Source organism: Epinephelus moara, chromosome 10 (genome assembly GCF_006386435.1).
Source record: "Epinephelus moara isolate mb chromosome 10, YSFRI_EMoa_1.0, whole genome shotgun sequence".
Taxonomy (NCBI): Eukaryota; Metazoa; Chordata; class Actinopteri; order Perciformes; family Serranidae; genus Epinephelus; species Epinephelus moara.
In genome coordinates, this window is record NC_065515.1 from 11,809,155 (window position 1) to 11,953,333 (window position 144,179).

Sequence of the window (144,179 nt, forward strand, 5' to 3'; positions counted from 1 at the left end):
TATATATAAAAATATACTTTTTTTTCATTGCATTTGTTCTTGGTTGAGGAATTGTAACCTGAACTCTCCTAACCTGTCTCGTTTCATGGTTACATCTGTTCTGGTTAAAGGTTATTTTTGAGTACAAACAGTAACACATACGTTCCTGTATTAAATTAAAAGACAATGCAAAATTCAATTTAAATTATTACAGATCTGGGGGAAACTATTCACCATGGACATGGAACGATTTTCAGAAAGATCTAAAATTAGAAACACTTATATCCATTGGTGAATTTAAGGGCATCATGAAGAATGTGGTGACAGAGACATGTGCGTGTTTTTCTTTTGAAGCCACTTTGTTCAAATAGTTGTTGTTTTATTGTGGATTTTTGTGCTACATGTTGTATTTGTGGCGTGTTAAATGTGTTTTGACTTGGCTTCCTGCTTGAATAAAGGTTAAAAAAAATTTAAAAAATCAATAAATTAATAAGTAAAATCATGATTTACACAGAGAGTGTGTCTTTAGGATACAGTTTCCTGGTAATGAAACCTCTATATAGGGACTTGAGATGAATCTAAAGGTTGATGAGATTATTATCAGGGTAGGAAACAAGAAAAAGTTAGGTTCTGATGTACAAAATGACATTCAGTTTACCAGGGAAAATCACTCTGACATTCTCACTACTAATGCAACCTGTGAAAGAAGACATTACTTTGTATAAAGGGCTCACAAGCAAAAAAGGGTAGGAATCACGGCTTTGAGTGCACACTGTAAATACTTTGGGGCTTTTTCCTTTTGTCACCTAGGTTCAGTCACATACAGTAAGCGTGCTAGCCAGTAATCTTTCGTCCTGGGCTCATAATCTCTTTCTTCTATTAAAAACAAACACTAAATTAAACACTTTACAGTCTCATTTTAAACACCAGTCACTCGTCACCTCTGCTGCTTATTTTCCTCTTGACTTAGAGAAGGTTTTTGCATTACTCACAACATGAGGTAATAATAGCGAAGAAGAAGAAATTGTGTCATAAGAGTATTTTAGTTTCTTGGTTAGAGATTTCTTGGCTAAAGTGAGGAAAAAAATTGTGGTGCGGGTTAAAATGAAAAAAACTTCTGCCGAGGCAGACTTCTCCCATGTGCGCTTTAGGTGGTGGCCATAAAAATGAGTAATAGTTTAATCTTCGGTCATCACAGTTATCAGCCAGTTATATTCTATTTGCACGTTTTTATTCTGTCATGTAATGTCACTATAAACACCAGAGACAGTCAACCTTGTCTGGAGGCCATTTTTGCAAATGAAAGAAGGACAGGGGCCAGTTAGTAAACAGACATTAAAGGGGAAGTACATCCATTTTCAAAATTCATGGGTGTTACTCCTATGGTCTAAGATAGTCCAAAAATGTGAAGAACTCTCTCTGAAATCCAAAAACTAGAGTGCTGAAACTCAAATTTGTGATGTCATAGGGTATAAAGTCTGGAGCTACATTGATAATGAATTGATTCAGATGTTATAGATGACACTGAGAGCAAACAGGGGAACGTTCTGAGTATATGAGTACATTTTCAGAACTGAGCATATTACAATCGATAAAGCTCATCTAGGTATAAAAAAGAAAAGAAACACAAAATCAGCTTCCCATTCATTGTCTATGAAGCAGCTCCGGACTTCATACTTGATGACATCACAAGTTTGAGGCTTAATGTTCACAGGCCAGCCGTCAGAAAATACAGGCAGGAGGACAACATTTTCAAAAGTGGGCCTCTCAACCACACTCATGAGGGGAACCCTTTACATTTTTATAGGTCCTGCGATATATATATATAATCAAATTAATCATATTTCCACATGTATTTTGTACCTACTTGTACTTGTATCCACTGTGAAGACCTTGTTTTCACACCCAGCCACCCACCCACACCCACCCATGCATACACCCACAAACCCACCCACTCACCCACCCACATACACAGTCATGATGTAGACATAAAAACATGTGGCAGAGCGCAGAGCAACATGTGTGTTCTGGGCCAATGAATGACTAGAGAAAAGTAAAATCAAACACTGATTGAGGAAATTACTGCAAGGTATAAAATCATAAAATGAAATCAGGAGTGACCTTTTTTATTCTTCATTTAGGCCTATTCATTTAATCTTGAGGGCTACTTTAATTAAATATTAGTCAAATTGTGTGCAGACCTGAAACAGTGTAAAAAGCACATGGCTGTCAACACTCACTTTTCATACCCAGTTAGTATCAGATGGCACGGTGAAATGTGTTTTAACTATAAAATTACATTTATTTATCATGTAAATACATATAGACCCTTTTAGGGCCGACGTCACTGTAACATTGTTTTATTATCTGGAGGCAAAACATGACTCTCCACCACAGGGCTGTAGGCGACATGGGAGTCTTAAAATGTTGTCTTGTTGTGTTACTGGGAGCCAGAATAGAAGAAGTCATGGCTCAGAACAAGACAACTATGGTTAAATGTGATAAGACCAAAGGACTGGACGGAGATGATCATCAAAAATGCTCCCATGTGCAGCACACACTTCATATCAGGTTAGGGGAGAAAGTATTTCCTGTTGTAGGGATGAATAATGTTATGTGTATTAAGGGTTATCATGTCCACCTCATCAGAAACTGGGGAAGTATTAAGAGGAATGTTGGATTTCTCTGTAACGCTAACTTTTTAGCGCATTAGCTAACATTAGCTTCGATAGCAAAACAAACTGGAGGAAACCATTCAAGTGTCGTCCTCCTTTGTATGATTGGCATCGCGATCAACCACAAAGCTTCCTGTGACATCATCCATCCACTGAATGAGAGCCTCCGGGTCGGCCATTTTGGTCCCGTTGGTCAGTGTTTACAGTAACAAGTAGGCTGACACTCGTGGTCCCGGAGAGTGAATGACCAGACATGGTGCATTCGTAAATTCAGTCTGACGCACCACACTAAAATGAGAGCCCTGTTGGTCGAATAAAAACAGATTGTCTTTTTCGACATGAATTATTGAAGGGTTAAGTGAATCACACATTCACTCCGCTCTGTGCTCTGCTGCTCTGTCTCCACAGACAGAGTAGCTCTGACACTCTGAGAGTGTGGTGCTCTGAATAACGATACATTCAGACAGTGCTCTGAATTTATGAACACTCCAGACACTCAGAGTTAATATTTCTGAATGCACCCTATTCGGAGAGAAAGCAAGCCAACTGAACTCGCTAGCTCTTGCTAATGTCTGTGGAGAATTGTTTCACCTCCAGCTAAGCCCCGCCCACTAAAAAATCTCTGTTTACTAACAGTAAAAGGGTCAGTAGCTTGTATTGTCTGTGATTTAAGTCGGTAAGTAAATTGTTGAACTTGATCCCATGGATCTTTTCATGGGCCCCATCCTTAGCGTTATGTGGTGGTCATCTGTACCCTTTGACCCCTCCTGACATTGGGCTTGCATGGATATAACATAGTGAGATTCTTGATTATGATGATGTTTCCTTTTAATAATATTTATCAGGTAAAATGAATAGCAAGGCAAATCCAGTTGCAGCAGCCCCGCAGAGGTCAGGTGTACGCAGGGGCCTTTCTGTTCGGGGGTCCTGGGGATCTTGGCACTTTTTTTATTATAAACAAGCACTATTTTAATGCTTTTTATGGACTCTGACACATTATTTTCATTCAAGGTACATAAAAATTGCCAGTGTGAACCCTTTTATTTTAATTGTAGATTAAGCACACCACCAAGCATCTTATCAAGGGCCAGATTTGTCACCCATATACACTATATCACTGTAGTGTGATGGTTTAGATGATGTTTACAGACTGTTCCTCACATTTCTTTGAACAGGGGGCGCAAAAGACCTTTTTTTCCAGCAGAAAATAAAAAATATGCAAATCATTTTTTTTTTTTTTTTTACAAAACAGAACTTTCCACTGCCCACAGTCACCTCCCAGTCCCTGCTGTCATCAAACTATACACAAAATCAAAATTTAAAAAGGCTCCCTGGGACACAGTCTTACCATCCCGTTGGTGTCTTCTCTGTAATGCGGATCATTTTTAGCAGCCTCGCACATTAAAAACACACAGACTGCGTGTAGTGTAAGTTGTGAACCCGCTGACAGCTCTGAGTGACTGGTGCGTTTGAAGGCGGATGGGAGGCGGAGGAGTGTGTCCAATGGCGCGGCTGAGGAGGCGGTGTACGATGACAGAGAGAGGCGGGCTGCAGCAGCCAGCTGTTGGAAAGCAGCGCTCCTGAACCATCCGCTACTTGTGCACCAGGTGAATATCTCTGCATCAGCGCGACAACACAACACAAGACTTCATTAAGACATCTCTGTGTTGTTGTTTTTTATTCCTCTGTAGCTGCGACTTTTCCTGTTTGTTTGTTTGTCTGGTGTCGAGCCGGCGCGTGAAACTCAGACAGAAGGAGATCGAGAGCAGGTGAGGTGAGATGGTTTTTTTGTTTTTCTAAAGCTTGTGCGTTTAGTTTTTTATCACCTCTGTTATTAAACCTTCCTGTGTGAACATATTCATGCCACAGCTGTGCGTAAAGTACCTGTTGCTGTGTCATTGAACGCAGCCTATAGATGAGGCTATATTAGACAGGGATGCTTGGCAACTCGGGGACAGACAGGCTATTCTTAAACGGTCTATTTTGAATGACGTCAGCAATTTATTAGGCCTAATTATCTGCTTACATTTTTTTAAGCTATGTATTTTTACAGTTTTTATTTTTAGGGTTTGAACATCTCAGTGCAAAGTGAATATTTAGGATTTGTAGACACATCCCATGACTCTTCATCTGTCTCATCCCTTCAACCTGTTGCCTTTTAAACCCTGTGGCTGCTCAGCTCTAAATGTGCATTGATAAACTCACGTTTTGGGGACATATAAGACTCTTCTTTAATACAAATCTAATGTGCTATTGCTTCATTTAAAAGAGCAGAGTTGGCATTAAGGTGTGTCTCATCTTCACAGTTTGCAACAACTTTAAAAAAGTCCTGAGAAACTTTTTTTGTCTCTCTTTTTACATAAAGATCAAATGTTCCGCACATGCACACTGCATGTACTCTTGCTATTCTGGCTGTATCAAGGCAATTCAATTATCTCCTGTTAAAATTAGACAAACATTTCTCCTCCATGACTGTGCAAAGGCCCCAGTGAGCGCATGAACCGTCTGACCCCGAAGATGGCACACATGGGCAAACGTACATTTATTTTTACTGATATTAAAATGGCATTCTGCAGCTTTGAAGACAAAGAAAACGAGGCTTTGTCTGTTTAAATTATGTTTCAGTTTTGCTTTGTCACAATCTTCGGGAAGCACCCTTTTTTACCTTCAGTTTGGGAGGATTTATGTGTTAGTTTGTGCAAATTTTGGTTCCAGTTTTGGGCCCCGGTTTCACCTTTTACCAGCATAACACGGGGCTTTGATGTGATGAACACAGGTGTGACAAAAATGACTTAAAAAAAGCAAAACCAAAGCTGCGCACCAGCTTGGTTAGGTGTCATCCACATGACTGCAGTATATAGTGCAGCTTTTCTTTTGACATGTATAGAAAAATATATTCCACAGGAGCAGAGGCAAGACAGTGGTGCAGACACATGCTTAAAGGGTTAACAAAATTGGTTATTCGTGCGGTATTTTGCTTTTTTCCTCATGCGTAACTTAAACCATTGATTAATCTGGTAAATATTTTAATCATATTCAAACTCTGCAAATGCTCCTGCATGATTGGCTGTCACAGGAACGTGCTCTGCCACCTCGGAGTAAGTCATTAGCCTCTTTGGCCAATGTGCGTACACATGTTTAGCATGTTTTTGAAACATTATCAAGCCATCGTGCTCGAAATGACTCATGGAAAGAAACCCATCGAAGCAGAACCCCCAATACTCTACAAAATGCCCTACTTATTTCCCTTCTCATTCATGCGTACAGTTCACAGCAGCAAGAAAAACCACCAGTGCAATACACTCATTTGAACTGATTAAACTTATTAAAATGATGTTGTCAAGCTCTTAGTTCTCTTTGCATGTGCATTGTTTTCCCAAGCGAGGTCCCCAGTGATTAGTCAGATGCTCCTGGGGTATGTCAGAGAGCAGGGCCACGGTGTGCTGCTGCTGCTGCTGCTGCTGTGTGTGTGTGTGTGTCTTTGCTCAGTTTTTTCCACTGTGTCGCCTCTGGGAAGGCATCTGACAAAGGTGCTGTCTTTCCCCATAGAAGCGTGAGACCCAGGGGCAAGTGTGCATGTGTGCAATTATTGCACTATTACAGGACACACAGAGATTCTGCTTGACATTCATATGTTATCAAGGCACTTTTAAGACCAATTGAGAGGTAAAAACGAAAAAGGTTTATTTGATTTCCACCTGTTCTCAGTGGCATGTTCAGGAGTTGACTATACAGATAAACGTCACATGTAGGTGTGCTCTCAAATGGCAGTTGTTGTGCGGGAAAACATCCAGAATTAGCTGATGTGTGAGGCCTGGCGAGGCTTTTCCTGCCTGTCTTGGCCTTTAGGTCTTCAACAAACCTACTAAACCACATAGAGTTTTATAGCAAACTCCACACCGTTTGGCTGGAGGTGTAGCTATATTTACCAAGCTAGTCATGTGTTTTAACAGGGCGGTGATACTCGTCGTTTTGCTTATATCTGAAAGGGGAGAGGAACTTTCTGTAAAACCCCTGAGATAAAGATCTTTCTGCCTTGTTTAGAACACATGTCCCACTTCCCTCTCCTCTCACCATTAGCGCCATTAATCTTGATATGAGGATAAATGGTCTCACTTCTGAGAGACAGCTTGACCTGACGTGAGATCAATTCTTTGTGGCGTGGAGGTGTTAGTTAGACAAACCAACGCTGGCTTTTGTGGTCCTTTACTCGTAAGCGAGAGCTACTTGTCCGCAGTGTGCTCTGTTTTTACTGTTGAGACAGCAGCAGTGACGGGTTTATCTGCAGCTGTCAGTGTTGAGGTGTGTCTTGTCTCTGCAGCGTATTCGGCACAGTGGATATCACAGGACTTTATAAGGTAATAATGAGGGCAAAGAGGTGGATTCCTCCAGAAATGCCCCAGATGCCTGTGTGCCAAGCTTACGTTGAGGGACAGCGGGCACTTTAGGGGTCGTGGGAATGCAGGCGCCATATCCGCTCAGGCACCATCAGGAGGGACAGGGGACTAAATATAGAGAAGTCCAATACATGTCCAGTATTAAGGGGAAAAACCAGTGAAAACTGCTCTGGGCTTTGGAGAAGCGCTGTATGATCAGGTCAGAGGAGTCAAACCACCGCTTCATGTAGTCGTGTGACTCATAGTGGAGTGTAAGACTCAGACATAGAGCAAATCTATGAATGCATTTCATTTAGTTTTTTATGAGTTTGCATCAAACTCACTTCATGGCTTTCACCAATAATGCAAAGAACCTCAGTCGTCTGATTTCTCTATAGTGTCCAGCTGTATATGGTCAGGGGCAGGGACAGGAGCAGGGGTTTTCTAGACCAAGAAGAAAAAAAACCCCGAAGAAAAACAGCGGGTGTGAGTTTCAAAAATGGACATTCTCAAGCCAACCACAATCCATCCATGTCTTTTCTGACCTGGCTGTGCATGAGAGAGGAGTGGGTGGCTTTTAGCGTCAGCCGTCTTTCAAAAACACACCGTTTTCCCTTTGACTGTTGGGTTTTTAGCTATTGCCTGCTGAACCTTTAAAAGGAGCTATCAACTGTATTTTTAACCCTGTCTCTTGGGGCCGTGCGGCGCAGCCGAGCACTGAGCTGCTGGCCCGGGGGTAACCCATATTGTGGGGGTGTCAGACTGTGTGGACTGCTGGCCCGGCAAGGGCCGCTCTAACTTTAGACCGCATCGCCTCATGGTGGTAAAAATAAACACCCTGCCCTTACCAAGGGGAAAGGGACTTGAGTCACTTAAACCAAATGGATGACATTTTCCCACCAGAATTGAACAAGCGTGACGAGAGCATGATTGAATAATTGTACTATTATTGTAAAATGTAGATGCGTGTAAACAGGAATAAACCATTAGTTCAGTTGCAACTGCGCACAAATGTGACTGACCCTTGAGACATTTTTAGTTTTCCTAAAACTAGAGAAGGAAAATGTTTAATGTATTTATTTGTTGATGTTGTCACTGCTCCAATATGACTGCCTGGTTGTGTTCAGCTACTGTAACATTGTTATATTTTATTTTACAGGTGTCCAAGTGTCAGACAGCAGAAAAAATGGGACGGAAGAAAATACAAATTTCTCGTATTCTGGACCAGAGGAACAGACAGGTAGGAAATATTTTATATAGATATATACCATAACCTTTTTAATGCACATGAACAGTGGGTTTGCCTCAGTAATATTTGCACACGTTTTAAGGCCTGTTTGGAGTAGAAACGGTACATAGGCATGCACAGACAGTGCAGGAGATGCAACAAAACCTGGACTAAAATTGTCACATGCTGAATAGTCACACACATTGTTAAACTGATTTGCATAGAAAATAAGTTTTGTGCCCTTGTAAAGATGGCACATAGCATAAGGGGCTAATGTGTGTAGTGATTGTGATGTGTGATTTCTTAGTACTGCTAGACTGTGGAGGAAATGTTACATTAAGATATCTGGAACGATACGAGACACTTGTGTGATCATAGTTTCATTTTACAGTAATGGCACCATGCATGCTTCATGTTCAGACTTGCATATTGAAGTTGGAGCCAAATAGGTGTAAATGCACCATCAGTGAGACGTGAGAGTTAAGATCCGCTGCTGTACATGCAAGAAAATCTGAAAGATCTAACAGTGAAACTGAGATTTTCTTCAGGGCCAAAAGATCAGTAATGGCACTCTTGCTCTTTCACACTGCACAGAATGGACTGAGCACTCTTACAGAGCAACACTGGAAGGAGGAAATATGGTTAAAGCCTAAAAGGAAGATGTATTTGACAGTACAGTGCAGTACAGGAAGTTTTTTTTATCAGTTAAATACAAGATAAATCTGATAAACCAGATTATATATATATTTATATATATACAGTGTAATGTTGATGTCACCTTACAGCCAGAAGTTACATATTTTTTTTTGGGCATCACCACACACTGAGGTTATGTCAGTGCGATACTGCAACGTGACAGAAATGTTCACGTCGTGCTCATAACCTATTAATATGTTAAGCGGTATGTATGAAAAAACGCATCAAACGCACACATGGAATCAGTGCAGACGAGAAGAAAAACGCATTAAAGTGTGCTCAGAGTGCTGGCAATTTGTTTCTCTTATCTGATCTTCGGGACTGAATGTTTTTGGGCGATAAGGTTTGTTTTTTGGGGAGTTTTTCCTTATCTGAATCGAGGGTGTGAGGACAGACAGTGGTGTACGCCGTAAAGATTGTAAAGCCTTCTGGGACAAAGTTGTGATTCTAGGCCGTATAAATGTACTTGACTGTCAACACTGTTGGTACGATTTGCAAGCGTCGAGTTTGGATTGTGTGTTGTGCTTTTCCATTTAAAAAAGCAATATATTTTTACCCTCAGCAGCGGTATATTTAAACAGAAATAATCATTAAACCGATAACACAAAAGGTGTGTAAGGGCTGATTTTTTGGCAGCTAATCCAAGTTGGTAATTTGTTGCTGTTGTTGTCGTCACTCCTGCAGTAATGCTTACACAAAACATTTGTAAGATTTATTTAAATACTTGAGATGCATATGTTCCTCTAAATCATCAGCTACCGTCTGAAGTTAAATGTGACACAAACCTGCGTGTGTTTTTTTAGGTGACTTTCACCAAGCGTAAGTTTGGCCTGATGAAGAAGGCGTATGAGCTGAGCGTGCTGTGTGACTGCGAGATCGCCCTCATCATCTTCAACAGCACCAACCGTCTGTTCCAGTACGCCAGCACAGACATGGACAAAGTGCTGCTCAAGTACACCGAGTACAGCGAGCCACACGAGAGTCGCACCAACACCGACATACTGGAGGTAGCGTGCATGCTGCTATTAAAGGAAATGACAGTGAAGCATGATTTAGCATCAATTAAATAACATTAAAATGAAAATCAGGTTGCAGATTTTATTCTTTTGGGTGAAAACGCTCCATATGTTGCTTTCCTGCAGCTTGATGGTTTCATTGTGGGTGATTTTCCATGTGCACTTTCTGTTCTGTATCAGACCCTGCGTAGGAAAGGCCTCGGTCTCGACGGCTCAGAGCTCGACAGCGAGGAGAGCATGCAGGTGGCTGCAGACAAATATCCTCTGAGCGAGGGCATGGATCTTTCTGTGGCTCGCCAACGCTTCTATGTCAGTCCACACGCACTTCTGCTATTGCACAGTCACCACAAACACAAGCATGAGCACACACACACACACACTGAGCTGTCCTGACATGTTTTAATGTGGATTTTTCTAATTCTCCACATTTAATGACATAAAACAGCTCAAAATGACACATTATGATACTGACATTTTCTATACTCTTTTTTATTCTGGCTGTTATTATGGATTTTACTCTTCAGGGCCCGTCCCTCCTCTCACCTGAGGCCCAGTTCCTGGTGTCTGCAGGCTGTGAGAACGGTTTCCCCAACTCCTCTGGATCCAGCACGGCCTCCCACAGACCTCCGGGCTTCAAATCTCTGAGCTCCAGACCCGGCTCTGCCAGCCCTGCTGCGCCACATGCACACACTGCGTTCATGTCTCCACACTCAGGTGAGCACAACTGGCTGGTCCTACTGTATGAAACATTACTAGAGTCATTTTAATTTCAATGCATACTATTGAAAGTAACCTATACAAATCATTATAATGCATATTTGTGTATATACTTTATATCAGTGGTTCCTAAGTGGTCCGGATTTCTCCTTAGTCATCAGTTCAAGGTCCACACAGTTTAATACATTCGGCATCATACTTGCATTTGGGCAAGTCGTTAGTCACTCACTCTACAGCAGGGAACGATATTCCAAATAAAAGCTCTGTGCCGAAGAGTTACTATTTAAAAATAAAGTGTGTTTTTTACAAACTTAAAACGTTTGTGTGTCAACTGCGGTCCATTCAGAGTAGACCAGCAACCCACTTTTGGTCTGCGGTGCACCAGTTGGGACCGACTGCTTTATGTGATAAATTTTAGGTTTAAAGTGAACCATATCATCCAATTTCCTTGATGTGTTTAATGTACTTTACACTCATTTACAGTACCGTTATTTGACTTCTGCATGACTCTGTGCCAATAAAATAGTTTCATTACAAAATTAAATGTACATGATTTTAAAAAATGTGACTCCCTATGACACAGTGATTGCTACCATTACATTAAAACTCTCCACTGAATTGAAAATATATTTCTTAATACAAAGGCTTCAAACATTCGCAGCTCATTATTTGCACATTGGCATTCGTTACCATATTGAGCAGTGAGCCTTCTTCTCTGTAAAAAAAGATGCAAACCCTTCACCACAATGATCCATTTAATGCTTTTCTTGCTAAATATTTGCTGTAAAATTCACATGTGTGCTGTCGACCTTCTGTGCAACTGGCTGTGAACTCACAGGAAGTGTGTGTGTACGTGCATGTGTGTGCGCACTAATCCACACACGCAGTTGGTCTGTTTTGTGAAACTGGCCCTCCACCAGTGTAACAGCGGCTGTAACCAGTTCTGTGGTTTCTGTACAAAATGTATCACACCTGCCAGTCATGTCAGCCTCTCTTACAGCCTTTAACTATTTGAGCGCCCTATGATGTCATGAAAGACTGATCACTGGCAGTGTTTTTTAGATGTGTTATTAGTGTTTTTCTCATAATTGACGTTGATGTTTACAATCAGTTCATAATGGATTCTGACTGGTCATCGATACACTGATGATACATTACAAACATGAACATGAACGTGTCCTTTGTCCTTTAAACATCAGACACCGATTCAAATGTCAAACTAAAAAAGAAGAAGTTGATTTTTATCACACTTGTGTGCAGACAGCGCGAGGTGAAGAATGTATCACAGAGAATAAATTATTTCTCTGTAAGTGAAACAAGCTCACATCTCTTTTCACTTCCTGCTCCTTTCTTTCGCTGTGCAGGTATCGGCTACTCTATGTTCTCACATGGTAACCTGAATCGAGCTCTGGACATGAAAAGTCCACCTCCTCTGAACCTGGGCGGTGAGAACCTGCGGGGGGAGGCCGCTAATCAGGGCATGGGGGCCACACGTGCTAACCACAGCTCCGCTGTAAGTGGTTGTAACTATCCAGCGTTATCTGCACACAGTGGCACTTCTCTCACATATGATATGCACATTTCATGCATGCAATGATGTCACTCCATCACTACAAACTTGAGATTTTCACTTCAACTATTTCTCTTCCCTGTTTGTCAGAGGGGGGTTTTGTACCAGGGTCTGCACAGCAGCAGCTCCATGGTAGCCATGGGGAAGGCAGGGCTGCTGGGTCACAGTTTGGGCGGCTATGGCCTCCCCTCTCCTGGAGCCTCTGGTATGTCTGCAGTGTATCATCTATTCTGTGGTGTTGCTTTATTGCTGAAAGTCAGATGAAACGATTCATACTGCTGTCACGTCTTTTAATAATCAAGCTACAGCCAGCCAACAGTTAGCTTAGCTTAGCTTAGCTTAACATAAAGATGGTAAATAGGGAAACAGTTGGCCTCGCTGTGTCCAGAGGAAACAATATCTGTCTACTAGCACATGCACGAGAAGCGCTGCGACTATACACTGTAAAAATAATGGACTTAGCCACCGTGATGTCATCTATTGGTTTGGTGGAGCCAGCAGTGACCATTCCTTGGACGAGAGGCACTGTAAACCCAGTTCATCTATGACATGAAATTTTAATGTAAAGTCTACACAAATGTCCCGGATTGTCAAAATAACATAAAAAGTTTATGTTCACCTGACACAAAAACTTCCTTAACACTCTTAAGTCAACAATTTCTTAGTTTTGAGTTAACCTGACTGAAATTTATAAAGTCAGTTACACCAAAGTAGTTTAAGGCAAAGAAACAACACTATCATTGTGCACATATTGTGGGGTGTTGGGCTAAATGGGTGGAGTTTCCCAGCATGCTATGAGACAACCTGTTCAACCTGAAGAACACTGTGTTTAAATGTGTTTTAAATCACTCATGTTACCCGTGACACAGTGAACCATGTTTATGTATTTCACAGTGGTTCTAATGGGCTACAGTTAATGTTGTGGTAAAATACATTTTGCACCATGAGTTAAGTCATATACAAAGTTAGTGACATCATGCCTGTGTGGATATTAGGATGTGTAACCTAAAGATGGTCTGAGGTGAAATAAAACGCATAACTTAGATCAGAATCCATCTCTTGTCTGTATTTTAGTTATTGAGAAACCTAAGCTTGCCACCATTTTCACAGTTAAATAACATTTTTAAATAAATTGTTGTAAAATATGTACTCCATGGTTTTATATTCCTATGACAGAATTAAATGCTCAAACAACAACAACAAAAAGTTACGTTAAACTGACATAAAATTCCTGTCGGCAAGGGTCATGTGACACATTTATTTTGTGTCTGACGTAGTCAAAACATTTATGTTACTGTACTGTGTTAAACTTAAAGTTTAGAGTGCAAGCTGTTTCCAAAAAAAATTAAAGTTGAGTGAGCGAATTAGGGTTTACAGTGTGGTGCTGTGGAGGAGTGAGGGGTCGATCTCACTGAGAAGCTGAGGATACTATCGTCACACAGCCTGTCACTCAAAGTGGCCCGCCTTTAACTCTGTGTAACTTTAAGCCTTGGTAAAATGTAAATGAGTGCGTTAAAAATATATCCCTGTACAGATGGCATGAAGGGGGAAATGAGCTGTAGAGACCAAAACCGTTTTTTTTGTTCTGCTGTGAAGTTGGGGATTGACTCACTTCTGGAGCCAGCCTCAAGTGGCCATTCGAGGAACTGCAATTTTTGGCACTTCCATGTTGGATTCATTTTCCAGCCACGGCTGTTGCCACTTGGTGTAAACAGGAGGAAAAAGTTAGCTTTGCTGTGTTCAAAGGAAACACAATCTTCCTGTCGACATAAATACAAACATCCAGATGCAAAAGCAACAAGTTGGGGCTTTACCAGGGGTTTTGTGCCGCACTGTTTCTGGGCTGTGACCTCTTACAGTCTTTGCTGGTTGCTGACAAAGTCACTGTGGCCTCAAGATTCTAAAAAAGTCAGTACACCCGTCCAAGAAGTAGTCCTGCACATAATTCTTGATTGTATGGATTAAACAAACTATTCTTCCTGCAAAGCTAAGCTAAGCTAATCAGCTGCTGGCTGTAGCTTCATACAGTACACACATGAGAGTGATGTCAGTATTCTCATCTGCTCTCAGCAAGAAAGCAAACAATTGTATTTCCTAAAATGTCAAACTATGCTCTTCTAATGAAGATAATCTGTCCTATCATTCACAGATTCTGGTTTATTAAAGTCTACTCTGTTTATGTCATCTTTTAAATCATATCTTTCTTCGCAGAGTACAGCCAGCCTGGTTTTTATCACTCTGTTAGTCTACAGCGAGGAGCAGTGAACCCCTGGCAGCCAGCACAGCCGCCTCAGGAGCCCCATGGGCCTCATATAGGCCCAGGGTAAGGATATTAATGTGCAATATGGTACCCTCTGTGGGGATAAAATATGGAATCATGGCAGAAAGTTGAATCGACACACTGTTCTTTGCTCCAGCAATGTTTTTTTAATTCACTCTTGCTGTGCATCATTTCGATCGATCAGATCTTCATCAGGCGCAAAACAGCACTAACAAATATCATGTTATATCTCAATATGATGGCAATCATATATGTGGCTTCAGAAGACAATGAACGAATTACTGACATCTGCAACAGCAAGTCAGAAAGAACAACACTAAGAAAAAGAAAATTTATGAAAAAATAAATATAATTAAAGAAAATGGAGTGAAAAACAAACACATAAAAGAGCAGAAAAAATAAATAAAAAATAAAATTAATGAAAAAATAAAATAGGACAAAATCAAAAGAAAAAGAAGTTATTGGAAAACATTTGAAATAGAATAAAAGTTAAAAAAAAAAAGGAATGTAAAATAAAAAAATGAGAAAAAGAAAGTAAGTTAGTACATAATAAATTCATAATAAATAAATGTAATAAATGATAAATAGAAAATTCAAATATATGCATTGAATAGGAATCAATCAATCAATGAAAATTAAATAAAATAAGAAAAAATAAAAATAAAATATTGGAATGCAAGTTAAAAAGGAATGTTAAGTAAAAACAGAAAAATTAGAGAAAGATAATAACCATAAATGGAAAATGAATGTCAGTACATAATAATTCATAATTAATAAAAAATAGATAAATTATAATAAATAAAAATTATAAATTAAAAATAATAGACAATACATAATATATAATAAATGTAATAGATGATAGATAAAAATAAAATATATGCATAAAAAAGGAAAACAGAAAAAATATTCACAAAATACATTAAAATAAAATCAATTAAAAAATAAAATAAGAGAAAATCAAAAGAAAAGAAGTATAATAAAATACTGAAATGCATTTGACATTGAATAAAAGTTTTTTAAAAAAGGAATGTAAACTATAAACAGAAAAATGAGAGAAAGAAAACAACAATAAATGGAAATTAAATGTTAGTACATAATAATTCATAATAAATAAAAAATAAATAATACATATATTTTTTTAAATAAATAAGTAAAATATAATAAATGTAATAGATGATAAATAATTTTGCTTAATGTTGTTTATATGAAGCCAGTATATTTATCATTATCATGAAGCTGGATGAAAATTTCACATTTGTCTTTTTATTCATTTTAATGCATCAGATTTGGCTTTTAATTATCTATAACTGCAGAACTCATGTTTTAACCCAGACATTTCTTTTGTCTTGTTATTTCCAGGATGTCCAGCGGAGGGTGCTCCTTCCCCTCCCAGTCCTGCTCCTCAACCTCTCCACATCTGCCCTCCCTCAACCTAAGCATCAAATTGGAGCGGAGCTCTCCTGAGCACATGTCCTCACCCACCTCCCCTCCTCTACACCACCTCAGGCAGCACTCTCCAATGAGTAACCCCGACTCGGCTTGCCAAACCCCTCCAGAAGCCCGTCCGGCTAATGAGGCGAAGGAGTTTCCCAAAGCCGGCTACCCACAAGACGAAGAGGAAGGAGGGCAGCCGCTCAGGCAGTTAGAGATAAGTGATGGGTGGCAGAGATAGCTGGCTGCTGCAGTCTAACACCATCTCCCATTCAATCAGCTATCTTCCATCAAAACCAGTCCTCTCTTACACACACACACACACACACACACATATATAACACAGAAGATAGCGAGATGGGGTCGATTTGTCCCCGTCATCCCAGAGAGGAACGCCTCTCTTTGTCTCCTCACTCAGAGCTGGTCTCTCCTGGGCGATGGAGAATTTTCTCTGCATCACTTGATCGATCCCACGAGGAGACAGATGCATACAGACATTTGCTTTTTGTTTGGTTAGGTTTAGTTTTCTGTGTGGAGCAAATGTGAATCAAAAAATACAATTTGAAATGTGTTCGTTTTGTTCCGTGACTTCGCTGAAGTTTAGCTACAGCAGCACATTGGGACCAGCTGAATTTCTCCAAAGCTGCAGACCAGTCTGAGTACATATCCGGCTTCAGGGGTCGTCAGCGTTTGATCCAGGTTTGAAAAATACCTGTCAAACTACATTTCACCGTCTTCGTATAAATGTCACGGTGAAAAGCAGACGGCAGATGGAACATGACTCATCACAGCAGCCAGAAGGAACCACTTAGTCTCTGTGTACAGTAAACCTTCACACACCTTATGGCCCTCTCGCTTTATAAGCTTTAATGTTTTAGCCTTTAGCCCAAAATCACTGACATGATCTCCCCACATGAAACCAGTTAGATATCACCCGTCACTGGAGCCTTGGCCGTCTCTGAAACACACTAGGACATTTTAAAGGATGAATTCACTTTTTTCCCTCCAAGATTGTCTTTAAACAGTTCTCACATGCCCACATGTGCACTGAAATATGTTTTTGTTCACTGTAACTGCTGCTCCTGTCCATACTGAAAGTGAAAAGATATCTTCATCATGATATTCTAATATAAGAAACAGAGAATGAAATCCACAGGGCTCCCTAAAAACACGGTATTTCACCTTACATCCTGGGTCACACAGAGCGATGTGTCTGTGCCTGATGCGCGCTCTCGTCTCATGGGTTGTGTCCTCACTTTCTGGATAGGATAACACAACTGTAACATAAAAAAGTTGTTTATGAAATCAATCTTTGCCTTAACCCCAAGATTAAACCTACAGGAGGCCTTACACAAAACTGTAACTTCAAACAGAGATGATTTTTATGCCTCAGAGGTGTTATGTTTTTGGGTTGTTCGTCCATATGATGTATATACATCTGTCCATACATCTGTACATCCGAGTCGTGTAAACATGATATTTCTTTAAGAATGCCTTGAGGAAATTTCTTCATATTTGGCACAAACGTTCACTTGGACTAAACGAACTGATTAGATTTTGGTGGTCAAAGGTCAAGGTCACTGTGCCCTTGTGTACGTCCCAGTCTCGTGAACACGATATCTCAGAAACAACTTGAGCGATTTTCTTCGACTTTGGCACAATTTCACATGGACTCAGCAGTGAATTGATTAGAATTTGGTGGTTGAAGGTCAAAGGTCAAGGTCATTGTGACCTCACAAAACATTTTTGACCATAACTCAAGAATTTGTATGCTAATTATGACAAAATTTCACATGAATGACTAATAAGATAAAATAATGAAGTGATGACGTTTTACATCCAAAAGGTCAAAGGTCAGCTTCCCTGTGACATCATAGTGTTCTGCAAAAACACTTTTATTCTGGCCATTGCTCAACATCATATCTCAGGAACAGAAGGGGAGATGTTTAGTCAGATACTGAAGTGGTGACACTAATCTTTGGTGTCCACCTTAAAACTGTGCTGATTGTACAGACCTTCTGTCCTGCCAGGGGCAAGATGTTTATAAAGCATTCATGTTTTCACAGACATTGATATAAACTGCAAGTTCAACTTACAACCATTTTGTGATCATCATTTTACGAAGATTCGCTTAAAGTTTCTTGCTTCAACTACAGCTAACTTTAGACTTCCCTGCAGATAGGGGCGCCCGGTAGCTTATGGGTAGAGCAGGCACTCCATGTACAAAGGCAGTGTCTTTGCTGTAGCAGCCGTGGATTCAGCTCCAGCCTGCAGCCGTCTGCTCCATGTCATCCCCCTATCTCCACACCACCTACACCCAATGCTGTCCTATCAGTTAAAGACAAAAAGCCCAAATAAAACTGAAAAAAAAAGACTTACCTGCAAGTTTTTGAACGACTTTTACCTGACTGCTTATATATATTCTCAAATTGACCATCATAATGTAAAACAGCTAAATAATAGTAAAGTATGTTGACGTTTAGATGGACTAAATCATGCCCAACAGTAAAAATCTACTCAGATGGGGGCTCTGTGGGGACATCAGTGTAGTATCTTGCATCAACAGATGCCCACCCAAACAGGCTTACAAGGCAGACTATCAGTTTCCATGTGTACAGGTGTGAGGCCAAATATAGAAAAATATAAATTGTATATTCTGAATGCCTTTACAATTGTAGTGTGTATCATTCAGTCTAGCTTGCCTAATTTTCCACACTTTAGAAATATAACTATCCCACACTTTGCCACTCAGTCCACCTTCTTATTTCCATCAAACCAAAATAATTCAGGATTTTTGTTCTTCGTTCTTACAAAGGTCACACAAAGTATGAACATGCACTCAGAGCACAGGCTGAGACGGGCTTGCTAAAGCATGCACTGCTGCATCCTGCAAAACCACGCCCATCAAGGTAAATATCGTGTTTTTAAGGAGTCCCCAAAATCCACAGCAAATTCAAGGCCTCAGCAATGTTTGTAGTACGGAATTCCTTGATTATGTTTGCCCACTCTGTGTTTCAGTACATTAGTGGAGGGCTAGTCAGATGGTTAATGCTGAGCACAATCTCATGTGGACGCAAGTCAGAGTGTTTTAAAGAGTAACACAAAGAGAGAAAGCTGTATTAAAAACTGCCAAAGCTTCATATTACCTCCAGATTGATTTAATGTGCATTTTCACTGTGAATTTTGACCCCCATCTCTTACCGTACAGTAGAATCACATTAGGCTCAGTATGGCCAGTATGGACAGGAGGAAGAATTACAGCAAACCAAAAACTGTCTGCGTTGCATGGACATGTGGGAATTGTTTAAAGACAAAAAAATCCTAATCCTTTAAAATTCTGTGCGTCAGTGTCTCTCAGGAACTTGGATGATGTCGGGAGGATTTCAAAAACGGCTTCTCTCTATGTCTGTAAAACTGTAATTGTGGATAAGCTAAGCTTTCATCGTATTATTCCTCCAAATAATATTAGTTTCATCATTTTAATTCACCCCATCAATAAAGTTATGGCAGTCTATTTCAAGTAAAGACCAAAGTGTTTAAATATTATCTCTATGCATTGCAATCAAATACCGCAACAGCCAAAGACGACATGTGTTCATCAAATTTAATTTAAGTAATATTTAAAATAGCATAAATTATTATATCTGAATGGCTTCATTTAGTGACTGCATATTGTAGATATCATGGAGCTTTACTGCCATCGTTGTCTTATGATATTAAGAAATATATTAGACTGTGTAATAATGAGTCTATAGTCATAGGATATTAAATTTAAAAGACCCACTTTCTTTTTTAAATTGAGGAATGTTTGGTTTTCATTTTATCTGTAAATGTACTTTGCACTGTATTTTTGTGCACTGGATTTCTGTGTGTTTTAGTTGCATATTCAACTTGTTCTGCAAAAAGCAAAATATAGTCAGAATTTGGGTTTGGATGCACTTCCACTTATTGTCCACAAGGGGTCATGTTACCTCTTAAAATTTGGGATTTGGATTTGGATGGGAAAGTGCCCATCAAGGGAGGACCAGCCCTAAACTGCTGGTGATTAATTATCTAATGAATCTCTGTGACAAGACACAGGTTCAGTGGTTCACCCTGAGCACATGCGACAAATCCATCATGACAAACTCTGCAGAGATTCTTGTTGGAGGTCTTCAAGTTCAAGTGCTGCTGTGGAAATAGCTCCTTTTTTCCTCTTTTTTTTATGCAGTTATGTGGATTAATATCAGCATGAAGAACCAAATGATCAGTATTCTGATGTTTTGGGGTTGTGTTTTTATATGTTTGCTGAATGCTTCACTAACAGAACAAAGACAGATTTTTATTTGACATTTGTTGTGATTCCTTTTAAATAAAAACGGTTTGATTTGTACGTTGATTTGTGTCCTGCTTTTTTTCTCTACAAAGCAAATTTAGTTTATCATCTTCCTTTAAAAATGTAACTCTGTAGTGACTTTTTTTTTTCATGTACATTCAATTTGAAGATATAAAAAGCCGTCCGCTGTGTGGCTATCAAGCTTTCATGTGTCCATTTATTTAGTCTTATTCACCTCCGTTCCGTCTTTTGAACACACACACTCCCTCATTATCATGTCTGGCCCCTGTCAGGCAGCTCACCACGCAGCCACCAAACGAGAGGAACAAGAATGGACCACTTAAAAGCCTGGAGACCTTTATGTCTTCAAATAAAATACATTCGGCACAAAAAAGGCTCATTTCCACAGCTGCTTGTCTCTCAGTAACTATGCCTGGGTGTTTTCATATATGCTGCCACTATGGAGCATCTCAGCTAACAGCAGAGAGGAGCCCGGTCCTCCTCTGTCGTCTTTCCTCCCGAAATGAAAAGAGCCTCTCACTGGGGTCATGTCTGGTCTGCTCCCCTGAGACCAGGCCGGCCCAGTCTGTAGGGCATGTCTGGGTCCTCCTCACACACACACACACATATGTAGACACATCCTCGTTTCTATAGCAACCACATGCAGCCATGGCCGCCTGACTTGGCCCGCTGCAGTCCACAGATCAGACTGAGGGGGCCTGAGGCCTCTGGCACAGATGCACATAATTAATGTGATTATATAGATATGTCAACCCTGTCACCTCTCAGTTCATTAGGCCGGACGCTCCCACAGACCTGTGACAGGCTCAGAGAGGAGCACAGCACCACTGGGCATGCTGGGTGGGGATGCTGCTTACAAACATGCAGCCCAGACTGTAAACCTCAATCAGGATATTCAACATGACAGAAACATTTTCCTGGACATTGTCTTAAATCATCGCCAAGAAAAAAAATTAATACTGTTGATCAGTGGTGAAAGAAGTACTAACTTATCTAACAAAAAATAAAAAATCCTGCGTACAAATTTTTTTAAGTAAAGGTACGCAATTATAAGCATTAAAATATACTTTAAGTACTCATTATATTTCTGAATAATTTATATTTTAATACTGGATTTTAATTAGTGATGAATAAATGCATACATCACATTAATATTGCAACTGGTGGAGCTAATTTCAATTAATTTATATACTGCTGGGCAGTTTAAGATAAAATAATATGTCATAATTAATTAATTGATTTATATTTTTGTTAATATTCTTAATCTGCCTAAAAAAGAACTGTAGCAAAGTGAAAAATACATTTTTGCCTTTAAAGATGAAAATAAAAACATATACCTCAAAACTGTACTTATGTACAGTATACTATTAATACTTATATTAATAATAAAACAAATAAATAAAAATATAATAGTAGTAGTAGTAGTAGTAGTTGTATTAATGATTAATAAATGAATAAATAATAAAATAAATTAGTAAAAAATAAAATCAAAATCAAAATAGTTGTCTCACTACTACTACTAACAATAATGATAATTAACCAAATTAATAATAATAAACAAATTAATAAAATACAACAATAATAATAATAATAATAATAATAATGATAGCAATATTAAAGATTAATAAATGATTGAATAAAATAAGTAAATAAAATGATTAAGAAAATAGTAGTCATAATACTACTACTCCTAATAATAATAAACAAATTAATAAAATAAAATATTAATAGCAGTAACATTAAAGATTAATACTAATAAATAAAAATAAAAATACTATTACTACTACTCCTAATAATAATAATAATAATACAAATAAATAAAAATAGAACAAACGTAGTAATAATGATTAATAAATAAATAAATAAAAATAAATAAATAAATAATAAAATAACTGAAATAATAATAATTAGTTTTTTATAAATGCCTTTCAAAACCCTCAAGGACATCCTACAAAACAAGTAGTAATGTATCAAGACATCATAAAGCCAGACAAATCAGTTATTTATAATAAGTTAATAAAATAACTGTGTATGACATCATCATCAGAGTAAATATACTTAGTTACTTTTTCAGCCACAGCTAATGATACACAACATCCAAAAGCTAAATCTCAAACAGCCATAATATATGGGACGTCAGGATTGTTAACTGCTCCAAATTTCTTCACTTGGCTTTGTGATCATTGATCTCCTCCAGTGAAGCACGTCCCAGCGCACATAAAAAGCCAGTGCGGTGGCCGTCCCTCCCGAAATTGGAGAGTCTTTGTGGCTTTTGATTGGACGTGGAAGTCAAATGATATCGCAAATAAATCATGTCAGCTTTCAGACAAAGAGCCTCTCCAGCCTCGCTCTGGTGAAAAAAGGTCACATTCCTTAACTGTTACACAACTGGCATGTAAATCTGAATGTTTTGATAATGTCAAAAAGCATATAAATCTAAGCTGGATGTGTTTAGGCTGCGCTGACAAATGGGAGAGGGTTTGGACGAGTTCCAGGAAATGTAACAGCTCCTGTGGCCAAGTTGGACATCCACAAACAATATTTCTTCCCAGACTGCAGAGGGGCATCGGGTTCACAGTAATTATCAGTGATTAAAGAATGATCTTCTCAGGAGGCTCGGGGTCAGAGATCAGGACCCGGCACAGCGGCGAGACACTCCATTGTCATGCATGATGTCTTTTGTCAATTGGAGCAGTGACTTTTAAAGAGAAATGTTTTATCGGCGGCATCTCCCACGCTCCTCGAGGGAGAGCAGAATTAAGTGGGAACATCAAACTGACATGGGACTGAAAATAATAAATGTTTTATTGAGCCACGCAAACAAAAACGATCAGGTTACAGCCAAAAGTTTGCACACCATGCATTCAGAAAATCTCACAAAGCAACATGAAGTTCACAGTATAATGATTTCAGAGCATTAAATTCAGATACACTATCTAAAAAACACACGAAAAAAATCATAAAATGTACAGATTGACATTGTCTGTAGCATTTCTAAATAACAAAAGTTATTTGAGGCAATGTATCATAAATAAATAAATAAAATCCACGGACGCAAGGTTCAAAATAAGCTGATTAATCTTACAGGTACGTGACTACTTGGCGATAAAAACAGCAAAACTAAAGCGGATGTGAGCTAATTAAGACACTGCAACTAAAAGTAGTGTTTGAATATAAAAAGGAAAACAGATTCTATTCGTCCTAAAAACATATTATCAGGGAGGAAGGAGGTTTTAAAACTGACTCAAAACCCCTGAGCTCCCAGGCACTTAGGAATACTGAAGGTTTAGATAAAAGCGACAGCTCTTCAGTTCTTGGCCGACACGCAGCCACAACCAGAGTTTGGTTTCTACGTTAAGCTGCGTTTAATTCTACAGGATGGATCAGAAGCTCTACGACGCATTTGCAATCAAAACGTTACAGCAGAAAAAAGATAACAAAAACCATTTAGCACTCTTGAATCGGTTCCTTAAGGACAAAGAGTCCCTCACAAAAATAAAAACGTCTTATCTACACAGGGATTAAGCACTAATACTTACCCCGGTACCAATTAAACATCTTAAATGCAGCATTCAGTGGTGTTCTATTAAGAACAATTCAGGTAACACTGGCATAGATACATCTGAGAAGTTGCAGAAGAAGCTGGGCCTGTATCACAAACAGAGATTAGTGGGTTAGCTGGATATCTTTGGGCTTAACTCGATTTTCCCCTCTGGTATCACAAAGCTGGCTCAGCTTCTTTATAGATATTTTTTAGGGCTTTTTTGCCTTTAATCGTCAGGACAGTTGTTCAGACGGGGGACGACAGGATGCAGCACTTGGACGCAGGTTGGAAGTGAAAGTGTGGCCACTGCAGCAAGGACAAAGTCTTTGCACATGCAGCGCCTTTTCCACCAGGTGAGCTTACACAGTTTAAAATATGTAGGCCTTCGTCACAGCTGCTCAAGTGAGTTAGATCCTGGAAAGTCACACCCCCTCCTCCATTTTGAAAAATTTGGGGTCTAAGAATATGAAGCTACCAGGGGCCTGAGGATATGTTGAGTTCCAATAATAGCACTAAAGGTTTGTTTAGCTTTGAAATAATAGATTAATTAAAGTTTGAATAATATAATAGATGGGCCTATACAGAGATACAGATATACATTATCAAACACGCACTTCTCAGGCATTTGCGAATAAGCAAACTGCTAGCACTTGCTAACTTTACTCCAAGAAGATAACACAGATATCAATCCAATTTGACGTGTTTGAATTTGAAACTTTAGCAAGTTTGTATGAGTTTATTTCCTGTTAAACAAACATTCGCCTCGTTGTTTTGCGACCTTGCCTGAACCTGAGCGTACATGATACTTTAACCTTGGTCTTCCCCTATCCTAGCGAATCGATGACCCCACACAGTGGCTGAATATTGGCGTTCCATCTTTGATATGGTTTGATCTACAGGCTGAGATTTAGTTTGAGACGACTTCTGTTCTACACGGCTGTTAACATTATTGCAGCATCGTTAGCTTTGCATCAGTAGTTTCGGTCATTCGTTCAGTCATTTACCACACTGACAGTGAATATTCACATATCTTAGGTGGCTTAAATATCAGTGCTAAAGTTTTTCAGCATTTTCCATTTTCACTCCTTATGTGACAGCACGTTTGACAGGGTGAGTGGCGATGGCAATGACACGATGCTGGTGTGGTCTGTGTGTATCACATGATACTAGTGACATTACGGGTCATTACGCAGTTTTAAATCTTAAATTAGATTAGATTACAAGGTACGTGTTTCACATAACGTTAGACATGTTTTAGGAATTTTTCAAAACGTTTTCCTTAACATTCTGTTAATTACAAACCATTTCCAGGCCTGGAAAACAGTTTTCCTAACGTCATAACTTCTCCAGGAATTCCATGACCGAGGGAATCCTGTTTAAGCCAAACCAGGAAAATGTGGAGATGATTCCTCCTACTTCTAAAGCTTCTGATCCTATTCTACTTTGCTGAAAATCACCTTTTGCTAACACGCTAACCTAATTTCCCTGTGGGTATCTGTGTCATATTAAGTACTCCACTCAAGTTTTTTTTATGTTGCCTGTAATTAAAAACTCTGCCTGTTTCACATGAACGCACCCGCAGCTGGATGAGTAAACCAAGAGCTAACTGAGCCACCGTTGTGATACCGATATGAAGAACTGTTTAGACTAAGTGACACCAGGTCGCCCAAAGACAGCCAGACTAACTTGCTTTGTGATACAGACCCCAGTTGTCTCTGTACATATGTGTTATAAATACCAGTAGCCTGCTGGTCACAAAAACTATAAGGGCAACAAAGTAGCCGATATTGCAACAGACAGGCAGTGTCCATCATCTGTCTCCTCTCAACAAAACTTCTGTTACAGCCACAAACAAGGTGCATTCTCTCTGCAGTTGTGTTTTAATGAAACGTCCCCTCAGATGTTGTTATGCTGTTGCAAAGGATACCTGCAGACGGAGGGGGCCGGGGCTGCATTGCAGGCAGAACAGCACAGCACTCTGTCTCACTCAGTTAGTTCTGCATCAGGTACTGGTGGAAGTAGATGCCAAACAGAGAGCTGATGACCTGGCAGGCAGCCACCCACCAAGTCAGGAAGGCGAAGAAACCTCGGAAGAACAGCGGAGTGAGGACAGACCGCAGCGCTGTGAAGGCCTCTGTCAGATGCGCAACTGTGGCCTGGATGTCCTCCTCCATATCCTCCACCCCCTCCTCATCTTCATCGAGGCCACCGGGCAGCACAGGTGCTGCTGTGGGCATCACCAGTGCTGGGGTCACCCCAGGGGTCTGCTCTGCACCAGCTCTCCAGGAGAAGTCTCCTACAAGATCAGTAGAGAGATCAGTCAATATTTAGATTTTAGTGCTCAACTTGGGAGGAAAATTTAAAAGAATTTAACAGCAGGCCGCTGATAGAAACTGTCACTTGTTATGCTTCACTGACACTAGAAACTGACATTCAGCGTGTGTGTGTTTCTAATATTCAACTTCACTGTAGCTGCAAATATCTAGATGTGACATTACAGGAACAGTTCTGACATCTTGAGAAATATGCTTTACCACTCTCGTAGCGGTCCTGTAAATACATGGCCACAGCCTGCAGCTAGTTAGCTACTTGGGCTAGAAACCGCTAAACTGGCTCTCGGCAAAGGTGACAAAATCCACCTACCAGCATCTATAAAGTGCACTGATTAACACAGTATGTCTTTTTTGCTTAATCCGTACTAAAACCAGAGTATAATTAGAGGGGGTTAATATGTGCTGGATGTTTTAATACTGGGAAAAAAGTTGTTTCCCCATTTCCAAAATGTATACTAAGCTAGCTGGCTACAGACAGATATGAGAGTGGTATTGATCTTCTCATCTAACTCTCCACAAGGAAGCAAATGTGAGTGAATGGGTGAATGTCACTCGTAGCGTAAAAAGCGCTTTGAGTGGCTGGATGACTAGGAAGGGACTATACAAGTGCACGTCCATTTACCATTACAAATCTAAATTTGAATTGTTGGGGAAAAAAAGCCAAGTTGTTTTATTTATTTGGTTTGTCACTCACACTTTGTGTCTGCCTACATGCAAATATATACCATCAGTAGATTTAAATTCAGACAGACCACTTGACTTAATTACCTAGTGCCTTGAGTGCCAGTGTGGAGAAGAGGACAAGAAAAATAGGAACCAGATACTGGAGAGTAATTACAGTCAGGTAGCAAAAGATTCGCGTGACCTGAAAAACAGCACATTTATTATCATTTTACAGTTTTCACATTTCCACTGCCAAGTAAACCAAACGTTGGAATTCAAATGTTCAACCCTTCACTGTTCAAATATCTGACCTTCCTCTGGATGTCAATGGCAGCGATACGTCCCGCCTCCTTCTTCATCTGCTCCACCCACTTCTGAGCCAGGTTGAGGTAGGCCTGCAGGTGGTAACGAGTCAGTGCTAGCCGCAGCACACACAACACCACGATGATCCACAGACGCATGCTGTCAAATGTTTCACTGGAGACTCTGCAAACGTGAGATCAAGAGAAGATCAGGAAAAGTCCCACTCTTTGCCATTTGGAGGACATTTAGTGGCCATTGCTCCTGAGAGAACTGAGAGATTATTTAAGTGCACTCACATTGTGACAGAAGTCTTCCCCATGGGTGCATTGGCCAGGAAGTCCCTTGCAATGGGTTTCACCCACAGAACCAACACAATGACTGGAGACAGGAAGCTCATGTGCAGCAGAATCCTGCAGGAAACAGTAAAGACATCTAACGCTAAGTTCACACTACCAGATTTTCAAAGTCGTCAGATCGCTGTACTGTTCACACTACACAACTGTCTCGTAATCGGGAGTCTTGAAGTTGTTTCAGACAAATGCAAATACGTCATGTGATGCCCGGGTCAAACCAACCCGGGGTTAGGTGCGTGCTAACTATGAAATATCAAAGTTACAAAGTGATAAAGTAGCGTTCCAACTAAGTAAGTTAGTAGGCTAATTATTTACAGAAACATCGCATGCAGGAGTCCACCTTCTCTTCCCCTCTCTCTGTCACTCTCAGTGCTTGTCTCTGTCCTCAACCCATGTCTTGTGCTCTCATTGGCTTTAGCTTGCCAACAAAGTCTCCGACAGGTCCAGATATTTAGCACACTAGATATCAGGAAGTGTCTGCGATGCATTAATGAGCCCCTCGGCTTCTAATCTGAGGCTTTTTTCGGGGAGCTCCAGAAACGTTTGGTGAGTGGAAAATCAGGGCTAAAGTCGTGTAGTGTGAACTAAGCATAAGACAGCAAATACTGCTAATTTATTGTTTTAATAAGGCATGGAGTACACTGTCTGTTGCAGTAATAAATGCATCAGTTCTTACTGAATGAGGGGGCGATCTGAGTTCATCTGTACAGCGTCTAGATGAGTCTGAGCCAGTCGCAGTCCAGGGAAGGCCAGGAGGGCACCAATGTAAGCACAGATAGCAGCCAGACCGAGCTTCACGGTCAGCTTGGTCACTGGGATTCTGAAGGGAGTCAAAACAATAACCAAATATATTATGCTGCATCTAGCACCGAAATTTCTCAAGTCTGTTTAACAGTACTTATGTCAATCAATATTAAATTGACAGCTTCCCCTTTAAGGCAACAAAGTAGTGTTTCATTTATACGTTGTCTTTGCAGGAGCAGATACTTACGACCAGTCGGCGTAGCCCTGTTGTTTGGCAAAGATTTCCAAGTTGTCAAAGAGGCTGGAAAAGCCCGACTCCAGGCCAAACTCCAGGTAGTCCTCTCTGACCACCAGCACCAGCATGGCTACGAGCAGAGACAGGAAGCCGAAGGCAAGGCACACAGAGCGCTCGCCGCCCTCTTCAGAGCGGAAGTAGTGGCTCATCAGAGTGTGAAGGGTCTTTCTGAGGGTTGTGGGTTAAATGAAAACATAGAAGGGGAAACAGTAGCATGTTTCCAGTCCAAGACTCCCCGTATAGTAGGCCACTTTATCTTTAGTTTATTGACTGATTCTAAAAGATAAGAGCCTTTTTATATAACTTTTTACCATTAGCATACATTCTGACAAAGTGACAGTTGAAGGATACAGACTGAAGAGAACTGTCAAGACACACCAGATGGCTCCGATGTTGACCTCTTTGCTGGCATCTACAACACTGTAGTAGCACTCAGTGAAGAGAAAGACACCCGTTGCATAGACTGCAAAATCTATCAGCCACTGGTACTCCAGGAAGAAACGCAGCACTGAAAGTAGAAACAACAACAAAAAAACCTTAGTAGGCTCAGAAGACTCTTTGTGCTGTACCTGCTAATTAAAAGTACAATCCATACATTGCTTTGAGGCAGGGGCTTGAAAGAAATGTAAATACTGTAAATGCATTGTGAGCCAATAGCTGAGTTTGAGCAGCGTTTGTACTTGGAACAATGTCACTGTGATAAAGATAAAGGAGTGTTTGTTTTACCCAGAGCGTCAATGGTGTTGACTGGAGCTTTTTCCAGGTGAAGGTCGATGTCTTTGGGCACAGTGAGAGGCTTGGACTCTCCATTCTGTCTCCTGGAAATCAAACAAAGAAGACACATGATAAAACAACACACAAAGAAACAAAACTATATGTCATTTATGAGTTTTACAAGAAGAAAAACTGAAAGACAAAAAGGCCAGATTGTCTGGAGCAGCCATTTTATGTTCAGAAGTTAAGTACAGACAGAACTGGCGATTGAGTAAACTTGTTGCAGAGAGTGCAAAGACTGCTTTGTTGTGACAACTCTCTGCATCATCAGACCCTCCCCCCACTCCCACCTGTCTCTCCTGGTCTGTTTGGGCATCTGCTTCCCAGCCAGTGCACACAGCTCTCCTTCTGACGGGTGTTTGAACCGGAACAGACTGGAAGGAACAACAGGGACATGTGTGTATACAGTGCACAGTATATTATGTGTATAATGTATAACTTGATTATGTGGGTGATAGTACCTTCCATTGCAGAGGAGCCAGCGTGCAAATGAGCAATGTGGAGCCATCCTCTGCATGATGCTGGCAGCCAGCAAGCTGACCACCAGCTGAATTCCCATCAGCGCCTGTCAAAGCAAACACACACATGTTTCAGTCAGAGATCCAACTCTACAGCTCCCATCTTTGGGCATGACAACAGCTACCGTTATGTGACAGTAGGTAATGCATCGGAGACGCTAGGGGGTAGGAGTGCCTTGTCTGCAACTGTGACAGTCAGTCAAGACAGCATTTCAAGTTGACTCGGCACACAGACCCAGGAAAGTTTCAAGAACAGGCAGTTTCTGTTGCACCAAAGTTAAGTTAGTCCACATATCACAGGCTGCGGTAGAAGCAAAGCCAAACACCATGCTAACAAGCTAACACTAACAAGAGATAAACTCCGTTCGACGACCTTAAACATAGAATGTGTTGAAAGCTCCTGCGAAATGAATGAAAGTTAGCAAATGGCTATCGAGCTAAATTTAGCTAAACTTCACCACCTGTCAGTGCTGCTGCTGCAACCGTTAGCCAGCTAGCTAACTAGCATTAGCACACTAGCTCTCATAGCAACCAATACAAGCAAAATGAGCTCGCTAGCGAATTTTACAACAGCTTGTTAAGAGTGGTAACTACCTGCCAGGGAAGTGGTGTGTGAATTAACTTACCATCTCTTCTCTCGAAAGGAAGACGTGGTTAAAACCAGAGTAGCTTCTTCACATGTAGGAAAGTCTGGACAGCTGAACCAACTGACATGTGAAACTGCTGAATGTCCCGGATGTAGTAGTGGAGTCGCGCGATGCCTTCAGGTGCTCCTCGAAAGCTTTGTAAATTGGAAAACTTGTCATTTCTACCAGCAGATGCTGCTTCGAGAAGGTAAGTAAAGTACGTTAACATTAGCTACTGAGGTACTGTACTTATTTTAAGTTTCTGTAAGACTGTGTTTCATGCGTTTATTGGACTGCTGCAATTATTAGTGACTTTTCAACTTGATTTGGGCAGATTTCACATTGAAAACACAAGGTAAGAGAAAATATTAAACTTCTCAGTAGCTGGTGATGCATTCAGGCACTGCAATCAGGTTAATGTGCTTGTTACTAAATTGTGTTGACTTTATTGACACTTTTAATGAAAGACAATTACCTACTATGAATGTTTTGGCATTGCTACTTTTAAAAAAAGAACAACATTAATAGTAATTAATGTATGCCTCCGTTTTTCTGTTGCTACAACTACTAATTCAACTACTACCATAGACCACTATGAACACCTTTGTGTCTGCCATGCTTTGGATTTACATTATAAATTATGTTGATATTTTAGACCTTGTTTTTGCGTTGCAAAGGTGTCACATGGGACACTTAGAGCAGGAGGGAAAAAAACTCTAATGTACTTTCTTGAATGCAAAACATCCTTGAATCCAAATTTTTGTTTAAGGTCAATATTTACCCAAAATAAGAAGAATTGAACATTATTCAAACACAAGGCAGTAAAAGACACTCATGTCCTTGTGCTGTCTGTAGTAAAGATGCATGTATTTATCTTAAAGGAGAAGTCTGTAAGGTTTAGGAAGATGTGGCCTACCCCAAGAGGTCTCTTCCTCTATTAAACAAATGCACCAGGTGATTGAAACCAGTAAAAGCACTGAATAGAATAATTTCATGTTACAAATCAGTGTTGCAGTCAGGTGGCTTGCCTGCTCATGTGTGCTCACTTTTTTCCTCTGATAACTTAATGTGTGCTGACTTTATTTCTGATCCTGATCTATAGGAGGTTTTTACAATAAGGTAAATTATCTGCAGGGGTCTCTTCCTCTTCGGAACAAATAGAGTAAATAATGCACTTTCATGTTATGTTTTTTCAATGCTGCTCATCACAGAGGGGCTTCTGGGGGAGGCGGGAGGATTGATTGCCATCTAGTGGCGAGGATTGCAGATTGCAACGAGCTAAAATTTGTCCCAGTTAGAATTCCGTCTGTGTTCTTTGTTCAGGAAGGTGTCTTCCTCTCCAAAACAAACAGACCAGGTGATTTAAACTGGTAAAAAAAAACTAAATGAAGTGGTTTCACATGATGAAACCACATTTTACATGTTTGGCATGTCTGAGTCAGGCCGTTAGCCTAGCATCTGCTAATGTGTGCTCACCATTTTTCTCTGATAACTTCAGATCCCAACGTTTAGGAGGTTTTTACCATGAACTGAAGAATAGAGGTCTTTTTCCTCTCCAAAACAAATCTACCAGGGGTCTCATTTATAAAACAAAGTGTAGGATCCATACTAAAAATGTACATACTAACAAAAGCCAAAAAAACAAAAAATATTCAACAGTTTCTACAATCAGGCTTCAACCTCACCATCTGCGTCACCACTTTCCCGTCTCCAAAATGTTCGTAAGCGTGGGTCAAAATTTCTCCCATCAAGTCTGTTTTTATACATTGTTTTGTGGCCTGGGGATTAATTAATGAAGCAGTTTCACGTTAAACAATTGTCATTTTTCTGACGCTGCCATTCATGGAGAGCTGCTGACTACCGTAGCTGATGAGCATTTGCAAAAATGCAAAAACGCAAATGGCCCTATCTGGACCCAGTGTTTGGTTTGTTCATTCTGGGCTACTGTAAAAACATGGCAGTCTCTGTACACGACAACCCATTTCCTTTGCAGAGATAAACGGCTCATTCTAAGGTAATAAAAATACAACGATTCTTATTTCGAGGTGATTTTACACTAAAGAAAACATATTTATTTTATCAAATTCCGTTTCTGCCAGTATATTCCCCTTAATCCTACATTCTGGACCTTTAAAGTATGAGGCATTTATTAATGAAAATCAAATGTGATTTTAATGGCATTAGTGTATGTATACACCTGCAGGGAACATATCATTTCTATGTCTTTGGAAATCTATATAATCAGTTTCATAGTGGAGTTTATTTTCAAGACTGATATAAATATAAATGCAGGAAACAACATTCAGATTCACTAACACAGTGTGCTCCCTTGCCTTTGAGTTTAACGACTTTATTAATCCCTTAAACGTCCAACAAATAAACACAACCACCAGGGACATCTAAAGGCTCACTTTCATCTGCTATTCTCAGCTCAGTATTATAGTATTTCTGATGTGCATGAAGCCATTACAGCAGCCACAGAGGAACATTGGTTCACAGCAACACTGAGTGGAAAAATATCATTATACTTCCTGCACAATACTGAGCAGACAAGGGCACAAGTTAAGACATATTCCCTTCTAAATTAAGAAATTATATAAAACTAAAGTATATTTAGACTATTAATGTATCCAGCAGCGCAGTTTTAATTTCACCAACGCGCTCCCACTCCACATCTCTAATTAAAATGTAAAATGTTATCCGTCTTAGCTCCTTGTTCTTCCTCAATACCCCCGAACACCTCTGTGAGATCCTCCTAATGATAATCTCCATGTTTCATGCTCCCACCATCATGTATCTTAACATTTCATTGGATGAAAACAAACATTATGCAAATGTCGAAGCTTAAAGTCTCAGATATGCTCCTCTTCCTCTCTACTTTGGCATTAAAACACAAAGACACCAGGGAGGGGCCGAGAGGGAGGGAGGGGGGATTTGATGTAATCATGAAGTAAAGTATTATTTTTCCATTTAGATGGATAAAAATAAGGGAATACTTTATAATACCAGCGTTGTTATCTTCAAACCTGTAGACAAAGTGTGATCTGTGTAATTTGTTGCTGTATTATGTTGTATGATCTCTGAGCTCCAGATTATCATAAAGCATGAGGTGTCTGAGGAATAGTGTGGCACAAGGACGACATCTCTGGGTGCACTGATGCATCCTCCATGTGTGTGGTATGCTTGGTCACTCAGGATGAGAGTGATTGTCCACACACACACACACACACACACACAAACACACTGGCCTGTACATGCATTATAATGTCAGCTCATCCTCTATAAGGCGGAGGCCCCTGTGCCTCCAACAGCGCGGCGTTTCCAGCAGCACGCCCTCCAAAAGATCCTTTTACCAAAATCATTCACCACATTCAAATCTGTGTTTAGCATGTGCGTCCATGTTATTTGGGTGGTCTGCAGAAGTTGATTGAATTCCCACTCTCTGCTAATTGGTGGCACCCCTTCTGCTGAAGATGTGTCTGATCCTTTGCCCCGTGAATTTGCGCACGAGAGCATGACATTTCAATGAGGGCTGCGAGTCTGATCAAATGGAGCTTTGTGCGACGAGGCAACAGCATCTCTGGCGGGCATGTATGCACCAGCGGGCAGGCATCTGTAAACATAAATCACACAAAATTAGTTGTTCAGCTCAATATCAAACTCTGGGTGGTTGTTTGATCCTTGTGAGTCTCGCTGATCCATCTCCAGCCTTTACCCTACGGCAATTAGTTTGTGACATCCTGAGCGAGGGGACATGGAGCGATCAGGCTTTAATTAGGATTTCACTTTTGCACATTACCTTTAGATAAATAAAGGTGCCTGTTTCTCTGTTTCTTGCTGTTACTGATGATAAAAATACCATATGTTTGGAGCGATGTGACGAACCAGAGCATCTGTTATGACCTCTTTACATGTGGATAGTGCAAGAGATGTATGTTGTTTCATTTACTGGAATAACATCATCTACCATATGGGATAACAAGGACAGTTGTAACACCTTGAATTACTAACATGGGCAACAAGGACGCAGGAGCTGTTGACAAAATCATGAGTTTTTATTTACCCTCAAAAAATGCATTAAAATTACAGACCAAGAAATGAACAACTAGGCCTATAAAAGAGGTCGACATAACAAAACTATACTCAATAAAATTAGCTAAACAATGTATTAACTGAACAAACTGACCTGACTGAGCATATATACTGGCTTGGCCAAACCAATTAATACACAAGCGGTAACCAAAATGGACGGCGACTACAACTAAACAACAAGGCAAAACCTAATAAACCCAAATCCCCCCCCATGACATGGCAGCACGTGGTTTGGTCCAATGAGTTGGCTCCAGGATTTAAGAGTCCTCAGCCCTTGGCCACGCCTTTTGCTCCACCAGGAAGAGACGTCCCCAAACAACCACGGTAACTCAAACACAAAGAAACAGGTGATTAATATCAAACAATTAGCCTGTGTAGCCTTGCAATGGTAGAATGTCTACACTTAAATTAAACAATGTAAGGTTAAAAGGAAATAAGCAGATGCTAAAGTGTGACTTGGGGAAACATTATCATGTGTGGCTGTGACCATCACACTAGTTGACATGAGGCAAAAACATGGCTGGCACTGCTGGAATGGTTGTAACCTCTTTGTTGTAACACCTTGTTCCAACCGTCCCAAGTTTCATTGATATTTTAAATACCTAAAGACCTACATAAACTACATTACATGCTAAGTCCATGTTAATCAGTTGCATGCTAATTTATTCAGTGGAAAAGCCCGTCTAACGCCAAGAAAAAAATTAAGCTACAAAAATCCCAAACAGAGCAGAAAGCAGAAAATTAAGGACTCATCTGATGAAGATGAATTCTGATCTGTGTGCCTGAGGAGCCACTCCAGTTTGAGGGAGGCGTGGCTTCAGTGCTGGTCCTGTAGATGGCACAGATGTACATCACCTTTACTCTTATCACCTCTGTGACTCGATATGTTTCCATCAATGTGGACTACAGCTTGTAATTTGAGGCTCCCTCTGTTTTTGTCATCTAATTTGAAAAAAGGTGATCATTATTTTTTTTTAAAAAAATCACAATAACATGAATGATTAATAATTATCTTCATTTTGAGTATTTAATTATATAAATTTTAGACATGTTAGAACCGTCCCTACACACTGGGACGGTTCTAACAGTGGAGTGACCATATTTAAATCAATTATACAACCTGTAGGCAGACGTATTTTACAAGACTATACTTAAAGCTCCAGTGTGTAGGATTTAGGGGGATAAATGAGCAGAAATGGAACATAATATGATGAGTTTGTTTTCTTTAGTGTATAATCACCTGAAATTTGAATTGTTTTTGTTACTGTTTCATTATTTACCTTACAATGAGCCGTTTATGTACAGTGAGCAGATCTTCATTTACGGAGATCACCATTTTAAGCCGCCATGTTTCTACAACAGCCCAGACCAGACAAACCAAACACTGGCTCGAGATAGGGCCATTAACATTTTGGCGTTTTTGCTTGGGCCACCATAGCTAGCAGCCCCACCATGACGGGCAGTGTCGAAAAAACACACTTATGTGTGTAAAATTACTTTAAGTGTTTTTACCAGTTTTAATCACCTGGTCTGTTTGTTCTAGAGAGGAGGACACCTGTGAGGATAATTCGTCTCCAGGTAAAAACCTCCTGAACATCTGGATCTTCAGTTGTCAGAGAAAAAAGGTGAGCATGCATTAGCCAAACAAACGCCAAACAGCACAGGTGGAACACTTGATTTGTAATGTGAAACTGCTTTATTCAGTAAGGATTTTTGGTTTCAATCACTGAGCCCATTTGAGAGAATGAATGAATGACTTTATTTAGAGCAAAACAAACAAAACATCAACAGACATGCTCGATAAGGAGGAGGGAGAAGTGTACACTTATATAATCCCACCCCCTTCTCACTGTTCATGTCTCATTTTAAAAAGGAAATTGTCAACAACTATCCCAAACTAATTTATTAGAGCTTATTAGAACTAATTTATACATTTGTTTTGGAGAGGAGGAGACCACTGTTCCTGGTGAAAACCACCTGAACAGATCAGAAAAGAAAAGGGTAGGGACACATCGGCAGGTGGGAGAGTGGCCCGTCTGGGACATGACAAACAGCATAGGAGAAACACTGATTTTCTTTTTACTTGAAACTGCTTTATTCAGTGTTTTTACCAGTTTTAATCGCCTGGAGAGGAAGAGACCTCTGCAGATAATGCAGCTCCCTTCTGAACAATGAACACTGCAAGAATATTAACCTGGAGATGTTACTTGATGCCAATAAATCCCCCTAAATCTTGCACACTGGACCTTTGAATACATTGTTGTTGTAGTTAATACACTGAAGTTTAAGATATCAAATTGACTATTCCAGCGTAAATGTTTGTGATTTATTGGGAAAATCTCAACATTAGCCCTCGATCACATGTATAAAAATGTCCAGAAATAAGTGAAATATTGTGTACATTTGCCCAACCTCTCCGACATTGAACTGTCAGTCACGCTGTGAGAAGAAACGTCTCTGTCTGGGTGGAAAAACACTTCCATAATGATCATCTTTGACACAAATGCTAATCCCTCTGCCATGTTAGCCATCTGTGGCTGAAGTGGAGGGGCAGAAATTACTGAGGAAAATGGACACAAATAAAATGCTAATTCACCACGGGCTACAAGTGGTTCCCCTCCCTCGGCTCAGCTCGGGGGGCCTCTCGGTTCCCACACCACTTCCCTGTGTCTCTCCCAGGGTGCTGCTGGGATACCGGCGGCTGCTCCGGAGCCCGCAGCAGGGATGCAGCCCTCCCATTGGCTCGTCTTTGTTTGCCCCCATGCATGGTATTCATCGGCTGATTTGAATATATGCAAATGTTGCAATGGTGCCCCGTCAAAGGAAACTCCCACCGCCACTGTGTTTTTCTCCCCCTCTCTCTCTCTCTCTCTCTCTCTCTCTCTCTCTCTCTCTCTCTCTCTCTCCCGTCTCCCTTCATTTTCCCCGCTCTTTTCCTTTTTGTCTCTTCTAACTGCTGCAGTGAGGGGGGAGCTGTGGGAACCAGCTATGGAGGGCCAGATCTGCTTTGTCACAGGGATTTATTTAGTAGTGGAACTCATGACTGTTAATTACCAGACACAGAAATACTGTATATCATAAGGAGGAGAGAAACTGATCACCCGTTAACGTCTGTGCTTCTGACGATCAAACCAAATATCACAGTCAGATATGATGCTGCCAGACAGATGCATGTGTGTTTTGTCTTTCCAAACAAACAGCGTGTTTCATGTGGCAACGAATACATATTGTGTACATATTTAAACTTGACGCCAGAGCGCTGACTGTAAAACCCAAAAGAAAGCACGACTGTTGAAGTCTCATTTTTGTACTTGAGGCCAAAATATGAACACAGTGTGGTCTCGTATAGGCCTTTTTTAACAGCATATTCAGACTCTTCTAACATTAGCAATGACACTGCTCTTGAACGTGACAGTGAGCCAGCGTGCAAATTACCAGCACTCTTCATGTGAAGCAACTAAATGCAATGCAGCCATCATTCTTATATTGTTTCCACTAGGGCCTTTGTGATATTGTGGGGTTGACTATTCACTTTTTCTTTCTTTATTAAGACAAATAACACACACAACACACAGCACGGTACATGGATATCTGGAGGTCATGTAGTCGTGGCTAAGCCTCCCTCTGGCCACCATGTTAGACCTGTCATTAGCATGTTAACTGATTCCCCAAAATATGTCATTCATACACACATCCACACACATCTCCAGAAATACTGTAACACATAAAACAGACAAACGCATGCTGACACACACAGAAACTCACAAGCATAGACATGCACACAAATGTGCATTGAGTAGGAGTGTGTGCAGTGAACAAAATAATATTCACAACAATGACATTTTGGATAAATAATCATCTGTAATGTGGATATAATGACAAATTGGATAGAGGCAGATGATAGGACAGTTAGAGCAGTCTTGTTAAGTAAAGAAAATGACGTCACTTCACTGTAATGCAGCCTTTAAACTGAGGAACAGGCAACAATGACAGTGTTAGGCCATCCAAAATCTAAGATATCTAGTTTCATATCACATACAATACCAATATATTGACCCTGATTTCCACCTGTGCTTTCCCTGCCGTGGTAAAAAAGGTTTTGAGCATTTAAAAAGCAACATTTCTGCATTTATTCCCCCAGTTTTCAGATTTAAAAAAGCCATCTTACATGATGTCCCAACCACAGATACACTCCTTCCTCTGTATAATTCCCTGCATCACAGTAGAGCTGTGGCTTTATCAAATATGATTGTTTGTGCTGCACACATCACACACAAACGAAGCCTATCTGCATACAGGCTTCACATCTGCATATATCCGCTCACTGTATCTGGCTCGTCTGTTCTCGGGGGGTCCACGTCCACGTACAGAGGAGAATTAGCTCGGGCCTGACTCTGCTGTCATGTGTTAAGCCGTCACTCTGGCTCGTCCTCACACAGATTCTGGATTTGGACGACATGATTCGTCGAGCACTTATACTGTAATTACGCAAATGTATGCTGCTAATTCTATTTTGCTGAGTGTTTGTGGCATAGATGATCCCAGGGATGATCCAGCGGGCACAGATGGGTGATGTGCTTGCACACAAAGGCATGCACAAGTGTCAGTTGGCACCTAAAGGGCTTGATTGTACTGTATGTCTTTTCCCTCTCTGTATGTGCATAATTCAAATGAACAATATTAGATATCTCTCTCTTTACACAAACTCTTACTCACTTATTTTTGATCTTAAAAATCTTAAACCCATTATTTTGTTCTAAATCTACATCTCCTCCTCTATGATATGTACATATATTTATGAAGCCTGTATTTTTCATTTAAAGGAAATGTATGAAATAATGTATTTAACCTGGACTCACCTCATCATCCTTATTTTTAATGATAAGAAGAAGCCCCTCATGTTTTGTAAATCCATAAGCATGCCCAGGAGAGGATTTCTGGTGACATTATCCATCTATAAAAATACAGAATTATCAAAAACACTTTATAAATTACAGTAAAAATACCAGTGAATGCCACTAAATTTTAAAAACAAATATTTACATGCCTGTATTTATTTATTTATTAACAGTAAAATCAGATTTTGCTCCATATTGTCATTTTTTTCTTGGACAAATCTCAAAGTGAAACTATATTTTCCTCATTTTGTCTTGAAATGCTGCTTTAAATTAAAAAAAAAAAGCACATTGTTTTGGAGTGTGTTTCCTTCAGTACTGATAAATTGCAATCGTTATAATTGATAAGCTGCATATGTAAATGTGCCCAGGCCTACATACAGTGCACCACCACCTCCCCCCAAATGCATTTGCTCTGTGCATTAACGTGTTTTGAATGACAATCGGTGCGCACTGGCGCTGCGCTTGAACTTGACCGGCGGAACTGCCTGGGAAAAGAGGCGCGACTTTGGCCCTTTGCTCCTCTCCTTTATGGAGTGGAGGCTGTTAAGACTGATGTCAGCGCTCATTAGCATAAACTTCAGCCTGTTCCCAATTAAACCAGGAAAGCAGCGCGAGCACCAGTCTGTTTTCACGTGGAGGGGAATGAACCAACATCTCCCAGTCTCTCTGGGCATCACAAGAAGCTGCAGTAAGTGGATGTTTTCTTTAATTTCAACAGTGTTTAATTTTAAAATTATTTTCAAAGTGTTTTTGTGGTTTTAAAATATGCAGAATTAATCTACAGATTTAGCCATTTTTTTGCTTTCTGTTCCTGAATGTGAGCCTTGCTGATGTGGGGATGATGATGTCCATGTGGCACCTGCACTTTGTCTCTTGCTTCCTGCCTGCAGGCCTAAACCTGAAAGAAATGTGCTGCATGCCTCAGCATCTTTGATGTCTTTTATGAGTCTGGAGGTTTTATTCCAGCACTGGTTTACCTTATTGATACAGTTATGTGCTGCTCTCCTGAAAGCTTTTGCATTAGGCCAATAGATCATTGCTGTTAAGTGTATAAAGTACAGTAGCAGGCCTTTATTTGGTCACGTCAGCCTAATGCAGGAGGCTTTAGGTGACACAAAAAGATCTCCTTACTCACCTGTTATTAGTTTTTGTGGGACTTGTGTCTGTAATAGCAAAATGAATATATTGAAGTATTAATGAGCTAAAACATGGCATTTTTATAAACTGCTTACTGTATATGCATTTTTATTCCCAGTGAAAAATGCTCCCATCATGCAGCTGTGTCTGCAGCAGATGAGGCAGCACTCTTTGACTAAGGAAACCAATAGCGCTTTACATCCCTATAAGCGTATCAACACATCTATAATGCTGCTGCAGTCGCTTAAATAGCACCAAGAAATTCATATAGATTGAAGAGAGCTGCAGTGCAGACACCTGCTGATCTTGTAATGCAGCTCAAATCATGAATACATTTTGAAATGTTCAGTCTTCACGAGGATTTCCAGACGTGATAAAATATTGTAGCAGGATTATAGACATCTGTAGATTTTTACATGTCAGTGTTCACTATATTTGTTCTCTGGAAACTAGCCCCCATTATCACAAAAAACTAACTTATCACAATCAAGTGCTATTAGGTGCTAATTTGAGGTCATGACAGAAGGAAGGACAAATATTTGCTCCCTGCTGGTCTTCATGCGTGACCTCTGACACCCCGGTGTCCCAGTGTCAGGTCAAGCCTCTTTGAAGAGCGGCCATTACAATTCCCAGAAGTGGCCACTTGAATTGGTCAGTTATTATCAATTGAACCCAACAGGGCTCAGTGTGGTCACGCATGACGACATGACAGGCACACAAATCTCACAGATATGAATGAATGAATTTAAGGTGGGAGAGTTAGGATTTGGATTTGTCTGCCTGAGTGGTGTATCTGTCTGTGTGTGGCTTTACAGTGACAACCAGTTTATTCAAATACATATAAAAAGATGGGAATTATTAAAGAAGAATTAAAACTATCTGTTCTCATGGAAATCACAGAAGATTATGGATTATGCCAGATAATCAGGTGACAGTTAAGGAATGTAAAAACTGAAGAATATTTCAGTCGATATTTTTGGCACATTAGTGAAATTATCAACACATACACATATGACATTATTCAGTAGATGGCACTTAACAGATTATTTAATGAATCAATAAATAAATACATTAATTTATAAAATAAATAAATACTTTTAAAAAATTCTGGGTTTTAAAAGGGGACATGACCAGTCCTGCTTTAGCTTTTCCAAACTAAAGCAAAATTAAAACAACATTTAATAATAAATATATATACAAATACATATATTAGTAATTTAGAAATTTAGAAGATAATGAGGCTCAGTGCTCTGTGTTCAGTAAATATGCATTTGCGCTGAAATATCTTTGGTATTTTGGTTGTGTTTGGCTGATTCTTGCGTTTTACTGCCTTTAGAGACCAAAATATAATACTTCAAGTTATTATAAATTATTATTTTTGATGTATTTTATGTGTGAAAAAAACGTATTTGTACCACATTCTTCTTATATGTGAAGCTGAAGTCTGAAGGAAGAATAATCAGCATATTTTTATCTGTTGCTGCTAAATTTCTTTTACAGCTTCTATTCATTAATTCGGGCACACTTTCGCCATAAACTCAACACGCTACTGATTCCAGAAATGTCCAGAAATGTAGGATTATGTGTTAATTGGCAAAAATGGAACCCCACAAATCATATTAAGACAACACTGAATATTTCTTTTTAGTAACAAAGAATAAAACTACAGGATTTATTGTGTCAAAAAATAAAAATTGCATCGACATAAATTCTGTTTTTTACTTAAATATAAATTTTTGTGAGCCATAAATGCAGGTTTTGAGGCTTTGGTGAATTTATGTCATCATCTGCTCCTTTACGTGTCTTTACTTTTCATAAACGCTCTCCTTTTTTAACTGTAATAACACAAGCAAATAAAAGACACAAGAAATCCTCCATATTTTTATGAATCTAAAACATTTTATAATATTAATACACATTTTATATGTGATGTTACAGCTCTGAGAGAGACTATAGCCTGTTGTTTTAATAATGGCCTAAATGCTGACATCACACTGTTGTGTACTGTCACAGGTTTACTTCTCCATGTCCGTCATTATTTAAAGGCGAGTCACATTTTTTCAGCATAGTTGTAAAATTACAGGATGATTTCTTTAATTCTGCATCAGCACGTGGGCCTCTACACCGGGTTATTATCCGATGCAGTCCACTACTGTAGGGCCTTAATAAAGATCCAATATTCATCTTTATACCTCTCTCTGCCTTTTTGTTATTTACGTTTTAGCATTTACCACCAGCATTTCTTTAACTTTAAATACATGTAGAGTATTTATAAAAGGCCTGTCACCTCCTGCTTCACACACACGATCACTTTATCTGCACAGTTTACACCTGTAAAATATTCGGCTGCACACATTTAGTCGCTGTGTTTCTAAAACAATGTTGCCATATTGTTTTAAGGGGTTTTATGCCGTAATGTAGTGGAGTTTTCAACGTGCTGAGGATTTAGGCCAGTCAGACCTGAGACAGGCCCGAGCTGCAGTGCTGCCTCTCGGCCAATAGGTGTCACTGTTCCGCGCCAATATTCCTGGTGTGCACTGAGATGTTTGATTGGTAATACAGTGTTGTGCGATGTGGAGTTTGTGGAGGACACTGTGTTTTTGCTGTTGCTCTCCATGATGTTGTTTGTATAGATTTTTTGTTTGTTTGAATGCGCAGTCCTCATTAGACCATATATGATTATGGACGTATAATAAGACTCTTTATTTTAAAAGGCTATTTTTAGAGCTCAAATAACAGTTGGTTTGTCATTTAAATCTCAGCTCCTTGCACACTTTTGTGGCTTATTCTATAGAGGAAAATAAAGTAAAAGATAAATGTAGGCCTGGGTCTGTAGATATGAAATATAACTTAATTCAAATGTCTTATTTTGTGCGTAAAGTCAAGCTTTACTTTCAATATCGTCATAGATTTGATTGAAAGGAAACTAGAATCTTAATTTAATTCCATGTGTCAGACTGGATTTTACCTATACTGGAGATTACATAGGCCTAATTGCTGTAGTAATAACAATAATAATAATAATAATAATAATAATAATAATACATTTTATTAGTCTGCTTTAAAGCGTAAAATAATAATTTTCAAAAGTAGAATAAAGAAAAAGTGTAGAATATTAAATAGTGGATGGTCTATTTGGCTTCTTCTTCTTTTTTTTTTTATTAATTTATTTTTTTTTAATCATCATTTGCACCAAAAAAGCTTTGGGGCTTCCAAGTAATGAAGAATATAGTTTCTTGGATAGATTTTATCATGGTCTAATTTTCAGTAAATTCTGCTAAATTGGCCTCTGGACACACACATAACACACACTGATTTTTTATTTACTTTATTTATTTATTTTTCATTCACAGTGCCATTTAAAAATTAGCTTTAAAAATCCATCTAAAATGCAACAAAATAAAGATGTGCCTGTAAGTGCACCAATCCGTCCTGTTGAGCCCCACGAGCGAGCCTGGCGCATTGGATAACATATTTGGATTAACCTATCCCTGCGCCTGACGTCAGCGCGTAAACAATCACGCTCATTTACAGGGCTGGTTTCGTTGCACGCAGCGTTGACTCTCCTCTGTGTGTATGCACAGTCTGTAGTTCTTTTTTTTTACTGGCTTAATTCAGTAGTTTTCACTCTGTCTGTGATTGACATCTGGCACATGAATGTCCACCGTGCGCTCCGTTACGCACAGAGAGAAAGGGAGACGTCGCAGCACGTAAAGCAACGTGACCCGCAGGAGCTCCGGGGAAGCATCTGCTCCTCCTGGCGCTGCTGAGGCTGCGGCAACAGCTTCACACACTCGGCTGCTGCGTGCTGCGCTCATTCGTCCCCATCCCTCACAGATCGGTTCTGTTTTACGCATTTTTTCCTGCAGCCTGATTAGAAACGTGAGGACACTACAACATTTAAATCGCTGCTGCTGGTTAATGGCTCGCTGTGGCTGTGTCGTCCTGCAAGCTGTTGACTCAGGTGCTTCAGTCAGGCAAGGTGCAGGTTTGGAGATCACTGTTGAGTCGAGGTCTCACTCCTGCCCCAATGCTGACTCTGTGCCCGGTGCCATCAGGACCTGAGTGTGCTCAGTGTGCAGCTGACTGTGAGGAGACAGGGGGAGGATGGATATGATGGAGTGTGCAGGGGATGGAGAGTGTTGGTATCTTCTGTGGCACATTGGTGATAACACCCTCTGGCAGTGGTGTGCAGTAACATCACGTGGCGTCGCGCTAAAGCTTTTTGATGCATCCTTCCCTCCACCCGACAAATTCCCCCTAAAATTGGGGATCTGTTGCCTCCTAAAGGTCCTCAGCGGTGCCTTCCTTCCTTCCTCCACCTCCACCACCACCTCCACCCCTTCCTCCCTGCACCGACGCGCAGCCACAGAAGCTGCAGCCACGTCGCTCACCACGTCTATCAAATGCTGCCAGAACCGATGCCGGGTGCAACTAAAGAGGGAGACGCGTCATTCAAACAGAACAATGGACACCAGTTCACAATGGTCAACGCATAAGCGGTGCGAAATGTGTTTGGGTTTCTGTGCACGTCATCCCTATAGCAGCCGGTGTGTGTGTGTGCATGTGTGTGTGTGTGAGGGAGAGAGAGGTGGAGAGAGAGAGGAGAGGAGGGGACCAGCGACGCAGCAGCTCCGCGCACACACTGTCATCCGCGGCTGCTGAGGAGATGTTGGGATGCGGGAGCGGGATGCTGCTGGCAGCGGTGTCGCCTCGGCCTCGGCTTGTTTTCGGCCACTGATGATGCACAAGTCATGTCAGTGCGTAAAACTAAATCCTGTAGGCTGGATCAGCTCGTGGTGATGATGATTCTCAGGCAGTGAAGGCGTGCGGCGTTTGGGTTTCTCCCTGGACTCCTGGCTGTGATAGTTTGGCTTCACTTTGAGAGACGGTGATAGAAACTTGTATTTAAAATGCTGAATGGACTCGAACCGGAGTTGCGGGATTTATTCAAAGTTTATGGCGTGTAAGTATGATTTATGAATGTTTTATTTGTGGATTTACAGGCTGTGAGAATGTGGATGCTATAATAATAATAATATAATCATGATATAATAATATAAAGTTGCAGGAAATAGGCACAAAAATAATGTTAAATAACAGCACAACGCTCCAGTAAGACTGACATTATGGTTAAATTTAAACTGATAGTGAACTGATATAGGCCTGAGCCCCAAAGTGCTGAGTGGCAGCAGGCTGCTCCATCCCATATTAGCGGCGGGAGCATCCATTGAGCGGTGATGAGGCGGGCTGAGTGGCCCCAGAGCTGTGCGTTTATAAAGCAAACAGTTGTGTGATTGTTAGCAGAGCCTGGGAAAATGTCCCCTCGGCTGGGAGGTGGAGGGACTTGACGCCAGAGCCTCTTGTTAAGAAGACTTGTGTGCTCCCAGACAGCATTGTGATGCTAATGAGCACCAGCACGTTGTTGAACTTGATGTTGACTTTTTTTCTTTCTTTCCTTGAGCGAGGTTTTTTTTTCTTCTTTCTCTTTTCTTTCTTTTCTTTCTTTCTGTTTCTGGTCACTTATTTGTGGGAAAATCTTCTCCGGAGCTACAGTGTGAAATTAATTAATCAGGCCTTTGCAGTTTATCCACAATAGAGAGACATCAAATTCTGGGAAACACACAGTCACTTTATTTAGTTTTTTTTTAGTGTAAATGTTGAAGTTTATTTGTCAAACTTTCTTTAAAGAGAGAGAGAAGACACTGACATGGTTTTTTTTTTTCTGGATATATATTTCCATGGATAGGAGATCTCTTCTGTCTTAAACCAAAATGAATAGTTGGGCTAAATCAAATTAAATATCAGATATATTTTTTTATTCAAATACAGAAAACAGTGAGTGTAGCCATTTTTGTAGTTTGAATTTAATTTATAGGCAAAATAAAACTACCAGATTTATACATTTTTAAAAGGATTAAAAGGTAGTTTTTAAATGATAGTCTTTCTTTCTTTCTTTCTTTCTTTCTTTCTTTCTTTCTTTCTTTCTTTCTTTCTTTCTTTCCCATATTGCACAGTGCAACAGGTGTAGGCCTACTGTAAACTGAGCTGCCACATTATCACCCACCTATATACACATCAAATTAAAACACATATTTTCTCATGCTACATAAAATCAAACTTACAAAAGTGGCGCTGTATTAATTTTTGTAAGGCTGATTTATTAGATTTAACCTGAATTAACTTGAGCACTCAGAGTTTCGCCTCAAATATCGACTTAATAACTGATATTATCACATGTAAAATTCGGCTTATATAAATATAATATTTAGGTATAACGTTAGAGTTAAATCGTGCATTTTATTCTGGCATATACGCCACTTATAGCAAGTAGAAAGCAAAATTAAAATTGTTATTACTTCTAAATCTGTCTATACATTCAGATCATCTTTCTCAGTGCGATTTATTTCATTATTTTATTTAAAAAAATAGTTGAAATGGAAAACTGTCACTGTATGTGAGCTGCTGTGTCACACTGTTAAATGACTCCTCGATCAGAATATTAAAATTATTTCCTCACGTTTTAAACGGCTGCTCAGGTTTAATTTCTTAATTTATTTTATAAGATTTTATTTGTAGGTTTAGCTGTGCCTGAACAAATCCAAATTATTTAAATATTCTTCTTTTAACCCTCTGATTTCAAAAACAGCGCCGTGAATTAATTTCATTCGTTTCAGCACCAAGGACAGAGACTGTACTTTTCACTGGAGGTGCTGAACTCGGGTCTGTACTGTCAGGATATGTTTAATACGACGGGTTTAATACATGAAACTGAAGCTTTATTTACAAGCATATTTTGATTTTCTTTTTTAAGTTTATTTATGACAGAATAAAAGACAAAATGAGACATAAAGATTTATTTCTTTTCCGGTTTGAATCCGGCGTGTTTAACAAACAAAATAAACAAAACAATATGTCAGGTGAGGTCATTATTACATGACTGATGTCTGATTATTATTGTTTAAGATGTCTAAGACAAATAAGCAAAGGATAATACAGTGCACGTGACATGCACAGACTACAATACACTAGAATAGAATAGAAAAGGAGTCAGTTTGAGATGCCCCTTGTTACAGCACACACCTTACTGTACTGTGTGTCTCACAGGACGTGACGCAGTCAGGGGGCGTGTCCAGATGGATTCACGTGAGGCTGATGAGAGGCAGAGCTGAGAGTCAATCAGCATTAATGTAGGCTACAGTACGATTATGTTTTCAGCAGGGGCAGAGGCAGAGCCAAAAAATCTGACACACACACACACACACACACACACACACACACACACTTTGACTTTTGACCTTACAGTTAAAATTTCTTTTTAATTCTCCACTTAATCAAAACATTTTAAAATAAATAATATTTATTTCTATATAAATATTATTTCTACCAGTTTTTTGTAGAAAATACACAACACTTAATGTCACTTTTTATTTACAGTAGTTATGGCATTAAATCAAAGTTGAGATGATATGAAAATAAAATGAACTGTAATTTCTATCCTGTATTTTTAGTCTCTCAAACAATGGCGACGGCACCGCACCTTAGCAAATATGGAATTAATGAAAGCAGGGTTCTTATTTTGAAAGGTATAAAAAATATTTCCTGTATATCTGCTATTGTGAGAGCCCACAGCCCATAGCTGGAGAAAGGCTGTGATAATTTCATATAAGTATTCCTTCGCAAAGAAACAGCTTTATTCGCTGGTTTGCAGAAAACTGGCTGATTAAAATTCAAATTAGACATAGGACACACACACACACACACACACACACACACACACACACACACACACACACACTGTAACCGTGAAAATATATGCGTCTCCTTATTTCGCATTTGAATTGAACTTTGTGTCATCTATGATTTTAAATAAAATTCATATTTTTGAATTCATCGTACAGTGTGTGCTGTGGAGCTCTGACATGTGCAGCTGAAGGTTGATACGCCAACATAATAGGCTCCTATTAACACAGCAGCAGTGGCTGTGGTGTAGTCCAATGATTTAAAGCGCACAGTGATGCTTTAATCTGCATTTAGTCCATTTAACGTGCTGAAATTTCTAATTAAAACATAAATGTGGCGCGTTTTTGAGAGTCGTTTTAGCCAAAATACAAAAAATACAAAATAATAGAATAATACTGATCGTTTTCTGTGTTAAATAAAATTCAGATGATTTAGATTTTTAATAAAAAGTGTAATTTATGCTGCAAACTCTGACGCTTTTCTATTTAAATGTCTGGTCCAGTAACCTGCAGGTTGTTCTGTCCTGTAACCTGCACCTTGCTGACTCCACGTGACTCCCTGCTCGCTCAGTTTTCCTTCATAGGAACAAACTTTCTGTCCTTATTTACACAGACAGGGTGTGGCTGAAAGACGGATGCTTTATTGTCAACCAATCTTTAAGCAGGGCCAGTTGTGTGATGTATTGCCCAGGGCCTGTCATCCAGTCAGGTGACTGTGCTGTTGTTGCACATGTTGCACCCTGTACCTTTATTCAGGACAAAGCTATTATGGTTATTATTGATTTGAATACTGTAGCTGTTGTGCTGTACAGTTTCTGCGCTGAGTTTAAAAGCGGTGCATGATGGGTGTTTAGTGCATCATAGAAATGTTAAATTACTCCTCACTTTGTTTGAGAAGCTCTGGAGACCCCATTGGTGGCTTTAAGAAGGGTCCTTGGACCCCATATTGAGATCCAGGAACCATTTACGCACGCGGTGCCTGTTTATGTGTTGGATAAGTTTGGCAGCATTTATTTAAAAGCCTGTCTCGTGATGTCAACTCGTCTCTGTGAATCTCTCACTGTCTCTACCTTGTGTTGTCTCTGCCTGTCCGCTACGTCCACCCCTCATCTCTGGTGCTCACCCATGTGTGTGTGCGTGTGTGTGTGTGTGCCAATGAGCATGCCTAATTCTGTGGACACCGCGCGTCTCCCCTGGCAGTCTGACCCCGAGGCCCCCCGGGCGGCCCTCCGCCTCCTGCGCCCCCTCACATCTGACACTCTGATAGCCGAGGCGCTTTCTCCTTCCTCACTCTCATTTTCTCTTCCCCGGGCCCTGCTGCAGTGTTTTTGACAGCCCGGAATGGACGTTATATTCCTCGATTATTTCTCCATGGATTCGCGTGCATACACACACACGCACACACACACACAGGAGGGTGGTGCTGTGCGTAAAATGGGCTTTGTTTTCGCATATGTGCCGGCATCTCCACATGGTCGGAGACAGGGAGCATTAGGAGCCGGGGAGAGAGGCTTTCATCCCGGATTGAGACTAGAAGAATATCTCTGCCGCATTAAAGCCTGCTGGATTTTAATAATTTTGTATTATTTGATAACGAAGCAGGCGCCACTGTCCGATTATGGAAACTGCCGTTCCAAATAGGCTGAACATGTGAGTATGCTGTATGTCTAACCTCATTCAAATGACTTCTATCACCAAGGAGATACTTATTAATAAAAATACAGCGTCTGCACATTTGAAGAATAATTATTAATGGAAGAACAGTTGAAATAACCTGCTTTAATTTGCTTTATCTTGCCTACAACATCATGTGAGTTGCACGCTAGCATCATAACAGAATGACTTGTGCCATCATGTTCATACAGATGCCAGATTACTGTATTTTATCCAGGTGTTTGTCCTGATGCTTATCTGGGATCTTCATTTTTTCCAGCAGTAAAATTTTGATTTAAACTCTCAGCATTACATCTGTATATTTATGGAGCATACTAACCATGTTTGGGTGTTTACAGAGGATTATAAAGGCTAGTTTGTCCCGCTTCAACTTGTCAGCATGTCACCAACTAATCCAACAGTGACATCCAGTGAGGCTGGACTTGTTCCACCGGCTCATGCTGTTGACATTCAGCCTGAAGCCCCCCTCTACTGTGCGCCACATGGCCTCTTTTGGTAGTTTGTCATACTTTCAAACAATTCATGGATTAATTCACTCAACTCGGAAACTATGGTCTATGGTCTGAGATGGGTCGATGTGAGCTGGCATTTAAAAAAAACAATAAGATGGTTGTTTGTGAGGGCCTGTGGTGTGATCATGTAGGGAGGAACAGTGTCTCTTATATGAGAATATGAGGTGTGTTATCACCAGGAGCTCAAGCTGGACATGATAGGGTGAAGTTAGTGGGTGAATGTGTGCTGTTATTAAGGTTATTAGTGGCGTGGAGCCTTCCTGTTCCGCTTGTTGATGGATGACAGGTGAATGTGTCATCCTCCTCCTGCAGCTGGATGACTTCACCCTGCAGATGCTCGTCAGGCTTGTGGTGCAGGAAGTCCCCACTGCTTTAAAGTATAGAAATGATGAATCATGTGGGGTTAAATTGCATGCAGAGGCTACTTGTGTTGAGAATGATACACTTTGTAGCCTAATGCTGATATGGTGATGGAGGTTCACTGCCCATCAGCTCTGAGCTGCTCCAAAGACACTCTGAGGACACGGTTTTTCTAAAATTACGCATTATGCGTAAAAGCGATAATACAACAGGATGTTACCTATAACCTGCTCTGTGCATGCGCGCAGTTATGTGTGTGTATTCGAGATAGAGAGACAGGCAGAGTCAGAAGAAGAGAGAGAGGCGTACGCATGCAGGCGGAATGCAATGGCTCCATGTGACCACAACACAAGCAGCTCCGGCGGCGGCGGCGGCCCCTTTAAGAGACGTGGGTTAGTTTTTCTCTTTGGTTATCTAGCTGTATGAGTTTATGTAATATCATAAAGCTAGAGAACCGAATGTATAAACTAATTCTGCAGTCGTCACGGCGGAGGGAGCCGGGAACCGGGACCGATGGTGGAGGCGGGGGTGCTGCCGGAGCCGATGGATGGATGCAGCCTGCACGGAGGACTGGGAGCCCGCGGCAGCGTCCGTGCATCGCACCGAGAAACGCCTCCTGCTTCCCTGGACGTGTGCCGGTGCAGAGGAGCACGCCGCCCCTTAACAAACACGGATTCATAGCGTTAGATTTCTTTCACGGGGGAATGCGTGGAGTGACAGTAGTTAGCAACCGGAGACAGGCTCCATTCATAGAGTGATGATGATGATGGTGAGGAGGAGGAGGAGGTGGAGGGCGACTCGGCAGTGGTGCTTCTGCTCCTAACGGAACATGCCTTCCTTTTAAACACACAGCAGCTCATAAGTAGCGTGTTTAGATGCTTTTCTGTTGACTGAGCAGTTATTTGGATGCTGATAACCAGGAGGCGAGGTGAACACGGTTTGTAGCTGGCGAAGCACCTGATTGGACGACTCCGGGGAGTCACGTGTTCCACCAGTAGCCCCCATATCCTCATGCTCTCATGCTGCTGGCCTATCTGAGTAGTAATATGGAAAAGAGCTTTAACAATCAGAGCTAATGCACTTTGTTTGTGTTGTGCTCCTGCAGATGCATGCTGCTTTAAAAAAAGTTGATGGTGGGAGCTTGGCTGTGCCATGACAGGCTGGCTTGATGCATTTTGCACCATACTGTGCCACTGCTGGATACAAATAATCCCACCATCAGGTGCATTCTCAGGGCTTAGTGTGTGTGGTGCTGTACAGTGGATCAGTACAGCAAAAAAAGATCAGGGGGATGTGTAGCAGGTCGTCAAAGTAATGTGTCACAGGTTATGAGGTGGAGAGGAAGACAATATTGTGATTCGGTAGGTGTTTGTCAGAGGGATCATCTGGTATCCCTGGATTTAGCCTGATTGATGCGCTTATTAACAGCAGCTTCAGGCTTCATGCACAAGGAGGACAGAACAAAATGATGTCTCACACTGCTGCTGAGGGAGAGGACAGTGGGGCGTCGGGGGAGACATCATGCACACCTTTGTAGCAAACAAACGCACCCCTAGTTTAGCTACATTTGCTGATAAGCAGGTTGTCATAGGTGTAGTTTAAAAGCAGCATGCTGTGTGTTACACATTAGTTGCTGATGTGTATATCCTCTAATCAAAGACTTGGCAGTGTCAACTCATCACCTATAAGTGTGGTAGCAGGTTGAGTGGAGATATTTCGGAGACAGCATTAGGATAGGGCAGGGTCGTCCAGGTCGTCCAGAGACCGCACTGATTTCCACCAGGCCTGTTTTATAATGCTGTTTGGGCTGCACATCATCTTCCTCTTTCTCCACTCCATCCGAGTCAGAGAGGAGCTCCTGTCTGGCTCCAGTGCTGCCTGAGTGATAGGTTGCACTCTGAAGTGGAGCCTGTTGAATTTTAAACAAGCCAATTCCGTGTTAGCCGCTAAAGCTGTGTAGCTGTTCTGTGTGGTGGCTCTGCTGTGCACAGTGGAGAGTGTGTAGCAGCACAGAGAGTAATGGTGCTACTGTTAGTAGGCCCCGGCTTACTGCGTCACAGAGCAGGGGCAGGTGGAGAAGGAGCTAGCAGGGGAATGCTTTCTCTCGCTTTTGTGGCAGCATGCTGCTATTCTGCTGTATGTGTGTGTACGTACTGTGAGTGTATGCCAGTGCTGTGTGATGTGTGGCGATGGGCTGTAAACCTCAGTTGTCTGCTCTTGTAATTATGATGTTAATGATCATTTCGGGCTATCAGTGTGAGCTGTGCTGTGATACTTTTGGTAGTTTAATAGAGCGTGGAGCAAATGAATGTTTTCATCAAGGAAACACTGCAGGAGAGTCAGGGTGCCCATGTCTCTATTTTAATGTAGCAGGAGCCTGTAAATTGTACTGTAGTGTCCCATGGAGACATTTTTTTTAAATACACAGAATTAAAACTTGTATTCTTTCATCTTGAATATACACATAAGCTTTGTAGTGGCAGTCATTGTGGTACAGTGATTTTATCTGTGTGCAGAATCTGCTCAGTATTTTGCAAATGCACGTCCCCTCTATCCTTTTAAGGGATAATTGCGACATTAAGCTAAAGCATTAATAATACAGCATGGCTCCATTTGATTTGACAATGGTGGTTTTGTGCTGCGACTTACACCAACTGCCACGCCAACAGCACCACCCTCCCAGCCCTTCGCCCAGTAGAAATTAATGCATTGCTGAGGGGTAATAAATGGAGGATATGGGGAGAGCCCTTTGAGATTGAAATGCAGTCTGAGAGGCAGGCTAGACGTTGGTTTTTCCCACATTAATATGTGTCTGTCTGGGCCCTCTCCACCATCAGGAGGAGGCCCTCAGCACCAGATGGAGCCCAGTCTAGTCTACGTCTAGTCTGCCAACACCTGCCATAAGGCTGCGATGCACTTCCTATTGTCTTGGATTGTGATTTCTGCATTAGTGCATCTATCTGAATTTTTATTGTTTCACCTGCTCGGATTTATTCTGAGAGGAATTAACACACTTATGAACCAAAAAAAAAAAAAAGACGATAGAGGTTGGAAATGATGTGGAAGGAATGAGTGAGAAGATAAGAGAGTAGGAGAGGAGATGTGTTTATGCACGCACGCCGTGCATTTCTAACCAACCTGTCATGTCTGTAGCCTTTCCTGCTGGAGCGTAGATATGTCAGTATGTCCCTCCCATCCCTCTCTCTTCCTCCACCACTCCTCCTCTGCACTGTATTGATAACGTTGAATATTTTGCACGTTGTGGTTGTCTCATAGGCTTCGAGTGTTTGTTGACAAAGATGTTGGAACAAAGCAGCCATCCTGTACACTGTCCTACACACAGCAGAGCCATTGTTTTAGGTCTACAGCCCTGCTGCATTTCCAAGCTACCATCCTATAGATGTTATCTCGCGTGTGTCACACTTGGCCAGCAGATTGCAGAGCTGTGTGTGTATGAGTGTGTGTGTGTGTGCGCACATGTTTTTGTACATTTTGCACATGTGCTTCTCTGCATTTGTTTACGTGTGTGTGCCACTGAATGTTGTTTCTGTGCCCTCAGTGCTTAATTTTTCGTCTCTGCAGAGCACAATAAACATGAGAGCATAATGTCGGTTACAGAAATTGTTTTTTTATAATGTGGAGTCAGGCTACACAGTTTTGATCGCAGTGTGTGACTTGTATTTTCACAAAAGCTGCCTCTGAAAATGACAGAATTTCTGATTCAGAGTGCTTCCAGGAATTATTTTCCCATTATTTCCTTCATTTTATGATGTTTTTAGGAGTGGTAGATTTTCACTTAAAATTTTTGCCTTTTTTATTTTTATTTAAGCTCCACACACTTGACTGTTATCATGATTATTGTTATTATTATTCTGATTATTATCGCCATTATTACACTTTGATTCAGATCTGAGACTATTTATGGCTCATGGTCTATTTGATTCCATATCACTAAAGTCCATATTCCAGCGTTATCAATTTTCTATTATCATTTTACCTTGAATTGCAATGGCCTATATAAACCTTTTCTCTGAACTTATGAATTCTGGGTTTGGTAGCCTAGCAACAGCCTCTGACCCATGCAAGGGAAAGAGAAAAAAAAATTGAAAGGCTGACGTGCAGGCTTTAAACCCGCAAAGGACATCAGGTTTCAGCGGATGTAATCTTTGAGTATTTTGTGTAATCGCTTGTGAAGTGTGTTTGTGAGTGTGTGTATGTATGTGTGTGTATGTGTGTGTGTGTGTTGCAGAGACTGGTATTGTCATGCATTTACCGCTGACAGTTGAAATCAGAAATAAATAAACTTTCCACATATAAGTCGCACAATATGACACTGCTGTATTTTTTATTTTACAGCTTTACAATTTGCATTATTTTCTTTATCGTAGTAGGATACATTAAATTATTTTCTTTGACTACTTTAAATGTGCAAAATCATGGTTATTAATAATTACAGCAGATTTATGTGTTTGGCATTTCCTGTTTTTCATTTCCAGGTTAATTTCTAAATTTTGTCGTGTAGTTTTTACAAGCTAAATACTTTTTTTTAATCAATAGAAACCCAGATAATATAAGGAAATGGCCATCGTAGTATTTATTTTTGACTTTTTATTTGAAAAACAAAATAGCAAACTTAATTTTGACGTGTTCAGTTTATTTTTTTGAAGTGAAAATATCCAAAATCTTGTTTGCAGAATGTCTAATAGTATTATATTATTAGTAATACTACAATTTAAGCATACAAATTGATTTTTAAATTCATCCAACATACCTTAATGGTTTCCTTAGAGGATTTCAAGTGTGGCCAAAATGTTTATTGACATTAATTTGCACTCAGGAGCACTGTGTAAGAGAAATTAAAGGTGAATCAGACATTAGTCTTGCTGCAGGAATGGACCCTCTCTCAACGCCATGCTTTATGTTTTTGCAGGAATCTGTGGAGTGCAGACAGAAGCCCAGTCACACAGAAACACACACACTCCCCATCTGCAGGCCTGCGTCTGAACTTGCAGGACAGCAGGTCAGAGGAGACACACACCACCTCCCGCTCTGAAGGTCAGAGGTCACAGAGTGGGTCACTCTGGGGCTCCATCACTCCAGACTTACAGGTGAGACTTCACAATAATCCTCCTCTGTGTGCTGTCACACCCTCACACTACAGACACACTTGAACTTGAACTATTCACACATTATTGTTCTTTGAAACAATCACTGAAGCTGGTGATGCAGTTTGTGTTGAGGCCTGAAAAGTTGCACAGCGTTATTTTTACAAGTGTGCGTTAAAAAAAGAAGTCCTGGTTTCATCTTCACAAAACATCTCATTCTTTACATGTGCACCTTCTCGCTTGCTCTCCTCACCCTCACACTCGCCGGCCTCTTGCCCCCTGCTTTATAACGTCTGATCCAATTTGTTAGATTCTTCGGTTTTGGCAGATAAGACACAGGGTGGCCACTTGTGTAATCTATATTTTAATTCCTTTGTCCATGCTTTTTTATCCCTTTAAGGATACATGGGTTGAGGTGGTGGGGGGGTCGGCCTGGTGTGTGCGTAAGGTGTGCTCATGTGGAAAGACTGCCAGGGTGGCTAAGTCCCTCACTCGTCTAATTCCCCTCCCTCTGAACTCCTCCCCAAGTACTTACTTTTCTGTCCTCTGCTCTCTGTCCAGGCCTTCACCCACACTTACATGGAAACTTTTTTTTGGTTTTTCATTCTGTATTTTGAGTTTGGGAAAAAGTTTCTGGATGCATCATAATACCTCTGTGAATTTTTCTGCAGTTCTCCAAGACGTATGTAACACAGTCTAAAACAAAACAAAAAACAAGTTACTTTTTAATCCCAACACGTTGAAGTTTGTTGCTTCAACTTTACTTCTTCCATCAGATTTCCTGCCTGATTATTGTAAAGGAAAAGTGCTTTTTTACTGTTGGACTGCAGCAGATCTTCGGCTGTTTGCAGTATCGCATTTTAACCAACTTATCACAGTATATATGTCGTTACAAACTAGTATCCACAGAAATTTTGGCCCCTGTTGTCACAGTTACTCTTGGGGATGGATTACTAAAAGGGCCTACAGCGCACAGGCCCAGGGGCCAAAAGTGTCAGATGCCACCGTGGCCTTCACCTGCAAAAATGTCTCTCAAATTTACACGTACAGCCCAGGAAGAGATTCAACATGACCAAAAAGAGATGAAAGGGAGCCACAAAGAGACACAAAATTACCTCTTAGAGACACAAAACAACTACAAGGAGACACAAAACCACAAAACGATGCATAGCGACTACAAAGAGACACAAAACAGCAACAAAAAAGAGGCAAACCACCATTAAGTCTGTGTGTCTTACTCTTGTGTAGGAGAGGTGGTGGGCCATTTTGCATATCTGTGCCCAGGGGCCCTTTGTCTCATAACCCGCCCATGGCTACTCTGCTAACTAGTTGTCAAAACCTTCCAAGCTGTAGATTTTTATAACAGTGCATAATGCAGAAGATGATGGACAGCTGAAACTAGAACTAGGTGACTCACTCACTTCCCTCTCAGCTTCCCCTCTCAGTGTTGAGTGACACGACTAAAGATTACCTTCGCTATCCTAACAGCTGCTGCGGCGGGCCATCAAGGCCGAGAATGCCGCTCAGCTCGTGCATGTTCAACCTCCTGCGGAGAACAAAGTAGACGGAGTGATGGAGGGAGCGTTGGAGAGGGGAGGAGAGGGAGACGAAGCCCCATCCGCAGAGATTGAGGTCCGTCATCGGGGAGAAACAGAAGAAGTGATTTTTTTTCCCCCTTTATTTCCCTCCAGGGTTAGATGAGCGTTCTGTGACATTGGCCTATTTCTATATCAGCATGCCCCCCCAGAGAAAGAGTTGCGTTTGAGAATCAGACAAGGGAAGATCAGAGGAGATTTCACAGCCTGTGGCTATCCTCCTCCATAACGTTCGACCACCTCTTAAACCTCCTTCGCTTTGCTTCAACTCGATAAGGGCTGCCCGTCTACTTAGTCAATATCATATCCACAAACTAGATAAATCGATGCAAACAAGCTTCGGCTGGACATGGGCTTTAGAAGTGGAGGCATAGCTACAGGCTAAATTTGACGCAGAGACACATCAATCCAGAAGTGACACTCCTCACATCCTCTTTGTATTCATAACAGCAATTAAGAGCTAGCACGCATGGGTCCGCATTCACGCCTCGTTTTACCCTTACAGGACCCATGTACTATATGTGCATTTGTTACAATTGTTCGTAGAGGAAGTGCGGGCCGGAGGATGTGTGATTTCACACACAGCAGCGATGCTTCCACATTCGAGCACTCTCATGTATATGGAAAGACTCGAAGAGAGGGCAGCAGTAATCCGCTCATTTACAGTACCTCAGATCCGGTCTGCCATCCCTCTCCCTCCCTCTCTTATTCTCCCCCTCAAACACACAAACACACATACCTCAGTATCTCCTCCCCCACAGCCCCCCCCCTTCCACCCCTTTCCATCCCCATTCGGGCTCATCTTGCCATCACCTCTCCAGCTCCGCCACCCCAGAGAAACCAATTCAGGCTGCTGCTCCACACCGTCATGGCATGTTGGCCAAGGGAGATGGAGTCCTTTCAGGTTCTCGGCTACAACCCCCACCCCCCACCCCCCCGTCGCTGCCCCCTCGCTGCTTCTCAACATTTCCTCAACACGCCTGGCGTATCAGCGGGGTAGCTAGACAGCACGATAGGACTGCTCCTGAGAATCTGTTGGAGTTATTCTGCACATTATGTGACCTTTTAAAGTTTCTCTAAAATTGCATGTGGGTGTGCGTGTTTCATGACTCCACTCTGAGCCTGCCTTTGCATGGTTATACTGTCAGATTATCAAGAGTATCTGAAACAAATGAAGCCCGCATTACGCGTTTAAGCAGACTGATTGTGAGGTTTATCAGTAATAGGTTATCTTTAATGGCAAAACCAAACACCCACCGCCCACCCATGGCTTCTTAAAGTTGCCAATCTGCTTTTAATGCCCCGCTGTTTGCTGGGATTTTTTTTTTCTTTTTTTGTACGAGGCTTTTTAGATTTGTATACATAAACTGCGCTGCTTGGCTGTTCTTAAAAGTTGATTTGAATTATACCCTCTGCATTATGCAGCTTGATAGGAAATAAATCTCTTCAAATGAATACACTGGATGGAGGGAGGTGGTAAATGTGTGTGTGTGTGTGTGTGTGTGTGTTGAGGGGGGGTGTAGGCACTGAGTGTAGAGTGGTGGCGTATGTTAACATAAATTAAAGTATCTGCAGAGGGGCTCGGAGAAGGAAAGAGAGAAGAAAATGTGAGAGTGAGAAAAACAGTTTTTTGAAGAACAAAAAAAAAAGTAGAGCAAACTCATGAGAAACAGGAAGTGTGAGAAATGAAGTAGAGGGTCTGATTTTAGGGGTTATGTTAAGTTGTGGTGTGTCAGTACAAGCATACGTAAGCAAATTTGTTTTGTTAGTTACCTATTTTGCATTGGCATTAGTCGCCTCACGTCATTAGTCACTTTGCTGTCTTGTTTCTCTGTACCCCCTTAAAGCTCAGAGGCCTCTGGCATCTCAATGCACACTGGCTGAATGGCGAGGTGGCTGTATTAGAGGTTGGTGGTGGCTGTGATGGGGTGCAGCAGGGTGACGAACAGAGCGCAGGAGGGAGGGACGGGGGTCCGCTGAAAGGCAGCAGGCTGCAGAGTGAATGGGAAAGGGGGGGGGGGGCGAGGGAGGGAGGGTAGGGGGGGCATTAGCAGCGGAGGCAGGTTGGGGGTGGTGGGGGCCTCCATTGGTTCAATGCAACGGCCAGAGCAGCTGTGAAAAGAGGTCTCCCCTTTTTCCCACGCCCAGTACGACGCAGAAACCCTGCTTCAGCCTGCCAGGGTCAAGTCACATTTCTAATATATACACTGGGCCTGCGGACTTGCACAATGCATACGCACAGCTCATTTAGTTTATGTATGCACACAGACAGACACACACTTGTATGCACACAGCCGAGTAGACAGCCTCTCAGACAGAGACAGAGGTGGGGGCCGCTGCGGAGACAGAGTATTATGACACTGATTTCTATCCCGTTGGCACCATTGTTTCGACCTGGGTCCTGCAAATTAACAAGCTGCAAGTGACCAAACACACATGCAGATCATTGCTACACCTGCTAGTTTGAGCAGTTTAAATTTCAGTTTGTGGAGGAAAAATAATCAACAAAACAGCATTAAAAATAAAAATCTACACGAAGATGTGGCCATTTATAAAATGTATCACACTGCATACTGGAACAGATTTTCCATTTGACATTTCCATTAAGGCATTCATGTATATCCCAAAGTCCTCTTCATATAGTTGGACTAATTTATCTGTTGGTGTCTTCACTGTATACACCCATAACTGTGTCAACCACCCTCCCACCCTCCCACTGCCGCAGCATCCCAGCCCCTTTCTTCTCCTCACACATTTACGTCTCAGTCGCCATTTACAAACTATAATCATATTCCAGGGAGGGGGATGTAAACGCTTTGTCCTGACAGACCCCCACCCAGTCCCCCAACACCACCACCACCCCAGTGCCAGATGCCCTGCTGTATTGTGTGGGTGCTGGGGGCAGACAGGCAGGCAGCCCCCTTCCTCTGTCTCTCCCTCGTTCTCTCTGCACCATGATGTCACCCTACTTGTCTGTCTGTCTGTCCGTCAGGGCCTTGACAGGAACTTGAGTGTGGGAAGGAAAGGGCGTTCAGGATAGGAAGGGGGAGGTGGGGGTGGTAGAGGTTCAAGGAGGGGTTGAGGGTTGGGAGGGGATTTTTTTTTAGGGGGGGGGGGATTTTGGGGGTTTGGGAAGAGAGTGTCTGGCCTGAGAGGTCAGCGAGTGGACTTGAGCATGGAGCGAGTGTGTGTCTGTGTGTGTGTGGGTGTTTTAGAGGAGGGGGGCCCTCCTAGCAACTCTTAAGAGAAGTGGAATTTAGATGAGTCTGTTGGTCTGTGTCCTCCGATAATTCAGTTGTACAAACTCCTCTGTTCGCCACACAAAAAGGTCTGAGGATATAAAGAAGACGGAGAAACAAAAGCACCTGTTCTCTATTTGTTCATCATGGATTCCATCAAGTACGTCCACCATTGTGCACAGATGCAGCGAAGTCGTGACAGTTTGAAGTTTGTGTAACTATTGCAACAGACAGCATAATGCATGGTGTGGTATTGGGAAATATCCAGGATATTGCACATAAGAGTGCTCTTCTTAAATGAATTCACGCCTTTATGAAGATATGTGATAGAGAAACGCTTCAAAGTGAAATTATTAGTATTTCCTCTGTTTGTTTGTTTTTAAGTGGGCGGCGAGGGCAATTTTAGTTCAAACAACCAAGCTCACTTCTGGACCTGTTCCAGGATTACTTCCTGTTAGTGTTTTATTATATATATATGTTTTACTTGGACTTATATCGCGATATATAGTTTAATTTTATTGTAATAGTTGTTGTTTTTTTGGCTTGTTATGCCTTTATTAGACAGGACAGACCAAGAATGATATGGTAAGAAAGAGGAGATGACACGCAACAGAGGGCCACAGGCTGAAATTGAACCCATGACTGACAGTGCCCTTATATGTGGAGCACCTGCACTACCCACTGGGCTACTAGGCAACCCATAGTTGTTCATTATGACTATTATATACCTATATATGTATATATTTGTATACATATATATTTATATACACACACACACACACACACACACACACACACACACACACACACACAATGATATCACAATACTTAGGTCATGATACAATATTATTTGTAAATATTTTACGATATGTTGAGAATTGTGATAATATATATTGCAATATATTTTAATCTATTACCTTTCTTCAGCTACAAATTAAGTCCCCTAAGAAAACTCTGTCAACATCTGTTTAAGATAAATTCCTTAAATTATTTACCTCATTTTTAACATTTTAATTGCAGAAAAATGTATCTAGTTGATTGACAGAGTAATCGATATTTTTATTCTAATAGGCTACCAAAATATACATTTAAATGTGCAATATTTATGATTAATATAATTTAAAAAATTAATTCTTAGCATCTGTGTATCGATATAATATTGCCACGCAAAATGTCGAAGTACTATGCTGTATCAATTTTTGTATTAACATAATATTCTTAAATTCTTTGAATAATAATTTGTGTTTTTTTTTTAACAAAAAAGTTCAATAACCTCATTAAAATTCTTATAATTATGCCTACTTCTTCTTCTTCTTCTTATTCTCATTGAAAATAAAATAAAATAAAATAAAATATTAAAATGAAAATATTGGCCATTATTTTTTAACAACTGGACACAAAATGTGTCCGTTCTCAAGTCAGTTTCCACACCATGCATCTGTATGTTTAATATTGCACCATGTTACTTCCAAACCAGTTGTTTTAATGTACATGCAGGTGTAACACTCAGATTTAAGGTGAGCGCACAGGAACTTTCCCCTTGTAGATGACTGTGAAAACAGCCTTCCTGTGTCAAACTCTGTTCATACATCATTCTGTAAAGTGAAGGTCAAACACTCCAGTGAAGTAACAATAAAACACATTCACCTTATAACTCTCTGTCATGGTCGTCAGCCAAATAACCCGCGACACTCCAGTTTTGGTTATTTTACAGCGTCTAACAGTGGGTAAAACGCTCTGGCCTCGTGTTATCAATTTTAAAATGCATTGCTGTCAATCTAAAAGCTGAGAGTCTTTCCCCTGAATTCTGAAATGACTTTATTGAAATGAAGATTTTCATCTGACAGCAGTAATGCGCTGTTTACAGCTCACCGGCAAACACAGACAACAGGCACCTTTTTCAACAGGTAAACATTTACTAGGACACAGACACATGCCTTTGTCATTCATCCTCTCTCTATTTGGACTCCTGCCTTTGTATTTCTTCCACCCCTTTGCTCTTCCCATCTCTTGCTTTAATAGTTCTCCCTCTTCTCCCTCTCCCTCTCTCTCTCTGGCTGTGTGAAGAGGTGATAGTATTGGGAGACAATGGGAAAGACTCACTTAATTAGCTGGACGAGAAGATGCATTGTGGCAATTACTGAGCACAAAGGGAGGGGAAGGTATGGCTCTGTAATGTGCTGCTGTGTGTATTTGCCTGGCTGTTGTAGCCTGGAGTGCAGGCAGGCCTTTATAGGGGAGAGTGAAAGCAGTAACAATGGAAGACAGGATGTACTCCACACGTAGAGCCATTTCCAGTCCTTTTACAAACAGGGACAATAGCTGCTACAGTCTCTTAAAGACTGGAAATGCAGAAACTGTATTCCCTCCACAGATGGATAATAGAGCTTAAAATGTACAGGCCTGGTGGCTTTGCGCAAACTAACTTTCCAGATGTACTTCTTTGTGTAGTTTTGTGAATTATTTTGGTTCCACTTTCTAATAAGCTTACCTGAGATGACTTTATGTATATTATAAATAATAAACTAATGCTTAATAAATCAGTTATATGCATGAATAAACATAACCAGGGCTGCCACTAATGATTATTATCATTTTCTCAATCTCAATCTTTGCTGTATAAAATGTCACAAAACAGGAAATCACATGCGCATAAAGCCCCGCCCTCGAATAGAGATCATCCAATCATAGCCTAGCAACCGTAACTAGGCACAGCCGGCCCTTTAAGCTTTGGATTTCTCCACCTGTCTTAACGGCCTGAGTGGAGCTGTAATACTTGGTTATATGGAGGGTGGAGTGGAGCAACAGTGTAAGTAATTATTTAAATAGTGTGTTACAGGGTTCTTGTTTCAAAACGACTCGGCTAGAAACATTTTAAAGTCAGCCGGAAATGCGTTTCAACCAATTTGTACCGCTAGCGTTAGCTTAGTTAGCTAGCTAGCTAGCTAGCGCGGATAAAGTCCGTCAGTTGACAGTTCGGTTATTTTAAACCGTAAAATTGACGGTCGCCAGTTAGAAATGAGAGCCTGCTTTTGGCTATTTTTGTCTGAAATAGAGAACCAATTGTTTCAAAACTTTGTAAGAACTTAAACTGGTACAGTAAACCTGTCACTGTAGGGAGCGGTCATACATAAACGAATGCAAGCGAGTGACCACCACATGCGCAGTGCTGAATGGCAGTACCTGATGTGATGGACACCGGAAGCTAGCTTGCTAATAAGTACAGCAAAAATTTGCCGTATTGGTACATTTTTTCATTTTCTTAGGGTGCATACCTGTCTCCCGACTTGCCTTCCAGCAAGGTACCATCTCTCATATAGGGGTAGGTTGTACTTTTTCATGGCTATTTTCATGCAATCACTTGGTCCACACCATTACAACGCTGGCGCACACCTGCGGTGCACCGAGCAGGCGGAGTTTGCTCGACGTTTAGTAGGCTGAATCCCAATATCCGCACTTGACCGAACTTGCAGACTCGAACACTAAGCGGCCGCGTTCCTGGGAAGTCCGGGAGTGCTTAGGGCTGCCCAAATCTACAATTCATCCACTGCACAAGGGGCTGAAAGTGGACTTTCGGCAGACTTCCAGAGAGTTTGCTTGGGGTGCAGACTTCAGCAGACTTAAGTGATTTAAATGCCCACAATTCATTGCAATGCAGACGTGAAGTGGTAGCTTTTTTTTTCAATAGCCAACAAAAAAACAAAACATACGTATTTGTAAAACACTTAATTTAGCCTATTAAACAACACTTGAATCGTGTAGGCCAGAAATAATATTCTACAACATCACAATACAGAAATATGTAGAAATATAGACTATAGAGGGTAATTAAAATTCATTGTATTATTGCAGCCTACCCTGTAGGTTGTACACTGTAATGCCAAATATATAGGCTAGAAAAATGGCAGGAAAACAACAAAAGATCTTCTGATGTAACTAATAGGCCAACCCAATCTATTTAGTCATAGCCCAGTCCTTATTTACAAACCTCTCTATATTTAAAAGTGCAGTATATATGTTATACAGAAGTTTATGTTGTTTACCCCATACATGGGATTTATATCTGTTCTCTGCAGGGAGAGATGAGCCGACAGAATATGACAGCAATTACAATGATTATAATTGTTGCTCAAAAGTTTCAATGACAACGTGTAAAACAGTCTCAAGGGCTGTCCATCAGCGGCTTGCAGTCTCTGCCCTTGCAAACTTTATGTGATGACGGTGAACTTGTCACAGTACCTGTGGCTGAAGTCCGCGAGGGCTCAGTCCGCAAGTCCAGAGGGTGGACATTTGGATTCGGCCAGTGATCAGAACCAGTGTTCTGACAAATAGAGCTACCTGCTCAGAATGACCTATCAGTAGTGATAGATCTATCAGAATGGACTACTAGTTCTGTAAATGTGGTTAAAAGGTATGGGCGTGTCCTCTGGATTTTTTCCGCCTCTTAACTGCACTGCCAATCCACAGTTTGTGCTAGTAGGTCATTCTGAGTGTTAGCTTTATTTGTCGGCGGCGTAGACATCACCATGACCACATGGCTCATACAAACACAAACAAGTCAAGGAACATTTAAATAAGACCGAGAACTAATGGATGTTATGCCGGCCTAAATAAAATGATACTGTGAACATTACTGTCCATGCAGGCAATTTTTTGTTAAGTAGGAAACAACCACGACTTTTGCCCCATAGGCTGACTTTGTTTTGTCAGCTGACAAACACGTGGTTGCTGCTGCTGGCTGACAGATTACATCCCTTTTTTTAGATTAATTTTTGCATTTAGTGATAGGATAGCTTAGATAGACAGGAAAGGTTGGAGAGAGAGGGATGACATGTAGCAAAAGGTCAGACCCAGATTACACTCCATTTAAACAGCTTTCCTAGCACCCGTTGCTATAAGTGGTGCACGGGCGAACCAAAGTGGAGTACACCCACCGCTACACATTAGTTACTGTGACTTCTTTGCTATTGGTTGAGGCTGCAACTTCGCCAGGCAAAGTTCACCAAAGTTTAACTCCATGTGATGCAAAGACGCAAAGTTCTTTTGCCACCAAAAGTGACTGTTTTAGTCACCCCTCTGCTCACATTGAATGGAAGTGAATAGGAGGCGAGTATTTGTTGGGGTTAACTTTGCTCATGTGTGACTATACCCTTTTTCAGGACTGTGTCCAAGGTGTGGGCTTGGGTGGGCCACCCCTGAAATGTGATTGGCCACTCTAGGTCCCACCCAATTATCATAAACTATGATTGCCTATCTGCCTTGTCAGAGATGGGACCTTAGGTTTATTTATTTGATAAATTATAAATGTTACAGTCCTTTTTATCCAGAAAATATGCAGTTCCCCTGTTGCATTTGCTCACAGGCAAGCCTTGCTGTCTTTAGTATGGTGGCACCGTTGATGTTAGATCCAGCGGCCAATGAGGCATCTATGTTTCTATATCTGTGCTTTATACTGGCACTGTATTTTTGAATATGTATTGTTTCTTTGTTGCTGTCTGTTGGAGATATTAATTCTTTTCAAGCACTCAAAGAAAATAGTATGGAAGCTTTGTATTTGTGTGGTGTCACTCTGTTGCGTTGTGATTGGTAGGTCTACTTGTCTTAAATTACAATTTTAAACACAGGAATGTGAGAAACTGTATGATCCAGTATTGTCAGTAATTAAAGTAGATTTTGGTAGTAGAGACTGAAATGGTGAGTTAATGTTATTCCACCCTGTTTGTATATGTGTGTGTGTGCACGCACATACTTCATGCCAACCTTGAATAAGTCAGTGCCCCGCTTGGGCTAACGCAGTCATAAAAGTCGAGACACACCACTGTTGTTATCATTGTTAACTTCAGACCTGGTGTGCCAAATTGAAAAGCTTGATAGAGGTACTAGCAGTGGTAATTTAAAGTGGGGAGTCGTCAGTTTATTATACTAATAAAATAAAAACAATATTCCCATTTAAGAAACTTATTGGCATTTATACTTAAAGATAAATCATTAGGCTAATTGATTATCTAAATTTTTGCAAATCAGTTGATCGACTAATTGTTTCAGCTCTAAAAATAACATTTGTGTTGCCAGGTTGTGAAAAATGATGTTCATCCTCCTCCAGGATGGCATAGTACTGCAGCTGTAGCTGAATGAACCATTCACCCACTTACTTACTGGATAAGAGCATGCAGTGCACCTGGCAGCCCAAAAGATGTTCATATTAAACTCTTTATGTCTTGTAAGAATGCAGCGCTGTAACGCTCATGTTTGACCTCGTTGGGTATTACACAGTGACTAATTTTTCTCATTTCCTCCTGCGTTGTCCATTCATTCCATCCTCTTCATTTCTATTTCTGATTGTCCTGTTGCTGTGTACCAAACTGGACACGCTACTTTCTATTTCTAACTGGCTATGAGTAGGCCGCTGCTTGGTGCCACTGCGTGTTTTGTGTGTGTGTGCGAGTGTGTGTAGAGTTGGGTCTGGCAAAGAGCATCCTCCTCTAGTGGAGTGGCCTGAGGGGATTTCTTTCATGAAGTCAGATAACATCCAGGCGACCCCTTCTTCCTTTTTTTATAAGAGTTCTTTAACCTTGATAAATGAAGTAGAGGCGGAGAGGGAGGGAGTGGAGGGGGGAGGAAAAAGTTGCGGGCTGTGGTGGGGGATGAGGGTGTGATGGAGGGAGGAGAGATAGAGAGAGAGGGAGAGGGAGAGACACCAACTCCCTGGTCGGCTTGCTCTCAGGATCAATAACGTTCGGAGAGCTGCTGAGCACTCCTGTCTGGCAGCTCTACCATAGGGGATGGAAGGAACGGAGGGAGGGAAGGGGGAGGACGGGAGGGAGGGAGGGAAAGCAAGAAAAGGAGTGTTGAGAAAGCCTCTCTATCTCCTTCTTGTCACCCTTTTTTGTGAAGAGAGGGAATCGAAGCAGACAGCGGAGTAAAGATGGGAGGATGAAGGGATGGAGAGGAGCATAGATGGAGGGGAGTTTAGACCAATGTACCTATCCAGCTGAACCGTGCCACCCACCTGCCTGTGTGCCTGCCCGCCAGGCACACACACACACACACACACTGAGGTCTCCTTTTACGGAGCCACAAGGTTACAGAGTGTCGATACAAACGCGCACAGTCCTCCGACAAATGGGATTTGGCATGTTCAATCAACAGTGCTGCCAAATCCCTGTTGTTAAGTATTGCAGAGCCATATCTGTCTGCAGTGGGCCTGAGCTATGCTACCTGGGCCCGCTAACTGTCCCCTAAATATCCTCTATTAAAGTCCTCTGTAATAGAATTATCTGCTGCATTTGTCATTGGATTTGAATAGGTGTGTGTGCAGTGGCATAAATAGGGAACAGAGAGGGAGTTTTCACATTGTGCACTTGTTATAAAAAAGGCCTCCTCCACTAGTGCCTCGAGGTCACAGACACCTGAGCTTTCTCCCTCTCTTCTTTCTCGCTCTTCTACTTGATTTCCTTGCTTTGAGTTTAAGTCGTCGCTCTCCCTCCTCTGGCCATCTCTCCTGGCCTTTTTCCCGTCCTCTGTTAGACCTGATCCTTTCATCTTCCCTCCCCTAATCCTGTGCTAGAGAAGCCTTCTGTTCACCCCTCCGCCGCTTCCCATTGCTCTCTTTTTAACTCCGTGCCTCTTCTTATTTTAGCGTGTCCCTGTGCTCCTTGCATCGCTTTCTTCCCCTCTCACTTTCTTTCTTTATCCTCCCCCCCTTTCATCACCCCTGCCTCTACTTCTTCTCAACCTCTCGCTCTGTCTCCTGCATCACCCTTCCTCCTCCTCTCTTACTTTCCTCTGTCCTTAATTAAGTTAGTGATCAGTTGACTGCCCCTATCATTGGTAGAGAGCAGGTTGGTCCTCCCATCCCAGGAGGGGGGTACATTGTCTGTGCTGGTTGACCAGTGTAATCCCCCCACCAGGGACAAAGGGCAGTACCCTACCTACCTCAGCCACCCCTGAAGGGCATTAGCCCCCTGACGAGAGCCATGCCCCTGCCTGCCTGAAAACCCCAGCATCACACCGCTGGCTCTTTCCTTCTCTGAGGGGGCCAGTTTGACTCCAGACTGCTGAGAGTGAATGCAAATAAATAGAAATAGGCCAACATGTGTGAATGCTTTGGGTGAAAGGTTAGCTTGTTGCTTTTAGCCAGATTTATCCAAAGTTCATCAGAGACTGAGGTGTACATAAATAGGATCCCTTGATTCATATTTTTTTCCACCAACACATCACCCACACACACACACGTAAACACACACACACACAGGTGCATCTGTTGTATTAAGATCAGGAAGTCCTGCTCTAAACCTGCACACAACCCCACATACCTCTCTCCCTCTTTTTCTCTTTTGCACACACACATTCACACAGGGAACGAGTAGGTAAGGTTGCTATGGGAACGGTTGGTCAGAGTTTACCAGAGGGGAAACAAACAAAGTACTGTTCATGAAAGCAGGTTGTTCTGTGCAGAAGGAGCAGTGATACTCTGAGTGTGTGTGTGTGTGTGTGTGTGTGTGTGTGTGTGTGTGTGTGTGCACAAATGTGGGTTGTGTGTCATGTGTCTAGTGAGTAAGTGATTAGATACGTGTGTGTGAAGCCATGCATACTGCGGTCTTTTAAATCTCTGTCCTTTTCATCTATACCTTACTGCTACTATAGACCTGCTATTTTATAAGTGCTCAGTGGGAGGTAGACGTTCAGTGACTACAGCTTCTAAAGGAATTTGATGAGATGTCTATGAGCCCATATGGCAACATATACTGCATTTCCACTGCATGGTACAGCATAGCTTCACTAAACTTGACTCACTCTTGTTTTATTTTGCATCAGCCAAAGTTGTGGATAGTACCTGCAGTGGCACCCCTAGATTTTTAAAGGGATGGCCAGACCAAAAGCTATAACTGGATTTCAGGACTTCATAATGCTGTTGAAATATGTCTGTACGGAAAGTTAAAGAATCACATACTGATATACTTACGTTTCGTATTTTACATTTGATATTGCTAATTATCTAATGTGCATATACCAGCACTGATAAAATTAACGTTTTGAGTTCCACACCAATCCTATTTTAATGTGTTATGTTAGGCAATTAATTTTTCTTCAGATAGGCTGGTTGTCCTTTTCCTGAAGCAGCTAAGTATACAGCTTTAATTTAGTACATACATTGTAAGGAAGAAACCATTTACTGGGAACATGCCTTCTCAAGTACAGGAGAGATTTTAATTCGGATACCTTGAGGTGAGAGTTGAAGGGAGACCTTTTAAAATCACTGTGCCAGTTATTCCCTTGCAAAAATTTAGCCAAAATTTGGAGCGTTATTTAGCCCTCATTCCAACAAGCTATGCTGACATGGTTGGATGACTTGGCTATGTCTATTTTTACATGTTCTCACTTCATTTGCATAGCTTTAAAATGTGTGCACCATAGCCTGTTAAAGACAATAATGTCGCACTTGTATGAGGGGGGGTCAGTACCTGTAGTGTTGCTTTCGTCAACAAAAAGTATGACTAAATATCGTCGTCAACGGACCTTTATCACATGACGAAAACGAGACGAGACGCAACGTAAATGGTGGTCATATGACGATAACTATAATTAAATATATAATGCAATATTGTTGACGAATAAAAACAAGACTAAATGTGGTTTACAAAATAAAACCTCTGCTAAAATGTCTCTTCATTTTCTTTGACCAAAATGAGACGAGACGAAATAACGTTATAATGTTTAGTCGCGTTATTATTATTTTGCAGTATTGCTGTTTCCTAGGCTGTCCGTCGCACTGCGCAGACGGATTACAGCCGTGACGATATACAGTACAACATCACTCACTCTCATGTGATATTGCTTTTATACAACAGTTCAACAACAGCTTAAACAGCAATGCTGAGTAAGGAAATGTTAACAAAAGGTGATGAAATAAATTATTTAAGTATGTTATGTAGCTCCGCGAAAAAAAAACAGTTCCCCCAGTCTGCTGCCAGGCAACGCGGCACACACAACAGGAACTCACAAGCTACTTTGTATTTACATTGATCTGCAACTGTGTAAGTTTGTCCAGTTTGGCTGATGAAACGTTATCGTTTAATTTTTGCTCCTCTCCAGTTTGTCGAGCTCGGCTGATGTTACACAAACACACCTGGAGGTCTGCACAGAAGAGTCCTGGCTTTCCTTTTCCTCGTCCTCTCCTGACGACCTCTCATAATTTAATTCCAATGTAATTTTGGGGAAAATATCCATCTTCTTGGTGTAACGCTAGTGTCAGTTTGTGTCAATGTAGCGAGTGTGACAGTTGGTTAATTAACGGCTGTATTTATATGTATAACACCTGTGAGCAGAGGGATTTTACTGTTACAAGTCCCAGTGATGTTATACTCTATATCAGCACTCACGGAATGCCTCTCGTCTAAAATAAGACTAAAATGCTCAGACTTTTAGTTGACTGAAACTTGACTAGACAAAAAAGAGTATGAACGTGACTAAAACTAATAAAAACTAAAATGACAGTTTGACACAAAGACTAGACTAAAACTAAAATTAAAACAGGCCGCCAAAAACAACACTAAGTACCTGGTACATTTTTTTGGTACCACCTTGGTGGGAGGTTCCAAGTGAGATGAGCCGATACTAAAAGGTAGAGTTAAAACACTGCAGACCACTAATTGATCAGAGTGAACTGTAACCAGCATGGCACTTGACATCCTGCACAAACCTGCCATTTTGAAATAGTCAAGTTACAGTCAATAGCGACCACATTTTTTTATTCGCTCACTTAAGATTGCAAAAAATTCCAGCCCTCAAACCATACACTATGTACAGTCTGCCGCACAATTGACAAAGTTTGTTCCTGGTAAAAGGATCCAGTGAGTGGTGCGTTAAAGATGATGTCACGGCAGTTTCGCATGGTGTCGCTATGGCAATCAACCGGGAATCCTGTCTTCACTACGAGGGTACTGTCCACAGTGGAAAACACAATCGAGAAAAGCAGCTGGTGCCAAGAGAGTTGAGTCAAGTTGAGTTTAGCTGCAGCATGCAGTGGAAATGAGGCAGTAGTGCTGCCTTTTATATATGACGTGTCAATAAGGAAGACGCACTTGTATAACAAATCTGAACATGCTTTTGTTCTTTGGATGATTTTAGGGCTGCAACTAATGATCATTTTTATTGCTGTTTATTTTCTCAATTGATCATGGATTGATTTGTCTACATAACATCAGAAAATGGTTGTAAATGCTAATCACAATTTCCTGGAGCTCAGGGTAATGCCATCATATGTTTTGTTTTGTACAAGTAATAAGCCCAAACTCAAAAATATTTTGATTTACTATAATAGTGAGACATTATGAGCAGCAAATTTACTCATTAAGTGGAAATTAGTGCCACCAGCTGTTTATCACAGTAACCTAACAATTATTATATAACAGCACTGGATGGAAACACACATCAATTCACATTTTTGTTTGCTAATTTTCTGGAAATTAATTTACAATTTGCATTATATTTGGATGGAAACCTGACGTATGTCTTTTTCTAAGTCACAGCCTGCATTCCCCAGTGCCTACTGTGATGGTTCAATTCTGTTTTTTCTCCCGTACAATTATATACTGTATCTCCTCTCCTCTCCTCCAGAAAAGTAGGTCTCGTGGTCGTTGGATGTCACCTCATCCGAGTCACAAACAGCAGCAACCGCCACAGTTCTCATTTTCTGTCATTCCCTTTTCTCCACTCCTCTCCGCTCTCCCTCTTTTGAGGCGTATGAACAAAATGCATCTAAACTCTGTAGCAGCACACAATCCTGCTACGTTTTTTCCACATAAAAATGCCACCATGCCTTCTTCGCTCCGTCTGTGTCCCCACCCCCTTTAATGCCTCTTTAGCCCTGCACTCGGCTGCTTGAGTAATATTTATTGCTCAGTCTCTCTTAGTCTCAGTTTCTCCTTTTATTTTTCCCCTGAAACAAACAAGTCCAATGCCATGGGGCAAAACACCCCCAACGCCACCACCTCCGCCGCCCCTCCCCACCCTCTCCGCCCTCTGTTCCCTCTGCCCCTCGCTCCTTCAGCACTGACAGATAGACAAACGTACTGTTCTCTCTTTCTTTGCCTTTCACCTCTCAAACCTCCCTCCATCCATCCTGCCGGACGGGTACAATGCAGGCGCTCTATCCTGCGGCAGGGAGAATGCAGCCCTGAACTAACAATATCACCAAGGCTGCCTGAATGCCGCCGAGTCCCATTGTGCTCTGTCAGAGGGGAGTTAACACCCATGTCTGAGCCCAATGAATAGTATTATTGTGTCTGAGACATGCACCGCACCCCCGGTCCCCATCCATGTCCCCCTAACTCAACTCGCCCCCCTCTCCCAAACTTGGTTCTCTTGTCCCAACAGTGTAACCCCCCACACCACTCTCGCACCCCCTTCGCTCTTTCCTTAACAGACAGCTCGAACTCCCAAAGCCTTGCCGGCCCACCGGCTCTAAACCTCCGCACTTTACTTCTCTATTCCCCTGGCAGTCGGCCCGTGGGTTTTAGTCTCTTTTTCAGGCCTGCAGAGGGGTGGAGAGAGGTGGACAGAAGGGCTGTCACAGCTCTGTGGTGGCTGTGGCGAGGATATTTTAGAGATCGTGCGGTTGGTGCGGCGCGGTGCAATGTGGGGTGGTGGGGGTTGAATTTGGCCACGGCTCTTTCTCTGTTGAGGGACACAATGGGACCATGAATCCTCAAAGAAATGTCCCCCCAACTGCTATTATCATAAGAAGAGGGCTGCTGAACCCATTTGAATAATTCTGGATGATACAAAAGCTGAGATGTTTTCTTTGACAAAGTTTCTATAGAGCACCACTGGTCCGGCCAAAACATTTCCATTCCTTCACACTCACTATGGCGCAAAGAGAGAAGGCTGAGGGAAGGGTAGTTTGAAAAATCCTGTCAGTTTTAAATGTTGCCTCTGTTATTTATAACCATTAAGGGCAAATAAATATACAACTCAGTGGGCTTGTGCGGTTTAGGAAGAGCAAAAGAAGGTGGTTGTTGAAGAGAAACTTTTCCTGTAAATATTTCTAATGTATTCTGTTGACGCAGTGGTGATTTTTATAATGGGCCCACTCTCGCTATATTTTGCTATCTGCAGCATATCACAATCTAATAGCTGAGAGTACCTTTGGCAGACAGTATCTCTTTGCCTGACACACTTAACTCTCAGGCCTCCAATCCCTGCAGTTTCTGCTCTCTAAGGTTAGCAGGTTCACATTACCGGCTGAGAGAGGATGCCAGAATCCTCACCCCCGACTTCTCGCTGATCAAAGACCAGGATTGACATTCAGAGTGGGTAAAATGCTGAAAGTTAAGATTAACTTGTTTTTTTCTCCATCTCTGTCTCTGGTTGTTTGTGTACAGCAGGAAGAGGAGGAGGAGGAGGCAGTGGAGGAGGAAAAAGAGAAGCAGAGTGGGTGGAAGGATGGAAGGAGAGAAGGATAGAAGCCGTTCGAGGAGGTGGTTCGAAGCGGGTGAACCCAGAGCAGGTGAACACAGCTGTGGATCGCCATGGGCTCTCTGGCTGCCTTCCTCCTGTGGCCCCGGCGCTGCATATAGGGGTCCCGGGGAGCCGGCAGGGGCCAGCCAAAGCTGCGGCAGAGTGGGCAGGCTAGGCCAGCCAAGCCAGGAGAGAGGCAGGTGAGGCGGGTGAGCCGAGCTCTCATCCCCGCCGGCTAGGAGCCTCCGCGGCAGAGCGGAGCAGCGCGGAGCAGCAGAAATCAATACAGAGGAGAGAGGCTAGCAGAGGTTGCCCAGCACCGCCTGCAGGCCTCGGAGCCCAGGGACCAACCACCACCACTGCTCCCAGCTCCTCTCTCCATCTCTCTTTCTATCTTTCTCCAACAGTCCCAGCATCAGCCAGGGCCAGGGCCCTAACCCTGCAACCGCCCCACACGCAGTGTGTGTGTCAGTAGGTGCACATGTGTGTGTAAAATAGAGAGAAAAAGGGAGAGGGAAGAGACCGAGAGAGAGAGTCTTTGTGTGTGGTTCCGCCGGAGGGGTTTTTGCTGCGTCCAACACCACTTGATAAAACTTTGTCAGAGAGACACGGAGACAGCGAGGGAGGGAGAGAAACGGAAGAAGAATAAGACAGGACGTCGAAGGTCGCTTTTCTTCCAGCTCCCTTCCTCTTATTACTCATTCCACCTTAACTGTTTGATATGGATCCATCGGAGACGGTACACAGGACGTTTCTGCTCAGTCCCACTTCCAAGCACATAGCACACAATATTCTTAAGATCTCATGAGCCAGGATGAAAGGACAATTTGAACTTTTTCTCTCATCCACCGTATCAGACACAACCTGTCTTTTCGCCTTAGATTTTCTTACCCTCACTACAGCAGCTCCCATCAGAGGATATGGCAGTGCAGTATTGATCTATAAGGTGGAAGAGAGGAAGGCGTGCCTGGGCTTTCATACCTCTCTCTCTATGTGTGTGGAAATAGCACCTGAAGTCCACTTACTGCTGTGCAGCAGGGATCCCATGGCAGCCCAAGTGAATGGCTGCTAATTGAATGAGAGATGAAAAGGACAGTAGTTGTAGCTGCTCAGTGCCCCCCACCACCCCCCACTTCTGTCTGTTACTAGTTGGTTTTTCATCTGACTTTTTTTCTCCTCCACGTTTACAAAAGTCCTTCTCCACACAAAGAGACTCGCTCTTCAGATGTTTTAGCAAAATTGGTTGTGACTAAAGTAAATTGGCAAAATCCTCAAGAATGAAAATATCTGGCTGCAGTGTAGAGGTGAATGCCTTCAGTAGAAAACACAGAGGAGAAAAGATTTTTTTCCCCCCATGCAGCGGTAGAAACATCCGGCTGAAAACTTTCTGAGAGGTCATGCCACAAAACATACTGTTCTGTACATATTTGTGGACGTTGAAGGACATTACAGGAGAGGTGGACAGTTTGCCAAGCATGGAAACTTGCAGAGATTACAACGTGACTCATACCTCTTGGTGAGTACAATGCCCTCATTTAATTGCTTGTTTTGTGGTAAATAAAAGCAATTATATGATTCTGATAGCCACATTGAACTGAGCAAGGAGAATAGCAGGAATAAAATGTGTGTGTACCCACCTGCTGTAACAGTTATGATAAGATACCATCTCTGCTCAGAGGTGCGTGTGTGTTTTTAAAGTGAACATGGACACGTTTTGTTGTAGTTGATCTCCTCAGTCAGCTCTCAACAGGAGCCCTGGGCTGTGATCATACTGTCACTGAATGTTGGAGGAGTTCGTCGTTGTTGCCTGTACCAGGGAGGGTATTAAAGCACAATTCCCCCTCGCCTGCCAATCTCCTGGCACACAGAGAGAGACTGGCGCCTCTCTACGCCTCAGCCTGGCAGCGACCCATGCTTACAAAATGGCCGATTCCTGTCTGCCAGCTGTCTCCTCAGCCAAGATGGCGCTCAGTCGCTTTTTAATGCCCGCTGTTTGCCATCTGCCCTCTAATTGTTAACGGCTATGCAAATATCTTGTAATTGCATTTGCATGTGCTTGATACCTAACCCCTCCCTCTCGGTTGTAAATAATAGCGCTAGCGTAAAAGAGGGGAGAAAAAAAGGATACACAATCCTGCGCAGTTGCTGATTGAATACACAGCAGGAACAATTAGCAAATGAATGTTGCCCTCCTCTTTACTTTTCTTTAAGCTCACCTTATGCAAATCATCGATGGCGTGCTCTTGCTTTTGATGCTAGCTGAAAAATGGAGCGTCACCCTGTCTTTCTCTCTGCGACTCGCTCAGAGACGCTCATGTGTCTTCTCATTGTGCCATATGTGACATCTGTGGTTGGCTGCATTACCAGGGTACCCTGCCTCCTCTGACAGGCAAAGCCCACACTGTAAAGGAGAGCAGGAGCGAGGGAGAGGCATAACATAATGACCTCATTAGCATGCTCAGCACTCCCTGCTATAGGCCCTGGTGCGCTGCTGCGCCGTGGGACCCACCGGTGTACGCCCTTCTCACAGCACTCAGCATGCAACATTGTGTTCTCCCCACACAATGCGGCGCTTCATACAGGCTTTATTACGCCTTGTCAAAGCGCAGGGGGATCAGGGGTATCAGTGCAGAAGCAGCAGGATACGGGCTGTGTACGTGGAACAGGAGATGTATTGGTGCTTTATGGTCTTAATGTGGTGTTAGCTGTGCTGATGGATCCTCTGTTGCTGCTGTTGTGCGTTGACATGTGTGTTTGTGTGTTTATGTTTGTGAGTGTGTGTCTCTATGGTCTACAGTTGTGTGTTTGTGCAATTGTCCGTTTCATTGTGAACTCCCGTGGCATTCGTGGCCGTTTTCACCTGTCAGTGCTAATTATTGGAGAGAGCGATTTGGCGAATTGTCTGTGTCCTGGAAATAGGCTATCATCCACCCTGAAGACCCTGCTGTATGGTATCTGTTGTCGATAGTAGTGGTGTAGCCTTGAACTTCACTGGAGGACAACACACACATACATGTTCTCTCTCCCTCAGAGGAGAGCCCATGACAAAAGGCTAATATTTCTAAATAGTTGCTTACGCTACAAGCAAATTACAGGCTATGTTTTGTCCTTGAAAGCTGTCAAGGGATTTGGGAATAAATTATTTCTTTAAGTTGCGTGGTAACTGGTAGCTGCTGTCATTTACCCATCCACAAAAGGCTGGTTCACCCCTGTTATCATACTCTCTATCAGGCTCAGGCAGTTTTAATCAAGCCTCTCTGTCTAATCAGCCCACAGTGACACTGATGAGGCTGAGGTGGAGAGCAGGTTAGTGTAAAGTGCCCACGCTAGCTGTAGTTAGCCTGGAGGGGCTGCATGCTACTGTATCATTGTGTGGGGGGAAAATGGCAGTCAAGAAGACAGACTGGCACGCTCAGATCTGCTCTCAACAACAATCAAGACATTCTCGATTGAATTAACATCATTTATCCATTTATTTTTTTAATGTAATTGACTCATGAATTATTATTTAGCAAATTCAAATTATGTGGAAGTTTACAGTGGTACACTAGCTCAAGTTCAGAATGAGTTAAAGAACAAGAGAGCGAAAGAGAGAAAATAAAAGAGACAGAAAAACAAATTAAACCTGTCATATAATCTTGAATGCATATGCAGGTTTGGCACTATTAAAGGGTGGGGTTCTCTTGATGGAGGGACCATGGCGGACAAGCCAAGGGACGTAGGTGTTAAGTCTTTCTAAGAAGAATGAGCAGTTTGTCTGATAAACTAGGTGGAGCCGTTTTATTCCATATTTGCATATTAAAATCAAACACGGGGACCATATGCTTTATGAAGCACCCCAGATGAACATAACACCCAAACACGTATGCCAGTCAGCTGCCATAACTGCTCCATATGCGCTCATGCACACACACCGTATGAATACACACACACACATGCTAATCCATATTGCACGGGTACGAATGTGTCCATTCACTCTTACTCTCAGGGAAAAAAAAGGACACGCACTCCAACACCATCTCCAGCAGAAAGCTTTTATGCTAATAACAGTTATAGCCATGTGTGTTACTACGCTCCTGCAATTATGCATAATTCAACACAAAGAGAAGCGGCAGGATGGCACAGTGGACCTCGGTTTAGGTGGATGTACTGCATGTGCATGAATATAGTAGTGAGTGTGTGTGTGTATGCCGGAGCAGAGTGACAATATCCACTCTCATTCTTAAAGGCTCTCAGTCCAAAGACCTTCAACAGCAAAGACACATATACGACTCTTTCATATGAGTCCTGTGTTCGAGGATTTATAATCAAATAATTTTCTTGATTACATAAATTATGAGCATCTGTCTAAATTATGAATATTAATGGAAGATTAGTAACATTTTGTTAAAAACAAATTATTTTAATAAGATTGTTGCTTTACTGAAACATAATTTTGTTAGACTGAATTGAAAGATCAAAATTTGGATATGGCCTCAACCCTTAGACTGAGACAGTCATATAAATATATAAACAAATATTTATGGGTGTATTTACTAATATTTTTGTGGTGCTGCGTGAATGTGGACTGTTCATTTGTGTGTGTGATTGTCGTCCAGTCTGCTGCAGCTTTTCTCATTCAGACTGCCCACTGCTTTTTATTTGCTTAGGTATTGATTGAATGTGTTCCACCCACTGAAGTAATAGTTGCTGAAAGCATTTACAGCCATCGCTCAATTCATCCTGGCTCGTTCCACATGTCTTTGTTTCTTTGAGACAAATAAGTTATCGGTTCTTTCTCGAAGCACTTCATCGTTCAAATGAAATAAATGAAATTTGAATAGGCGGATTAATATCTTTTTTAGAGCAGCACAAAAAGTAAAGTGGTCGACTCCCTCGTGTGAAGATTTTCCTTTTTATGGCGTGTTATGTGGAAACAGGGACATTTATTTTGAAGAAATTACAGAGTCCAAGTGATCAGAGGATTCTTTTTTAATCAGCATTTTTCAGATTTTTCATGTTATATATAGGGAGAGATAAATATATGTTATATATATTATACGATAGCAATAAAAGCTAAATATTCCAACCATTATTTCTGCCAAATTAAGTGTTCTGACATTTTGTATTTGTAGCTTTTCAATAATCCTGACAATTAAGACATCAGTTTGTTAAACAGATTGCCTGTCTGTAATTTAATGATGCATATTTCTTTTAAGGGCAGCCCTTTTTCGTGCTTCTGAACTGTAACAACAGCTATTTTGTTTGCCAAGACTCACTTGGCAGACCAAAATAAATTCATTCCATTGATACTCAACCAAATTCCTTATGTGAAACTATCCTCCTTAGGAAGTAATTCCTGACTCAAGTGTTGCTGCTGCTGCTGCTGCTGCTGCTGCTGTTTCCTCAGAGCTGCAACACTGAGCCCCAAGTCTGATTATAGACTCAGGGAAAAACAGTCAGGCATTTATCCAAGTCACTGATTATGTCATTTCAACAGGCTGCAAACACTCAGACGGGCTAGACAGCTCTGAGGGGAGAATTATGAAGCCGTAGTGGAATGGAGGCTGTATGAAAAGGAAATGAAAATGGAGTAGTGCTGTATGTGTGATTAAACTGCCTGCTCGCCTGCAAAAGGCCACGCTGCTGTAGCACAGGCCTGAGATTTGGCCGTAATGAAAATGTGAAGGTGGAGGGGTTTGAACCCCCTCAATGACGTGTACGAGCACACACACACACACACACACACACACACACACTGGCTTACACATACATTATACTGCGTACGTATGTGCTCAGGCTGAATGAGAGACTGCAGATGCAATTTGAGGCGTAAAGCAGTGAGGAATATTATTGTGTGGAATCAAAGAAAAGCGTCCTGAATTGAAAATAAAACATTCGGATTAATGTTTAGCGGGTAATTCATACAAACCGCAGAAAATCCCGGGATTGTTGTTGCCCTTAGAAACAGGCAGACAGGACCATGGCGGCTGCATAAATATTAAATTGCACCATTCAGATGCAGAGACAGCATCCCAGTCATCAAGCGTGGGAACAGGCGAAATGATTAGGGGATGAGGGGTCTGTGCGGTGGAGGGGGGTTGCGGTTAGTTGGTGGCTAGACGCTCCAGCTGCACTGACTTCCATTCAGAAACAGGTTAGGAGGGACCTCAAGGGTCAAGGTCAGGGGTGTGTGTGTGTGTGTGTGTGTGTGTGGGGGGGGTATCGGTGTAGCGTAGAGTGGTGTGTGTGTGTGTGTGTGTGTGTGTGTGTGTGTGTGTGTGTGTTTGTGTGGTTCATCTGCCGTTCATCCCCGGCTGGCTGGCTGACTGTCTGTAAGCTGCCTCTGTGTTTGCTTATTTTATAAGCTGCTTCTTATTGCCTCGCTTCAGGGACAACTTGAGCTGAGAAGCAGGGGAACCCAACCCCCTTCAGTCAGCCTCTGGCCAGTCTCCAGCCGGCCCTGAGCCAAATCGAGCCAGAAATCAGTCCTGCAGCCCAGTCAACCCCCTGGTCAAACAACCCCCAGCCAAACACAGTCAAACTCGGTCAGACACTTTGACAGCCCCCCTGTCTGTCTCAGTCTGCTGCCTCCTGTAATTTAACATGTCGGCTCAGGGTTCATCGTATGTGCACGCCACAGTCAGAATCTATGTCATTCATTGCCTGTACCTGTTTCGAATGCTTTGGTTTGATCCACATGGAAATGATTTGAAATAATTTAAAATTCAGATTAAATTTGGGCTCTGATACAGTGTGCTGGATCGTAGGCTGGGCCATTTGCTAATTCCATATGTTGCCTTGCCATGTGTCACATTTTCTTGATGAAGCCGCCCATCAATAGCAATCCTCTTTATTGGTGAAATGCAGCCGGCCACTGTATCATTGCCATTTCATCAAATCATCTGAGAGGCGAGTGCGTGAGCTTGCGGCACCTCTTTGAAATAAACAGTGCAAGCCCTTTAAGAGGAGGGACTGCAGCACACGAGGAGAGAGGAGAGGAGAAAGAGGGGATGTGGTGGAAACGAGAGGACAGAGGAGGAGAGGAGAAAGGGGAGAGATGGAGAGGAGCAGAGGCACAAGCTAACCCACCCTGCGGTAGCCTGCCTCCATTCTTCATCGGGGACTTATGCTTCATTAGACTGTCTGAAAGAAAGACCCGCTTTCCCTCATCACCTCAATAGACTAGTCCCCCTTCTCCTTCCATAGCCTGGAGGGTTCTCCTATAAAAACCCACCTCCCTTACCCCCCGTTTTCCTCCTCATTTCTGCCTCCGTCTTCTAATCGTCTCAACTCGCGCTGAAATCAAGCTTAGTAACAGCAGTTTTGTGAGCCCCTCTGGTCTGCCAGCCCCCCCTCGCCCCCCCTCCACCTCCTAGCATCCTCCGATCCCCACCAGCTCCCCTTCTCTGCTCATTCACTCACCTTGGTCAGACACACCACCCACCCACTGCTTAAATCCCTATCAGCATGTCAAGTAAATGTCTGCCCAGCTGGGGTTGACACACACACACGCACACACACATGCTGAAATATAAATGCACTGCACACACAATCTTTTGCTTGCTTCTGGGGTTTAGCCTTCCTCCCTGCTGACCCTTTTCACCCGTGTTTTGCTCTCTTCCCCTTCTCGCCGCCTCTCTTTCCCCCTCTGCCTCTCCTCAGGCACTGATCTGACAGGATGGTTTGGCTAGCTGACTATATCTGCAAGAGGTTTATCACAGGGCTTCACCGCGCTCCACTGTTGCCTGCCTGTTTTTATTTTCAAAATTAAAGTGCTTTCTCCAAAAGCTGCTCCGCACCTAAGGCCATGCTCACCTTTACATCCCATCTATTTGATTAAAGGGTTACTGGAATCCTATCCTCTAAATTTGTTACAGTAAAAATCTGGTCCGTTTATCTCCTAATAAAATCTGGAGCCGAAATATCTGTGCTGTGTGTTACGAAATAAGGTCTCATATCTGCAGTATTTTGAAGTCACTCTACTACCAAATATCCTGGCAGGGTTTTTTCCCCCAGAGGGAAGCAAAGAAATTCACCCAGGAATATTCTTCAACTCTTCCTCTTTTCCCTATGCTACATTTTTTATCACTAGATATCCTTGCGTTGTTTTACACTATCTACCTCAGTTATACCGTCATTTTTAACGAAACCAGCAGGATTGCATTGTGATTAAGATATTTATTATTCGCAGAGATCAGATTTGCCTTTTGCAGAAAGAGCTCTGTGTTTGCGTCTCATGAGTGTTTGCACATTTGTCCACAATTGTGTTTATTTTAGCATCTCAGTTAAGTCCTTGTTCATCTAAATTGTCACAGACTTACTCTTGATCAAATCTCCTACTGGCCAGTGTCTCGTGGGCTGTGAAAATTATTTGTGTTTATTTTGCTCTCGTAGTGCTTTATTCTAGCCTCTGTATTATTCCCCAGCATGAGTCTGTGGTTCATATACACAGCTGATGTCATTAACATAAAGGGGGACAGGGAACACTGAGCTCCCAGCAGCTCCCCTGTTTCTGCTCAGAATAAAGTGACCGTTTTCAGTTTTATTCCCCCCCCCCCCTCCCCCTCCCCTCCTCAGCACATTTCAATCATTACTCTGATTTTTGGGGACAATGACGAGCACGCTGCATTCTCAGCAGTCGCCTCCGTCAACGTAGCACAATCTTTATGTAAATGTATTCAGATGCATTCTCAGCCCCGTAGACCATCATCTCTGCTGGGTGGTGGTGGAGGCTGTTCAGTCACATTTTCTCCCATAGCTGGCTAGCAGGCTGAAAAACGTGCAACACGGCTGGTGGAGCACACTGCGAGGTGGACCCCTGCCAACGCGCCTCAGAAACCCCTATTAAACCCTATGTTTATATTGGGGCTGTGATTTACAAATGTGCGTTTTCTCGCCTTTAGGCGTGTGCACCCCCTATGTCGGTCTGCTTTTTCATCAGGCGCGCAGCAGACAGCAATAGAATTGCGAGGACGGGGTCCTTGCTGCATGTGCACGGCGAGACGGGAAGGGGAGGGGAGCGAGAAGAGGAGGTGTGTGTGTGTGTGTGCATTTTCATCTTAGTGGGTGCTCTTCTCTGGAGCCCAGTGCTCTGCTCATATTGAGATATTTCCTGAGCGCGTTGACACAATTATGCGCACACACACACACACACACACACACACACACACACACACACACACACACACACACTGTTCCTTTGTGTTCAGCTGTGCTCCTCAGCTCTGGTTCATCTCTAATGTTCTGAACTTGACTCTCAGCAAGTTCATTGTTATTCATTTCATTGTCATCCCGAGCGCCCTGCGAGACTGACTAAGTCTCCAGCCCAGGTTTCCCAGGCAGGACTGTGTTTGTCACACACACACACACAGGCCCACACAAACCTATTGTTTCAGCAGGAGGATGTCTGTAGTCCTCTGGGTAAATGTGTGTGCTGACTGTATCAGAGGACACAGTGAGACGGTGCAGTTTGTCAATGACCTGGTTCTGCTGCATCCAACTGCTGCAAAGTTCAGTTCTCAGGTGATTAGGTGCAGTGAGAGCAGGTGTACAGAGTCGTCTGCATGGGATTATGTTGTCTCTGTTTTGGCGAGGCGTTGAGGGTGAATTTGGAATATTAGAATCTGATTTTAGGTGTGACTGCTAATACATTCCATCTGTGTTAATTTCATGTCACATAAAACCAAATAAAAAAGATACTCCTCACTTGAGCTTTTTTAGCGCTTGCTGTCATCACGTTTTCTTATCTCCTTTAAAAACAAAAAACAACCTCCTCAGCTTTCTTTTTCTCCTCCTGTTCTGTTGCCCTTCACTGTCTCCTTTCTTTTTTCCTACTTTTTTTTTTTTTACTTTCTCCGTCTGGCGCAAGAAAACCAGGGGCTGCAGTTTGCTTAGCTGAGTCCATAAAGAGGCGTTTTAAAAAGCTGTGTTAACAGACCAACAAAGCTTTAAATGTGCCCCCCTCTGTGAGGGGGTGGTTCCCATAGGGATGTAGCGTGGCGCTCCATTGGTAGGCCTCTATCCGGCCTCTCATTCAGCCCAACGCTCAGTCACGGCCACTTATGGTAGGAGGGAAAATCACACAATTCAGCCCAGGCCTGATCCAATGACATGTTTTTTTAATGAGGTGGCTCTATGTCTTTGTTTGGGCACCAAATTCAAGTCCAGACCTGAGCAAGTCCCACTGAATAAGATGCAAGGCCATGGTTGTGCACGACTTACAAAAAAATGCACAAAGAGCTTGGCTTCTGTTGAGCCAGTGAATAGCACTCTGCTCTGCACTGTTCCTCACTAGAGCATCAGTGGTAGCAAGTATGTAGGCTTTGAGAATCTATACAGAAGTTTCATTTGTTATTGCTAATGCCAGTGTTTGCACCATTTTATGCAATGTCATCTGTATAAATCTTGTTAAAAATGTGGGGTGGAAAGTGTAAATGTGCCGAGGGATGAGCTCAGAACTCTTGTTTGTTTTAAACAGAATAAAGTGACGGTCAAAAGAAGCGCCTGTTAGCCATTCCTAGCCCCTCCAGTTATTCTTTCCAGGGTCATACACAGAGAGATTTCTTTCTCTTTCATTTTCGCCAGCCTGTGTCTTTTTCAGAAAAACGCCACACCATATATCACACATATATGTGCACGTGTCATACGGTGTGTGTACATCTGCGAGCGTGCCAGGCGCTCATTGGCTTGTATGTTCAGGGGTGAGGACTGTCATTAAACTGTCCGCCTGCATCACCAGACTCAACCATCACCCTGCCTGGCTGTCCATTCTGCTTCTCGCTGGGCCCTCGAACAACACACACACACACACACACACACACACACACACACACACACACACACACACACACACACACTGATTCACTTGGCCATCAGCCAGGATTCACATACACAAAGCATACAGTATGTCTCCTCACACTCGACATACGTCTGATACAAGATTTGGAGGGTTGAGATTTATACTGATAATTTGAATCTATGGCTAGTTAATACTTCGTGCTAGCGTTTTTTTAATTCCGTGCCAATAAATCACAAACAGACAGTGTTTCCACATAGAAAATAGAGTCTTACAATGAGGCAGTATCTCCATGGAGCCTTTTGATGAGAATGTCAGCAATTCACCTTAAAAGTAATTTTTAGTTTTTCTGGGGTTTTTTGTCCTTTAAATTGTACAATTTGAAGGATTTACAGACCCAGCATTTTACAAGAAAAATAATGGAAAAGCTTAAAAAAAAACTATATAACTTCAATTAATAGCCTGACTTTTTATCTGCGTCAATCAGTGAACTCAACCGGAGGATATTTGGGGCAGGCATCTATATGGGACAGGCTTTTAATTCCTTTCGCACAAAAGTCTTGCTCAGCAAAGATGAGAAATACTATCAAATTCTTTATTTAAACCAGTTTTTCCTGTATAAAAATTCAAATAACACATCAATAATGAATTATATATTCATTTGTCAAAACAAATAGCCACACCTAGCTAATGAAAGGGACCTGGCATTTAATAAGTTTTAGGGTAGTTTCGGGTAACGTTTTTTTTCTGTATTTTTCCTTAACTCATTTGGGGATCCTTCAGATTTTAATAGAGACCGCTTAGGCCCCAATCACACAGAAAGCGTTTTAGCAGCTGGAGGCAGCATTTTGTAATTGTTGTTAATGAGAATTAACCTTTTTGCTCGCTGTTTTTGCGTTGCTACGCACCTCGCGTTTCTGTGCTCTAGGCGCCTGGCGTTTTTCCCAGAGCCACTAAAGTCCTTGAGTTGAAAAATCTCAGAGTAGAAAAGCGCCCCATGTCATCTCCCCTTTTTTCCCGTTGTCCAATCAGATGATTTGAGAGGCGGGGCCTTCTGTGGAGGAGAAACTTGTGGTAGCGGTTGCTGGATACCCAGAGCTATACAACTTTACTCTCTGCCTGTTCATTTTAGTAACTAGCTACTAATTATTGTTAAATAAGTAGGTAGATTTAGCTAGCCAAAATTAACGGTAGATTGATTTCACGGGAAGGTTTGGTTAAGGAGGTGATCAGGTGGTTGCCCAGCAATGATAAAAACACCTAAAAAGGTGCAGCAAGCGTTTTTTGTTTTTTTTACCAGTGACATTCAATCAAAAAAAAAAAAAGGCAAAACGCTTTCTGTGTGATCAGGGCCTTATGGGTCTGGAACCATTGTTTTAGGCCGTAGTGTGACTCTAAATGTTTACACAAACTAATGATAGTCTTCAGGGGTGGATTAGCAGTTTCATAAAGCAAGGTTATCGCTTTAGATTATAATCTTTGTTAATTTTATTTACTGAATCATACCAACAATAAGCTAAATTAATTCAATGTATTACAATTAAATAACAAAATTGCTAAATAAATAAGATAAAAAGAAAAAATGATGCCCAATCTCACCAAAGGCCAATATTGGGCAAACACCACAACACACTATTCTGTCCCAGTGAATCTGCCTGCCTGGATGCTGAAGTACTCTCCCAGCCACTCATACAGCCAACCCATCAGCCCGGCTACTTGTCTCTGATTTAGTCCGACTCTGTTCTTTGCTCACGTTCAAGGCTGTGGTAATGGGGGAATTAGTATGCAGAGAAGCAGACGGACGGCCCTGTGGATCTAATAGGTAGCCAGACTGGAGAAGAAGGCTGGAGTGGGGGGAAAGAGCATCTCTAGCAGAGAGGGAGTTAAGCATGGCCTCTCCCTCACTTCTCCTCCTCCTGTCCTCCCGCTCCCTTCCCTCTCCCCTTTATCGCCTCGTTCCCCATGCCCTGTCCCGAACCTTAATGGGACGTCAGACGGACAGCCTCGCCTGAATTGAGCAGGGAGAGCAGCCTCCACCCCCCTTGTTGTTTCTCAAAAAAAAGAGACTCCCCCATCCCCCCTACCTCTTGCGCTCACACAGCTACAGCACCCATAGCTGCTCCCCTTCGTTCTCAGGGCTATTGAGGGGGTCCCAGACACCCTCCGCTCTTCAGCCCCTCAGCCTAACTCTGCATAAATTAGGCACGTCTCCCTGGTGTCTCGTCAGCCGGTTGGGGCACCCCTGGCCCCGGGTCTGCCGTCTCCCAATCTGCTGCTTCTTCTCCCCTCATGCTGTCACCTTCTGTCTCCACCTCCCCCATCTACTGTATCCCATCAGTCCTCCACTTATTCTGACCACACGGCCTCAAGCTAACAGAGCTCCTTTTTTTCACAGCTCATTTCCTTTTCTTGTGTTTATAATTTATCCCAAAATCACTATCGCTTCCTCTTCTTTTTTCATCAATCCTTCACTTCCTCTTCTTCTTTTTTCCCCCTAAATCCCTTGACACACTCGCTCCCACCTCACCTGCTTTATATTCTCCACATTCTCTCTATCTATCTCTACTTTTCTTATCCTCCCAGCACTGTGTTACTCAGATCAACCAAGCACTCTCCTCTCCTCTCTTTCCTCTCCTCTCCTTTTCAGCCAGGATATTGTTTACATCTGTCTTGCTAATCACTGGCAGAGCCTCTCTAGACCTCACAGATGTTGCAATAATACAGGGGATTAGCAGGCTTAACACTGGGGCTTATTTGGGGAGTTTTCCCGATGGCCTGGCAGCGAAGCCCGTCAGCTCCTCTGAATTTGACCTTTTTTCTGTTTCACTCTGTGCTGAGATCCTGCAGTCCCGCTTCTCTTTGATTTGTGATTTTCTACAAGCGTCTGGCATGCTGATGCTGTTTTATCCAGATCGGTGCTCTGGGCTCTCACTTCCTGCAGCTACATCACGGCTTGGGTTAAATGCAATTACAGAGCTAAACTGCTTGACATATGACAGGGAGATTTAGCAACAAACAATGCTCTCTTTAAGCTGCCTTTTTCACCTGGTGCAAATTTTAAATCCCCGTAAAATCAGCTGTGTATATTCGTACCTGTGACATTATAAAGATATATCAGCAATTAAAGCTGCCTTACTGATTCTGTCACTATTTCCGGGGTCTACTTTATCCGTGTAGCATTAGCAATACGATGTAGCTAGCTAGCACTGTGTTAGCTGCTTCCTCTGCTCACCATGGTGACGCTTGAACCTCCCCAGTCTCCTCTGCTCTCCTTTTTAACTCAGTGCTGAAAGATAATTAGATGGCCTCCCCAGACTCAGCATCTCTGCTGCTTCTCTCTGCGTCATGCAGCGCAACCGAGTCCTGTTTTATGACTAAGCAGATCCAGTGTCTGAGACACTCAGTGTGTGTGTGTGTGTGTGTGTGTGTGTGTGTGTGTGTGTGTGTGTGTGTGTGTGTGTGTGTGTGTGTGTGTGTATGTGCGTGTGTTTGGGGTCAATGTATTTCTGTCTGGATCCTAATCCCAAAGGTGATATTAGTCTGGTAGGGGGCAGCCCATCCCCCCTCTGTGTGCGTGTGTTTATGTGTGTGTTTGTGCTGCGGGCGTTGGGGTCAGCCAGGAAGCCCAGACAGGCTCTACCTAGACCTTTGACCCATGACTGTCTGCTAGCTCAGGGGTCATGCACACCATTGATACAGACAGCTGATAGACGCACAAACAAACGTACATGCACATACATACATGCACAAACGCGCAGCCCCCCCTTTCCCCCTGTAGTAAACATTAACAGTTTGGTGTGTCTGGAGAGATGATGACATGAACAGCGTCACCTCAGCCGGCTGTATGCAGAGTGAGCATGTGATTTAGGAACAGATAGTGGGTCCACCTTTTTGAGTTAGGCCTGTGTACTCCCGACATAACGTTTGATTTAATGTTGTTTATGGACTCCCAAAATTAGAGGAATATTACCGGACTGACTGCACAGTGTAAGAAGTCTTCTTTTAACTAATCACTCCTTTTTTTTATTTGCTTATGTCTTCACAGATGCAGCCAGTCAGGAACGCCACCGTGGAAATGAAAAGCAGCGACTGACCATTGGATCTTACTCCAACAACGCACACACGCTGTCTGTAGCCATTTTCTCTGAGTATGTTTAGCCTGAGCCACATATGGAAAATGCCACCTCTCCACCTGCAGGAACAGTCAGTTAGACACACATCATTAGAGACTGATTATCAGTTGTCTAGTCTGCAGTCTTTGTGGATACGGACAGGTAAGTCGGAGCCGCTTCTTAAAGGTAAGTTTAAAAGGTTGAATCAATTTAAGAGCTGTCTGAAGTGTAAAATGGAGCTGCCGAGCAATATTTTTCAAAATTAGTTTCATTAGATATGAATTACTATATTTGAGACCAATTTTAGGTCGGAGATTGGATGAGACCCCAAGGGGTCCTTCTTTTCACTCAGTAATTTACATTCTGGTATTTGACTGGAAAATCGCTTGACAAGAGTTTGTTGCTGTTGAATTACTTTCCTCTTTTCTTTGGGACATTATGTACACATACATATTTATACAGTCTTTTTCATGGTGTAATGAACAAATTTATCGTAAAATGATTGCAGAGTACCAAAAGTGTTGCCCTGATATGATATATATTTTTAATAAAGTTGAACGATTTGTGAAATGAACATTTGTCTTAGTTGTTTTTTTCTCTTTCATTTGATTTTTTTGCTTCTATATGATTCAGAAATGTTTGTATTGTTGCTCAGGTTATACAGTAGCTGAGGTAAAGGATACGTTTGGTGATATTTTTTAGTGTCATCAAATCCCATGAAAAAACCAAAACCAACAATGAACTGGCTTCAAATAAGAATTTCCTCTGTGTCCAAAGCTTGACATATATTATTCCTCTGGGCCAAAGACCTCCATTCTTGTAAAAACAATAGTAAAAACACATCAGTGAGACACGTCATTGCACTGGACGACATTTTTCTTCATTACAGTGAACATGGGCACTGTAGTTTAATCCTACATGCTGTCCTAGTGCTGTAAATCCTTAAAATACTCCAAATATGTATTCATTCGCAGCTGAAAGTAGTCCCTAACAAATACAGTTTTTACTCCTAGTTGAATGATGTTTGCTGAAAACTACAGGATAAGTTTGGTGATATATATATTTTATTGTAGTGTCAACAAATGCCATGAAAAGATAAACCAACAATGAACTGGCTGCTACTAACTATTAAAATACTCCAAATATGTATTCATCCACAGCTGAAAGTAGTCCCTGATGAATACAGTGTTTACTCCTGTTTGAATGACGTTTGATGAAAACTACAGTGCCCAGCTTTTTTAGCAATTGTTTTTGCTTTTTATTTTTTAAAATAAAAGCCATGTGCTTGTGACCTGTCTTCAGCAGGAGCCAATGGACTTGGAGCTGAGGGCCACAGACAGGGTAAAGGGTCAGGAAATGGGAAATTTTAAAGACATATTTTAACAAATTTTTGCTTTTTTTGACAATAACAAAAAAATATAGAATATTGCCAGCCACTGATGCTTAACGCGTATCATCTAAGATGTGGTTTGAGAAGCTATGGGAGCCTGTTCACTTCGATTACTCTGATTATTCCAGCAGTGGCTGAAGGGTTGGAAGGGGAACAGTTAAACCTAGTGGCCTAAATCTGTGGTGTCAATTAGGTGCCTTTGTGTGTGAGCAGCAGGGGTGTTGAAGCGAGTTGCTGGAGCTGAAGGAAACTCTGAACAATGATATACATTCATAACCACACACACACACACACACACACACACACACACACACACACACACACACACACACACACATTGGTCCTATGTTTTATGGGGATCACACCTCCTTTTGTTTTCCCCCAACAGCCAGTAGAGGCGATGCCCCAGTGCCCCCAGTGTGCTCCACTGCTCTGGCTGAAATGGGCTCCCTGCTCCCCTCTGGCCCCCCGCTCTCGCCCAACAACACTGTCCCCTCACTCGCACAGGGTTCCCAAACCCCTCAGCCTCCCCCTGACTGGTCCTGACCTGAAATTAGGGCCAGGCAAGCCTCCATGGCCAGGCCAGCATAAAAGCCTGGTGTGTGCGTGTTTGCGTGTGTGCACCGCGGCCCTGAAAGAAAGTAGGAGATTATCCCATTCTGTGTGTCCAGTCACCAGTGCAGTATTGACCACGGTGGGCCACCCAGGGAGCGTCCAGCCAGCCGTGAGATGGCCTGATATACATGCTTACTGGCCATGCTAGATTCCCCCACTCTCACAGGGGAGAAGGCCAAACCCTACAGGGTGGACGCTTTCTAAAGACACTGGAGTCGGAGTGACCCACCCTCCACACACAGGGACACACACAAGCACATGCACAAACACACACTTGGCGAGGCCTGTGTACAGTGAAAGACATTGCCATCAGGTCGTTTTCTGTGTCCTGTGAGGCGAGGCGGAGGTCATTGGGAAGGTGGAAAACCTCTTTAATGGTGGGAATGATACCATAACACCTATAGATAGAGTTACGGATCATGTCACATACAGTCTGTATACAGTGTGCAGCTGTGACAGCGAGGCCTGCTCACTCCTGATGGTAAATGTGAAGACCAGCGTGAAACATTTTAGCTTGTGTTAAAAGAGAATTTAATCTCTCTCCCTCTTTTTTTTTTTTTTACTCCATACACATCCACATACACACGTTTTTTATGTTTATCATGTCCGCGTAACATCTTTTTAGCCTCTATAAAATGCATTTTAATCCATTCATTTTTCCTGTTTTTGCTGTTCAACACAAAAACCAGGAAATAGAGCAAATAAAACACATTTATATTTAAAATTTAAGTGAATTTAACTTCAAGCTTTTACCTCACAAACATACAGATAAATTATTATCGCCATAGGTATGGATTTTGGGAGGCACAGATCCCCCTCAATATTTAAAACGTGCATTTTTACCCTCAATAAAAACACGAAAGTAGCGGAAGACTTTTATTTAGACAAAATTAAAGACATTTACACCATAAATTGATGCAGAAAATGAACAAATTGATGCATAAAAATTCACCAGAGTGCAGGAAATTGTGTTTGATGCTTAAAATTTTCTAGCAAAAGTCGCCCAAACCTCTCATTTCATACATTTTCCTCAATGCAGAGACGAAACCTACGACCTTGATAATGAACACAGCCTCTCAGAGTTTATTAAACTCTCCAACCTGTCCACTACACTTGTTTCTAACAGCTCCCTGAGTTGTTAAAGCAGCCCATTGTTGACCTTAACAAACCCTCAGGGGTCAGCTAATTGTCTTTTAATTGCTCGGCTGTTTGTTTGTGGATGGAAAGTCTCTAACATCCTGCTCCATTAACAACACAAAGGCCTCTAACAGCAGGACGGAGCTGCACAAAGCTCACTAAAACAAATAAGAGAATTCACAGGGAGGGGTGTTTGTCTTTTTTACTGCGTGTAAACTACACTTAAGGAGTTGTTGTGTCGCTAAAGAGCGATAAAGATAATGTAATTTCATTTGTTCTCGTCGTGTTGATTAGCTTTACCTTGACAAGATAAACGTGGATTAAATCAACAGCAGCATTTAAAATTATCAGATTGTTATGAACAAAATTAAAATCATTTTATTTCTGTGGTGTGAAGAGTAAAACATTTCCCAACATTTTGCTGTAATAAATGTTGGCCTGTTTTTTAACATCCATTATTTTACACACACATTCTCTAATTGGTTAAATTTGCTCTCGAGGCGAATCACATAAACGGCACAGGAAGCAGGGGAGATTTAATTAATTAGAAAGAAGAGGAAACAAATAAGCAGAGCGCACTGAATGATTTTTTTTAAACCATAATAAACAAATGTGATTGTTGGCCCTGATGAATAAAAACTATTGTGTTCAAATTGCACTTTAGTCGTAGTAACACGCACCAGATTTCTGAAATTATGCAGCAGTATTTCTAAATGTTCAAACACTACACTGTACTCCAAAATACAGTACATTTCAATTTCCAAAATTGGGTTAATTAAATAGTACCTTAACACTCAGAGAGCACACACCAGTGGAGTGTATTTACAGCCCTTATGGTTGATATGAGTTTCATAATGACATCATGTACACACACTGCAAAAATATACAATTCTGATTAACAAGAATCCATTAAACCCTCCATTATATAAAGCAGCCCAGTGTTAATTCTGTCCATTTATTTTACATTATACTTATTTATGTAACGCTGACTCACTCTGAATTCATCAATGCAATAAGCGTAAACAGCTGATTACATGCAGGCGATAGTAACGAGCAAAACAACAGGAGCCTTTTAATAAAACATGAAACAACGTGTGCACCCGCCTCAAATGAGCACGTATGATAAAAGGTGTATGATGTAAAATAAAAGAGCACAGAGGCAAAAAAAATATCTGCTTTTATTCTCCTAAAGGTGCGTCTGAAATGACTTGATGTATTTTTTCCCAGCTTCATTTAAATGCATTAGTATCCGAGGAATTTGAGTTCACAGGGTTCAGCTGTGGCCCACTGGTGTGCCATCCCAGCATGCACGCTACAAAATTAAATTCTTATGTAAGCGTTCTAATTTCAGACCCCAATGACTGTTCTCACATTCACGTGTAATGAAAGGCTGACTACGGATTCGTGTTGATGTGGCGTTAGAGCGCAGGGAGGCAAAGATTTCAGGGGGAGAAAAAGACTGTGATTAAACCTGCTGGTTCACAGATTTAGATTTTTGATTTTAGTGAATTTAAAGTGTAGAAATATCTTAAAGTCCAAGGCTGTTTTAATGTGGAACTTTCTCTCATGATCAAAAGCTGTGTGTATCCGTCTGTGTGTGTGTGTGTGTGTGTGTGTGTAGGGGTCGTCCCTCTGGCTACCCTGAACTTGGTAGCCCCCCAGACGCCTCATAAAATCTGTAGGCTCAGCCCAGAGTGCACACAGAGGAGCAAGTTGAGGGTATAGGGGGTTTGCCAAAAGGGGGTTATAGAGGAGTCAGGACATGGATGGGTGGGGTCGACGGGAATGGGAGAGTGGAGGATGGAGGGAGGCTTTAAAAAGTCCGAGAACTTGGAGCCTAGTTTGTCATGCTAACTGCAGCGATGCCATTGAATGTGGACGCAGGGAGCAGAAGGTTCACAGGACCCCGGCCATTCTCATGCAAAGTCTGTCAGAGCCTTCTCCTCCGTCCGTCCACCCACCAGCCACCCATCCACCCCCGGCTTTTACTTCTGCAGAAGAAATACATACATGTTTATAAATGGGCACACACTCACTGAGGCCCTGGTGCCCCCTTTTCTTTGTATGTGAAGTTGCATGGAGCCACATTAGAAATGAACCATGTACAAAAACATAAAACACACTCTTGAAATAGGATCGCTGAGGAAAGCAAGAAACATGTTAGGAAATGTGAAAGCGTTTTGATTCAGCAGCATGCAGACAATAGGAAGACTAGAAAAGGAAGGAGAAGAAGTCAGATGCGTGTACTTATATGTCATCATAATTAGTTACCAGGAGAGAGGAATGCACCACAGCTCACATTAACACCCGCTTTAACTTCCTGTGACCTTGACACTACCTTGACAGGCGCTGGCATAAAATTGACCTCATTTCCAGACTGATTGTGAAAAATAATTTCGCACCTTCCGCGTGTTCCGACAAACACAAATTTAAATTTCTATTTTCGCATCCCTATTAAATCCCCGCCTGATTCTTATTCCTGTTTGCTGCCAGTCTCCCCCGCTCACCTCTCATCTGTTTCACCTGATCCAGAGATGGGTGAGGGGTGGTGCGGGTGTGGGGTGAGGGGTGGGGGGAAGCTACATTTCATTTAGTGTTGAATCTGTTCAAATGCCAAGTGGTGAAAATGTCAGCTGCAGTACACGCACACACACCTATACATTTACTCTCTCTAAATGCAAACACTCCATGCAAATGAATGTGTTGCCCCCTCCGGGCTCGAAACAGTGAGGACAAGCACGTACTCTGTGTGTGTGTGTGTGTGTGTGTGTGTGTATGTGTGGATTTATGTGCTCAGATTTATGCGTGCTATAGTTTCACAACCAGGGATTGAAGGAGTCTCCATTTGTATGTGTGTATGTGTGTGAAAGTGTGTGTTTGTGCCCCCTCATCTGCACTTGGAGCAGCCGTTTGGAGCCTGTATTTGATTGAGTGAAGGCCAACGCAGCCTGAACACTCCCTCTAATGGAAGAGTGGAGCCCAGCAGCTCAGTAATGCACTGACCCCAGAGCTTTTACAACGCTGCCAGCCGATAAGTGGCAATATGCTGGATCTTATAAAATTAACAAGACTGAGCTATGGGGGAGAGGGAGCTCCGAGGTTGTGCGGTGGGAGAGGATGACGTTCCTATAGCACTTGTAAATATCAGCATGCATGCACGAGGGGGGATTATAGCTGTTCTCGACTGAGTTTTATAGTCACGGCTGCGTGATTTGCTATTTTTTCACTCGTTTCTCTGCTTTTCTAAGGCGACTTTACGGGGGAACGTTTACAGGCCCCGTTTACGTTTGATAAAATGCCTCTCAAGGCTTTTTAATGCTGCTGAATTTATGAAAGAAGCCGTGGAGCCAGGTGCTCGAGGGGCGAACACTGAGGTGGCCTTCAGAAGTGAAGGCAACTGGATCCAAGCCAGTGTGGCTTTCGCAGGGCGCCACAGGGGTGTGAACATGTGTGTGTATGCATATGTTTACTATGCATCTCCTCCTCAGCCTCCTGTGGCGTGACGTCCACGGTGTAAGCTCAAAGTCAAACAGCGCCTATGCCTGGTTATGCGTCTGTTGTGTTTCTTGGTAAAGAGGGCCTCGTCTGAGCAGAACACAGCGTTTCAAAGAGCTGTGAAACACATGCAAAATGATATTACAGCCGCAGCGACTGTCTCACCGCATCCGAATCTGATTTAGTTGTGAGAAAGGCTTTATTCCTGTGTGCCTCCCAGCATAACCTCCTCACCTTTCTCACACAGGATCAGGTCGGGTGTGTGTGTGTGTGTGTATGCGCGGGCAGGCTGTATTTGTGTGCATTTTTCGCCCGTATACTGTGCATTTGTGTGTGTGAGCAGCTATTGTCTGCCAGCGCTCCAGCAGGGGCTTCAAAGTGAATTATTCATGCGAGATTTGAATACATGCAAATGGTTCACTCCCCTCTCCTGGCACAGATCCAGGTTACCTATGGCAACGGCGCCTTCAAGAAGCATCTTTCCACCCCTCCTCCTCCTCCTGCTTCTCTCAGGCACCCGCCCTCCGACCATGTTATCCACCCAGTGGTATTGTTTCGATTGTTGCAATACCAGGCTGGGTGGCTGCACACTGTGGGGTGGCAGGATATCCCATAATTCACAGTCAAGGTCACATAGGCAGGAAAGGATGGGAGATGGAGGGACGGAGGATGGACAGATGGAAAAGGAGGGCAGAGTGCCTCCATCCAGCTGCTCGGACGTGAAGTCCAGGAGACGACACTGGTGAAGAAAGGGACGCGGTTTCAGGTGGTGAGTGATGCCGCCACCAGTGCGACGGACGGAGCGGGCACACACTCACCTCCTGCTCAGATGTAGTCACAGCTCATGCGCACTAACCAGTGCAGCAAAACAAGATGAGCGCGGAAAATATGATTACCTTTGAACGCAGCATACCATTACTCAATTATATTATTTATTTTTAATATATTTGAAACAGTGTCACAAGTGAATGTAAAAAATAGGTCAAACTTTTGAAATTGTAAAGTGTAGAGTAAAATAAATTTAAAAATGTTGATATTAAATTTGAGTTTTGTGTGTTTACCTCAGTCTTGTTAAATCTTTTTAGACAGGAAGTGTGAAAAATGAAAAATGTACGTCCTGAATGTATAATAATAATAATAATGTATAAATAATGCCTTTTTTCTTATGTATAATTGCCATACATTTTCGAGTATTTCTGTTGACTGTGATGATTTTTTTAAGTAGATTACTTTGTAATAAATCCCACATAAAAAACACAAAAATAAAATTATTGTTATTAATAAATGGGGAATGAGTTCTATTTTTTTAATTCAATTGCTGTAATTCTCTTTCAATTTCACAATCAACGTAATTTTGACATCAAACATCTGTGTGTAAAACACACATATAAAAACACCATACATAATTTATTATATATATTATTAATATGCAATGTTTCACTGTGCAATTAGCCTTTGTAGTGTTTTATATTATGAACTCACTCATTCTGTTTTTTAAAAAAAAAAATGATTGACAGAAAATATTAAACACACTAAAAGCTACATTAAGACAAAAATTGCACACAGTGTTTAAATAAAATAAAACACACAAGAGTAAAATGAATATACCAGTATGACTTGTCCCAGTAAGCAGCAGAGGGCAGGTCAAGTTCAGGCCACGAGGCGATCAGAGCCTAACTAACCTCCATGATGGTCCAGGATGCAGAGAGAGGAAAAGCCACTCAATGCTGCCATCTACTGAAAGTGAAGAGGTAGAGGAGGGTCCCACACATGTGGGTCAGCTGTGAGGAATCAAATTGGTACACTATATGCTTCAGTTGGTGATGTGTTAGAGTTGACAGCTCTTTATGGAAAAAGCTGATTGATCAAATTTAGATTTGTGATATGGTTTAGGTTTTTACTCACTACACAAACCAGCGTGTTCCGGCTAGAGAGCCTCCATCAGGGTGTGTCAGGGGGAACACCCTGGTGGAGGCTCTCTTATCCATGTATTAATAAAGGATTTTTAACTACAGTCACGAGTGCCTTGGATGTATTTTTGGATTGCCTGCCTGCACTATGGACTTTTACACTGAGTAAGCTGGCCAGCTGTTGCTTTTTATCTTTAAAATTTTACAGTCTGTGAGGGAAATTGGTGCAAAACACAGACACAACATGTCATTGATATCATGGTAGTATAATTAAGGCCACATTTTTGTATGAAAATTACAAAGAATAAATAATTGTGCCATTAAAAATTGACAATGTTTGTGTGGTGAGTAAAAATCTATTGTAAACCCTATCATAAATCTAAATTTGGTCTATCAGCTTTTTCCATAAAGGGCTGTTAACTCTGGAACACATTACATCTGTAATGTCAAATTGATTCCAGTTATAAAATCCTTCACAACAAGGGTCAAGTAAACCAGAGCTGTTCCCACTCTTAGCTGACTGTGCTCAACATTTCTAAGTATTAGTGTAGTTGTATCATAGCATGTGTATTTTAGTGTATTGTGGTATATTTATTGTAGTATATGTATTATATCAGTGGTGTAAGGTAATTATGATTGTCCCCAGTGCACGCCATTATGACTGGCCCTATTGCAGTGGTTCCCAACTGGTGGGTCACAGTCCAAAAGTGGGTTGTGGGCTCATTCTGAATGGACCACAAGTGACTCACAATTGTGTCAAGTTTGTCAAAAAAAACCACACTTTATGTATAGTAGAGTTTTTACTTTGAAGTGCTGTTTTCTGCTGTAGAGTAACTTAGAGAGTGACTAACAGACAGCTACTTGACAGAGACGGCAAACCAGCTTAACAACACGGCCAAACACAAATATGACGCTGAATGTATTGAACTGTGGGACCTCGAACTAATGACTCAGGAGAAATCTGGACCCTGTGGTTGGACCAGTTGGGAAGTTATCGTGCACATATCGTCTTGTCACATGATCACAGACTTGACACTGGATAACATCAAGATACATATTACCCAGCAATCATCATTTCATATCTGTATGTGACAACAAATATTATTGATTTAATTTTAATATTTGATTTATAGTTATAGAATAAGCATATCATTTTGTTAAAGATGCTACTGACTATTTTACAAAAAAAGAAAAAAAAATGATGGTGATGGATTTTCCCTTTTCAACGACATATATAGCAAATGGCACTAATTTAAAATTAATTAGAGTTCTTCTTTGAACACAGGCTAATTTTAAGGCAGCAATCACTCATAAGGGCCCATTCTCCACCCAACACATTGTTAGAGGGCCCCCTCTCCCACCTCATGGGCCCCAGTTCAACCACACTGCCTGCACTGTCTGTATTTGCGCCCCTGTATTTTATTGTGCCCTCCATGTGGTTTTATGGTGTTTGAAGCTGTATATTTTTATAACACTGTACATGTAAAATCCCAACCAAGGACAAGAGTTGAAAATTAGCATTAGCTATAAACTCTCTGCATTGGAATCATGTTAAACTGCATCGTCCTAATTAAATGAAATAAAAACACAAAACGATAATCATACCATTCCTATTTAAATCCCTAGTTTCAGAGCGCTCTTTGGTCCAGTCAGTGTAGCTCAAAAAAAGCCCAACCTGGGAGAAATAGTAATGTTTCATAGTTTTTATTGGACCTGATAACCTCCTGTATCACACATTAAAAGTATACCTTAATGGATTTAGTGGAACTTTTTTTTTTTTTTTTAAAATGAAGTTAATACTGGAGGGTCTATGTACACTTACCAACATATGTGATGTTTTTCCTAAGGTTTTAGGGGTCAATCTTTCCAAGACAACACATTTTGACAGTGTTTTAACGTCTTATACCTGTATTTGGGGTACTACTACCCCAACACCTAATTTTTTGGGCAAAAAATTTCCTCTTACACTCTGTGCCACAGGGCTCCTCTCTAAACTGGGTCAGTTTGATTACATCACTGTAAACACAACTATAATTAATGATGATTATAATATTAACAACATACAATAAAAGTTCTCCCCACCACACGTCTTCAATATTAACTAACAATAAAATACATTATATTATTATATACATTAATAATCGTCACCAGTCTGCATTTTTGCTGCACTGAATCACAGGTCAGTCTGGCTCTGCTTATCCCATGGCCCCCTCCAGTGGACAGAAGGACTCATTGCTCACAGTTGTGGATGGACACTTTATTGAAGGTTCAGTTCAACTTTAAAGTTGTAAACGTACATCTTTGGGAATACTGTACCTCTGAAATGCACATTAGTAGTGAAAGTATAATTACTCCTTGTTCACATGAAACTTTTGACTATTGAGTTTAGTGCTGTGGCAGATTTAGATTTTTCAGGTGCCTCACACCCAAGTCAAAGCGACGATGGAGTCTAGCTATGTGAGCACACCACCAAAATCACATCTTAGTAATATGCACATATATGAAAATCTGTTAGATATATATATTTATTTCTCATATATTTGATTAGCCTCCACTTGTTCGGCATTTGAATACTATACGACACCTCGTCTGTGCTGGATGGACAGTGAAACTGTGCAGTCCTGCTGACATGATCACCCTCCTACAATCATTCGCTCCATTGATTTCAGTTCAACCTACAGTGGCAAAATCATTAGACTGAAATTTGAGACAAAACATAATCATTACAGATCATACCCCAGCACGATAAGGGTACTTGAAATGATCCAAAACCCCAAAAAAAAGCAAAGCAATGTGGTTAAAACAAAAATAAAAATTCGCTCAAATTAAAAGCGATAAAACTCATTAAAAGCAAACACAAGTGTTAACACAAGATCCATTTGAAAGAGCATGTAGGTCTGATAAAGTGCGAGCGTTATCTTATTTACACAGCACAAAGTGCTCCATATCATCATCACAATCACTCTAACCGCCCTGACGGCAACATGATTTGAGAACTAAACCGTGACTGTGTGAACAAATGTTTAAAGACACTTCTCGAGACAAGTCTCCTCTCTGTGTCAGTGAATCCTGACTGTGCGTTTAGCAAAGTGTGTTTCAGATCTGTCCACTCATCCCCTCCTCTGACATCCTGTGTGAAGGGAACAGATGTGTGCAGCAGGACGGCCCTGCGCCGACCGAGTGCAGACAGATATTATTGCCATGTGAAAGAGTTAGCCACCTCCCTCACGTCAGTCTGTGCTTTACGTTGTCGCTCCGTCACTCTCAAATGACTCAATGAGCGAAGTAGCCCATCTGATGCAATTTGATCAGGAGGTTTTGTGTGATGTCAAACGTGCTGAGGCTGATCCCCACGGCGATGGGCCCTTTGACCCAGTTCATGCTCAGGCCTTTGTAAAGTCCACGTATCACTCCCTCCTGCGTTACGATGTCCCGCATGGTCCCCAGAGTTGTATGGTACGATGAGCCGGTGACGCCGGCTGTCTGCATGCGCCGACGCACCACGTCCAGAGGGTACGAGGCAGATTGTCCGATCAGGCCAGCGCAGGCACCGAAAGCCAAGCGCTCGTAGGGGTATGGCTGGGATCGCTTTGTTTTTTCTGGAGCGAGAAAAACACAGAGAATGAAAAAGTTCAACATCTGAATGACACATTTATTTATTTAGCTAAATACTTGAATTGTCACTTTACTAGGGGCTGTCCTGGATACCATTTTGGGGGCTTTGAAGCTTCAGTGAATATTACTCGAGCGATATACAGACTATGTACAAAATATCGATATAGCAAAATATAGATTTAGACAACACCATTCATATCGATGAAGGGTCAAGTTGAGCTCATAAAGTATACCAGTGTGCATCTCTCCTCTCGCACACTCTCTGCACAGCTCCGTCCTGGTATATAATAAAAGACACAAAGCTGCTCCTCTGTTTAATCTGTCTGTTAATTCGTCTACAGTAACACATCGGTCTATATGTTACACGTGCTACACCAAATCAGTCTGTGAGGCGAATGAAATGACCGCAGTAGCACACATGCAGTACAGCGCTGTGCTGCATGTGTGGGAGACAGAGCTGCTTGATTCTATCAGGCGAGTGTTTGTGTGCTAGTTTGTGTGTGAGGTGGATCACAGCGCATCTCTGTTCTTCGTGGTAGATGAAGTCTATTTTGTGACACTGAGACAACCCCCATCCCCAAATTTTTAACTGTTCCAAACTTCTAGTTTCTAAAAGATTTAGGCCTACTTGATACTTTTATACTCATGTTATAGTTTAGTGTCCTGTGCTGCAAACCTTTAAACCTCTGTAGCTCCAGTGCTGTGTGCAAAAAGTTAAGGTACAGTACTGCTATTTACTTCATATCATTTTTCATTTACATGTTGTGCAGCTGTATATTTTCCAACAAGTGCAAAAAATTCCTGTCATTGTATTTTATTTTGATTATGGTCTGATTTTATAAAAGTGCTTCTGACATCTCAAATGTGACTTTGACTTGCAACTGAAAACATGTAGCTAATTTTTGTAGAAAATACAGAGATATGTATCATGTATCTCCAGTCAGCCTGTAAATAGAGATGTGAATTTTTGCCCATATCGTCCAGCCCTAATTCAAAGCTTCAACAGGATGCAACGGGACCACCTGAACCTGACCCAGTTTTAGTAAGACTTAGCGCAGCTGTGTGTGTGTGAGAGAGAGTGATAGAAAGAGGGAAGCAAAGGTGGAATGTGGACTATTGTATGCAATGTTTCTGTAATTTATCTGTATCTCAGAACGCCACGGGTCGGGCAGCATTTTGTCTCAGCTGATCCTTTTTCTTAACGGTTAGCTTATTTAACTGCTTACAGGGTGGGTCAATGCACTGAGGACTTATTCATGTCTGACACTAACCACCTCCTACCAATTTCCTCCACCAGTTTATTGGTGAAAAAACAAAACAGAAGACAAAGCATTTGAATACTGATTAAGATGTCGATTACCATGGCAACAACTCAAGCTGAGAAGCATTTGGGTGAGTCCTACACTTAACTGAACTGAGTAAAGACCTTAAAAGGAAGAGAAAAGTGATCCGTACCTGCGTGAAGCTTCTTGAGAGTTTCATAAGTGAAGAATGTGATCCCTGCGTACGGAATGATGCCCATGATAGTCGGAGTGAAGCCTCTGTAAAGGGTCCTCACACCTTCCTCTTGGGAGATCCGCACAAAGACGTGCATGATGTTGCTGTACCTGTTCCGAGACAAAGCATCAGGCAGGACATTATTGACATGTTCTTATGACACCTCTGTCTAAATAAGAATGATGGTTTAAAAATGAGTCCATTGCATCATAAATAAATGATTTTTCAGAGCTGTTTTGCAGGCTGTGACGTTCAGGTGTCGACGTAGCTCTGCGTAAGAGTGTGCGCTCAGTCACATGCCGTAATTCTTTCCTTGCTTTTGACATAAAGCCTGCTCTGGCCCGCACACTCTCAAACAGTGATAAACATTTAGGCTGGGGTGCCCTCTAGCTCACCGAGTGGAGTGTGCACCCCATATAGGCTGAGACCTTAGCAACAGCCAGGGTTTGATTCCAACCTGCGGCCCTTTGCTGTGTGTCTCCCCCATTCTTGCTCTCCTGTTTCCTGTCACTCTCCAGCTGTTCTATAAAAGGCAAAAAGCCCTAAAAATAATCTTTAAAGAAAACATTTTGGCTGCGCTGTCTGCTGCAAACGCCACAAAAACCCTCTGCTATTTTTAGAGATTCTTAATCTTCTATTTTAGGAAACACAATACGGGCAATAGTGTGGAAACACAAATATTTTTCCGTACTTTTTTACATGCTTATCCAGACCAAGAAAGCACTTAAATCAAACTCTGTGCTTTTCTTTTCTGCGTAGGAACCTTGTGTGGTGTCAACACAACAATGGGATTAATATGCCCAAGGGATAATCTGTACAGACAGAGGGAGCCCTCTGTGCACAGGTACACAGTGCTAGGTGTTATGGCTGTGTAACACACAAACAGCGGCTGAGTGCTTACATTTCTCTGGCTGTGACTGCCATCCTGGCTCGCACCATGTCCAGAGGGTAGGTAAGCATAGCAGCAGTGGTGCCGGCCAGAGAGCCAGCCAGGAAGCGTGGGAAAGGAGGCAGAGCTCTGAAACAAACAATAATAATCTGTAGTAAACAACAACAATAAAATTTGAAGTAATAATACAAAAAAAAAAGTTCTGAAGGCAAAGAGTCAACAGCCGTGCTAAAGTCTGTGTGAGGCTGAACTTTGGCACAGTGGTGCTTTGATCCACATGTTGACGTCACCATAACATGAAGGTAAGTGGCTCTGTGAGGGTGTAATGGCCACATTGAGCCTCATAAATTACTCATACTTGTCCTTGCAATTATATTTTTATATGCCCAGATTAATAGCAATCATTACTGCTGAAACACAACCGCTCTACTCACTTGCCCTGGTAGCCGTAGTAGCTCCCCAGTAGATGTTTGTACTGGTCGTGTGAGCAGAACTGGATGGCAGCGTAGGGCATGACCCTCATCATGGTGGCAGAATTGCCCCTCCACAGACTGAGCACCCCATCCTTCATGTAAGTGCAGTAGATGAGTCTGAAGGCCTCCTGCAGGGGGGAGTGGATGTATGTTGGGTTAGGAACAGAGACAGATAACCTTCATGTTCTTCACATGTAATAATCTAACGTGATAATCTTGATGTGGTCAAGGTGCACAGTCACGTGTGGCTTTTACGACTGAGTGTGTATGCTAGTGCCTGAGCAAAACAACACAGTCCATAAAATAAGCACAGCAGAAACGTCAGAAAGGTCGGACCACCGTGTTTGACATATATCTTTAAACATTACAGTTATGACTGAAAGTGACAAAAGTACGGAAGCGCATTGCATTCACTTGACAAATAAAAAAACCCTGTTTTCTGACAAATATAAAGTAATAAAGACATTAACATCAGCTGAATACTCCCATGGGCACCATTTTGGTTGTTGGGCGAATGTGTGTCTAATTAACCGCAGGTAGCCTAACTTGGCTATGCTATATTTTCTACATGTCCTGACTGAAGTTAAGTGTTAGTATTGGTATATGTGACAATAATAAGTTTCTTATCAACAAACGAAGGGAACTTTCCTAACTTTAGACAAAGCTAGCGAGTGGAATACGCTCAGAATGTATCATGGCTAATGTACTGGATGTATGCTAGCTAGCTAGCTAACATTTTGACATGAATTTAGCATAACATTGCAGGAAGATAACCATTCATTAAATAATTATTTTCACACAGTCGACAGTGGCAGCATTTGTAACACTCATATTACATTGTAGTGTTCCACTTTTTAATACACTGTAAAGTTATGAAACAGACAGTACAGTGTTTGACTCTGACTGTACCAGTTGAGTAACGGCCTCTGCTGAGGTACTGAGACGCCACTTGGGCAAACCACATGCAGAACTGCAGTACACCATAATACTAAAACTAATAGTAATAATATTGGCAATTTGTTAAGTTTTATGCCTCTTGTAGCATTGCCCATTTATATTTTTTATCAATATATAGAGTCTCCCGGAAATGAGTCCTAAAACCAGAAATGAGTTAGCATTTTAGCACTCATGGTTCCCTTGTCTTGACGTCAGTGGGTTTTTTGAATGTTTTTTTGGTAAAATGCCTGAAATACGGTCTATGGTTAACACAAGATTAAGAGCCAATAAATATGTCAGTAAATTCCCCACTCATGAACTCTGTAGCTTCTAGTGTCTTAAAAAGGCGGTTGCTAACAAGTGGCTAAATGAGACCACAGAATGTCATCACATCGAGTCATGACGAACACGACTTTACAGCCTCTTTATGGTGGTGACATTAGGTCTTGTGACTGTAGTGTAGTTCATTAATAGCTTGACATTAGCTTTTGACTTCCGCCGATTGCATTTAGGTTTCAATAATCATGAAATTGGTGTTCATTTGTGAAGATTATCTTGCTGAACAAAATGAGTAAGTTTCATAAACGTTTGTTTGCAAAATCCCATAGACTTTTTGACAAGGGAACCAGGGCGATGCCAACTTCTGCGCTATCATAGAGAAAAACGTCATCCCTGGGGCACTCTATTAGGGGGGGACATTTTGAGCATATTTGAAAAGAGTGCCCGAGGGATGATGTTTTTTCAGGCCAAGACGGAAGTAAGCTTTGCCCTGGTTTCCTCATCAGAAATCCAATTGAATTTCCCCATTGGATTTTGAAATATTGCACAAAAAAGCTCTGTGGCACACATTTATAATACTTAAGTTTTTTTTTCAACAAGAGAATCTTCACAATTAAACACTACTAACACTGTATCTACTGTCTTAATATACGTAATGGAACACAACGTGAAAGTCTCTTAATCTTGTTCCACAGACCTTAATTTAGGCATCTATCCAAAAACCCATTCAAATAAACCATTGACTTGAAGACGAGGGAACCTGGAGTGCTAAAATGCTCATTTCCTAGTTTTAGGACTTATTCCTGCACCACTCTCTGTTGGGGAGATGTGTCCTCACCAGTAGTACATTACTGCCTTGCTGCCAGTGTAGCCACATATTAAATACCTGTATCTAGAATATATCAATGATTGATTTGCTGTGAAGACAGAAACCTGAACTCACCTTAGCTGAGAATCTTTTTGAAGACACTGTGGAACAACAAGAAACACAGTGAACCACAGGGTTAAACAACTCTCCTGTGTTCAGGCTAAACATCTACTAAGAGGATTATCAATTAGTTAAGAGCAGTTACATCAGTCAGTGAAAACTCTGGTGCAAACAGAAAAACAGTAGTTGCATTATCTGTGGAGTGAAACACTCAGAACAGCAGCGTGTTTCATAGATTCTATATTTAGAAAAATGAAGTCTATGTTTGGAGTGTTGTTCTTGCCTTGGAAAATGATCTTGGTCCGATCCAGAGGTGCAATGACTGTTTTGGCTACAGCTCCAGCAAACGCCCCACATAGCAGGGAGTCCAGCGCCGTGCATCGGGGCCTCAGGTCCTGTTTGGACACACAGACATGTTTACATTGCACTGCTGTAGACATGTTGTCACATTACACTGACACACAAGCTGAACAGTGATCCTTAACATAACTTCACTGCCCTGGATACTTTTTTTACTGTGGACAAAGAAAGTAGGTTTAATCAATGATCTCTCCTTATATGGCTGTTTGATCTCCACAAATATGTAACAGCGATGTCATCTGCTTATCAGCACAAACACTCCCATGTCTACCTCACAGCACAGAACAGCCAAAACATGCACGTGGATTAGAGTCAGAGTGAGTCAACTGTTGTGACAGAATCACAAGAGATAACGCTCGACTGGAGCAGAGCCGTGTGTGTACGTATGTACGTGTGTGTGTGAACATTCATTCAGCAGGATGGGACAGTTGGACCCAATAAACAACCCAACGAATTGATAAGAGCACTTGACACGAACAACAAACATATTTCACAACTTAAACCAGAATAGGGAAGTCATAGTTTCGGATTTCATTCATTTACATACATGATTTACAGAAGTGACCAACCTAGGGTCTGCAACAATGTGCTGCCTTTTTTATATTATATTATATTTTGTAACAAAGCTAAAAAATATAACAAAGATAAAGCCAGAATTTTCATAGACAGCACTGAAATAACTCAGGTTCCTCATATTAAATTTATAGGGGTCACAGTAGATGAAAAACTAACTTGGAAATACCATATTGCCCTTGTCTGTAAAAAGAATATGACGTCAACTGGTATCTTAAGTAGAGTTAATTCATTGGTTGACCATTCCTGTATTTTATAGCGTAAAATACACTCATATTATTTACTGTAATACTGCGTGGGCTGCCACATGTCCCATTTATCTCAATAAGATTTTTCTAATACAAAAGAAACTTGACTAGCTTTGCCTCTCTTGAGAAAGTCAAATTTTCTTGGGGTTTTCAAAGTTAATCAAACAGTGGCAGTGGTATAAAAGTAAACACAGAATTTCTGATACAAAAATATATAAAACATTCAACAAGTCAAAAAAAAAAGTTTGCAAAATATAATATTTGTAGATAAAATGTATAGTTCTATATATTGTTCTATTTAAAACAATAAAAAATGAAAATAAATAAAAAATAAATAAAAATTTAAAAAAGTAAAATAAAATTGAATTTTAAAAAATAAAATAATTTAAATTTAAATTTAAATTTAAATAAAATTTAAAAAAGGGAGGAGGCTGGTAGGATTTAGATTGACCATGTTTTGTGTCATTTAAACTGGGCTAGTCAGCGAAAGAAACTTTTAGCATGTTTTTTATGTTAACATATATCAGACATATGTATTCCTGTAACAATATGTACATCTCACTCATGACTTGCCAGAACCTTTGTAAGTCTTCCTCAAACATTCACTCATATTCCACAAAACACTCTAAAGACCATTGTCTTTCAAACTGTCGGACTTCTCTTAATCAATATTCACTAAAATACAGAGGACTGCTCTTTGGAACAACCTTCTTCCTTCTCGACAATCATCATCTACATTATCATTATTCAAAAAACACACCTGAAAAGTACTCTTTATTGATTAATTTGTGATTTATTTGTGGGGTTTTGTTGTTGTAAATTGTACATCTTTAACAATTTTGTATTATTTCTTAGTCTGAATCTCTTGTTCAGTTATGCAATCTTTGTTTTTATGTTTTTCTTTTAATGCATGGTTGTTGTTTTTTAATAGGGGAGGCTTCTAACCTCTCCTGCACAATGTTTTTACTTTTAATTTATTTCCCCTGTATTTTCCACACATGTATGCGCAAATAAACTAAACCAAACTACACACACATGTAAGCACTGACCTCTTTTCTGCTGCTGCTCACAATATTTCCTGCTCATGTTGCAATGTTGTTCTATATAGAAATATGTCACTACTGCTTGTAGTGCTTTTAAAAACTGTATGTCCCTTTATGGTGCATCAATTTTGCCTCAAGTTTTAACACTGAATCACACATTTAATGATTATTACATTTTTATGACTTAGAAATCCTGTTAAAAATCATTTCTTGTTGATGTGTTCAAAGTCTTTTAAGCTGCTTGCTTGTAAACTGAAATTAGATTTTAACTATTACATCTTACCATATAATCATTAACTTACCTAACTGCCTACACATACTGGCTGGGGTCAACTGCTGCCAACTGTGCTGTGTGTCCTCAATGAAAATGTGCACTGATTATATCTAAAAAAGAATCTGATATTGAGTTTAATTAAAAATAAAGAGTAAGTAAATATCACCTTGTATACAGACAAACTTACCCTGTGCTACTACAGTAAACATCTGCCATGACTCTCCTCATTCAGCACTACCTACTGTGCAGTGTTGCTTTGTAAACTAAGGCCAGCTTTAGATTAGCAGGAACCTCCCTGCTAATTCGAGCAATGTACTGGTACGGGCATGTCCCTAGAAAGTATGTGTAGTACCAGGAAGGCACACAACACCGTCTCGATTACACCATGAGGAGCCAGAGAGTCACACAGTGTGCGTTGTTTTAGGAGCTGATTGTAAAGAAGTCACACCACAATAGGAACAACATCACAAACAGTGACTTTTTAAAGGGATTTTAGTTCTTTTTAAATTCAATGTCAGACTGCAGGCTGCCTGGGAGTGTAACTGGCACAGAGCTGACAAGCAGGTTTATATTACTCAGTGGTGCATGACCTGATTTCGACACAATTCTCAACTGAAGCTTTTTAAAACAAGGCCAAGATAGTCCAGATATCATTTGTGCTCAAGCAGAACATGTGAATGAGTCATAAGAGAAACTCACCTGTTCCTGGCTGGGCTGTGGCAGAGCCAGCACAGTGTCCTGGGCCACTGGCAGAGGGCTCTGGTGGCTGTTCACACGGTGGGCCATGTGTGTGCCCTTCACGGATTACCAAGGCTGCCAGACGCTCAGTCAGTCACTCATTCAGGGAAACACACTGGAGAGGAGAATATATAATGACGAGAACATCCAGGAGAAATAACAACACACACCTCCTTTACCACAACAACAGCCTGCTGTGTCACACTACCTCAGTGAGGACGTGATAACACGCATACACACACACTCATACACATACACACACAGCCTGGCTTGTAAACAGGGGTGTTGCATTACAAAAGCTCACTGTTCAAACAGTCACTTTCCAGCACATAAACATAAACAGTTTGTCTTTATCACTCAGTAATGTGGCCCATGTGTGATCCCCTCAAACTAATGTGTGCAGATAATAACGTCACATTAAAGGCCACACCTCAAGAAAACTGCGAATCCAAATTATTAAAGAATAACCAGGCCCATGCATCGTCACTGCAGTCAAATCTAGAAGCTCAGGGATGATTAAATGATGCGTTTACTTACCTTTGTATTGAAAAGCACTCCGTGTTTACAAGTCTGCGCTGTGTGATGTCGGTTACCAGTCTGCTGCCCTGCAGATTCTTGCACACATTTCTTGTTTGCTCGCTGGAGGCTGGTCTCTCTCAGTTTTAACTTGCAGCTCGCTGCGAGGTGTCTGCACGTCTCTCTTGTCGTGTTGTTGACGTCCCTGGAGCTGATGGTGAGGGACAGGTGTCAGGCTGCAGCACACTGAGGTCTATTTATAGGCGACGGCTGCGAGGGAATTCTGTCGCTGCTTGGTTCTGCGCACAAGATTATTTGGGCTTTTCAAGGTCTTATAGAAACTGGGGCAGCACGTATGCCAGTATTTTGGACTACAGTACCCATGAGCGAGTCCCGTTATTCGGAAGAAATCTCGCGAGTTTATGTACAACATTGGGTTGCCAGTTTTGCTCGTATGGCAAACTGTATTCAGTGCTGTTGTAATGACTACCCCAAAACTTAAATTAATAGCCTGGGTTACTATCTGTTTAAATCACTGAAATCAACAGGCCTATATTTAGGACAGGGCTTTAATTCCTTTCACACAAAACTGTTGCCCAGCAAAGATCAGAAAATACAATCAAATTGTTAATTGAAACCAGTACTAATATTGCCTTTTGAAAAATAAGGCTTCAGATAACATATCAATTATAAATAATTCATTTGATCTGCCTCCGACAGACAGCACATCAGAGAGAGTGAGTTACGGCACCTGGCATACCGACTGTAACTGTCCGAGAGATATTTTCCCTGAAATTTAATTGAAATGCTTTTCTTATTTACTGTCATAATTTAATTCATATTTAAATTCACTGTCATTAAAAACTGATTAGAAATGTAAGAAATAGGTAGTTAAAAAGGTAACTCAGATTTAAAAATGATTTAAAATATACCACCTTTATAAATTTTGTTCAGTTAAAGAAAAATGTATTGTTCTTTATGCAAGTTTATTTTGAGCTAGCGTAATGGGTCACATGACAAGAGTTCGGGGGTCACACCTGTTGCATTATGTGCTGAGGCAGTACAGGGACAGAGAGCGCCACCATGGCTACAGAGCAGAGAGACAACAAGGTTGCAAAGGAAGTACATACACCCCCAAAATAATAATATTCTGCATGGTCCAAGAGGTGCACATGTTGTCACAGTGTCTGCAGAGGACTGAAGGATGGAAATAAAACTTAAAAGGACATCTGTATGATGCGTGATCATTATTTCTTTGGACCACTGTAGTTACACAAACACAACCCCACTTTAACCTGTTAAAACAATACTGACAACTTTAATTTTGATGAAAAAACCCTTTTGATTCTTTTCATCTGAGGACCCTTACAGACTAAAGGAACATAAATAACTTACAGGGTAATTGAGAAACTGACAGAGAGAAAGTGACACATAAGTTGAGGCAGACAACAATAATCCAAATAACTTATATAAAAAAATCTATCTATCTATCTATCTATCTATCTATCTATCTATCTATCGCAATTTCAAAGGGTTAGATAACCTAATTTTAACCTTTAAGAAATACGTTTGATGCTGATATTATGGGTGACTCATAGTACTCCATATGGTTAACTGAAACTCAGCATATGTTGGGTATATACATGTTTATTGGTTGTATATGCATGCGTCCATTCTTTAAGATTTGGGGGGGTTGGATGTCATTGACCACTCGCAGACAACAGCACTAGTATATTTTTAACTATAAAGCAATACTGGGCAAACTTCCAGCCAACCTCTGCACCCTTCTGTGTGTCAGCTCTGGTAATTACCAGCTATGCTCCTCCAAGTGGTTGCCTTTTTAAAGTGCCCCGGGTTTTAACAGATCTGGGGAAAACTGCATTTCGCTACTATGCACCATGGACATGGAACAATCTTGAAAAAGATCTAAAATTACAAAAATTACAAATTAGTTTACAAAATTAAATTACATTTTAATCCACTTATGAATTTAAGGGCATCATAAAGAATGTGGTGATAAAGACATGTGCTTGTTTTTCAGGAGAGGCCACTTTGTTTGAATAGTTGTTGTTTTATCGTGGATTTCTGTATTATATGGTGTATTTGTTGCATTTCAATGTGATTTGATCAGCAGCTACACTGTCCAGGTGTTTCTTTTTAAAGAGATTTTCAATATCAATAATATAATAATATGTTTTGCAATATCAGTATACTAAACCGTGCCATATTCATACTTCATACATGCAATAATGTAAATTCAACCATTTAGTCTTTCTATTTATTCTATTTTTTGTTTTTTTTAACTCATATGCAATATGAGTATATACCAAAATGTGCAATATTTATACTTCCTACATGCAATAGTTTAAAAAACAAAGAAGCCATTCAGCCTGTCTATTTGTCATATTTTGCTTTTTTATTGTATACTTATTGTATTGTTCTGTGTTTTTATACTGATGCGTACTTGTTATATTGATTTTTTTTTTTTTTTTTTTTACTGATACTGATGAGGTTTTACTGACTGAATTTCCCAGCAGTGGGATTAATAAAGAACTATGTTATCTTATCTTTTACCTTATTCTGACTGACATACAGGGAAGTTAAAACATTTATATTTATCAATGAAACATACATAAGGAATATATATCATGTAAAACAAAACAGAGAAATTATTCAAAGCACCAGTGTATCAAAAAACAGCTAAGGTTAATTTGTCTTTTTTCACAAATAACTTTTAATGTAAATTATTATAAGTGGTACAGTCTTTTATTAAACTGCGTAACAACTATCAGTCATCATACATTACTAAATGTTTTACTAAAAGAAGAGAAACAAACAAAAGGGATGAATTGGGGGGTTTATACGCTCTGGTTGGGGGATCTCTATGACCGCACCTGGCAACTCGGGAGTCTGGCCATAGCGCTGAAAAACTTGTTGTTGTCGGGGAAAATGGCGTCAAACGTAGAGGCCCCGGAGCGCTGGTACCTCGCCCTTCTCGGCTTTGCGGAACATTTCCGAACCTCCAGTCCGCCTAAAATCCGGCTCTGTGTGCACTGTCTCCAGGCGGTGTTTCAGTTTAAGCCTCCGCAGAGGATCGAGGCTCGGACACATCTTCAGCTGGGCTCGGTCCTCTACCACCACACCAAGAACAGCGAGCTGGCCCGCAGCCACCTGGAGAAAGCGGTGAGGGACGTTCGATTCAGGAAAGAGCGGGGATGCGGCGGAGAAGGGGACGGGAGTAGGCCGCAGGCAGCGAAAACTAGGAACAGCGGAAATATTTGAATAGCTATTCATTCAGGAACGTTATATTAGTGAAAAAGTTTAAAATAAGAGATTTATTAGCTTTTTATTAACATATAATATCCGTCCCAAGTCGGCCACTGTGGTTCTTTCTCTGTTGTTAGCTAAATAAGCCGCTGTACGGGATTAATATTGGTTCATAAAGATTGCAAACGCCGACAGTCTGACGCCGCTAACATTTTGTACCTCTTGTTTTGCAGTGGTTTATATCTCAACAAGTTCCTCAGTTTGAAGATGTCAAATTTGAAGCTGCCAGCATTTTGTCAGAGCTCTTTTGCCAACAGGTAAGATTGTTTTCAGCCACATTTGAAGTAACGTTAATTATAATTGTGAGGTGTTAATAACATTAGCTTGGCTTATAATCATCACTTCTCACCACTTGGTGAATTTGACAAGGAAGCTGTTCAAGCATTTGTGTTACGTGCAGAATAGGCTGTGCATTGATTGATTATTGACTATTGATCCTTTTAAATCAATTTTCAGAATTTGGTGGACTCTGCAAAACCTCTCCTGCGCAAAGCCATCCAGATTTCACAACAAACACCATACTGGCACTGCAGATTGTTGTTCCAGTTGGCGGTATGTATTACTGCAGGAGTATGAATAGAGGTGACATTGTTGCACACACACACAGTCATTTTCATGTGCAGGTCCTACTGTGTTGGAGTGGGAATGTGAATGCATTTACAACACCCTCATGAGTGCAGTTTGCTCACACTTGCACTTTTAATTTAATTTTGCAATAACCAAACTGTGTTTCCAAATAGCAAAGAGTCTCCAGCAATAACACGAATGATTTTTTCCCTTCAAACTTTATTAAAGCAGTTTTTGTGGCATTGACATGTCAGTTACAACAGCACAATAAAAAACAAGTGATTGCAAAATAATAACGGCTAATGAAACAAAATTTGTTTGGGTAAATACACATTTTTACAGCTGAAGGATTAGTGTATCTATTGATCATTATTCAAGTCCAGTGTCGTCTTTTTGAATCATGTATAGAGTCCATTTTCCCCGTTTTCCTTCTAGTTGTGCTTCTTGTAGTTTCAGTATGTGTCACATTAAATAGATTACTTCCACAGTTGTTTGCCATTGGTCCTTCATCGGTGGTGTTTCTTTACCCCGGTTCCTAGTGACAGCTTTCTTGCTTACTACCAGCATTATTTTGATCAAATATCTATCATTAGCAATAACATTATCTTCAGAAAATTTACATAGATAAAGCACTAAACTACTGCTAGGAACCTCTTATCTTAGTATGTGCTTAACCTCTTTACATACAAAAACGTGAGTGGTTTGCATCTAAAGAACGGCACTCTCGCCAACATTTCCAGCAACTATGGAGATGCTCACTTTTCAGTTTTGGTGTAATAAAGAAACTAATCAGATTCTTCCATGAGAAATCCCTACAGGTTTGCGAAGTAGTGATTGATTGGTGTAACTTCCACGTACTATGCCAATCTTCATCTGAAATTTCCACATTGAGTTCTTTCGTTGAGTTCATGCTGAAATTATTCTTATGTGACAAGAATCTGCTTTGACTTCACTTATTCAATAGTCCCTTAATTGAAGGTATCTATAGAATCCATGCGCTCCCAATTCAAATTTCCTCTTCCAGCACACACCAAGCTGTTATTCCTTTTGCTCCCTGTTGCTTAAATCCTTGATCATATTTTGCAGGTTGGAAGTTTCTATCATAAGCTAACACGAATGATTTAATTGTCTCCTTCAGCAACTTCATACACTGGAGAAAGACTTGGTGTCGGCATGTGACCTGCTGGGGGTTGGTGCTGAGTACGCCCGAGTGGTCGGGTCAGAATATACCAGGTAAACGCCACTTAATCCTCTGTTGACTGCATATTTAAGGGTTTTAGTGAGTATCATTTGATACCTGCAATTTTAAGATTACTGTTCATTTGGGCATTCATAACAACATAGTTATACAGCAAGGACAAATACGAGTAATTTACAAGTCTCAGTCTGGCTACTACGTCGTCACAGAGCCACTCAGCCTCAGTTTGCATGTTTATATGGATGATCATGTGTGTATAAATGACTCATACTGTGAACGAATAATTCAAAAATGGTGTATTGGACTATTTCAAAATGTTCAGATACATACTAAGACTCAATTCATCCAGTATATTTCTACTCTCATTCATCCAGTCGTGTGCTCAGTATTTCACAAACGCATGCATTCATGCTAAGACCTCACTATTTGAAACACTTAAGCAAAAACACTCTCACACATGGATGAGTAGTGCGCCTTGGCAAACGTGTGCCTTTGAACTGTGCTCAATGGAATGCACGAGCAGAGTTCAAACTCACACACTTGCCCAGGCGCACTACTCATATGCGGAAGTGTAATATGATCATTTTTAGGTAAAGTTTTCCTTTAGGGGCTATTCCCAACCAAGTAATGGGAAGTAAATGAGGAAACTCTTGACAGGAATTCTGTTTTGTTGCTGGCCTTTAATGACCAATATCCCGCTACAGAAGCACCACAGGATACAGAAAGCATAATTTATATATCCTAAATCTAAGTTCTGTGAAGCTACTTTGCAAATGTTATTTTTGACTTCTTGTATCACTTAATATGCAGTGAGACAAAACATCACAAAGTTTCCATGATATAGAAAAGTAATGATCATGTTGCTCCTGTTAAAGTCCTGTAACAGTGTAGCACTTGGATTGTAACGTGGTATTGGCCCTGACACTAGTGCACCTTTGCCACCAATACAACAAGGCACAGCGTGTTTTTAAATATTAATTAATTCAGAGAACTTGATGGTGACAATGCTGACTTGGTGTTTTTGCTTTTTAGGGCACTGTTTCTTCTCAGTAAAGGAATGGTGAGTCATCTGCTCTACTTTACTTTGTTCAGCTTTGTTTGTGCTGTTTAACTATGGCAGTATATTTGCCAGCACCACACAGATGCTTTTCTTGTATCTTTATATTTTGGTGTATCATATCAACAAGCAGTAGAAGTTGTTGTTTTTAATATATGAGTTAAAATCAGCAAAAAAGTTTGAGTTTTCTTTTTTGTCTTGTAGTTGCTGCTAATGGAGAGGAAGCTCGGGGAGGTGCATCCTCTGCTCACACTGTGCGGAACTATTGTAGAAAACTGGCAGGGAAACCCGATCCAGAAGGAGTCCCTGAGGGTCTTCTTCCTGGTCCTACAGGTCACACACTACCTGGATGCTGGACAGGTAGGACACCCAATCTGGGAGGGTTAGATACAGTGGGACAGGGTTGTTTTAAGGGGTTTAGATTAGTCACAGGAGAATTGTTAATCAGCATGCATGCATGCATACAGTGATTTCACAAAGGGATTAGGGATGATAGGGTATTTTGATATCTGGTTTTGTCAAGCTGAGCTGGAGGATATATTGTCATGTCCACAGGTGAAGAGTGTGAAGCCGTGTCTGAAGCAGCTGCAGCAGTGCATCCAGACCATTTCTACACTCCACGATGATGAGATTCTGCCCAGCAACCCGGCTGACCTCTTCCACTGGCTGCCCAAGGAGCACATGTGTGTCCTCGTCTATTTGGTAATGCCACGTCTTCTTCTTCACTCATTCAAATTAAAATCTTCAAGGGATGTCATTGCTTAGATTTCTGTGGTCATCCTGCAGTTTAAGTTAACAATTTACACAACGACCACCACTGTTTTTCTCCTAAATGTGTTCATTGCGCTACTCTGCAATAAGGTGAACACAGACTGTGTTTTGGCTGGTTTTTGGTTTAATTTGGTGTTTTCCATTCGTGGTTTCGAGTCATGTCACCATACAACAAGAACAGAGTTTTCAGAAAACACTTCCTGAGCTTGTAACCTTGTGTGGGAAGCAGTCGGAATTCTTAAATTAAAGTTTTATCAAATGTGTTTAATGCTTACTTTGTTGCCCTTCTGTCGTGCTTTTATCTACTTAAAGGATGCACACTGTTCTGGTGTTAAGACTGTAACAGCCGGGGAATGTTGTCTTTTGAGGCTGTTGGCCTTCAAAATAATAGTCACAAAACTTTGCTTTCCACACCTGAGAAGTGTTTTTATTTATTTAGTTGCACGTAAGATGCATCCAATAACTCTGTAATTAAAAGAAAACCAGTAGTTTGTGTTACAGAGATGTGTTTCACATGCATATTATTAGGAATGGGTTCCCAGTGCTTAATGTGGACTCCTTCTTGTTATTCTGCAGGTGACAGTCATGCACTCCATGCAAGCAGGCTATCTGGAGAAAGCTCAGAAGTACACAGACAAGGCTCTTATGCAACTAGAGAAATTAAAAAGTGAGTTACCCACAGTGTGAGCCTGTTCTTCTCTTTAAAATGATTTAATAATGCATAACTTTGCAATGTGGAACTAAGCCCATTAAACTTAATCTATGTCTCCATGTGTCAGTGTTGGACTGCAGCCCCATCCTCTCTACCTTTCAAGTCATTTTACTGGAGCACATCATCATGTGTAGACTCGTCACGGGCCACAAGGCCACCGCGTTACAAGAGGTATGTTGTTTCTGTGTCCTTGTTTCTGTTGTGTTTAATATGAGACAGTGTGGAAAAGCTTTAGTCCAGCAGCTTTGTTTTGTAGCATGTCACCGAGACTAATTTGCATGCATGAATGAGCTCATGTAAATGAACATGGACTCTGTGTTCTGTCCCTCCAGATCTCACAGGTGTGTCAGCTGTGCCAACAGTCCCCCAGGTTATTCACCAACCATGCTGCTCAGCTTCACACGCTATTAGTGAGTATTTTCAACTTAAACCCTGTTAAACTTTGTGGGTGCCTCGTTATATATTATTGCAAGACAAGACTAGAAAACAGAAAGTCTCAGAAGTCACAAGTAAAATAAGTTACACTCAACTTTAGCAAGTGTTTTCCCCTGTAATATTAACTGAAATCAAATGGGGACATTCTCAGTGGTCCACTTCTCGATTGAATTTTTTTTTATCTGTGTGTAAACAGGCGGCTTTTTAACCCCTCCAGTTGGTATTAGTGTCACCACTGCTGTAAATACAACTAGATGGCTTTCCGTTTTCTCTAGAGCCCAGTCTACCAACAATACAGGACACACCGCATTTTGTTTCCCAGTTATTTTGGTTGCTCTATTGTCCACCATTTCAGCTGCTGGGAATAGTAACAGCAAAGAACTGGGAACTGATAACTGGGATTAGCTACTGATGGCCACTGGGAAAACGAAAGTACTCTCATCTTCCTGTTTTGGTTGATGCACGTTCTTTGTGCCGTAAATTGAGCCGTCATTTTCCCGGGAGATCATACCCGGTGGCAGACAGAACTGCACAGTGAAAGCGAGTCCTACAGAGAACCAGGTTTAAGAGCTAAGGTGTCATGGTGTTATTCTATAGCCAATACATTATGCAATCAACATTTACTTCATAGTGATAAGTTAAAGAAATAATCTTGTCTATTTCCACTTTATTTTAAAATCATTTTGGGGGTGTTTGTGTGTCATCCAACATTTATATATATAAGGGTTTCTTGTAACAAAACACTCCTTATCATTTAATTTGTTAGCAATTGCAAGGAAATGGCTTCTATTACATTTTTATTGACATAACAAACAATAAATATTGTATGTTTTATGTGTTTAAATGAGTTTGGAAGTTAAGAAAACAAGTCACATTTTAAAAATATGTAGAAACATCCGTAAAACCAAACTGAAATAGACATTTTAAAATGGTAAAATTATGAAAACTTAATAGAAAACCCAGAAATCTGCCATGAGAAATAAACAGCAGTTTTTCAGAAAGCTTTTATTCTAAAGAAAACATTTTTTGTACACTAACTATTTCCCTGTTTTGGTTACAAATTCACATCTGTAATGGTCGATCTCTTCCTCTTCCTCTCAGGGTCTCTACTGCATCTCAGTGAACTGTATGGATAATGCAGAGGCACAGTTTACCACAGCCTTGCGGGTGAGTACACCCGAATTTGCTGCGTCTTCCCCAGATACTGTTCCCAGTATCTTTTTATTGTTCTCTCTTTTCTTCTACTCTCCGCTGCAGCGGCTCTCTCCTCTTATCTCACAGATGTCCTTGTTGTTGTGTTTCAGCTCACCACACACCAGGAGCTGTGGACATACATCGTAACCAACTTGGCCAGTGTCTACATAAGGGAAGGAAATAGACACCAGGAGGTCAGTAGAATAATAACGGGTCACATCTTTCAATTACAAAAATGCAATGCAATGAACTGCTTCTAAGGGAAGTGGATAGTAAAGGCAAGGCAAGTTTATTTACATAGCACATTTCAGCAACAAAGCAATTCCGAAATGCTCTACATCAAACATCAAAAGCATCAAGACATGATGCAAAAGAAACACATTATAAAAGGACATTTTAACACAATTTATTAAAGACCTAGAATAGAAAATAAAAAGTTAAAATGGCGGCAAACAGATAAGTCTTCAACCTTGATTTAAAAGAAGCGAGAGTTGGTGCCGTTTGTTGCAGATATGTGGTGCATTTAAAAACTGAACACTGCGTCTCCATGTTTAGTCTTGACTGTGGGGACACAAAGCAGAAGGTCAGACATGTATTTGGGCCCCAAACCTTTTAGTGCTGAGATAATGGACTTCAAAATATGACTGTCGGTTTACAGACAGACATGGCATCATGGGAAGAAACAATGAACTTCAGGCACTCGTGCGTAGAGCAGGAACAGATGCATTTGATTTAAGTTAAAAATTCAATTCAAAAACATGGCTGCTTACATTAAAACACTGACTGATTTCGACCCTAAGGTCTTCATCAGGGTGCAAGCTTACAAAAATGCTTGACTCCTGTCCTCCCTTTTGCACCCTCACAGATATTCAGGTTGTTGGTGTATATGTTGGCCACAGAGTGACAACAAAAAGCTGCAACAAAAGCCAAATATACTTCGTTTGTTATTTAGAAAGTGTTGCTATTATATAGTTTGTCCACCAGAGTGCGCTGATGAGTTATTATTGCTACTGTAAAATGTCCGACTCAGCACAGAGCTTTGATAACCAGATCTAAGTGATCCTTGTTGTCCTCTAAGGACACATTCAGTACATTATAATTATCTTGGATACAATCACACTCTTATTTTAAAATTAAGAAAACATGAGCAGAGATGGCCCTTTTTTATTATAACTAAAAGGTGCTTTTTTTTTAAAAACACACATCTTCTGTTTTACTTCTTCTTCAGCTTTACAGCCTCCTAGAGAGAATAAACCCAGACCATAACTTCCCAGTAAGGTAAGATTTGCAAGATGTTTTGCAGTTTGTGTTTATATAACACAGCAAATTACATCAAAGCAACACATTTTGTTAAACTAGTTGAGATTATTAACTATACAACCATTGTCTTTGTTTGGTTTCAGCTCCCATTGCCTCCGTGCTGCAGCCTTCTACATCAGGGGACTCCTGTCCTTCTTTCAAGGACGCTACAACGAGGCCAAGTATGTCAGATCATAAATAGTTAAATGCAAACCCACCAACACATCCACCCTGTCCAGATTAATGTATGTATGTATTGTTGTGTTGCAGACGCTTCCTGAGGGAAACCCTGAAGATGTCTAACGCTGAGGATCTGAACAGACTGACTGCCTGCTCCCTGGTTCTGCTGGGCCACATCTTCTATGTGCTGGGCAACCACAGAGTAAGACTCAACACATGACAGATTTGCTTAATGTTTCTATGTTCTACTTGGGCTCTTAATTGAATCAAGATAAGAAATAAATGCTCTAATTTTCAGTCCTGTTCTTAATCACCTCTTTATGTGCCATGAGCAGCCAGGGCTGTTTATACCTTAATGGTTAATGAGGCGTCTATTGGTGCACACAGATTTGCACATACTGTGAATTAACTTGTTGTTTAAGTGGAGGCCGGATGAGCCTCAGACTTTACTTATTGTTATGGTGTGACCAAATAAAGGAAAAAGAACAGAGGAAACAGTGAGTGTTGTCAGCTTGGGGTCGCTGACTCATGTAGAAATTAAGAGGTGTGAAGACGTCACAGTTTCGGTGCTGAAGCATGTTGTGCATCAGCAAAGCATTGGTACCACAGGTTGGGGGCGGAGCACATTCCCCCTGAGACTCCCTTGTTAATGTTCTGTTACAGGTAGATGCACCGCAGGTAATTGGACTCTTCCGTTTTGTGCTCATGTAAGATGACAAAGCAAAATGAAGTTCTTTGAAGCCACTACATATATAGTACATCCAACATGTACTGACAGAGAAACACTGAGATTATATTGAAGTGATTTACAACCGTAGAATAACCATTGTGTACTAAAGACAGATATTAGTCTATTTCTAACTGTCTGAGTAGCCAAAACAACTAGAAACTCCACTTCCATTTTCTACAGTTGCTCATTTAAAGCCACAGTTTAATTATTTCCTTACATAGATGAAGTGATTTCAGGGTTCAAAATGACTAATGTGTGATTAGTTATTTTCTGTGCATAAATGAATAATGGGGGAGGTCAAACTAATGTTTTTATGCCCATGAATGATCCAAAAATGACCTCTGCTCTGTCGGATGCAACAACATGCACATATTTCACAAGGCTTTTTAATCCTAACAGTATTTATAAATGAGCATCATCATCTCATGATTTCCACTAGTGATGTCACGATACTGCAATGTCCAACTTTGATAAAATAACTTGAAAGGTATGAATATTAGATACAGTTTTTGATCCCGCAGGGACAAATTGTCAGTGAGGGCATTCAATTTAACTTTTTTATTAAAAGATAAATATAGCAAGGCTAGACCATGACAACAACTGTTTCTGTTTTTGCTGGTAACAGAGTGACTGTAGTAAACAGTAACATACAAACAATACACCCTCAAACGCCTCTGAGATTGTCGCACGTTCCAAATTCAAGAAAGTGCAAGTAAAAAAAAACGAAACATTTCTTTATTCTAGTAGATCTTTACCTATTGTGCGCATATAGTTTTTATATTTCACATTTGCTTTGCAAATGTATGTTTCCTGTGACAGAAAATAAATTGAATTGAATTAAATTGAGAAGAGGGAGCAAGTGAGAGGAAGCGGGGCTACAATGGGCACAGCGGTGTGTGTGTGTCAACTTGCTGTTTGAGAGAAAAGAGAGCAAGAAAGTAGTATTGATAGTGTTTATACTGCTGAAATGAGTATTCAAATACTCAGATGAGAACACTAGAGCCTATCCAGCTGACACAGGGTGAGAGGCAGGGTTCACCCTGGACAGGTCACCACACTCTCACAGGGCTGACACATAGAGACAGACAACCATTCACACTCACATTCACACCTACGGACAATTTAGAGTCACCAGTTAACCTGCATGTCTTTGGACTGTGGGAGGAAGCCGGAGTACCTGGAGAAAACCCACGCTGACACGGGGAGAACATGCAAACTCCACACCGAAGGGCTCCCCCATCCCAACCCTCTTGTGACAATGCTAACCACAGCACCACTGTGCCGCCCACATTACAATATATCACACTACATTTTATTGCAATACTCATCAGATCTCAGTAATAGTGTATCGTGACTTAAGTATTGTGATAGCATTGTATCATTGAGTCATGGAGCTCGAGTTTCCACCTGTTTTGTTCTAATAAGTTTCCCTTCTCTCTGTAGGAAAGCAACAACATGGTTGTACCCGCCATGCAGCTGGCCAGCAAGATCCCTGACATGTCTGTTCAGCTCTGGTCTTCAGCACTGTTGAAAGGTACGCAATGACCTTTTCCCTTATCTAGGACATCATATATGCTATTAGATCTGCTACTTGTTAAACAGGCTTTACAGGCCGCCCACTGTAAGAGTACATGAATGTTTGACTGAAGACATATTGACCTTGTGTTTGCAGACTTGAACAAGGCCCTGGGGAACACCATGGATGCCCATGAAGCGGCCCAGATGCACCAGAACTTCTCCCAGCAGCTGCTGCAGGACCACATCGCTGCCTGCAGCCTCCCTGAGCATAACCTCATCAGTGTACGTCAAACAGATTAATGCGGTCTTAAATTTAACAGTCCATTATGGAGTCCATGTGGAATTTACATATTTACACTTGTTAACTCTGGCGTATCTAGTGTCTATGTCTGAGATTACAGTATTTTTCTGTCTGTTTTTCAGTGGACTGATGGCCCTCCCCCGGTCCAGATCCAAGCCCAGAATGGTCCGACCACCAGCCTCGCCAGCCTGCTATGAGAACCCTTCCGTCTCACACATGACAGCAGCTGGTACGTCATCACAAGCAACAGACTGATGCCTAACAACCTGCCATCAGACCACTGTAGCTGAGATTCGAGAGGATTTTAACAGGTTGCAAAGTTCAGGCCTTCACTGTATTAGCTTCTCAAGATTGCTTCCTGATTGTCTGCTATCACTTCTTTGATTGTTGTAAAGCAATTACAACTACTGTTGTACATGTATTTCACGCTTTCTGATGGACGCAGGGCAGGGCAGGGTCGGACTCTTGATTCGAGTAGTGAAGGACACATAGCGACGTATTAAAGGGCTTCTTCGCCTCAGATATCGAGAACCCTTCTCTACGTTTGCCAGGTTTCTTTTCCATTTGTTGGAAAAAGGAGGGAGTAGGTAGCGGGGCAGTAAAGAAATGTAGAAGAAATTAATTTATTCATGTCGATATTTTTGTATCTGTTGGTAAATATTTTACATCTTGCCTTTTTTGTATGGATCATATGTTTGTTTGTTTTTCATGCATGGAAGTTACTGATGTGGACTCCCTGTACAATAGTTTCTGACTGGGGTTGTTGACAATAAATTCTTGGTTGATTTCTTTTTTTTTTTGCACAGAATCCATATTTGAAAGAATAGAGACATCTTGTAATATATTTTCACACAATAATCACAGGTTTTGTGATACTAATTGGCAGTGTACATTGTATCGGGACTACACAATTCACTGTGCAGTTCCTCCGTGGACCAGAAAATGCCTCTGTAGGTCTGTTAATGAGCAATGTTTAAATACATCTGAGTTTTGTATCATTTAGTGGCTGCGAGGGTTTGCCACACACCCTTTAAAGCAACTCATTTAACTGATGTATTTTTTTGAAGTTCCATAATATATAAATTCCCTGTTGTATTAATTTTTACAAATCAGGTTTAGACTTTTGGAGCTTACAGTAATCTTCAGATATTCAAAAAAAAGAAGAAGCAAATTTATTTTATTTTGTTATATTTTAATTTGTCTTGATAGTTCTACTAAATGTTTTCTTTACAGTATGTTTGTATAGATTTGCCACTCGTTGAACCTTTATTGTACAGTGACATTTTATAAAGTCAATTTAGTAAAGTGTGATATGTATTTTTAGCTATCCTATGTAGAAATCTCAATGCTCGGTATTTAAGGCACTCTGTAAGGACACAGTTTAAGCTTGAGTACTAGCCATATTCTATCCAATGCCTATGTTTTTAATGCTTACATTGTTTTCAATAATTTTCCAATAAAAATATGATTGAAAATTTGTAATGTACTGAGTTACGTGTGAGTTTGTCGACATTATGCCATTGGGTTGAGAGTTGTTTTCCGAACCGTTGAGTGTGTGGGAGCTGCTGATTGCTTCATAATCATGTTCAGTGGAGCCAAACTGGGGCGCTCGTACCTCTGACGACCTGCTGAAGTGGGAGACTTAGCAGGCAAAACAATAGGAAGGAAACCGAGTGAATACCGGTAACTGTATGACGCACAGCAGTTATATGTCAACTACTGCAACAGTTAAAGTTATTGGTGCAGGTGTTTGTTAAGTAGCCTGTAGGTGGTGCTAGAGTTTTCAAATGTGTTAACAGGCTTGTAATTGCACTCTTGAAGTCTTGTCTTCTCAACAGAATTTACACAAATATGTTTGACTTTATGAACTTTTACTACAGATAAAATATTTAAAAGACAGAATGTACCACCAAAACATAAAAGCCCAATTATATTTCTATCTATCTATCTAGATAGATAGAAATATAGACATAATGTATGTATATATACACCGATGAGCCAAAATATTAAAACCATTGGCTAGTGGAGTGAATAACATTGATCATTTTGTTACAATACAATGTTCTTTTGAGGTACCTTGGGTCCTGGCATACACGCACAACCCACCCAAACACCATTACAGACCAATACACCCCCTCATGGCAACGGCACTCCTTGTTGGAAGTGCGCCCCCCAGGCAGGACAATGCACCATGTCACACCACAAAAACAGCTCAGGAATGGCACAGGGGACGTGACTAAGACCTCGAAGTGTCAACCTGGCCTCCAAATTCCCCAGACCCCAATTTGATTGAACATCCATTGGGCATGCCGGTACCTTACCTCACAACCCACAGGACTCAAAGGATCCGTCAACAACACCTTGGTGCCAGACAACACAGGAAACCCCCAGAGGCCCTGTCTCGACAGGGCAGAGGCCCCACTGTAGATCCGACTTGGCTTTGACCCGTCGAAGCCAGGACAAAGGACCTCTGGGGTTCCGGCTTGTCCCACAGATGCTTGATCAGATCGGGATTTGGGGAATTCGAAAGCTAGATCGAAAGCTCTTTGTCACGTTCCTCAGACCATTCCTGAGCAGTTTTTGCAGTTGGGCATGGTGCACTGCCTTGCTGGGGGGGCTACTGTCATTGGGGGTACTGATGCAAACAGTGGGGGTATTTTGTCTATGACAATCTTTAGGTGGGTGGAGCACGTAAAGGGGCATCCACATGAGTGCCAGGACCAAAGGTTTCCCAGCAGAACATTAAGAGTGTAGTGTAGTTACATTTTTTGAGACCAGCTGTATTTTCCGTTGTACTAAGCATACAGCATTGGTACCTATTATGAGTAACTATTACTTAAAGTATCAAACAAAGGTCTGTAAGGGTATTATGATAGAAAACAGATGGCTGACGAAATTGGCGGACAAGTATACCGTACGTACCATCATCTCTTTCATACAGTCATCTGAAGGACTAGGTGAGGTCCTCTGGGCCGTACATTTGACACCCCTGTCTTAAATTGTCTTCATTGTGCTTTCGGTGCTTGATTTATGCAGATCTCTGTATCAAAGAACTACTCAACAAAATTGAAATGCAGTTAGGAAGTGATTTGGATTTTATTGGTAACCTGTCCCATTTACTGCTGTTTGATTCTGTCTAACAAGCTGCTGGCTCTGTGTCTACACGATCCCAGGATCAGTACCCATCTTCATCCATACATCTCAACGTTTTGTCTCGTCATATAGAACCAAGACCATGAGTAGGGTTGCTCCATCCTCCCTGCGCAAACATCCATTTGCACCACTCAGAAGTGGATTTAACAAGCTGTTTGAGGCCTGTGTGGAACAGTAAAATAAGTCTACACTCAGCCTTTTATGTATCCTGTGGGGTTAACGCTGCACAGATACAAAGCAGGACCTGGACTTTGTGCTTACTGTGAACCAGCACTGAGCTCTCCCAGTGGACAATGACTTCTGTGCTCACCTCCATTCCAGCACCTGTTCAATGAATTGGTGTATAGAGGTGAGAAAAGAGAAGAAGGATGCTGCTCTCGTGCGTCCTTTGGCTCATGTAGCAGGCCCCCATCGAGCAGCTTGAATAGGAATAAACCAGAGAACACTTCCTTCATAGTGTAGCAAAGGGCTCCCTGATCTTCTGCACCATTTTTTCTCTGGCTTGAACCTCTACAAGACTTTCTGTCCACAGGGAGGGGGAAACTGAGATTCAGAGGTGATTATTATCAAGGCGGTTTGAACAGCTCTGTAATTAGCCAGGAAACATAGGGGGGATCCAAGTTAGTGAGGATAACCACAGGAAGTTCCACAGCAGCACCAGATCGCAAGCTGTGGCCGTAGAAGTGGCCTGGCATGGTTACCTAGTTATGTAGTCCAGCCATGACACATGATGCTCATGTGTCTCTGGGTATACTTCAGGAGCAGGCTGAGCCGGTACGCCCTGAGGACAACAATGTACCTCAGAAATGAATAGAGGCTCTCAGGACGGTGGCAGGGGCCAGTTTGGCACTCCTGTCTCTGTTGATCTTGGAGCTGCTACTGTCCTCTGTGGTCTGCAGAAGAGCCTGAGGGAGTGGCAGCGAGCCAGATCCACGGAAATGTCTACTTTGCAACCAATAGTTCTGTTCTGCCTCAACTGCCATCTTATGTGATGCAGGAGTATTTAACTGTTAAACATCCAGTATGGACAAATGCACCAAATCAAACCATGTTATCTTGTTTTATGGACTCAAGTAAGTACTTTTGAATAATATAGGTTACATATTTTACAGGTAAGATTCATTCATTAAGGGTTATTTATATTTTTATGATGTAAATTTGACTTTTTTTTTTTTAATATTTCCTTTTATATTACATTAATGATGCTAAGTGGAGTGGACTGATGCCAACCAAATTACTTGGGTTTTAATATACAATGAAAATACAGTATCTATGAGTCTATTGAATAAAACCCCTGTTGTGTTGTCACTGAAACCCCTTGCACACGTATAGATTCAGCATGGTAGTACTATAGGTTTAAGACAGTGGCGTAAGGGCCCCAGTGCATGCTACTATGACGGGCCCGACAGTATACACTATCGTGCACATATTGTCTCATCGCACAATCAGAGACTTGACATTGGAGAACATTTTCATACATATTAGACAGTAATCATAATTGCATGTCTGTATATAACAAAAAATACCAAAGAAAATGAGAAATTATTGATTTAATTTAACAATTTTAATAGTTTAATGTAGTTAATTTAGAATGAGGATTTGCTTTTGACCATTTCACAAAAAAAAGGAAAAAATAAACGTATTTATTTTTTTAATATTGGAGGGCCCACTCTCTCTATGGCCCCCCCCACATCACAGGCCCCAGTGCAATCACACTGCCTGCACTGTCTGTATTTACGCCCCTGGTTTAAGATTTGGAATAATTTCAACTTTGTTAAGACAGTCCTCACTAGTTATATGTTGTGACAAAATTAAAGATGATAATGATGCTTGAATAACATGGTAAAAGCAAAATGTAAGTTTAGTCATGAAAACAGATGTATAACACATACATCCATGTACAGATGTATGTAACACAACTAATGAGGATCATATGGACTTAAAGCACCAAATGCAGGAACTCACACACTTGTGACGACCTACGTGATCAGAAATAGAAAGTAAAAGATCAAAAATGAAAGGGTCAAATTCATAAATGACGTTTGCATATTTTCTCCTGAGCTGCAGTGTCAAAGACTGTAAGAAGTGTAAGTGGAAGAAGTGAACAAAGTGTACTTAATTGTTTTAAATGTATTATTTCATGTACTTGGAGTGGGTCTAACACATTAACAGAGAAACTGGGAAGTTTCTGTATCAAGCAAACACAACGTTGTCACACAAGCATGTAAAAAAAATCCAATTAAATTCAGTAATAATAAGTTATAATACGAGTAAATCGTGTTTTTAAATTTGTATATTGTTTGATTCAAGCTGTAGTTTGTCTCCCTGTCTCTTTCCTTGTCCAATGACTCCAAACGTAGCATTTTCTTCCTATCTCATCAAGTGGAAACTTAACATTTCCGAGGTGTGTATGAACGCAGCATGACGCCGCCTGTGGTGGCTCATTACATTATCTGGCAACCGGAGTGGCAGCGGACAGAAGAGAGGGGATCCCCGGGATTTTTACACCGAAGCCAGCGAAATACTGACATCAAACATCTGAAAATCGCGGGGGGAACTCGGTCAGGCTCCTCCTAGACTTCGTAAGTCCACGCATTTCATTATCACATCAACTAATCCAATATTTTAATTTCTCAATTAAATTATGACGATGAAAGGAAGTTTCTCTATCGGCGTTAGCACTGCTAAGTTAAGCTAGCTAGCATAGCTTGATCTTAGCTAACGTGCAAGGTAACAGTTTGTGTGTAGCTCCGCCACACACATACACCTACCGAGCACGGACTGCCAAGAACAAACCGCCTCAAAAAGTCGAGGAATATTTAAACAAACTTCCCCGGCAAACTTCTTTTGGGATGCACCAATAGTAAGATAACATGTGAGTTAATATTTGTGTTTAGTCATAAAGAAGGTAAAGCACTCTGGGACTAAACAGTCATTATCTGCGTGTAATTAACGCTTGATTATTTGTGAATAAATTTAGCGACTGACTGTCTGGGCAAGCAAGTGTCCAGGGAGTTAGCGTTAGCAGGCTAACTTAGCTCGCTAGCTAGCCTTTTAACACTAGCAGCTCACTGAGATGGGGTCGATTTCATTGTCTGTCGTGTATCGCTATTTGGACGCGTACAGCCATCGAAGCTAAATATAACAATGCCTAGAATCACCTTTTAAAGGAGTATATGCTCCACTGTTTAGTGACTTTACTATAATCTCTACGACCGCTCACAACCACAATAGGCTGTTAGCTCGCGTTAGTTAGCCACTGGTGGTGTAGCCGGACAGATGGACAGGTTGTTGTTGGCAAGCCAAGTTAACGTTAGCATCAGATAGCTTGTTGTTGTTGATGGGTTAGTTGAAAAATAGGTAGCTATTCTTTTGGGAAAGTTGGTCCGCTGAAGTTTATGAACACCATAGCCAGTATTGTCGCCGGTTATCGCTAAACCGACTGTGTTTAGCCGTGGATGGGCATGATTATGGCTTCATGAGCCATTGATCTCAGAACTTTGTCAGATTAGCTCAACCGTGAAAAGCCTTTTTATGGAGGCGTAATGGTGGACGGTGGTGCCTCCGTCAGGGTGTGTGTCAGTCTGTCTGTCCACGACGGGGTAGTAGCTATCACCCACGCCAGACGACAGACAACTGAACGCCTACTCCGTGTTTGTACCGGAATATCAATGTTTCTGTGGCTGAGATCATATTCACCACTTTATGTGTGTAATAAGGTGTCTTGCGTTCAAGTCTAAGGGCATGCTCTATAATTAACCGTTCATTTCCTGTTGGAGTCAAGCATCTGGAAGCAATCATATGATATTACACATTTGATATTAACATTGAGATATGTATTTATAATGAGCTATATTTGAATTATTAAGTCTTGTAACGACTGCTGGGGCTCAGTGATTTTATTTTAGGCAGTCACAGCATCCACATCAAGCTAGCCATGAGCCACATAGATCATGCTGTTTGAGTGGTCACTTCAAGTTAGTTCTGTGTTCACCTGTCTTTGAGGTGTGTTTAAGATGAACAGCAGTGTGTATATCCCTGCCTCTGTCGAGCAAGTGCCCTCCTTTTAGAGCAAGCAGACAGTTGGCACCCTTGGCTAGTGATGGGGGACACATGTCGCTTTGCATTTTATGATAGGCCTTGGATTAGCCCGAGGAGGGGTGCCTCTTATGAAAAACCCTCCTGAGAGTGATGTGACCAGACAGGTATGACTCGAGATCCACTCTTATTCTGCTGCATCAGGACTGAAACGTTTCGATAATACATCTGTATTTTCCACCTCCCACTAGATTTTTTTTTTTTGCTTGTGTCAACAGGCTCAAAGGTCCCATTTCTCACTGTTGCGATTGTTGCATTTATTATGGTTATATTATATATTATGGTGTTTGCAGGTCCTGGAATTTAATCTTGCTGTAAATGTTCTTCAGTTTTGCTGAGTTACAACTTGTCCTGATGTTGAGCAGTGGTTATAACTGCGAAGAATGTTAAAAGTTTTTACATCCAATTCATAGTTTTGTTACTTTCAGTATATTTAAACAAAAAAAAAACCCTACTTACGCCCACCATTTGGTTTATTTGTCATATTTTAAACACAATTCATGAATGTAGAGAGGTATTAAAATAGAGATCACATCTGTTACACACAACTATGACCCAGCAGTGGTTTATCATCTTCCCAGAGAAACGTAACACCCCCCGCATTTTTCTTTGTTTCTGACCTATTCTAATGATTAACCACACTATTTAGACCTAATACTGGAGATAACTCTCTGCAGGGTAGTGTGGCATAGCTCTTACTGTTTCCATCTATCTAGGTCTTGCTGTGGTGTTATCATAATAGTATCTGTGGCTCACTGTTGGACACAGTTTTAACACAGCAGTTACAGTCTGGTCGAGTGTGAGCCCAGTCATTGTGAAAATGTTAGCAGGAAGTGCAGTGGAAACCATGAAGTGTCTCCAGAATTGACCGCTCGTCTGTGTCAGTGTCGATGAGGGATGAGAGACCCTTGTTGCACTGGCGTTTTCAAGTTTGAGATGAAGCCGTCATGAGAAAAATACTGACTCTAGGATTCTTAGGTTTATTCAGACAGTGGTAATTACTTGTGAATCAAATCAGACGCAAATGTGAAAGATGCTGCTGCAAGTGAAAATTGACCCCTTGTTCTGCAGGGGGTGGTTCACTTTGTAACTTTGCTTTCACTTTTTCACAGTTGTGTTACACACTGCTTTATACACTAAGCCAAGTCCTTTACGCCATTTTGACTTTACTGGCTTTTCCCAAAGGTTTGAAAGTGATTGGATGCTTTCATCGATTTTGGTCAGATCACATAGTCAAGTCTTCTGGGAAGAACATGACATGCAAAGCTCAAGCACATCATTTACACAAATAGGAGAAAGGAAATAAGCACATAGAAAACAGAGAGAGACAAGGGGAGAGGCCGAATCCCCTGGAGGATGAAGATCCAGATCCAAAACATCTGGAATGAGGCGACGACAGCCAGGGGAGCGCGAGGTCCCAGGACAGCCAGTGGTCCAGCACTGAGAGGCCTGAGTGAAAAGAGAGGACAAGGGGCAGGAAATAGTAGAGAGAAAGATATAGGCATACAGCTTGGACACTCTTACTTGTAGGACAACAAGCAAACAGGGTTCGAGAGATGCAGTGACTTTTAGAAAGTTAGCAGTAATCTCGTCGCCAGGACATGAAATATAGATGCTAGGCTTAATAGATTAATTGAGACTGAGACAGACCTGACGGACTTTAAGAATTAAGAAACTAACTGAAACTAACTGAAAGTTAAGGCTATAATATGAGTTTTAGTTTGGACTTAAAGGCCTCAACAGAGTCAGACTCTCTGATGTCAACAGGGAGATAATTCGAGTGTAAGGGGACATGATAAGAGAAGGCCCTCTAGCCTGGTGACGACTTCTTATCTGGGGTTAGACAGGAGCCCTTTATTCTGAGAGTAGAGAACACAGTATGCAATGGAACGTTTAGGTGATCAGACAGGTATGAAGAGGCGTGCCCATTTACAATTTTCTTAAGTCACCAGAAGTACCTTAAAGCCTGATCTAACATTGTAGCGTTTCAAATTAGCTGAACTTAATCATATTTTTAAGATGTCAGTGTTTTCTTGTCCGTTGAGAACTGTTTGTTGTGTCAGCTGCCCTGTTTGTTGCATCAAATGCCAAACATCAGGAGTAGTCGTATCGGCCACGGGGTCCCACCCAAAGGCCTTGGGCAATTCATGGAACTGGAGGAGAGCAATCCTTCAATGTTTGACTGACTGAACTGTTTCTTGTTTATCCTGTTGGACCTCATATTGACTCAAGCATGTGTGTTTACAGTGGGACCAACGTGTCTTAGACAGTTAAAAGTATTGTGTATGGATTGATGAGTTGGGCATTGTGTTTGATGACGCTAACTTCCTCATAAAAACCCCACAATTTGAATTAGGACTCAGCAATATAATGCAATACATTTTATCGATATCGCGATACAAGACTGGGTATCGTCTTGGATATTGTTAGTTTTATCTTTTCCTGCTTTTAAAGGGTACATTGAAGTAAAGTGATGTCATTTTCTGAACTTAACAGACTGTTCTAGCTGTTCTATTATTTGCCTTTACCTATGTCATCATTATATCCACCTACCTGATGATTATTTGTGGGGAAAAAGAAAAAAAACCCCACTGTAAATATTTTGTGAAAGCACCACCAGTTAAGCCTACAGTATCATTGCAATGGCAATATCAAGGCATTGGCAAAAATATTTGGATATTTGATTTTCTCCATATTGCCCAGCACTACTTTGAGTTTAGACGAGTTCATAGCTTCGACTATACGTCCCATACTTGATACTTTTAACCTCTATGGTAATTTACGACGATTTGTGTGGTCAGTTTCCATGAAATACTGCCTCTTTATTCAGACTGGACATTCATCATTGTAGAAGATTTCTGGTATTCCTTCAGTAAATAGCCACCTGTTGACCAGGTGGGTCATATGGCTTACAACGAATTGACCCTTGAATAAGTTGTACAAGGTTGAGTTTGTTGTGAAGAGATTGCTCTGCATTGGAGCTGCAACAATTAGTTGTCACTAAGTTGATCACCAACTTATTTGATATTTGATTCATCGGTTTGAGGAGTTCTCAAAGAAAACAGTCAGAATTCCAGCTTCTTAAATGTGAATATTGTATGCTATCTTTATTCCTCTATGACAGTAAACTGAATATCTTTTGGTTGTGGACAAAACAAGACATTTATGGCAGTCACCTCGGGCTTTAGGCAACACAGATCGACATTTTTCACAGTTTTCTGACCTTTGATAGACCAAGCAACTCCTCGATTAATCAAGAAAATAATTGATAGATTAATCAACAGTGAAATTGCAGCTAGTTGCAGCCCTACCTTGCACACATGTAAAGGTGCTATTTTTACGTGGAAGTAGAGCGATTCTGTAAAAATGTGTGTCATTTCACAGTGGTTATTGAAATAGAAAATGCATCAGAATAAAACCCAAATCAGCAGGTATAAATAACACCAGGTGGCCGGCTGCCACAGGTATTTTGGCAGGTATTGTGGGCTCCCTCCCCTCCAGCACAAGTAGCTGGTCAAAAAAATATTCCCATCCTTACTTGACATATTTAAAACAACACTTAAGTGCATGAAAGCTATGTAGTATTAAAGAATATCATCCTCCTCTGTATCACCTTAAGTGTATAGCTGTAAGGCACAGCAACATTTGCTTAAAAAGATTCAACACATAGAGTAATATGAATTCACAGCCGCCTACTTGCCTTTGTCTGATCCACCACTTTTATACCTATATCTCTTTAAGTTTTGGTTCTGCTAGTGCTTTAGCTCACAAGTGACAGCCCACATGATCAGTGTTGCCTGTAATGGCATCTGATCTAATGTAAATCAGACTAATTGGACATGTACTGGTTATGGAATACACATCTCTAAAGTTGTTTTTTCTGTCCGCCTGTAACAATTGCTTCCACTGTGTGGCCAGTGCTGACATGGCAACTCTCGAACTCTCAGTGCAGCAAACAGGCAGACCGGCCACTTGGATACATGCAGCATCAAGGCATGTGTCCAAGAGGGGACAAACGTCCCTGCCTGACTCCCTGCCACATGGCTGGTTTGTGTGGATTGTGTGAACATGTGTCAGTGCACTGTCTTGGCTGGTCTAAAAGTCATCAAAACAAGGGTTAACTACACTGATATGGGAAGTGTGAGCCCACTGGTCACTTACCCAATTTATAATTAGTAAAGATAGCTATTTCTTGAGCAGAATGTGTACAGTAGTAGACATAGAACATGTTTGTAAAATCACAGGAAAAGCATTAAGAATCAGGTGAAATTTAGGTGTCACGCTAGATGACCAGTGGTAAAAATAGTCCTGAAATGGTAGTCCACACACTGCATTGATTGTCTTCCACCACTCTGCATTGGAAAAAGATGACCTGATTATCATTCCTGAAGCTTGCTGTCATTCCCACTGCCCCAAATCTGTTGGACGAGTCCATTATCAGGCTAATATCATGTAGCCTTCGGAGGAATTTGACTTGGGTTACAAATCGTTTTTTTAATTTTATCACCATAATGACTCCAGAATTAAATTTTGGTCTTCATATTTTAGACCAGCTGGAGTCACCCAAGCATTTCTGGGTATGATGTCATAGTATCATTGTTTAACGCTCACAGGAAATACCCTGGACATTCAATTATTATTTTTGTTGTATTAAAGTAGATAAAGTGAGTGAAGGTTTTGGGGCTTTAAGTGATACTTGTGACCTTAAAGGTTACTGTAGAAAGTGTGTAGATGCTTCCTTGTTGGAGAACAGCAGCCTTTACTTTCAGTTAGAGTGGATTCCAATGATGGTGATGATGGCATAAATGTTTTTAAAGTTTCCAAATAAACTTCTTAAATCACTCCTGTGACACAATCCTTAGTTCTTCTGCACCATAGCTTTGAGGAGGACAATAATCACAGGCAGTAGTGATATGTTTAGCTCATACTGAGTCAAAAGCTTGGGAAAGCGATAGGTTTCAATTTATTGTGAGTGGGTCCTGGTGCTACAGCCTGGTGCTGCCTGGAAAGCTACACGGACTCCAAAAGGCTGAACTTTGGTGATGCGCTGTGTGCACTGAACCCAAGCAGCAACCTCCGAGGCTGAAAGATGAGGCAGCATGGAAGTGCCAAAAACTGCTGTTCTTTCAACGGTTTAAGGCCCCATTTATTTGACAATGATTTCAACTGAAAATGGTAAACGTTTTGGCCGATCGTTTACACGACAGCGGCGTTTTGGGTGCCTGAAAACGCAACGATTTGAAAACGGGTTCCAGAGTGCAATGTTTTGGAAACGGCAGCGTCTCTGTTGTCATGTAAACGTGCAATATGCAGTTCCTCTGAAGACGGACTTTTCACACATGCGCATTACGGTTCCAGTCACTAGGCATGCCGACCGTCACAACAATGCCGAGCTCTGTTTGTGCCGCTCACCCTGTTGATTTGAAGTGAAGTTTAGATCTGTTACTGTAGCAACTCCACCTCGTCGTCCACCCAGACAAAGTTATCTGTGCATGCTTTCGCCATTGTGTCTTCTTTGTTTTGGTTTGTAATCATGGCGTTGGAGAGGAAGGCGCTTCAGCGCAGGCGCATGGCTTCATGCCGTGGTGTTGCTTTGCAAATTTACACTGCCACCCATTGGCCAGGCGTGCATACTACAGCGTTTCCAGTAGATTTTGCGGCTCCATGTGAACGGGGATTGTTTCAATAACGTCGTCATATAAACGCTAAGTTTTTTAAAAAGCAAAGGACAGACTTTTCCGTTTTTACTGAAATCGTTTTCATATAAACGGCCCCTGAGCCTGGCTCCAGAAGTGAGTCAATCCCCATAGACGCCCAGCTTTACAGCAGAAATAAACATGTGTACAGCCGGATCCAAAAAATGGTCTTGGTCTCTATTGCAAATTTCAACATTCATGACAACTGTATGGAGGTTTTATTTTTTTTATAACTCACTCATTGACATTTTATCAAGGCTTAGAGTTATGCATAATTAAGGGTGGGTTGCTTTGAGTGATAAGCTGTCTGCCAATAGTGTCCTTGGCTTCTCAGTCAGATCCACCCCTCACTCCTTGTTTCCAAATATGGTTAATTGTCACTCCAAAAAAACAAGATGGTGGTCAAATACCAAACTGGTGGCTTCAAAACAGGAGTCCACAAACCAATGGGTTATGTCACGGTAGATACGTCCATTATTTTATATGGTCAATGGCTGAACCCAGCGGCGAGTGAAGCTCAAATTGTGTCTGAAATGTCCTTTACGCTGTACGAACAGTGAACAAACACTTTGCCAAACAACAAGAGGTCACAGTTGGCTATAAACTGAAAAGCTTCTCTCAGGCTATTAAACTTATAAAACAAAATAAATAGAATAATAAAGAGTGTTAGTTCCATCTTGGCTATATGCAAATTTAATTAGCGGCTGCTTTTGTGATTGTTTTATCTCGTCTTTTTTGTGGCGTCTTGAAAGCAGCAAAGACAAGAAGTCTGTCAGCTCAAGCTTTTTATCTGATTACTGATTTCTAATCTTTGCTTGCCAGTGTGATTGACTCACATGCAAATCAGCTTGTTATGCTAACCTCAGTACATGTTGCTAATGGTGTACATCTTAAAATTTGCAGGCAAACTCGCGCTTGTGAACTAAAGTTCCATATTACATGCATCAGTCTACATACTGTGTAGTCTGTGTGCGGCTGCTTGCACCGAACCGTGAACCCTGTACCGTTAGTCAGGCACAAGCACACAAACTGTCACAGCCCTTGTCACAATGAAGACTGATTGAATTCCTGTGACTGACTGCTGCTCTTCACTAAAGAGGAAACAACACATCCACCTTTCAAGTCGGCAGGGGGTGGATGTTTGATACTTGAAAGATCAGATTTTGGGTGGAGTGTCGTATAAAAATGAAACCTTTGGTTTATGAGCGCATGCATGTTAGATTGAAAATGGGAAACAAATGTTAGGGATGATAAAACAGAGATGCACTCACCAGGCTACATTCATGTTCGGATACCACTTTGTATTTCACAGGTTTGAATGCAAAGTATATCTCTTAAGCTAAAACTGGATATAAACACTGTCAGGTCACAATCAATATAATGACAGTGTCTCCACATATCAAAATACTTAGCCTCACCTCACATTTTGTACTTTATTTAATGGTCTTCCCACCTGTAAACATTGCCAAGGCTTTTCACAGCATAATTAAACAAGACAAAGGATCAGACCAAATTTTTGGAGGCAATTTGGGGAACTTTACAGCTTTGTGATTGTAGGGGCTTAAGGCACAGTCCAATTGGTAATTAAAAAGCGTCGAGGTATAATTACCAGACATGACATCACCATTGCATGCGATAACAAGCGCAACAGACAACACCTACCAGCCACACCCAATGGGGATGCTGGATTTGGCAACTGAAAAAAGGTTTAACTTGTGCCAGATAATCTATTTTAATCCTTGTTTTATAACGTTATAATTTCTTTAATGAATGTGAGTATCCTCCAGTAGGTGTAGGCCAACAGTCATACTTTAAACAGGTGCAAACAAATGCTTAAATGTTCATGCCAGTCATCACGCTGAACAGGAAGGCATGCTAATTTGTAAATGATTATTGATTATGACATTGATTATCATGAAAACTAATACTTGTCAAGTGACTTATCACGCTGACTTCACACTCTGTCTTTGCGTAGTTAGACTTTAATCAGAATTTGTAACTATTTTTAGCATCTAATTCATTTAATTGCTAGATAAGCTGGTGATAGCTTCAGTTAAATGCAGTGTTTGCTCTACTCCTTGGCCTGTAGATGCAGAACTTCAGGGGGTAAAACCCCATGATCACATCTGTAGACAGTTTTGTTCACAGTTGTTTAACTTTTCTTTCATCTTTACCGATTGCCTAAACAGGCTCAGCAAGTTACAGCACATCATCCAACTTCCCTAGTCACTCATTGGATCTTATACACTTTCTCATTTTCATTCTTCTTGGAAAAAATGCTTAGTTGACAGGAGGAAATTGACAATGCTGCATGGCGAGTTTTTCTGCATGATTGAATGTGTTGTTGTGGTGAGGATTTTGTCGTGTGCACATGCCGTTAAGATATTTTATATTTACTATACCATTCATATCATGTCATTTGCAGTACATCTGAAATTAATGTTGATTGTTTTTTATGTCTGATGTTTTTTGGATGTCTCCTCTACACCAAATGTTTCACCCTCTGCAGCCTAACCTAGATTAACCCCTACTGATGAGGATCTGCTGAAACTTATGATTGCCAACTTAATTCAAAAATATGTGGCAACTGACCTACTTTTACCCGGTTGTGTTCTTCTGCAATGTTCACCGATGAAGTGCTTGTCTTGTCTGGAACACTGTACTTCTTTGCACCCTTTAAGCTCTTATTTTTTTTTCCCCCCGACTCTGGTCACTTCCTGCTACCATCCATTTCTGAGAAATGTAATCTGATAGTAGTCTGCGTGTGTCCTGGCCCTCCAGTCTGTATGTGGGTATGAGCTTCTGGTTTTACAGGATTATGGAGGAACCATTTGGAAGCAATTTGGCTGAAATTGGAGATTATCCCTGTCTAGGGTTTTTGAAAACATTTAGCTATTCCTTTTTATTATAGCTAGTAAACATTTGTGGTCGAAAATGTAGCCAGTGATTTGAGGCTTGAGAGAACGACTTGAGGCGGTTGACTTGACATGTTAAGGTGCTTAAAAGCTCATAATCCAGACATTCCTGAAGTCATTTGATGGTCAGTAAATTATGATCTGTTAACGGTGTGAATCAGTTACTCATGATATTATAGAAGGCTTTTATACATTGCACATGTATGTCCGTGCATGCTCGCCAAAATCCCGAAGGATGTGTGAATGATGTGTGCTTTTTATTGGTATCTTAGTTCTCTACGTCATGGAGATACATTAACAAGTGCATCGGTGTGTCTCTGGGTTTTAAAAACAACCACAGCCGTGTACGATCTAATGTGGCTATATGGTCGTGCATTCTTGTGTGCTGATGTACAAAAGTCTGGTTTGCACTTCCTGGACTTAACTGCTGTTGTCGTTGTCACGTTGCTGAGGGAGAATCCAGGTGGAGACATGCGCACACATACATACACTCTGCGAGGCTCGGGCTCTCACTCACTCGCTCACTCACACACACACATGAACACACACGCACACACACACACAGGCAGCCTGGCAGATTCAGGGTTAAAGGCTTCCATTTTGTTAGGTAACACCCTAATGGTCTGATCTGTCAGTGGCGTTAAAATGGCAGGGGCTTAACCCTTGGCGTTCGGGACACAACCAGTAGGGGCACACATACACACACACTCTGGGCTGGCCGAGCCTACAACAGAACAACTGAGGAGGAGGAGGAGGAGGAGGAGGAGGGGAGTGTGTGACGCAGGGAGGGGTAGAGGGAAGGACGAAGAGTGAGCAAGTGAGAGAGAGAGAGAGAGAGAGAGAGAGAGAGAGAGAGAAGACAAGGAAGAGTATTTTTCACTTGGGTACAGTTAGATTATGGCTCAGCTAACCACATGCGCTCTGCACCCTTCTCCCTCCCCCAACCATGGCACCACCTCAGCTGGGTCCCTGCCCCCACTCCTAGCTTGGTGAGCACAGATTAGCATAGGTAGTGTGATATTTTTTTTTCAAGTAAGATGATATCCCAAAGGAGAATATCGCTACTCTTTGATAGCCTGAAATGATTTTGTATTCAAAAACACATTTTATAAGCAGTCTAAGATGTGAATAAAGCAGTGTGAGTAACCGTTATGATGGTGAGAAGTAAATAATCACCTTGAATTTAAGACAGTCATCGCCTTGTCACATCTTGCTGGTAAGAAAATTGGTGGGTTGAGCGATTAATTCAATATTACAAGGGCCAGGGCCCCTTAGCCACACAAGAAAAAGAGTTGTCGCTCTGCTGTCTTTTATTGGGCAGTAATAATCCATACTTGTATTGCTTTTGTTGGACAGTATAATTGTTGTTTCTCCTCGCGTTGAACCCTAAGGACACAGTTGAAAAGCCTCAGTCTTTTTAAAATGGCTGTTAATGTGTTGGCTGGCTGGGTCCAGTCCCAGTGGGCAGATCATTACAGTGCTGGAGATGAGAGGCTAGCACGCTACCTGAGGGGATGAGCTTTTGCCATTGATCTGCTCTCTATGAACTACTGGACACAATAGGAGAGGGACAGAGTATAAAACCTGTAGTGTCAGTCTAGGTCACAAGATTTCCATTTGCTTTCAGGGAAGTGCATCTTATCTTGCCGCACCACACACAGGGATGGGATTTTCTGCATGCACTTTATTTTATAGACAAGAAGACTAATGTGAGCATATACAGAGAAATGCATATTTATGAAATGTATTGATTTGAGCCAGCTTGCTTTGATGCAGTTACTCTGTAGAAATCAGATAGCTTGGTACAAACCTCTTTATTCATATCGTTGTTGTTTTTAATTAATGTGAACGAGCAGTAGAAATGTCTTCTCTCACGTGCAACCCCTAACTCCCTCGTCCTTTGTTTTGATCTAAGATGTGCTCTGCCCTTAGGCCCTATTATTCTGAGGGAAATGAGAGGGACATGCATCCACTTCTCCTCTAGAGTCCCCTGAGAGGAACAGACACAGATCACTAATCACTGGCTGCCTTTTCCTAGGCTCTTTCTCAGCCTCTCGCCATTTTCGTGGCTGCTGCAGTTAATGCATTTGTGTGTCAAACTAATGTATCTGCACGAGGTTTGATCATCACATTAGCATGCTATAAACGGTACAATGTAAAGGGTATTAGTTCAACATGTCACTAACATTATGCAGATTAGGGATGTCAGTCGGTTAACCATTGGTTATTTGGTTAATTGGTTAACCAGCAAGAATATTTTTTGACTGTTTACACGTCATTCTATAGGTTAATTTGTTATCTTTCATTTTACTGTACTGAGCACCAACTGGGTCTGGTGGGAGCTAGCTAGCGGCACCGCTCATTTGGCAATTATAGCTAGTAATGCTGTCCGCACCCAATGGCGTTGTTATGGGAATATTATGTCCACCTTTCAGTCTCCCCTAGGTCACCCCGGTGAGTAAGTGGCTCAATTTTAGCAGAGCTGCATAGGGGGAGACTAGGGCTGTCACTTTTTATTCGAGTTTCGGACATGAGGTGAAAAGTTTCTGTTCAACTGGAATTACCTGTTTGAAATGTCGGCTGCAGTGTCTATAGGTGCATCAGACAATTTGATGTAGTTTGCCTTGTGATCCAACAGAGGGCGCTCTAAGAATTCACTATCATGTTGACCTATTGCATGCCTTACTGACCTATCACTAAACAAAGATAATGTTAATGTGTTGTTTTGCTGCGAAAATGGGGGACAATAGCGAGTAAAGCCGCCCTGAGCGGACAATCACGACACCAAAACATCTGAGAAGCAGCGTATGGAAGTATTTTGGGTTCTACGCCATAGATGGCAAAGTCACGCACAAAGATAAAGCTGTTTGTCGACTTTGTAAAAAGCAGCTGTCTTACTCTTTGAATTTATTCGAATGAATTTTGGGTCATTGCAAATTCGTTCAGCCTTGACTTTTTTGAAAAAATGACAGCCCTATGGGAGACTGGAGGATGGCTACCATGTTTCCGCGGCAATGCCACTAGCTAGCTCTCACCCAGCCTGGGTGGTGCGACGTGCAGAATGGCACAGGCTAACTTCAGCTAACCTGTGGAGACCGGAGGGTGGGCAGTGGGCATTATGTGTCTGCATGTTAATGTGGCTAATTTCCCCACCTCTAAATGGATAGCGCTTTGAAATGCGGTGCTAAAGCTTACTGACCAAATAGAGTGCCGAACTAAAAGTAAAAACCTCTTGTATTTCACATCATTTTGTTTTGTTATCCTTTAGAATTAACCCGTTAGTTAACTGTTAATGGGTGTGGGGCTGTCAAAAGCAAAATTAACAGAAACTGACATCCCTAATGCAGATGTATATTGTGATCTTTGAACTGATGGTGCTTGAATTTCCTCCCAAAAACAAGATGCATGCCATGCAGATAAAATGTGACTCAAAACCTACAAAATGTACAGAAAATGTATCCCATCTTCTTATTTCAGGAGCAGATATCTATGAACCTAATTTCAAAATCAGTCAGCGTTTCTTAAATTCCTGTAGTCCGAGCCCGACTGCAGTGGTGTTCTGATAAACTGTTGTAGACACTAACAGGCAGAGCAGCTCCTCTCGGTTGCTGATTCCCAGGCAGCGAGGTCTGGGGTACCAGTTTCCTCCAAGCATCTCCCAATGGACCCGCTGATGGACAAGTCAGGCTCGTTTGTGAGATTGTAGTGTCAGTTTCATTTGGTTTTACACGCTGGATGGATGGAGCTGTGGGAGCATTGAAACTGGCAGGATTGCTGCTAGCACTGATTGATTCAGGATCTTTTCTCAGTTGATTGCCTGGCCATAAAATACAAACTCCTGATGTCCTGTTTCAAACAAAACTGGTTTACTCAAGTTAAAGCAAAGGATGCTGCGTAAAAATATATACTCTCAGAGATGTTCTGTTTAAACTCATACTGGTTTTCAGAACCAGGGATCCAGCAATTGAACATGACTCTAAGTTTTAATTTTGGCTCATTCACGTTTGTTAAATGCCTTTTTGTCCTTTTTGTCTTCGTCTCCTGTCATCAGCAATACTCTGAGCAGTGTCTCAGTGCAACACTATCTCAGCTCCTGGTACTGATGCCATGTTTTTTCTGCCCTCCAGTCCTCTCGGGTGTCACTGTGAATGGCATCGATAGACTCTTGTGTTTGACGGCCAGGCTTTCTCTAGATGAATCTCCTACAGTTTCTTTGTCTCCTTCACGTGTTCGATAGCTCTTAGTGTGAGTCTCCTATAACCTGGAGGTTGTGAATGACACATCACACAAAAGGCCTCAGGGCTCGTATAGAAACCAAGGCGCTGGATAGAAAATGGGCTGACTGGTAGTCCTTCACTGAAGGCTTAGTAAAATGGATAGCGATCCAACAATGTGAAGTACTACGCACATCCCAGCAGGTTTGAGTGCATACTTAAGAGTCATAATCACAGCATATGCATGGACAACAACTTGATTTGGTTGCTTAGCAGCAGTGCATCCAGCACATGAATCACAGGATCCATGATGCTTTCCATCTCTCTGGGTCAAAGGTATCCACATGTCCCTAGACCTGAAACTAGCAACCACAGTCGTCGTAGTAACGTGCAGATCTGATCCTCCTGTATCGTCCCAAAGGGTTACAGTCATTTTGTATCTGACACGCTTCGCCACCACACCGTTACAGCCAGAGCAATGTGCTGCCACTAGTTCTACAATTTTACACAGTAAAGTGTGGCTTCTGAAGCATTGTGTGTGGTATATGGGTATGCACACATACCCACCCACACACAAGCTGTCATCTCTGGCAGATAGATAGCCTTTGTGTCCAGGGATGGTACAGCAGGGCACATCTGTCCTTGCTGTGTACCAGAGCAGGGTCCATTTTAGGCTCAGTGCACTCGTATACAAACACAGACCTGAATGTTTTAGCTGTGTAGGTACTTTTTTGGC

At 41.4% G+C, this 144,179-nt stretch overlaps 5 protein-coding genes and 1 long non-coding RNA gene across 15 annotated transcripts in view; 4 read left to right on the forward strand and 2 right to left on the reverse strand.

The window, feature by feature from the left end:
* Nucleotides 1-3,939: 3,939 nt before the first annotated feature.
* On the forward strand, nucleotides 3,940-16,303 carry mef2b (myocyte enhancer factor 2b). Of its 5 annotated transcripts, none has more exons than XM_050055956.1 (10): nucleotides 3,940-4,261; nucleotides 4,346-4,428; nucleotides 8,190-8,270; nucleotides 9,758-9,961; nucleotides 10,151-10,279; nucleotides 10,495-10,684; nucleotides 12,052-12,200; nucleotides 12,348-12,462; nucleotides 14,469-14,580; nucleotides 15,898-16,303. In XM_050055956.1, exons 3-10 carry the CDS (start codon nucleotides 8,217-8,219, stop codon nucleotides 16,208-16,210), a joined length of 1,266 nt encoding a protein of 421 aa, XP_049911913.1. In that variant the 5' UTR covers nucleotides 3,940-4,261; nucleotides 4,346-4,428; nucleotides 8,190-8,216; the 3' UTR covers nucleotides 16,211-16,303. The 5 variants fall into 5 exon arrangements, with proteins under 5 accessions (XP_049911913.1, XP_049911910.1, XP_049911914.1 ...); XM_050055955.1 differs by having other exon boundaries at nucleotides 3,941-4,261; nucleotides 4,346-4,423; XM_050055953.1 differs by having other exon boundaries at nucleotides 3,940-4,428.
* Nucleotides 16,304-23,091: 6,788 nt separating this feature from the next.
* Nucleotides 23,092-30,589, reverse strand: tmem161a (transmembrane protein 161A). Its single transcript, XM_050055146.1, has 11 exons — nucleotides 30,459-30,589; nucleotides 29,776-29,879; nucleotides 29,605-29,688; nucleotides 29,267-29,358; nucleotides 28,892-29,048; nucleotides 28,493-28,708; nucleotides 28,178-28,321; nucleotides 27,445-27,558; nucleotides 27,157-27,331; nucleotides 26,951-27,047; nucleotides 23,092-26,145 (listed from the first exon to the last, which is right to left on the reverse strand). Exons 1-11 carry the CDS (start codon nucleotides 30,459-30,461, stop codon nucleotides 25,841-25,843), a joined length of 1,491 nt encoding a protein of 496 aa, XP_049911103.1. The 5' UTR covers nucleotides 30,462-30,589; the 3' UTR covers nucleotides 23,092-25,840.
* A 9,426-nt stretch (nucleotides 30,590-40,015) lies between these two features.
* Nucleotides 40,016-89,736, forward strand: LOC126397243 (uncharacterized). Of its 2 annotated transcripts, none has more exons than XR_007570629.1 (4): nucleotides 40,016-40,136; nucleotides 55,804-55,981; nucleotides 74,198-75,789; nucleotides 89,096-89,736. It is a non-coding gene; the product is annotated as an uncharacterized LOC126397243 (long non-coding RNA). The 2 variants fall into 2 exon arrangements; XR_007570628.1 differs by lacking the exon at nucleotides 40,016-40,136 and adding an exon at nucleotides 43,860-45,551.
* Nucleotides 89,737-99,945: 10,209 nt separating this feature from the next.
* On the reverse strand, nucleotides 99,946-110,401 carry LOC126396261 (mitochondrial coenzyme A transporter SLC25A42-like). Of its 2 annotated transcripts, XM_050054197.1 has the most exons (8): nucleotides 110,100-110,401; nucleotides 109,524-109,677; nucleotides 106,610-106,721; nucleotides 106,342-106,367; nucleotides 104,145-104,311; nucleotides 103,723-103,839; nucleotides 102,780-102,931; nucleotides 99,946-101,308 (listed from the first exon to the last, which is right to left on the reverse strand). In XM_050054197.1, exons 2-8 carry the CDS (start codon nucleotides 109,608-109,610, stop codon nucleotides 100,983-100,985), a joined length of 987 nt encoding a protein of 328 aa, XP_049910154.1. In that variant the 5' UTR covers nucleotides 109,611-109,677; nucleotides 110,100-110,401; the 3' UTR covers nucleotides 99,946-100,982. The 2 variants fall into 2 exon arrangements, with proteins under 2 accessions (XP_049910154.1, XP_049910155.1); XM_050054198.1 differs by lacking the exon at nucleotides 110,100-110,401 and having other exon boundaries at nucleotides 109,524-109,786.
* Nucleotides 110,402-112,995: 2,594 nt separating this feature from the next.
* Nucleotides 112,996-124,849, forward strand: LOC126396260 (MAU2 chromatid cohesion factor homolog). The gene is made up of 18 exons (XM_050054196.1): nucleotides 112,996-113,261; nucleotides 113,579-113,662; nucleotides 113,862-113,957; nucleotides 115,111-115,205; nucleotides 116,203-116,230; nucleotides 116,432-116,587; nucleotides 116,783-116,929; nucleotides 117,575-117,665; nucleotides 117,778-117,881; nucleotides 118,043-118,120; nucleotides 119,247-119,312; nucleotides 119,450-119,533; nucleotides 120,568-120,617; nucleotides 120,743-120,820; nucleotides 120,909-121,020; nucleotides 122,992-123,082; nucleotides 123,221-123,348; nucleotides 123,490-124,849. The coding sequence occupies exons 1-18, from the start codon at nucleotides 113,028-113,030 to the stop codon at nucleotides 123,562-123,564; spliced, it is 1,797 nt and encodes a 598-aa protein (XP_049910153.1). The 5' UTR covers nucleotides 112,996-113,027; the 3' UTR covers nucleotides 123,565-124,849.
* Nucleotides 124,850-128,954: 4,105 nt separating this feature from the next.
* gatad2ab (GATA zinc finger domain containing 2Ab) overlaps nucleotides 128,955-144,179 on the forward strand; it is a 28,764-nt gene continuing 13,539 nt past the window's right edge. For 2 of the 4 annotated variants that reach the window (XM_050054205.1, XM_050054206.1), the window contains exon 1: nucleotides 129,163-129,395. In XM_050054205.1, coding sequence (XP_049910162.1) covers nucleotides 129,394-129,395 — 2 coding nt within the window. In that variant the 5' untranslated portion in view covers nucleotides 129,163-129,393. Of the gene's footprint in view, nucleotides 129,103-129,162; nucleotides 129,396-144,179 lie in introns of those variants that run through there. The other 2 variants (XM_050054204.1, XM_050054203.1) reach the window with 2 other exon arrangements.

What these genes read in the sequence shown, in the direction of transcription:
- LOC126396260 (XM_050054196.1), top strand. Translation starts at nt 113,028, where the DNA reads ATGGCGTCAAACGTAGAGGCCCCGGAGCGCTGGTACCTCGCCCTTCTC. An exon ending in AGGCCACCGCGTTACAAGAG is followed by an intron (nt 117,882 to 118,042) that starts GTATGTTGTTTC and finishes CTGTCCCTCCAG; the next exon opens with ATCTCACAGGTGTGTCAGCT. An exon ending in ATGTGCTGGGCAACCACAGA is followed by an intron (nt 121,021 to 122,991) that starts GTAAGACTCAAC and finishes TTCTCTCTGTAG; the next exon opens with GAAAGCAACAACATGGTTGT.
- mef2b (XM_050055953.1), top strand. Translation starts at nt 8,217, where the DNA reads ATGGGACGGAAGAAAATACAAATTTCTCGTATTCTGGACCAGAGGAAC. An exon ending in CCAACACCGACATACTGGAG is followed by an intron (nt 9,962 to 10,150) that starts GTAGCGTGCATG and finishes GTTCTGTATCAG; the next exon opens with ACCCTGCGTAGGAAAGGCCT. An exon ending in GTTCATGTCTCCACACTCAG is followed by an intron (nt 10,685 to 12,051) that starts GTGAGCACAACT and finishes TTCGCTGTGCAG; the next exon opens with GTATCGGCTACTCTATGTTC.
- LOC126396261 (XM_050054197.1), bottom strand. Translation starts at nt 109,610, where the DNA reads ATGGCCCACCGTGTGAACAGCCACCAGAGCCCTCTGCCAGTGGCCCAG. An exon ending in TACTACGGCTACCAGGGCAA is followed by an intron (nt 103,840 to 104,144) that starts GTGAGTAGAGCG and finishes TGTTTGTTTCAG; the next exon opens with AGCTCTGCCTCCTTTCCCAC. An exon ending in TCTCAAGAAGCTTCACGCAG is followed by an intron (nt 101,309 to 102,779) that starts GTACGGATCACT and finishes TTCTCGCTCCAG; the next exon opens with AAAAAACAAAGCGATCCCAG.
- tmem161a (XM_050055146.1), bottom strand. An exon ending in CAACACCATTGACGCTCTGG is followed by an intron (nt 29,049 to 29,266) that starts GTAAAACAAACA and finishes TTCTACTTTCAG; the next exon opens with TGCTGCGTTTCTTCCTGGAG. An exon ending in GGGAAGACTTCTGTCACAAT is followed by an intron (nt 27,332 to 27,444) that starts GTGAGTGCACTT and finishes TCACGTTTGCAG; the next exon opens with AGTCTCCAGTGAAACATTTG.